This window comes from Dermacentor silvarum, chromosome 1 (assembly GCF_013339745.2).
Source record: "Dermacentor silvarum isolate Dsil-2018 chromosome 1, BIME_Dsil_1.4, whole genome shotgun sequence".
NCBI lineage: Eukaryota > Metazoa > Arthropoda > Arachnida > Ixodida > Ixodidae > Dermacentor > Dermacentor silvarum.
Genome location: NC_051154.1, coordinates 425,259,357 through 425,403,535, shown reverse-complemented (window position 1 = coordinate 425,403,535; position 144,179 = coordinate 425,259,357). Strand labels below are relative to the sequence as shown.

Here is a 144,179-nt window from a genome sequence, read left to right as displayed (position 1 = left end):
ATTTTTGTGAAACCTTTTAAATTAACAGGATTTTATTTGGATTTTTTTTGCAGTCAACAGTTCTTATGCGATTATGTTTATCCTGTATTAAACATTTGATGCAAATCCTACTTTAACTGTGTATGTTAACTTCAAGTGATCCTTATGTAAACTTTGTATACTGTACGTTTGTAGGTATGTTACAATTGGGATCCTATATGCATATATGTGCTGTGAACGTTGTATGCTGCCGATGTAAGGGTCTTCAGGGACTCAGTCAAGCTGCCTAGAGCAGCTTTTAGCCCTGAAGACCATCCAGAATTTTCTGGTGAAATAAACTTTGATTGATTGAAATGCATGACCCACGTAAACTAAAAATCACGTAACCGATAAAAAAAAACGACGCAGCAGCAACCCCGGGATGCCGCCGCGTTATCCTACAGGGAATCTGTGACGGCGGTGGCGGCACGGCCCCGCGCCCCTAGCGGCAGCGGCGCACCGAGGGACCCTGTCTGGCAAGGGAAACGCGCCACGCTTTTCACACCTCCCGATTCTAGCCACCCTAGCCTCACTGAAAACGACAACAGAGAACACATAGGGCCAAACAAGGCCTGAGTAATCTAGTTTGGAAGGACTCCCATTAGCATATTTCAGGAATGTTGATCTGATACTGGTTAAACACATCACTAGCTTAGGAAATCTGAGTGATTGCTAAAGATTACAGTCAAGGAACTATAAAATTTGATAACATTGATAATAATATACAGTAAAAGCTCGGTGATACGAATCTCGCGGGGTCGCGTGAAATATTCGTATCACCCGAAATTCGTATCATCAAAACATGCACTATATCAAGGAAAATGAATGTATTTTTACCAGAAAAAAATTATAATAGTGGAATCCCATTGATACCTTCCTCGCTGCTTCGTTTTCGCGGCTGTTACGTCGCGTTTTCGCGGTCCCGACCTAAATCCCATTGACTTCCATGTATAGTCGAATCTCGGTAATTCGAACTCGCAGGGGCCCAAAAATGTGTTTGAATTAAAAGAATGACTTATTTTTGAAATATTCGTGCACCATAGCACGACGTACGAACGGTGCGATTCGTGAAATATCGCGGCGCGCAAGCACATATCGAGCGAGGGCCACGAAACTGCCCGCGCTCGCTTCGTGATAACGGCAGAAAACGAAACTTCAGGGAGCGGGCGGCGCAGGCACGGCGAGAGAGAGAGATTGTGGTTGTGAAGAGGAAGAGGCGACACGGCGACGGGCGCGCGGGCGCGCGGACCGTCGCAGGTGAGGGAGGAGGGCGGCAGGGAAGCGGTTTGGCCTCCCCTCGCCCTTCCTCTCAACACCCTCGTAGCCCCCTCACCTTCGACTGTCTCCGTGCGCGTCCGCCGCTCCCGCCGGCCCGAAGCCGCTTAGCCCACTCCCTGAAGTTTCCGTTTCTGCCGTTGAAGCGAGCGTTGGCCGAACTAGTCCTCCGCCGTTGCTTCCCCCTGGGCTGCAGCCGCAGCGTTGGCTGAGACGTCGGCACGTACACGCGTGTTCCAGCGCCACGCAGAAACGGCGACCTTGGCGTGACGCCGCGGTTCTTTCTTCTTTTTTCACTCCGCGCGGCGTTGAGGGTCTCGCCTAAGCTTTTGCTCTCTGGCGGTGTCGGAGCAATGCCGGTCGGAGGCGCCGCCACGTGATTTGGCGTGCTGCTGAGAGCATTGTCGGTGCGCCGTGTAAGTTGCAACAAGCGACCAGCACGTTGCAGATATGACGCACCCGCGCGGGTGCCGTTACTGCCGTATCCTGAAAGCGATCTGCGACGTGCGCGTAGTGCGCGCCCGAACGGACCTTATCGTCAAAATGATCTGCGATGTTGACAAAGTGCGCCTAGTGCCAGTTGCTTCGTATGCGCTGTGCCTTCGACGTTTAGTTCGCGTTGAAGCAAGAGACAGCGCAAAGGTCAATTCGCTCGCTGCTGCTGCTGCTGCGTTTCCGTTGCTTCACCTTTCGGGCAAAACTGCGGCGTTTTTTTCTCTTTTTTTTTTCGCGGTCCCTTGAAAAACGTATCAACGGGACGTTTTCTTCTTGTCCAAATCGTCAACGATCGCCTTCTGAAAGGCATAAGTGCGCGCACGTGGTCTTGGGAATTGTTTCGCACGCCACTGAACGCCTGAGCACGTCGAGTGCAGGGAGCGTTTTGACCGTCGGGGCTGTGCCTCGGTCGTCGTTGCAGCAGCGGTCCTCGTCTACTTTCTCGCTAAGCATCGGCTAGGCTGTGATGTGGTCCGGTCCGCTCGACGTGGGGACCAATGAGAGATTGCGTAGCCGGGCGACGTAGTCGGTTGCTTGGCGACTATGGATCCCGCCCAGATCCCGCTGTGCCGGTGGCCCCGCTGGCTCGGCCGCCGCCGCTGTTGCTCACGCGTTCGTATGATCCGTAGCGGCGCAGCAACACGTTCGGAACAGCCGATTTTTTTCGTATTGTGAGCAATGTATTTCGGCCGGCGAATGTTACGAATTCGTATCACACCGAAATTCGTACCAGCCGGGTTCGTATCACCGAGGTTTTACTGTACTAATGATATTTCTTTGCACAATACAGGCTAACCGTGAGAGGTGTGAAGGAAGGTGGAAAACCCTACGGCAAGTGCTCCTGCCAGTATGTCGTGGGCCTACGTTCCTGCATTATGCATAATACGTATTGATATGGCCTTCTTGTTGGAGGTTCAGAGTATACTAACAACGCGAGACACACAACAAAGTAGACGACAGGCGTGTCTTTAGGAATTCTATGATGCCATGCACAAGTTTCTGCACAAATGACGGTAGCTCTCCAAAAAATTGATGTGTCTGCTTTTGTGCCTCTAGAAATATTCAGAGAGGACATCTTTATATAATCACAGCACACGCACCGCGATGGATGAACAGGCAAGCTAACGCCGAGGTTGAATTTCACAACACAATTTCTTTTCCACGTTCAGTAATCACACACAGATCATTTGTGGCTTCCTTCAGGGGCAGACGTGGGCTTTCGGGTAACATGCGTTTCGCCGCAGCTCGGCTGGACCCGGTGAACGATAGATGCTCTGACGTCACACCAGATATTTCCTCCCTAGGTTGTCCCAAGAATTTTTTCCCCCTCTGTGCGTTCCTTATGACGCTGTGAAGTACCTGGCACGTCACGTGAACATGAGAACATGGCCAGCGTGTTTGGAGGGAGATCGGAAAGATCACACGAGAGTTGAGATATACTGCAGTTGAGATCACCTGTTAACTGGGTCAACGGCTAAGTGCGTCAGCCATCGCCGCGTGTTTTAGAGTAAACACTTCACTCAACGCAAGAACATCTGAGATCACTGCAAGAAACATGTGGAGGGGTGACAAATGCGGCATGCGGTGACGTCCCTTCGTTGTAAAGTGTTTTGAGACCGAAAGAATCGCAGCGTGACGACGTACAAGTCCCCAAGTACGTGGATTTGTCGTGAGAAAATGCGAAAGGTAAAAATTACACCGTATAATGGGGTTCGTTAGTTGTCTTTTTTTGTTTTTTTAGATATTTTACGAGAATGCACAAAACCATGAGCCTATGGTTTCGGCCTATGACTGTATACAGGGTGTTTAAAATCAATCGTTTCCACTTTACTGCATTTTCGTGTTGTAAGCCGCCCGTAAGAACTCTGCAATCTCCACGACCTCTTGCTTAGCAGCAGAACACCACATCCATGGAGCCACCATAGGGGGCTCACAATTATATTTTGTCTAGTGCATGGGTTCTCAAAGTGGGTTCCGCGGAACCTACGGGTTCCGCAGGCCCATGCTCGGGGTTCCGCGAGCCACTGATATATTTTCCCTGGTCCCGCCCTTGACAAGCGTCTAAAACGGCGAACACGAGGTGCGCTTTATCCAAAGAACCTTCATTACCGATGCCCGAGTGTCCAAAAGCACATCACAGTGCGTAACAGCAACGCGCAAACTGCGTAATAAATACGCAAGCAGCTTTTAGCCATCCAACCTCTGAGAACGGGCAGCACGCCTAAGCTTTCGTACTTGAATCTCAGAGGCCGTAGCTTACCACCATGCGCCTTTCTCCTATTTGTAGATAGGGTAGGTGCCGATAACGTACGCACTGAACTATACGTTGGAGGAATAAAAAAGTGGTCGCAGTTTCACCTGAAAGGCGAAGCATCAATTGCGATAGCAAACTTGTAGAGAGCTATACGGAGTAATGATATTAGCTTTATCAGCTGTATAAACTTGGACATGCAGCAGCATCGGCAACACGCAGAACTGTTGTCGACGCCATCGGCGTTTTGCCCGCGTTCGCTCAAAATGCGTGCGGCGTTGGTGACTGTTGCCGGAGCCTGTGATATAAATAGGCACTAGGTGCCGCAGCTAAACGTCGCCTCCCTTCCCTCCCCCTCCCCCACGGCTTCTTGCGCGTCGGAAGAAGGTGCGTTTGCTCTACATATATGGTGATTGTAAAGGAGAAAAGAGACGCCTACTTCTGCAGCCCTTAAGCGAGCACGGCGCGGAACGCGCGTTTGTTCTCCGCCGTGCGTTCACTCCTCGTGAAAGACGCGCCCCTCGCGCCCTTTCACTCGCACATACAGCGTTCGGCGCGCGGCGACGATTTCTTCTCCAAATGACGTCATACGGAACCTCACGGCGACGGCGACGCCGACGGCAGAAATCTGCTTTTGAGTGTCCATATAATTGCTATCGCAATAAAAAAAATGCGCGGAGCACCGCAAATGCGCGCCGCAGAAGAGCAAGAACGGCGTAGCGTCCAACCGAATCGCCAGACCGCATCGCCGTGGTCCTCAGCGGCAATCGTACGCGGCACGTGACTGACAGCAACGCCGAAGCACTTCGTGCCTAATTGAGCCTTTAAAGCCTTTATTCTTGCGTTTATCGCCGCGCGTAACACCGCGTTGGCGGCTAGCCGCGTGCCTCCGTAAGTGCGTAGTCGCTATCTCTGATCGCGTCGATAACCACCGCAGTTTCGTCCGCAGCGGTTGCGCAAATAGTAGTTTCGTTTTCACTCGATGCGCGCGTCGGCTGCGTGCCTTCCCAACTGCTTAGTCGCCTCCCATGGCAGCGTCGATAGCGACCGCAGTTTCGTCCGCACTTCTTGCAGCGAAAGGTAGTTTCGTTTTGACTTGGTGCGTGTGTCGGCCGCCTGCCTTCTGAACCGTAAAGTCGCCGTCCATGATCGCGTCGATAGCGGCCGCGGTTTCGTCCGCACTTCTTGCAGCGAACGGTAGTTTCGTTTTGACTTGGTGCATGCGTCAGCCGCCTGCCTTCTGAACTGCAAGGTCGCCGTCCATGATCGCGTCGATAGCGGCCGCGGTTTCGTCCGCAGCGGTTGCGGCAAGCAGTAGTTTCGCTTTGACTCAGTGCAAAGCTGTCGAAGATAAAAATCACCGGCTACATCGCGATGGACGGACAATTTGTTGGCCAGCAGCTGAGTGGCAAAAAAATAATCGGGACGTGCGCCCGTTGGTGGAAAGCGCGTCTCAGGTGAAAACGCACGCCGCGAAGGATGTCGCGACGCCTTCGCCGCAGCTAGCGCTAATCAGTCATGAGATGAAGACAATTTCAGCTTCCGCACTGGTCTTGTGCTAAATAGAAACAAGATTTCACGATTCATTGAGTAAATAAAAGCGTGTTGGCGTAGTGAAGCATTTGTTTATTTTTTTCTTGATACCCTCGATAATTCGACATTCGGTTTATTCGGGGGGGGGGGGGGGTTCCTTGGCACTTTATGGAGCTTAGCAGGGTTCCCTGGGATGAACGTACTTGAGAACCCCTGGTCTAGTGGATTACTTCCCAAGCTCAAGGCATATTCAATTTCAATGGGCAGTTTGTATCGACCCAAAGTTACAGTTTATTATCAGCAGGTAATTGAGCAAGCAGTGGAAATGAACAATTTCAAGGTGGAGCCGAATTCTACACATATGGCACATGCCTTATTGACCGAAGCATGCTTGCTACAAGACAATCCTTTTGCTTAAAAAAATATGAAAAAAGTTTGCATTACTTCAGAACTCCTATAGCTTCATGGTTGTTTGGAACCGCAAACATAAAACTGAAAAGAACAGTCTGAACGAGACAATGAGTGCAAGTTCTTCATTGTGCATTTGCACTTTCAAACAACGATGAACCTATACCAACTGGCCCGGTTATGCACTTTCCTACTATAGCTTGTGTTCAATAAGAATGTTGGCGGCGCATATGTAGATAGCAAACACAATGGCGGGCTTCTAAGATTAACTACATGAAAACCTAGTCCATTATGAAATTTACTCATGAAAGTTGCAGTTTTACAGGCATCTTTTGCAGTCATAGTACTAAGACTATGGCTAAAGTACTGCTGCAGATAACAAGTCTGGGCCGGATGACGCCTCTGCGCATGTGTCAGTTCTCTCTCTCTTCCTGCTTCTCTCCCTTAGTTTACATATATTTCCGAGCTGTAAATAAACGGTGCTCTTTTGGTGTCTGCGATACTGGTCTGAGGTTCATCTCGTAGCTGCCAGCCAGGGGCCGGTAGGACGTAACAGTGGCGACGAGGATTCTGCTGCCGCAGGAGATCAGCATAGGCCTACACATGATGGCCCGGCAGAACCTGAACCCACCACGGCCATGGCCCATAGGCTACTGGAATTCGAAGACGAAAAAGATAAGTGGCAGGCGTAGTTAGTCAAGATTGAAGCTTACTTTGAAGCGAATGATGTGAAGGATGATGCTAAAAAAAGAGCCCTGTTGGTAGCTGCGCTTGGAACAAAGACAATAGAAATTTTGACCGGGAAAGTAGCGCCACAGAAGCCTAACGCCCGGACCTACGAAGAATTTGTGCAGACTTTAAACAGCTGCTATGACCCGGTGCCGAATAAAATTTCTGAAAGCTTCAAGCTCTTTCATCGATGTCAGCAAGAAGGAGAATCAGTACATGCATTCATAGTGGCTATACGGCAGATGGCACAGAATTGCAATTTCTCTACGATGCTGGACAGAATGATTAGAGACCGTATTGTGTGCAGTGTCAGGTCCAAGAATGTGCAGAAGCAGTTGCTAGCAAAGAAAGATCTGAATCTGCAAGAAGCCTAGGCTCTTTCCCTTGCCGCGGAGAGCGTTGAATGCGATTCGCAAGGAATTGCTACGGACACTGAACAGGCGAGCCTGCTAAAGCTGACGTGTCAACATAAGTCGCGCACAAAGTCGCCGGGCGTGCAACAATGCAAATGTTGTGGGAAGCAGGGTCACGTTGTGGGGACGTGCGAATCTCATGCGTCCCCTGATGTTGTTTTCTCCGCATAGCTCGCGTCTCCTGTGATCCCTCTTCTCCGCGTGGCTCGGTGGCGGTCGTGGTGGTTGCGGCGCATTGCAAGAGATAGCGCGAGTGTCGCGATGCTAACGCCACTGAACGGCGGGATGACTTGGGAGAAAAAGGTCGAAGGCGCTTCCTCTTTGGCTGGGGATCGGCGACCAACAGGCACGAACGCTTTGCGCATGCGCCGGCCCGCTTCGCGGGACCGTCTTGCGAGGCTTAGAGCAGGACACCGGATTGAACGAACACGATCGTTCGAACTCGCCACCCTTCGCGTGACCGTACACGTAAACGACTAGGCGATGGTGTCATAGCATGGGGCGAACATATTCAATCGCCATCCGGTCGCGGTGAGTCGGACTTCTTTGATTTGTCACGCGCCCATGTGAATGTTTTATTGGTAGTAATTCGGCTAGTGTGTATTAGTGTATGAAAGGTGCAATAAATGACCTTTTGATTGTTTGCACTACTGTGTTGTTGTTCCTTTGTCCCAAGAGCCCGTGTGAGACCCCGCAACGTGACGAAAGCGTGTCGACTAATCAAAAGTAGATGCTTCAAATGTGCACGGCCAGGGCATTTAGCCAGAATGTGTGCGGTAGATGAAAAACCAAGCAGAATGCTTGCAGTAATGGCACAAGTGGTAGAAACTGAAGATAGTGATAGCAGCGGGTTGCAAATCTGGTCATTGACAACTAAGCGCACCCTCGTACCACCCATCAGAAGATCATTCGCGTGGAATGGCATCGAAGTGATAATGGACGTCAATACTGGCTCTCCTGTTTGTGTCATTCCTAAAAGCATTTACGAGAGATATTGTCATCAATGGCCGCAGCTACAAAGGTCGGAGCTCCAGCTTTCATGCTATGTCGGAAGGCTTCCGCTCCTCGGTGTACTGACAATGCCAGTTTCATATCAAGGTACAACAGTGCAATGTAGCCTGACTGTTTTAGACTGCAATGGCCCCAGTCTTTGCGGCCGGAACCTACTGCTAAAGTTAGCAGACAAACGCACTCAGGTGCCGAGCGTGTACCCGCAGTCTTCAGTATCAAGCCAAGCCCTGACGGATGTGCCGAAGCTACTGCAGCAAAACGCTGACCTTTTCACTGAGGGTACTGGTCTCATGAAAGGCCCGCCAGCCCGACTGCACATCAAGACCGGATCAAGCCCCAAGTTCTTCAAGGCAAGAAAAATCCCTTTTGCACTTCGAGATAAAGTGGCGAAGGAGCTTGACACACTAGTCTCGGCAGGCATAATATCTCCAGTGTCTCATTCTGAATGGGCAACGCCCATTGTTCCCGTTTTGAAAAAGGACGAAACGGTGCCCATTTGCGGCGACTTCAAGGTGACACTAAACCCGGTATGCGATCTCGAACAGTACCCCTTGCCTGTCACAGATGACATTTTCGCAAATTTATGCGGAGGAAAGAAATTCAGTATTTTAGACCTTCGCGATGCTTACAATCAGGTCGAATTGGATGAAGACTCACGGAAATTAGCCATGATAAACACACAAAAAGGGCTGTTCTGCTACAACCGATTGCCATTTGGCATCGCGTCAGCCCCAGCGATATTTCAACGGAAAATTGAATCATTGCTGCAAGACCTGAAAGGAACCCAGGCATATTTAGATGATGTGTTGATAGCTGAGAGCAGTGTCGCTCAATATAAAAATCTGCAAGCTGTGTTGCAGCGTTTCTGCGAGAATGATATCAAACTTCGTTCTGACAAGTGCAGGTTTTGTGAATCATCCGTGACGTATCTTGGCCATCACATTGATGCCGAAGGACTGCACCCGCTGGAGAAAAACGTTGACGCAATAGACTGGCTCCTTTGCCACGAAATGTTGTTGAGTTGCGATCCTTTTTGGGAATGATTACTTTCTAAAATTAAGTTTTTGCCGAATCTATCCACGGTGCTTGCACCTTTGTACAGTCTTCTTGAAAAAGGTGCGAAATGGACTTGGAGCGCAAAAGAAGACGTGGCATTTAAAAAGGCAAGAACTGCTTTGTGTTCGGCTCCCGTGCTAACGTACTTCAATCCTGAGCTGGAGTTGCTGTTGGAATGCGACAGCTAATGCTACTGTAGATGCTATGTGAACCTTGTTCTGCCAGTTTGGATTACCCCGCACCATGGTTACGGACAATGGGACACCATTTACCGGGTCAGATTTTGCTCAATTTGTGCAGAAAAACGGAATCGAGCATGTTCGTACCCCGCCTTACCATCCTCAAAGCAATGGACTAGAAGAACCCGCTGTGAGAACTATCAAGGATGGATTGAAGAGAATACCTCGAGTAGAGCTAGCAACTGCTCTGGCCAGAATTCTTTGCAACTACAGAAATTCACCACAGGCTTCCGGGTTTTCACCATCCGAACAGCTTCTAGGCTACCGGCTGCGCACTAGACTGGATATGTGTTTTCCTTCCAGGAGCCACCAGATGCGGACGAATCCAGCTGTTCATTCCACCAGTTGGTACTTCGCCCCTGGAGAGGCCGTCTATGTGCACAACTTAGGAGACAAATGGACACCCGGCAAGGTGAAATCGACGAGTGGAGCCCGTCTTGTCACTGTGGAAACGGAGGATGGCGTCGTTCGATGTCATGTCAACCAGATGCGCAAACGTTCACCGAACATATATTCGAGCAGAGAAGTACCGACCGCAGAAGAATCGCCTTGTATGACCGGAGAGGCACCAAAATACGAGGCTGGCGACCTTTCCGAAAGCCCTGTACCCGAGCTACATAGGTCCACAAGAATCCGAAAGCCAGTGGAACGCTACGGTACTAGGGGAAAGGAATGCTGCAGATAACAAGTCTTGCCGGATGACACCTCTGCGCATGCGTCAGTTCTCTCTCTCTCTTTTCCTGCTTCTCTTCCTTAGTTTACATATATTTCCGAGCTGGAAATGAACGGTGTTCTTTTGGTGCCTGCGATACTGGTCTGAGGTTCATCTCGTAGCTGCCGGCCAGGGGCCGGTAGGACGTAACGACTACTATCGACCAAAAAAGTTTACGGACTCTCAAAAAACGCTTAATATCCGAGCAGCCTTTAAATGTAGCCAGTAAAACCGCACATCACAATGTTGTTCACATATACCAGTAGAGGCGGGAAATGGGAACACCAGGCTGCGAAGATATTCAGCTTTTTGTCAGGTCCCTTGGTCCGTAAACTTTTTTGGTCGATAGTACATTGTGGTGTGTTCTCAAGGCCACTATTGTCATTGTTTGAAGGGTTAGGCATATCATAAATGGCCACAAGAGATCATTTCTATGCCTAACCTTTCAAACAATGCATGAACCCTTACCAGCTTGCTCAGCTTTCTGTTCTAAGTTGCATTGTTTTGCCTGCATCTGGACTAAATCTGGTCCCACAGCCCTATGACCCGGCTAAGCACCAAAAATGATGCAAAATTAATACATTTAAGCCGATTATTCTATGGTTGCAACACTCAGGGATGCGCTTATGTTCTTGCTGTAAACGTAAGAGAGCTTTAGATTAAAGGACGCAAGCGGCACTGCGCACCTGCAGGACCTAACATGTGCTTGGTTCTTTGGGCTGGCTGACTTAGAAGAAATATTGCTAAAACATTGCAAACTGAGACGAAGCAAGCCAAGACATGCTTTCATAAAACAATCGGCGCTGAACAGGCCGACACGATCCGATTTTTCAATCTGATGACAGCATTTCACAATGCATGTTGACGTAATCTTCCGAGAAATGAAGGCGACAAAATGCTGGTCGTAATAAATTAGGTCACAGTGCACTTCCACAGCAAACATCCTGTGCCAGACGGCAAAATTTCTAGCCTTTGGGATTGGTTTGGCTCAGCTTTAATTGCCACCTATGCATGTATACATTGTTTGCTTCCTGTCAAAGATCTTTAGCATGAGTTAAGTTACGTCTCCTCCAGGTCTTCCAGGCAGACGATTCTTCAGAGAGTCCTCGTAGTTGTCCGGTGACACTTTGCACTCAGGGAGGCCAACTTAGGAATGCATCGGTTTATTGTAGGACAAAGTAGCATACATCGACGAGCGGTGGCTGATTATCGGCTCGCTCCTTCCCTCTTCATCTCTACACACTTTTTTAAATACCCTTGTGAATTGGGGTGGTACCCTTGTTTTAAATCTCCTCACTCACATTCTACCAATCAGTTCTTTTCGAAGAAGGCGGGATCATCAACAATACACGCTGTACCCGCCCCCATTTTCCAGTCCGGTTTTTGGAACACGCAGACCAACATCACTTAAACGAATGCCACATGGCCCTCTTGCTCGAAGTTCACACGCCTCAGTGCAGTTGCCCCAGTGCAATGGCATGCCCCGCAAACACATAAATCACCCCTCGAGCCACTAACCCTGGACATGCCGCAGAATCATACTCGAGCACGACATTGCCGTCAGGTTTCCCGTTACATACGTATGCTCGACGGCATAAACTGTCTACCACACCGCAAAGGGAATGCCGCCACCCCCGGCAGTGCCTGTGTTTATGTTAGCCCCCAAGAACGCGCCTATATGCCGCTGAGTGATATGCGCGCAGTGAGGCGGCTGCTTCGCTTCTCGTTACGTACGCTTCTCCGTGTAATGTCCGTATATCTTGGGCACCGCAGTGGAAGTGCGCTATCCCCAGCGGTCCCAGTCGCTGTTCTAAGAACCCCAACGTCGTCAGTCGTGAAAGAATAAACAACCTGCGCGAGTGTCATGCATGTGACCTCCGGGCTCCAACTTGGGTGACGTTCATTGCATGCAAGGCTGATTGTATCAGCCAACTTAACTGCATGTAAATAAACTATTTTCATGAAACAATTGTCTTTTATTTGCAATTCTATGGTTAGCTTTATATATTAAAAAATGCTAACACTACCTTGACTACGTGCTGCGAGTGCGTGTGGCTTGCATTTGGGGATGCAAAGCTATAATGCTTTTTTGCTTAGGCACGCAATCACAGACATACTAAAAGATAGGGACTCCTGAATGCTTCGATAGCGCAATCTAAATCTCTCATTTATGTTACTGCATAATCTTATTTGTGATATGTACTATCACAATGGCATAACAGCAAAGCACATGGCTTTCGATACATGCTCCACATGCACAGATATGGTGCTTGCAGCTTTGGCACCACAACGCTTGAAAAAGGTGTCCTTCACAGGATACATTCGGGGAGTTATGCCCTCACCTACTCGATATACATGGGTCTAGCCCAAAACGAGATCAACAAGGTGACAGTAGCAGGGTGGGCCATCATGCTAGCTGGGAGGACTTCGGACCGAGGATGACTTGACGTGAATGGGTACAGAATTTGTAGTGACCTGGTCATGGATGGTGGTTCTGCAAGCCAGCATGTGGTGCTGCACCCAGTGTGAGTAAGGCACTCCTGGGCAAGGTGCTCAGCAGATCTGTTTGGCAGGACACATGTATTGCAGCGGTGGCGAAATGGTCGAGCGTCTTCCTCGTATGCGAGAGATACTTGGATAGAATCCCAGTGCCACTGGGAACCTATCAGATTTTTTATTGCTATAGCAATTATATGGACACTTCAACCGGATTTTTGCCGTCGTCGTCGCCATCTCCGTGAGGTTCGGTATAGATTCCAAGGGCGATAAAATCGTCGCCGCGCGCCGTATGCGCGAGTGAAGGCGCGCGGGGGACGCGCGCTATCACGGAGGGCGAACGGACGGCGGAAAGCAAACGCGACCGTCCCGCGAAAGGCCATTGGGTTATGGGAGGGAGGGAGGCGGGGCGGCGCTGTGCTCCGGCGCCAAAGGCGTATCTTGCCACTCAATCTCCCACGCGAAAGCAAGAAACGGGAAGAGGGGGGGGGCAGCTTCTTCTCTGCCAACAACTTCTCTGCCCGGCGGTCGCCCGCACCGTCTCTTATCTCCACACGGCTCTGACCTTTGTATGGGCTGTGCATTTGCCGCTCAGTTTCCGTTGAAGCGATAGACCGCGAGAACTTGCGCTTGCTGCCAGCGTTTTGACAGTCGTTGGCTGCAGTCATTCAGTGTGATCTATTCATGTTTGCTTGTTTGCGCTGACACCACGATTGTTAATTCAGTTAGTAAGCCAATGTGTCCAAGTTTATGCAGCCGATAAAACTACTATTCCTACTCCGAATAGCGCTCTACTAATTTGCTATCGCAATCGATGCTTCGCCTTTCGGGCGAAACTGCGACATTTTATTGGGTAGAGATCTCCTCTGGCCTGGCGCTCAGTTGTTTGTAGGAGTTTTCATGTCGAAAGGGGCGCTATAGAGATTTGAAAGGTGCCCCTTGTCTCAGCACAACAATGGTGACCCAGACGAGCATTTGCCACTGCTGTGGGAGGCTGAGTAGCGCTGCCGCCTGGTACCCACCGGTAAAATAGGTATAACTGTGCTTCCGGTCAGGTGCTCAGCCATTATGGGATACTTGGAAAGGGGTGTTTCTTTCCAATCCAAGGGCATCCCCACCTAACAGCTGCATTAGGATGCCACACAGGAAACTGCTGCCATGGAAGCAGCCCAGACCCATTTTCTTTAATCCATTGAGGGCCCCTTGCAAGATGAGAACTCGTAGAAGGTGCCGAGCACTGGGCCAGGAGACATCTATACCCATTAGAACTGCCGAGTTTCTGGCGGTGAACAGTGGATGATAAGAGTGGTATGGAATCGAACGGAAGGGATAATCTATATTATACTGGCCCTGGGGAGGGGGGGTATTCAGTGGACTGTCCACCTAGTGGACTGTCCACTTCGGCTGTCGCCATTAGCGCCAGCTTCACGAGCGCGAAGGCGCCAGCCAGTCTCCTTCGCGCTCGTGAAGCTGGAGCCAATGGCGACAGCTGAAGTGGACAGTCCAGGTGGACTCTTACAGAATACCCCCCTAGATATCAGTTATTGTGAAGATATCAGCAACACGGATTCTTTATTAGAGACAGATTTGACTCAAGTTTTCCACTAGTGTCGTTGCTGACACGAATGAAATGTGTCATATATATCCTGAAGCACTTATGATTGCAATTGTGTGGCAATTTTGAATAACATGTGCAAACTGTTTCAGGAAAATGTGTGGGAAGGTAGACGGTTGGGTATTCTTGCTAGGTGCCAGTATGTTGTTGTTTGTAGCGGGTTCACATTCAAGGTTTTTCACAATGTCATGCACCAGGCACAATTTAAAATATATATGCTACGTCCATGCTAATTCCAAGTGAACTCGCGTTGCACCAGAGGTAACAAATATAAAGCAATGAACAAGATGGCCACGCCATTTAAGGTGTCAAAACATTGCTTAAATAAAAATGCACTGAGATTTTCCTGCATTGTTTTGTTTTCCACAGCCCCAACACTACAAGATCTTGCATCTGAAATATGTTGGACTGATTGTGCGATAAACTGGGGCATATTATTCAACTTGTTTAAAAAATAATTAAGAAATTATGAGAAGTTGTTCACTTCCCATTTAAGATCGAAGTAGAGACAAGCAAGCATGCGTTATTGAATGCTCAATGCTATGCACATCTCATTGGTTATACTGACAGAGTGAGCCACAATTCTATAGCACTGCCTTTTCGCGTTCATGTGTGGTCAGGGCCGGTATTTTGTAGCGATGCCTTTCCGGTAATAATGCCTTTCCTCGCTTTGTCAGTGGTCAGAGTGACGGTCTGCTCGCGTTATCAACGGGATCAACCGGCCGTGAGCGGTGGATGATAAGACTATTATAGAATAAGTCACAAGGCATTGCTACAAAATCGCAGCCCTGAGCAACACGCTGTCAGTCTGACCACTCACGAATGCAAAAAGCCATTAGTAGTGGAAAAGGAATTGCTACAAAATCTTATCCCTGAACTGTAAATACTGCCACATGCCTGAGATTCTGCAGCACATTTTTGCGACATCTGGTACTAGTTGCGAGAGTAGCAGATGGTGCCCTCTGTGCTCGCAAGCAACAAAGGCAAACATTATCAGAAGCTGAAATTCTGGGTGCTTACCGTGACAGCATTGCAGCAAGAAATAGCTACGAGTGCTGTTCTAGACTATTTGCAGAACACAGGACTATACTTGAGGTTTAGAGAGACCACTGCGTTATGTGATTATTGTGCACATATGATCCTTTTTTTCCTCAACACCTTTAAAGACTTTTTTCCCCTTTCCATCTATCCCTTAGCAGAGTAGCGGGCAAGAACATACTAGTTCAGGCTCACCTCTGCTTTACATTCTTACGAAAGAAATTTTCCCTCTCGCTTGTCAGCTATGAGAACATGGTTATTTGGTACAAATATCTGCGCCCCTGTAGCAGCTGCTGTTCATGATGAATTTGGGAGCAAGATTATTTACTGTCGTCTTGTAACATATTAAATTTAATGTAAACTGTTGCTGCATACATTTCTGGCTCATAAGTCCCTGTGAAGCGGGCAGGTGTAGTAGAATATGAAAACTTATCGGCCAGTATTTTTTTTTCATGTGCTCGTAAGATGATTTCAAGTGCTTGTAAGATGGTATTTGAAGTAATTCAGATTTTACAAAGGACATATCTGCAGATTTTTTTTTTCTTGAAGGAAATCAATGACCAAGGTAAACAGTAAATCATTCAATGCAGCGTGCATACATCAGCGGCGTATACGCCTTCGCATTGTTTACGTGTCATTAAAGACACGAACTTGCGCTCACATCAAGAGATGCGCTAGCACTGACAAATTTGAAAAACATGTTAGCTCGCGACGATTGGGTGTTGCAGAAGATAACAATGCGAGGGCCATGAAGTCACGATCGCAGTCTCTACTTCAATCGCATGCCGCAAAAAAGGTATGGGTCGCATGCACGCGAATTGGCAGCGTAAATAAGCGATGGTTTTTCCAACTCACCATTGCGTCGGCATTTTCAGGGTCAAAGCAGCTTACGTATCTTGAAAGTGAAATGGCAGGGCTCACGTTGCGCTACAGCTAAAGGAGCAAGGCCTAAAATTTAAAAAAATGAAAATGCGTCGCTGCTTTATGTCACAAGCTGCAGTTTCGGCAGACGTACCTTGAGGTCGCAGTCCTTCGTGGGTTGGCGATAATGCAGTCGACTACGTTCTCACCGCGAATTCTTGGCGGCGGCGTCTTGTATGGTGCCGCTCCCGCGCAACGTGCATGCTTGTGTTGGGCCAGCGGATGCTTCTAGGCACACAGGGACTGGGGACATGGCAGGCATGGCCGAGGAATCATTCCCTAGCTACTTTCACACCTATCTAGGGGCAGGGAGTACCTCGCTGACCCCACGTGATATCCGGTTTCGACCCAAACCGAGTACAGCCGCGCTGCGGCGATACGCTTCTTTCGGGTTGGCGATTGTTGCGGTGTTTGGTGCACGAATATAGTAATCACACACAGATCATTTGCGGCTTCCTTCAGGGGCAGACGTGGGCTTTCGGGTTGGCGATTGTTGCCATGTTTGGTGCAAGAATATGGTCAGGATCAGGCACTGCTTATGCGAATCACGAGCGAATTACACACATCATTTCTCCAGAAGCGGACGCTGAGCACGGGTAGCGCGACGATCTCTGAGGTGTCTCTGGCTGGCAACCTGGAGCACGTGACGTGTACGTCATGAACCCCTATAAGTACGACTGTGGAGCACACAATAAACGTTCCATTTTCTACAGTCACCATGTAGTTATTTATTGTCTAGACGTGACGTATCAGTGGCGACGAGGAAGAAGCGAACGCAGCGCGTTCACAATGCAAGGAAAGCAAGGATGAGCCTCGGAAAACCACCCGTGTTCGAAGGAATCGAGACTACATGGACGACCTTCAAGACTTGACTCGAGGCGTACCTGGAAGCGCAAGAGATAGCAGACGAGATGAAGCGACGCGCCATCTTGATAACTTCGTTGCCCGATGCGGCGGTAAGATTCATTCAAGGACGATGTCGCCCAAGGCAAGTCAATACCCTTACCTACCAAGAAACCATTGGATATTTGCAGGATTATTATGCGCCGGAAGTCAATGAGATAGCCGCAAGTTGTGCATTTTTTATGCGAACGCAGCAACCTGGTGAAACAGTACAAAACTTCATCGCAGAGATTCGGCATCTGGCTGAACAGTGCAATTTTTGAATCTCCCTGCAGCATATGCTCCGGGATCGAATCGTTTGCGGAGTTGCAGATGAAGATGTCCGGCGGCATTTACTCACCAGACATAATTTGACTTTGTCGGAGGCAGAAGACTTCGTCATTTCGGCACAGAACGCGAGCGAGAATGCAAGAAACATGCACGCCTCGGAACAGGGGGAGGTCCATTATACGAGAACGCCGTCTAGAGAAGGAAGATTTCAGCAGCGTCTTCGAAAGTGCCAGAGATGCGGAAGTGATACACATTCCGAAGAAGCGTGTTTTCATCAACAAACCATATGTCGGAAGTGTGGTCAGCGCGGACATATCGCCCGGGTGTGCCGTTCTGGAACGCGAGGTAAGCCTCGCGGTACCTACGCCATGTTGGCGGATGCCGATGACCGATCATCCGACCACGAAACACTTTATACTCTCATGGCACATCAAGACAGCAACACAGACATGGTGAGTCCTGTTGTTAAGGAAATCGTTTGAAATGGGGTACCACTTCGCATGATCGTGGATACCGGATCGCCAGTTAGCGTCGTCTCCACATCGGTGTTTCGGCAGCATCGCCGTCATTGGCCGCCGTTAACGAACACGACTGTTCGATTATCATGTTTTTTGGGAGAGCTCCCCGTAGCGGGTCAAGTACGCATGACTGCATCATGTGATAGACAGACGGTAGTCGGATCTTTAGTCGTCGTCGACATCCCCGGCCCGGCACTTTGTGGAAGAGACATTATAAAAGCCTTCAATCAATCTGGGATAGCGATGCTCAAACCCAACCTGGTATCTATGATTCAAGCACAACTGGGTAAAGCTCTGCAGACTTTACTGGATGAATTCAGCGATGTATTTGCCCCTGGACTTGGGAAATTCACCGGCCCACCCGTGAAATTCCAACTCAAAGTGCAAGCAACTCCTCGTTTCTTTAAGCCTCGTTCCCTACCTTTTGCCTTGGTGGACAAAGTTTTGGAGGCGTTGGACCGAATGGTAGCAGATGGCATCTTATCACCAGTAACGACTTCGGAATGGGCCACACCGCTCGTGCCTGTTGTGAAAGCGGATGGATCCATCCGCGTTTGTGGAGATTTCCGTCTCACTGTGAACACAGCTACAGTTACTGAACAATATCCCCTTCCATGGCTAGAAGACATTTTCGCACGGCTAAACGGCGGCGAAGTGTTCACCACTCTCGACTTGACACAAGCGTACAATCAACTACCCTTGGACGACAAGGCCAAAGAATTGACTGTGCTCAACACCCACAAGTGCCTATTCTGCTTCAACAGACTTCCGTCTGGAGTAAGTTCAGCGCCAGCCATCTTTCAAAGACGAATGGACTTGCTCTTTAGGGATCTGCCAGGTGTCCAAGTTTACCTTGACGACATCATCATAGCGGAGAAGAAAAATCACCTCACACTACTCCGAAAAGTGCTTCAGCGGTTACGAGAGAATGGATTTAGACTGAACCGCAACAAATGCAGATTTCGCCAAAAAGAAATAACCTTTCTGGGTCATCCCATGGATGCTTCTGGCCTCAAGCCCAAGGATGACAACATAGCAGCTGTCGTAAGGGCCCCGACGCTGACTTCGGTGACAGAACTCAAGGCATTTCTAGGACTGATTAATTACTATGCCAAGTTTTTTCCTAATTTGTCTACCCACCTGGCTCCACTGTACGACCTGCTGAAGAAGGGTGCCACATGGTAGTGGCGGGACAAACAGGAGACAGCCTTCAAGCACGTCAAAGAAGCAATCCAGACTTCGAAATTTTTAGCCCACTTCGACCCAAAAAAACCATTGAGGTTGGAATGTGACGCATCAGCAGTAGGGGTTGGCGTGGTTCACTCTCACCGTGTAAATGTAATTGACTACCCCATAGGATTCCATTCCAGAACGTTAAATCAAGCAGAACGAAACTATTCGCAACTGGAAAAGGAAGCGCTGACACTTGTTTTTGGGGTGACCAGGTTTAAAGACTATTTGTACGGAAATAAATTTGTCTTGGTGACGAATCATAAACCGCTCACGGGTATCTTCAATCCGAACAAAGCCATTCCTCCCATGGCGGCAGCCAGGATACAAAGATGGGCCCTCATGCTGGACAATTATCAGTACGTCTTAGAGTACTGCAAGGGTGCAGACAACGTCAATGCTGATGCACTGAGCCGACTGCCACTCCAGATCAGTGAAGAATCTCAGGGCATGCAAGAATACCCAGAGTATGTGCTGTACACAGACTTTCTAACAAGCAAAGCAATCACAGCACGGGACCTAGTACAGCTGACAGACTTGGATCCTACTTTGCAACAAGTCAAACAGTGGATTGTGCAAGGTTGGCCGAATTTTTTATGGGAGTACCAACAGCAATACCGTCCCTATTTCAACAATAGACAAGAACTGACGATCACACAGGATTTGATCTTCTGGGGACATCGAATCGTCATACCTACTGCTGCAATTAAACCTGTCTTAAATGTGTTACATGAGAATCACTCGGGCATGGCAGCTATGAAAAAGACAGCAAGATCCTTGTTCTGGTTCCTAAACATGGATGCAGAAATTGAATGCCTAGTACGAGCCTGTATCGTCTGTATAGAAGCCGCACTGATGCCTCCACGACATACGCCAGTACCATGGCCAGTCTCGAATGAAAGATGGAGCCGCCTACATCTAGATTTCGCAGGACCTATGGACGGGCGCATCGTATTAGTCGCTGTAGACGCAACAACTAAATGGATTGAAGTGCTGCCTATGAAGTCAGCCACGTCAGAAACCCCTGTGGACACCCTACGAGCCATCTTCGCAAGGTTCGGTCTACCCAGAACCGTAGTAACCGACAATGGGACACAATTTACCAGTGCATTTTTCCGGGACTTCATGGATAGGAATCAAATACAGCACCTCACTACGGCTCCATACCATCCACAGTCCAACGGTTTGGCAGAAAGGGCTGTCCGCACAGTCAAGGAAGGATTAAAGAAAATGAGACAGGGCAAATTACAGACCAGACTCTCCAGATTCCTATGCAGCTACCGTCGAACCCCTCTCAAAGAAGGCAAGTCTCCGGCCGAGTTACTGCTGAGATACCAAATAAGAACGAGGATCGACTGCATCACGCCGAACCAGCAAACAAGAAACGCAGAGCACCAGGAGAACAGTACACAGAATTGGCAAAAGGGTCAATGGGTTTGGACTCGAAGCTGGACGAGATCCAAATGGATACTAGCCACAGTGAGGGAACAACAGGGAGCAAGAATGGTCACCGTTGACATGCAGCAAGGGGTTCAACGAAGGCATTTTCACCAAGTGCGAAGACGAGAACTACCACTGCAGGATCAACCGACAGAACAAAATTCATAGACAAACTTCAACATGCCAGGAGATTTTGACCAAGGGCGAAGACGAGAACTATACCACTGCAGGATCAACTGACAGAACAAGATCCACAGACAAACTTCAACACGATGGCAGGACCGTCAGGGCTGGATATGCAAAGCCAGGAGAACTCAGCGTCGAGAAACCAAAGTATACCGGCGGATCAAGCCCCTGATCCAGAGACTTCACTCCGAAGGCCTACCCGCCAATGCAGAGCCCCTGTCCGCCTCAATCTGTAGGGGGAAGATAATGAGGTGTCTCCAGCTGGCAACCTGGAGCACGTGACGTGTACGTCATGAACCTCTATAAATACGACTGTGGAGCACACAATAAATGTTCCATTTTCTACAGTCACCATGTAGTTATTTATTGTCTAGACGCGATGTATCAATCTCGTTGCGCTGACATGATGACGTCGCTGCTGCCGAATTCCGAACACTGCATATGCGGTGAGCGTAGCTGTATGAAAGGTCATCTTGCAATTTGTTGTAGCGCAGGCAGAGCGACACATAGAATAAACATGAAACACACACAGCGCTGAACAACCAGCTGCGAACAGCTGTGCGTACGCCATGCATAGGAACTGCTGTTGCGCACTCCAAAACAAATTTAAACTTCAAAACGTTTTTAAATTACAAAACACACATATTACTTGGTCCTAATAAAGACATGTCAATTATATTATAACGTGCATGTCTTTTTCATTACATAAAAAGAATTTATTCGGCGTGTGTGACAAAATCTGGCAGCAAGCAACCCTGGGCGTCGCATCAGTCGCATTGTTGACATCGCACCATGTGAAACGGTCCTCAAAAAATCGCATTGCGACGCGTGCGATCGCAACGATTTTTTTCGCTCCAGTCGCAGCATGTGAAACGGCCTATAGAGAGCTCCCTGCCGCGTGTTGTGACCAGGCGCCGTGCGAGAGCGCTCGCCTCCGTACCGCCTGGTCACGTGACACCATCGGCGTAGCCAATGGCGTAGCTGGGAGCCGCCGGCAGCGTGCTGTCCGCCGGCGGCGTCCTTGAAAAAAAACGCCGGCGTTGATTTCAGCGCTGTTGGCGCCGCGTGGAAATTTGCAGCTCTGCAGCAAATTTTATTGCGATAGCAATTATATGGACACTCCAAAGCGGATTTCTGTCGTCGTCGTCGCCGTCAGGTTCCGTATGACGTCAACGGCGATGATATCGTCGCCGCGCTCCGGACCATAGGTGTTCCGACGGCGCGCCCGCGCTGGGGCGAGAGACCGGCCACTTCGTGTGACCGGAAGTGAGCGCCGCCGCTAGGGGCAGCACGTGTTCAGGCCTTGGAGAAGCGGCACAACAGCGGATACTTTACGACCTCCGTCAGCATTTAAACACCCATACCCAAAGATATGCAATTTTTCGTTATTTAGACGCCAAATCCTGAGCAGGTAGAAGGTTTCATGCCACTTACAGTCAAAATACCGTCATTTCGAACACGAGAAAGACGCGTCGTCTGCTCGAGCAGACGGCGCGCTGCGCTTACCGCTGCTCGCCGCGTCAGAGTCAATCGGAATGTCGGCAGAAATATAAAGGGACGTTCCTCCAACCAAGTAGAGTCGTTTTAAGCAGGCGAACGACATATATTGATCGAAATAAAGCGCTTTTGCCGCGCGTGCCCATAAAAGCGCCAGCAAAGCGAGTGAAAAAGTGGCCCCTAAAACAGGTGCTGCCCCTTGCGGCAGCGGCGTGCGTAGAGTCACACTAATGGTATCTTCGACTCAGGGGCGGATCCAGGTTTTTTCTGAGGGGGGGGGGTCAGCTTCTGTCGATGATGATGATGATGATATTAGCCTTTCTTATTTACCGAAATTTACCGTTTTTCCTCACGATAAACCCACGTTTTATACGGCTAAAGCAACAGCTGTAGCCCTCCGTGGTGGCTCAGTCAGCTTAGGCGTTGAGCACGAGATCGCGGGATCAAATCCCGGCCGCGGCAGCCGCATTTCGATGGAGGCGAAATGCAAAAACGCCCGTGTTCTTGCGTTGTAGTGCACGTTAAAGAACCCCATGTGGTCAAAATTAATCCGGAGCCTTCCACTACGGCGTGCCTCATAATCAGAACTGGTTTTGGCACGTAAAACCCCAGAAAGAGGAAGAAGACCTGTAGCGAAGCCAGGTATCGGTTTCTCCGAGCTTAGAGGAAAAGGACGTTACCCAATACAGCCATGTGCTTGGCGGCTGCGCCTGATAATACAGGGTGTTCAAAACTAAGCTTTATGGTTTTCTTAAAGTTGGGCACTGGGAGGCACGCGAAGACCACCTGTACAAATAAGTTAGGTGGCCAGGGGGGCACAAAGTGAGATGATAATTATCGCTGTGAGCAGCCCAATTAACTAAAATTGAACAATTGTTTTTTGTTGACTGCAGTAAGTGGGTATGTTTGTATTGAAAACTTAGAGACAGCCGAGTTTCTACACAGTATCAGTCGGAAGATTTATTCTAGCGTGTCCGTGCTCCGAGATATCAGACTCCAAATTTCAATTGTCGTACTGCGCAGAATAATCGAGAATAAAGACGCGACAATTCTCATGAATTCCCGTGAATGATCATGAAGCTCAGTGACCACTTCTGTGGAGGAATGGCGGTGCCATCTTCTCTCTTGAGTCGTGGTGGTGTGTTGACTAAAGGAACGTTCTTGAATACGGGCGTAACGCCCCGCTCCAACGCAGCAACCACAAAGCTGGGTGTTTACGATATGCGAATCACCGCGAACACGGCCGCCGAGCCAGCGTCTTCATGTTTTGTTTCCCACTCGACGTCATCCTTTCATACAAGGCGCGCATCTGCTCCCGCTTCTCTAACCACGCGACGCCATCCTAGGCCCGCGCGCTGGCGTTGGCCGCTGACGTCACGCTCCCCCACTTCGCAGCCGCGGCTCGAGGCTTCGCCCCGCTCCGCGAGAACGCTCACTCAGATAAACGGATCCGGCGGGCTTGAGCCTCCTGTGCTTAATGTACGACAATAAAAGTGCGAAGTTACAATGAAAAACTTGTAGCGTACGAACGGTACTGTGCTCGTACTGGATATTGTCAACGTGTAACTGTGATCACAATGAGTGCTACAGTTAAAAAAGTTGCCTATGCGTAGTTCTTAGTTTAGCTGTTCGTTGTTATTATTTATATATGAACACTTCAGCAAGAGATCTCTTTCATTAAGCAGGTTGGTCGCGGAACCGATGACAGCCAATGAGGCAACCGTTGACACCCCGAGGTGAAACTAAGTTAATCAGGCGCGAAGGCGCTCGAGCGGACCTCGGCGTGTTTGGCAAAAGGCGTGCTTGGCCTCGTTCATTCAACGCCACCAACGGGACAAGTAAGGCACGGCAGGCGCCAGGAGGTCCAAGGTGTTCATGAGAAAAAATAACTACGGCAACTTCGCGACACCACACTCCTACGGAATACAACTAAGCTTTGTGAGCGAGCTAGCTTTACTTCTACATGGCTGATACCACTGGTACTCGCGAAAAATACTTTTCAAGAATGCTGGTGGCCATATTTTTTAGCGACAGGGCCATCCCCCTGTCAGCGAGGGGGCGATGCAGAAATCTGGGGGGGGGGGGTCAGGACATCCGGACATCCCCCCTGGATCCGCGCCTGCTTCGACTGGTCGCCTCGGAGCGCTCTAGATCGCTCTCGCGAGCGGCGTTGTCTTCGGCTGGTTGAAAGAGGGTGCGCGCCTTGCGTTCGGCTGGTTCTTTTCGATCGCTCTCCTCCCGCGTCGAGCGCTCTGAGGCGCTCCGCGCCCTGTCGTCGGAGCAGTCGTCGAGATAAGAGCGTTTCCAGCAACGTCATCACAGCACAGCGTCGCCGTTCTTGGCGACCATCCACCGTAGCCTAGGCAACCTAGGCCACAGCATGCTGGCGGCTCAACGAACGGTCGTCCCACCGGCGCATCCGCCGGTTTAGCTTTGGATAGGCGAAACATCAGACGATAGCAGTAGTCACGTGGTTTCGCATCTGCCATTTCCCCCTCCGAGAGCGAGTCGCACGTTCGGCTTGCGTGCTTGTCCTCTACATCTGAGTCCGGGGAACGGCGGATCTGCATGGCTCTGCTTCGGGGGATGGATGCGACCAGTCGAAGATACCATAAGTGGCCGCGCCTCGCGCCGCCGTCGGATCACCTTCCTTATTTACACCGTGCTCCGGACGCTGCATGTGCATGTGAAAGGGCGCGAGGGACGCGCGCTTTCACGGGGAGCGAACGCACGTCGGAGAGCAAACTCGCGTGCTGCGCCGTGCTCCATGAAGGGCTACTATAAAGAGCAAACGCGACTTTTTCCGTCGCGCGAAAGGCTGTGAGGGGATGGGAGGGAGGGAGGAGAGGCGACGTTGAGCTGTGGCACCAAATGCGTATTTATATAAAAACACCGCGCGCGTTCGGTGCGAACGTGGGCAAAACGCCGACGGCGTCGACAACAGTTCTGCGCGTTGCTGGTGCTGCTGCATGTCCAAGTTTATACAGCTGATAAAAATACTATCCTTTCTCCGTATAGCTCTCTACTAATTTGATATCGCAATTGATGCTTCGCCTTTCGGGTGAAACTGCGACAATTTTTTTTTTGTACTAAAACAAACTGAGCGGCGACAGAAAGCCCCGTAAGGTGACTCGCATGATCACACAACATCGATAAAGAAACCGCTTGAGTGTCGTCGTCTGCGTATAGCAGCGGTGACAATGCGAGGTCGGCAAGGTGTCCTCTGCTCGCGACAAGCCAGCAAGCAGCTCCGCTTCCGGGGCCGCGCGCCGACATGTTTACAAGGGTCGCCCGTCAGAGGCGCTCGCCTCCGTACCGGTGGGGGAGAGAAAAATCCGAGGGTAGGGCAGTGAGTTCGCGGCTCACAATCCAGGCAGTTTTTGTAGGAGGCGTTGTCTGCGCGCTGGCGAGGAGCGTTTCTCGTGATCCCGACGCTTTATTATGCGACTGTTTCTCGCTGTCGCTGGCCTGCGTTTCGCTGCATCAAGGACGATTGGCCCAGATAACTGGCTTTCTCGTTCACGTTTGTCTCGATCGGCATCTTCTTGCAGCCGTGCATGCAGGAGCGCTTTCTCAAGCGTCAAGTCGGACGTGCGGCAGAGTTGTTCCGATAACCTGCTGTCCAACAAACCGACGATAAATCGGTCTCGAACGAGCTTGTCCTCGACGGACACTCAGCCGTAGTTGCATCTTTTAACCATGTTTCGCAACGCGAAATAAAAAAGCATCGACGCTTTCGTCTCCTTGCTGCGTCCACTTGTGAAAACGATAACTCTCGTGAACTTCGCTTAGCGGGCGCACGAAATGCGAGGTGAACTTGCTTTTAACAACGCTGTATGACAGAACTTCTTCGGCCGTCAAGTTGAAAGACGCCAGCACGCGTCGAGCTTGAACACCCATATGCAATAAAGAAGCGTTCGTACCCGAACCTCGTCGGTAGCTTGGTGCAATCCTGTAGCGCAGGCGTAGTCCTCGGACTGCTCAATCCAGGTAGACCATGTACTTGAGTCGGCGAAGTCGAAGCTTATGGCTGTTGGAGTCCAGGTACTCCGGCAAACGTAGCGTCCGGCTTGTTCGCCATTAGAGAGAGCGAACGGTGGCGAGTTCTGACACCATGTACTCCGATGAACTACATTTACGAAACTACAAAAAAAAAAAAAAAAAACATACTACAAGCACACAGAACCTTACGGCACATGACATGAGACGCGTAATACGCTAGAAGAATTGACGTTGCTAAGAGTCCGAGAAACAAACAGTTCAGGACAGCTCACGGTACGGTGGACTGGAGACGAGAAGTTGCCGAAGGGAGGTGCGGTGACGTGACGAAGTCGGACACGCCTCGATTTTGGATGGTGGGTAGAAGACTGCTCATGACGAACCGGAGACGACCGCTTAGCAGTCAGCCTGCATCCGAGCCGAAATGCACATTGGAGGAATGGTCAGCCTGCCCAGCGGACAGCTTGCGGGCGAGCCGCAGTGCTCGGCGCATATGCGGCCATTAGAAAGGCCACGAGCGGTGCTCCGCCCAACAGCTGACCGAGGAGACGCCCTGCCCGCGAACCGCAATGCTCGCGGCAAGTGGTAGCACAGCAGGCCACGCCACGCTCCGAGCTGCAGCACTCGGGCTGGCGAACGCCTTGGCCAAGGGCAACGCTTAGGCGGCAGCTCCATGGACGGCCGCGTTCTTGATTGTCGGCGTCCGACACGTGGGCCTGCTCTCGCACGGCGCCTGGTCACAACACGCGGCAGGGAGCTCTCTATGGGAAAAAAAGCGACGTTCCAGGCATAGTTTATTTAGGAGGCGTTGATAGATGATGATGATGATGATGATGATGATGATTTGTGGCTAATGAACCCTTTGTAACGGGTGGACTCAATATATTAGTGTCCTAGCCAAAAGAAAAAAACAGAAAAAAAAGAAAGAAAAAACAGTCTATACCACATAGGAGTTATATCACACCCGGCACCGTTCGCGATTGTTTTACCGCTCTCTACCACCGCTCTAGGCGAGCTTTAGTTGTGGCTACGCCCTCGAAGCAGCGGCCACCTTCAGCGTCGAGAAATCTGAGGGCCTGCGGCATGGTGGTGCCCTCTTTTGGGGTGGGAGACAACTTCGCACAGTTAAGGACCAAATGCTCCGCCGTCTCCCGCTCGCTACCGCATACCCTGCACACAGCGGCCTGCACCTCGGGGGCGCAGTCAAACCGGCTGCGGTAGTCAAGAGTTCGGAGTGCGCCCGCACGCGCCTCGAATAGGAGGGCGCTGCCACCACTGTTGTCGTAGATCGGCTCCGGTGTGATGGTCCCCTTGTTGTCGCAGTACAGGCGGAGCGTCGTCTTCGAGGCCATAGCCGATTTCCAGAGCTCTCGCTCTGTCTCACGCACATGGTCCTGAACTCCTTTAGCCGTCTCACACCTGGCTCCTCCGGTTTCCGGATAGTTCAAGAGGCCATATTTTCGCCTCAGGAACTGGACACGCGCCCTCCATTGTGTCTGGATGCCTTTAAGGTAGACGTACCTAAACACCCTGCGCGCCCACCTACCGTCATCCATGTTGCGCAGACGGCACTCAAACGCAATTTTGCTCTTGGCCTCTTGAGCCTCGAAGGAGGACCAGCCGACATCACCCTGGATGGCCTCTACTGCAACTCGGCCATGGCAGCCCAGGGCCAGGCGGCCTACCTCTCGCTGCCCACGTTCTAGCCAATCACGGGTTGGTGCCGTCAGGCATATGGTTGAGTTCGCGAAGGTCAGTCCAGGCACATGCACTGCCTTCCACAGCTCGCGCACCATGAGATATCGGCTACAGCCCCACAGGCATTGTCGGCGCAGTATGCGACTGGCCCGCTGTGCCGATTGTCTCAGGTGCGCCTCGTGTTCCGCGTTGACACCATCTGAGGCACTAAGCACTACACCAAGATAGCGGTACTCTTCCGCTGTCGGGAGCCTCTCGCCATCTGGGAGCACCATAGTCGGATTTTCCCGGTCCCCAGAGAACTGTACTACCGTCATCCATGTTGCGCAGACGGCACTCAAACGCAATTTTGCTCTTGGCCTCTCGAGCCTCGAAGGAGGACCAGCCGACATCACCCTGGATGGCCTCTACTGCAACTCGGCCATGGCAGCCCAGGGCCAGGCGGCCTACCTCTCGCTGCCCACGTTCTAGCCAATCACGGGTTGGTGCCGTCAGGCATATGGTTGAGTTCGCGAAGGTCAGTCCAGGCACATGCACTGCCTTCCACAGCTCGCGCACCATGAGATATCGGCTACAGCCCCACAGGCATTGTCGGCGCAGTATGCGACTGGCCCGCTGTGCCGATTGTCTCAGGTGCGCCTCGTGTTCCGCGTTGACACCATCTGAGGCACTAAGCACTACACCAAGATAGCAGTACTCTTCCGCTGTCGGGAGCCTCTCGCCATCTGGGAGCACCATAGTCGGATTTTCCCGGTCCCCAGAGAACTGTACTACCGCCGACTTCCTCGAATTGAAGGCTAGGCCCAAGGTGCCAAGGTGTTTGGCTGATGTTTCAACCAGCTGCTGCAGTTGGGCTTCATTTTCGGCCAGTAGCACAAGGTCGTCCGCAAAAACAAGGCCAGGAATCGTCCAAGTTGTTGGGGTGCTGTCAAACGAGAAGTTGAGTGTGAACCCCACGTCCAAATTTAGAAGGGCGTGCTCAAGACTCGCTGTATATAGCATATACAGCAATGGGGAGAGGGGACAGCCCTGTTTCAGGCCTCTCTTTACCTCCACTGGTCGGGCGCGCGTCTCCCCAAAGCGGGTTTCAATGGTGTTGCCAGTGTAGAGTCGGCGAAGTAGGTCGATCCACACGGGCGGCATGCCGAGGTCATCCATGCGAGATAGGAGGAGGTTATGCGGCACGCTGTCGTAGGCTTTGGCTACGTCCAGGAAACAGGCGAGTAAACCTCGCGATTCCTTGCGCGCAATCTCAATGCACTGCATGAGCACAAATAGATTGTCCTCGACCCGCCGTTTCTGCCGAAAGCCATTTTGCAGCTCCGTGAGTGTCCCGCTCTTCTCCGCCCACGCGTTCATCCAGCTTTTGATGACCTGCATGAAGATTCGGTAGAGCACACTGGTGACCGTGAGTGGCCTATAGCCTTGTAGTTGGGCACTGCGTCCTCCCTTCTTAGGTATCAGGCATACTCTACCGCGGAGCCAGTCTTCAGGAACAGGGTCGCCTGCAACTATGCCGGTGAAAATTGAGGCCATGGTTTCTCGTGCTCGCTGCCCAAGTTGTTTCACGAGACCAGGGGAAATCTCGTCAAGCCCTTTGGCGCTGTGGGACCCAATGTGAGTTATGGCCCGGTCTATCGCAATGCGTGTCGCCCTCCACTCACAATCCGCTGGGGTGCTGCCCATCTCCCGCTCTTTGTCACGAGGCACAGTCGATCTTACCTGTTGTACTGGTATCGAACTATTGTATAGCTGTTGCATGTAGGCCGTGAGATGTTCCTCAGCGTCTGTAACCTCTTCGCCTGCTGCATCGCGGAGAATAGGGCGAGGGGCCTCGCGGTCAAGCGAAGAGATGTACGCCCAGAATTTTTGTGGTCCGTTGTGGCCAGCTTCCGTAATAGTCCGCAATTGCTTCTGGTTACTTTCGGTGATCTTCTTCTGTACGATTTGTTGCATGTCTTTCTTGCGTTTTAAGAATTCCTGCCACGCCTGGTGACATTCTTCGGTCGAGAGAGACCTCACCGCGTTGCGATGTGCGCGATTCGCCGCGCGTCGCGCCTCGAGGGCTGTTTTCACCTGCTGGTCCCACCAGGCCTTGCGTTTAGTGCCACCGCGGGAGTGGACTCGCTTCTCGTACCGACGCATAGTGTGATGCAGCTCATCGATGAACTCGGCGTATGTGGTTTGTCGCATGTGTATACCACTCTTCTCAAAATCACCCGCCACTCTCTCAAAGGACGTTGCCGGCAGATACTGTCTGACTGACTTGCAACGATCTGTCCGGTGGACTCGATGGGCGGAGGCAGAGAATGTCAGGGCGATGCGGTTGTGGTCGCTGCCCAAACTAAACTGTCCGCTCTCGTCCACGTGTACTCTTGTCATATGGGCTGTCAAGTTTGGCGACGTGAGGGCATAGTCGATGCAGGAGCGGCTATTTCTAGCACTCCATGTAGTTTCGCCTATGCAGTCGGGGCGGAGGTTGGCAACTTCAAGGGAGAGCCTTTCGGCTAGCTGCAGCATCAGCCCACCGTTACGGTCTTGGTAACCATCGATAAGTTGGACATGCCCGTTAAAGTCCCCCATCACCAGAACCTCCCTATTGGAACCCCAACGTCCAACGTCTTCAGTGATACACTGGATGATGTCCTGATTTTCAACATTTTGCCCTCGATCAACGCTCAGGTATAACACCGCCACGATCACGGGCATGCCCAAGATAGAGCCCGCCAACCACATGTGTTCATTGCACGGGCCTTCTAGCTTCGTCCAGATGTTGCCCGCGTCGCTGCGCCATAGGATACCTACTCCTCCTCCCTTACGAGCCCCTTGAGCTCTATTGCACCCGGCCCATTGCCATTTTAGGTCTACCGGTGGTTCCTCGAGTCCAAGTAGATGGGTCTCTGCGACAGCGTACAGCAACATGTCCTCGGCATCGAGCATCTGATATAGCTCCTCCCATTTGCTATGCTTTCTTGCCCCGTGCATATTGAGGAAGCCAACCTTTGCGATTGCCCTGTTTTTCCTGCGGCGGCGGCGGCGGTGGCAGGCCTTTAGTTTTGGAGATTTGCAAGCCTGAGGTGGTGCCTGACCATATCTCCGATCGCATTGTATATGTCTGGAGGACCCATATGATGGCTCCACGCTTGTGCTGTGGGCCACGATTGGAAAACTGTTGCGAGTGGGGGTGTATGGTTGTGGAATTGTTCCCTCGTCGGAGCTGGTGGCAGGTTCATCACCCTTGGCTCCTGGGCCGTTGTGGCTGCATGATTCGGGAGAAACGGTATCTGGGTGGTTGCAGCGCGTGCCGATTCCAGTATCCCCTGCGACGGATGCAGCGATCCAAGTTGTACCTGCATACTTTCGGCTGGACACCGTGTTTGTGTGAATGGTGCCTTTGCAACTGCATTTGGTGACTTGGTGCTGTGTTCTGTCGGTTGTGATGTCTTCTTCACCCTCCGGCGGAGGTCGGCTTCCCTGGTCAATGTCAGCCTTTCCGCTAGGGACCGGTCCCCTTTGGACTGGCGGTCCAAAGAACGCATGGCGCGTAGCGCCCTCTACAACTGGGCCATCGCTGATTTGGCGAGAACCGATGCCTCCTAAAATTTAGGAGGCATTGGCGAGAACACTCACATGCGTAGTCCAATTTGGTTTGGTTTGGTGCCTATAGATATAGCACAACCCACTACGGGGGATTGGCCATGAATCGGGCGGCAGTGGGACGAAAATTGATGAATACTTAAATGGGAATTTCTTACTTAAGAATGAGATAATAAATGAATTCTAATCGTTAAGATTAATTTTCATGCTATAACATCTTAAAATTTGAAGCAAATATTTTTGTCTTGTTGTGAAAAAAAATTAGCATGGCAGTCTCCTTGTTTCCAATCGCGAAAGAACGCGTACACACTTCGTCGGCGTCGTTTTCTTTCACTCATCACACCTGTGCTGTGAGGGCTGGGCGTGATGGCTGAGGCGTAAAGGCTGAGGCGAGAATAATAGGGTACGAACTATTTATTAGAACATAGTGGCACGCGCCAAAAACCGTGACCGTCCGTGGCGGCGGTCGTAGCGAACTGGAGAGAGCCCTGCCTCGCTTGGGCTTGGCGTTGAGTCGGCGTAACAGCGCTGTAGGTGGCGCTAGTGATGAGATAGGCGGCACATGCGGGCGCTCACATCCCACCCCAGTCTGACTGACCACGTCTCGTGGTCAATTGGTTCTGCACACTGTCACACGCACGATACCACACCCACACACATGCACGGAAACGCTGCAACTTCACTCGAGCACAAAGTCGTCGAGGTGGCTCGGTAGACATCGAGTGCGTTGGGGCCGTTGAGGCTGTTGCTGCTCTGTAGAGGCGATAAACACCATTGAAGCGAGGTGCTATTTTCTCATTGGCAACCGGAGCCTGTCGTCTCACCCAGACCATATCACCGACGGTAAAGGTGTGAGAGCGGTGGCTGCGGTCGCAGCGCTCTTTGCGTGCACCTTGGGCTGCTTCCGAATTGGCGGCTGCTTCGGAGCGCTGCACTGTTGTATCGAGGATGCGCTCGGCAAGGGCGGAGTGCTGGAACGGAGGATGGTGTTGGAGTGGAATCTTCGGTACGTAGCCATAGAGAAGATGAAATGGCGTAAAGTTCGTGCTGGCATTCATGGACGTGTTTACTGCAAATGCTGCCTCTTGAAGTTTGGTAGGCCATGACAGTGGTTCCATTGCACAGATCTTGCGGAGAGCTGCCAGGAGAGTTCCATTGCTTCTCTCGACTAAGCCATTGCCCTCAGGTCGATAGGCAGTTGTGAAATGGAGCTCCACGGAATGAAGACTCATGAAGCGCTTGAACTCATTGGATTCGAAGGCTGAGCCATGGTCCGAGAGGCAGTGGTATGGCGTGCCGTAAGTGTAGAACACATTGTGCAAATGCTTGATAACGTCGCCCGTAGACGTGGACGAAACTGCTGCGGGCACGATATAGCGGGTGGCAAAATCAACGACGTTAAGAATGTAGCGCTTTGAGTTGATGGGTGGCATGGTTACATGGTCAATTGCTATGCCGGAAAATGGAATGTCCGTGGTAGGCATTCTGCCAAGAAGACCTACACTGCGTGAGGTAGGGCGATTGAACTGCTGGCAGCACTGGCAGGATGACACATATCTCTCCACTGATCGGTACATGTCAGGCCACCAATAACGATCCTGGACCTTGCGCAACGTACGCTTTGTGTCAAAGTGCCCTGCACCATCGCGTAATGCTTGTAAAATGACAGGGCGCAGTTTGGACGGAGCTACGACTGCATACGTTCCCAATGACAGTCGGCGGTATAAGATGTCATCTAGCTTGGCGAACTCGGCTGGGTCCTCTTCATTGGCTAGGCGTGCTAGAATCGCAGCGAACTCCGAATCTTCTTGCTGCATCGTAGCCAGCGACTGCGAAGACTGTGTGACAGCACCTGTCAAACGGGACAAGTGGTCGGCTACAACGTTTTGGCGTCTTGGCTGATGTCGCACGGTGAAATCGAGCTCTACTAAGTCCATGAGCATAGAAGTGAACCGACGAGATGGCCGCACGTTGGACGTTAAGCAAGCAACAGTCCAGTTGTCTGTGACCAGAGAGAATTTTCTGCCTTGGAGGTATTGGCGGAACTTCACGGTTATTGCCCCGTGAACGGCGATACACTCCCATACATTGCTGTGCTGTTTGCGTTCCTCCAACGTAAGTCCACGGCTGGCGTAGGCAAAGACACATTCTCTGGTGTCTTGGATTTGCGATAACACTGCTCCAATGGCTTCCTGTGAAGCGTCTGTGGTTAGCGTTGTGGCTGCCATGGGGTCGAAGTGCGCCAAAAGGGGAGGCTGGGTGAGGGCGAGCTGGCTGTCAACGCGAGCCGGTGGAATGTCAGGAAGAATGTGCACGAGCGCCGTGTCGGAAGCGCGGAAGTTTGACACTAGAGGAGCGCTACTTGAGGGCAAAGTTTGGGCTGCTAACGCTTGCCATGGTGCCTGCTCTTGCAACGGCAACGGATCACGTTGTAGGCAGTCTGTGGAACTGGGCCTGGTTTCTGGAAAAAGGACGGACCTTGTTGGGATCACAGCATTTGCCATTCTTGGGATTAGCTTTTGGTTTGCGGTAATGGTGATATTCGTGGCTGTATGCTGCAACTGTGCTGGCTTCGGAGGCTCAAAGATGAGACGTGCTTGCGCTGCCGAGAACCAATCCTCACCAAGAATGAGGGGGAGTACATTATCTTCCAAAACAGCAGCTTCAACAACTCCTGTGGCTGGGCCGATGGATATCTTCAAAAATGCAGCACCAACAGGTAGCACTGTGCTTCCTCCTACCACCACGAGTGGAGGCTCGGTCCATGGGATGATCATGCTTGCAGGCACACGAGCTTTAGAGATTAATGTCACCTTGGACCCAGAGTCAGGAAACGCTTCACACTCACCGACTCCACTGAGAGTTGCGTTGAAGAAGGGGCATTGCTGTTGTGAGCCGTCAAGCGGAACGGGTGCACTGTGCAGTGCTGGGGGCTGCTGTGTCTTGGGCATGGTTGGAGGCGCTGGTGATAAGCGGCTGGTGCGTGTAGGGCACTTGGATGCCAGATGACCCAAGGCATGACATTGGTAGCAGACAGCTTGAGACAGGTCTTGACCGCTACGAAAAGCTGGAGCGCCATACTGTGCCGAAATAGCTGCATAAGTAGCTTCTTGTTGCTCTGCGGGCAGCTCTGAAATGCGCGTTTTTGGTGTGGCTCCTCGGGAGGACTGTGGTGTCGATTGTTCTGAGCGAGGCTGCTGGCGCTCTGCGGGCTTAGCGGCACGAAAGGGATGCGACGGTGGCAAAACAGAACTGGCAAATGGTGACGGGCTTGCTTTGGCGTGCAGATGTTGCGCACTCTTGTCGAGGCTGGTGCAAGTAGAAATAAACTCAGCTACCGTGGGCGGCCGGTTGGCTGCTATGGCGGCGAGGATGTGTTGTTCCCGTAAACCATGCAGCAGGTAGTCAATCTTTTGTGCCTCAGAAAGGTTAACGGGGCAACGCTCAATGATCTTCAACTTGGCAAAGGCATATTGGTGCAAGCTTTGGGATGGGGCCTGGGTTACCCTCATGACCTGCTCTTGCCACTCAATGAGGGACAATTCTGTACAAAATGTGTCCTTCAGGGCGGCACTCCACGTGGCCCAGGTGCTGTACTGGTTGCCGAACGCGAGATGCCAGTCTCGCGCCGTGCCTTTCAGCTTGCTAGCTGCGATCAGGCGTGTGGTGGCGTCGTCCCACGAGGCGAGCTGCTGTACTCGTCGTACGTCGTCAAGCCATGTATTGACACTGTGACTGTGCAAACCAGCGAATTGCGGGATGGACGATGACAGGTCTGGCAGTGTCGTCACCGTTGTTGCAGGGCGAGGTAGCTGCTGGAACAGCATGGTGAGGCTCTGTAGAGTGGCTGGGTCCAGCGTCAAAGACGCCGCAGCGTTCGAGGCGGATTCATTCGCTTCAACCGGGGGGGTAGCTTCACGCTGCTGCTGAATGTCGGCTTGCAAACGCTGAACGAGCTCCTCTTTCGAACCTGTGAGGTCCAGCTGTCGACGGGCCAATTCTTCGCGTATAAGGTCGACGCCGAGACGCGACATGGTCACCGCGTCGAGATTCTGCCACACAATTCCCGGCATGGCGTTGCGAAACGAGGCTGGGCGCACGGGAGACTAGGCGAGTGATCGCTAAGCCTAGTTGTCGACTAGGGCTAGTCAACATTCACGGCACTCTTCCTATGACGGCCGTGCTTTACACAGACGAGCGGTAAAATGGCAGGAGTATCTTCAGGCGTGAGTCTTCGGCGGCGTGAGTGCGTAAGTACAATGACGAATGCAGTTGAGAAGGCGTATACTGACCGGCGTTCGACGCTGGCGTTGTTGCTGGCGTTCGACGCTGGCGTTCGAAAGGCGTTCTTGCACTGCCGTGGCTGAATGGCTTGGCTGAGGTTAGGGGTCGACTGCGCCAGATGTGAGGGCTGGGCGTGATGGCTGAGGCGTAAAGGCTGAGGCGAGAATAATAGGGTACGAACTATTTATTAGAACATAGTGGCACGCGCCAAAAACCGTGACCGTCCGTGGCGGCGGTCGTAGCGAACTGGAGAGAGCCCTGCCTCGCTTGGGCTTGGCGTTGAGTCGGCGTAACAGCGCTGTAGGTGGCGCTAGTGATGAGATAGGCGGCACATGCGGGCGCTCACAGTGCAGACGCGGCCGCTACAACTGAAGTCCCTAGATATTTTTTTGCTTTAAAGAGAGCAGAACATCTAGGGACTTTAGCTACAACCTACGTGGCGCGTGCATGAGCAAACGGTCCCTAGCGCGTGCGAGGCTATATATGCATACTGCCCGCAGCCCTTCGCCATTTGTGCGTTCTCCAGCTGATGTTCAGCTCACCAGCTCTAGGTTGACAGTTTTTGAGCAGCAATCGGTGGGATGGACAGCAGCTATCCGGGACCAATTCTGGGCAGACCTAGAGGACGGTCTCGCGGACGACTGCTTGACAACACACCGCAGTCTCCAGCGCTGTCCAGGATGGTCGCCATGTCCGAAATCAGCAGCCTCACGGCGTCCGTGGGCGGGATGGCCATCTCTGAAGAAGGCACGCTGGTCACTGCGGTAAGAAATCGAGTATTCCACGCTTTCGCTTCAGTCGTCGGAGATCGTGCCTCCACGCCGTAACTGGCGGAACGTTTTGACTGAACAATTACTGTTTAATTACGTAGAACTTCACACCGTAATTTATTGTAGGAAACTGAATTCCTTTCTGAGGCGTGTAGAGACCGAACGTGGTAGTGCTCGGCGTACGCACTGGTGCGCACAAACGAATCTCGTCGCGTCTCGGAAGCGCGTGTTTGCGTTTTGTAGTCTGGTGCTTCCTGTAAAACAATCTCGAATAATGCCGTAACATTGCTGTGCTGTGTATTGGGTAAATCGTGGCCAGTCGGAACATGCGTGATACGGCCGACGTTTTTGTTGTATCGGCGTGGCGGCTACAGATGCCACGCCGAGCACAACAATTGGCGACGAGGATAATCAACATGCATCGCAGCCAAATTTAAGTCGTCGATTGCGAGCTTACTGCTGCGACAAGCCCATTCACTTTACTTCCGCCTGCCGCAATTATTTTACGGCTCCTCTTTCGTCTTCTTCGGCAAACCTGCCTTCAACGAGCCTTCTTCGGCGTCTTGCCTTCGCCTCATCTCCAGCCTTACGTCCTGCCCTGAAATGAACGCCGCTATACCCCTTCCTCTCTCCCTTCAGTGCCCCGGGTAATTCCAAGGCATGATTGGCGTCGCGTCTTGCAGGTGTATATCGACGCCGCCGCCAAGGACGCCACGCCGGCGCACAAGAAGGCGCTCCTACTGAACGCCTTAGAGAGAGGGCGTCCGGATATACATCGCAGCTGTTGAAGACTAGACGCAGGCCGGTGCTGACGGAGGAACCAGCGACGCCGAAGCAGTCGACGTATTCGAGGAGGCGTTAGCGGTACTCTGCAGGTGTTTTGCGCCGGAAGAAGACAAAGTCGTTACGCCATTACAATTTAAGAGGAGGACACAAGGTACGGAGGAGCCTACTACGACATTTCTGAAAGACCTCCACAGGCTTGCAAAAGCATGCGGGTTCGGGACAGCAATGGACGCTATGTTCAGAGACCAAGTTCTCGGCGGACTACTGTCAAACCCGCTACGCCGCAGATTTATTCAGATGGGTAACGAGCCTACATTTCAAAAGGCTTTGGATATTGCAAGGGAAAAAGAACGCACTGACAAATTGATGCATGAACTCAGCGTGCTTCACGTAGAAGCTGTTTTACATCAGCAAGGACCGCAACATGGTCGACGCGATGAGCGTCGTCTGTGACGTGCCCCGCAAGATGGTGGCCTTCCCCCCCAGCCGGGTAAAGGGCAAAATGGCGGTAACTGGTCCAGCCTCCCTCCCCAGCCGGGTCAAGATGGCGGGCAACGCCGCGAGCTTCCCCGACCGAAACGGGGTCAAGATGGCGGGCGGCGAGAGCGAAGAGGTGGGCCTCCCCGTCGAGGAAGAAGGCAACCGGGCGCCTCCCCTCCCTCCGCATCGTCGTCTACTCTGGTCGGCGGCTGCTTCCGTTGCGGTTCGCCGCATCATTGGGCCAATTTTCCTGGCTGCCCGGCGCGCGTATATTGCTTTCCTTTCCGCGGATGATTGCACACGCGAGAGAAAAAAAGGAGGGCAAGGAGGATGTCGAGACCTCCTTTTTTTTGACGACGACGCTCGAACGCAATCATATTATTTGTAATAATGCACGGCTAGGCAGTGTGGCTGTATGGCCTAGTGGTTATGACGCTCGCTTTGGGATCGGCTGTTGGCTGGTTCGAATTCCGCCTCGCCTTTCATTTCTTGGTATCACCATTTTTTTACTCTCTGTTTGGCGGCGCCGTCGATTGTGCCCCGGTGCCGCGGCGGAAGAAGCGGTGCCGGGCGCCGACGCGAACCGGCGTTCGTTTGGGTGTTGCGGAGCGCAGCGTAGCAACACCCCGAGCCCCCTCCCCCCCCCCCCGGAAAACTCCGAAGAGAGCTCGAGCCCCGGAGCCCCCCCCCCCCCGTAGTCACCGCCTATGCGGCGACGCACAGAAAGGTGACTAATGTGTCATTCACAAATGAAGCACGCTAGAAACGAATATCTTTTTTATATATATGTTCACGATTGAGTACATTGGTTTCCTCTTCCTCATTACAACATTAGTATAAACACGATCCTTTATTAGCATATAGGACTATGCTGTCTTTCCAAAACTACCGTTGGCATGCTAACCAATATACATATATATATATATCATAAGAAGCCAACAAACATTGACACCAAGAACAACATAGAGGAAATTACGTGCACACACTAATTGAATTAAAGAAATGATAAATTAATGGAAATGAAAACTGATCGAAAAACAACTGTCCGCAGGTGGGGAACGAACCCACGTCTTCGCATTACGCGTGCGATGCTCTCACCATTGAGCTACCGTGGAACCGTTTTCCCATCCACTTTCTGGGGTATTTATGTTTTTACAACTAGAACTAACTCTGGGAGTGTTAGCCAGTGCCACCACTCACAAGCCTAGAGGCGGATGTGGAACATCCTTTCTGCCACAGGCGTCACGAGCACGTGATCCTTTTTGGGTGATGGCAACTTGTCAATAAACCCACATATGCTCCCTGAAGGCATCCAATGTTGCCGGATTCGAGCCCTCGTTATGTAATGAACGAGAAGAAAGGGAACCGAGGGGCCCGATTTTTATTAATCATATCATAAGAAGCCAACAAACATTGACACCAAGAACAACATAGGGAAAATTACTTGCACACACTAATTGAATTAAAGAAATGATAAATTAATGGAAATGAAAATGGATGAAAAAACAACTGTCCGCAGGTGGGGAACGAATCTACGTCTTCGCATTATGCATGCGATGCTCTCACCATTGAGCTACCGCGGAACCGTTTTCCCATCCACTGAAGCTCGCCTCCTGAAATCATGGGTTTGACGCACTGGATTATTTCTATCTCGGTTATTAATTGACCACTTTGAAAAATTCTTGCGCTAAAACGCTCCCTGGAGGGCACGTAACAACTTCCAGCATATAACCAAAATATTTACGGTGAGTTTTATGGTGCATACTTCCAAACTGATGTCATTGTGTGAATTCATTCCTGGTAGACAGGTCTTGCAAACTCACCAACTCAAATTCCTGAGTTGCAATATGTGCCTTAAAATAATTAGGAAGTTTATTAGTGAATTTTTTAAATCAGTTGAATATGTGTTTCTTGGGCAAGTAAGTAATGTTCGCCTCGCTGCATAATCCAGCTCAAGGACTAGAATTAGGTCATCTGCAACAGGCGATTTTAACCGGAAAACTTAGAAATTATCACGATGTATACCAGAACGCAACTGGTTCGTGCAACTGGTTCTTTATAGTTCGTAAAGCAGATGAAAGCTGCGTCAGCAAAGTCACTGAAAAAGTTGCTTGTCAGTCCTTACTGTGCCAAGTTTCCTACCGCTTGTAAAGCCATATCACTGTTAACAAAGCGCATTTTTCACTAGAGCTGAAATTGGGGCTAGTTGGTTATTCATGATCATCAAGTACCAGCACGTATGTATGCCACATAAGGTGTGTGCTCCAGGCAAAGTTCTTTAAAATGTGTGTGGGATATTTACAAATTTTAAACTTCGCATATTTGCCCCATGCACATGCCTATTTATACAACTTATAATGCAGTTTCTTACCCCTATGCTTACCTTTTCTTCAATTTCTGTTTGCTCTGAATGTTGTACTAGCTTTTACGTGGCTTAAGCTGTTTGGAGAAGTAAGAAACGAATGTGTGCATCTGGAAATTTAAAAGGTCGCACATAATTTGAGAGGACCATTTCCCTTTCCTCCTCGCAGAATTTGATGGGCATTGTGTGTCCTGGTCCACAGGCCCTGGCTACCACCTCCGAGGCAGGCCGTGGTGCCTGGCGCGGACAGTCGGATGAGTTGGCTCTTCTTGCTACCCGACCCAAGATTGTGAGCGACAAGTGTGGCAAGACGGGGAACCCCGTCGAGCTGCTGGCCAACTACTTCCGGCTGGTGTCGCTGCCCCAGTGGTGCGTGCACCAGTACCATGTTGACTTCCTGCCACTGGTCGAGTCGAGCCGCATCCGGCGTGCCCTGATTGGTGACCACTGTGAGCAATTCGGCCGCTGCTTCGTGTTCGACGGCATGTCAGACCTCAAGACGCCCACACGGCTCAAGCCCGACTTGCTGGAGCTGCACTCTCAGCGGCCCTCTGACGGCACACCCATCGTGATCCGCATCAAGTGGGTCCAGCAGCTGGCACCCATTCATCCCGAGGTGCTGCGTCTGCTCAACATACAGATGCGTCACAACCTCGAGCACCCTGGCTTCATGCAGATAAGCCGGCACTTCTTTGACAAATACACTGCGTCAACCATACCGCAGCACGGGCTCGAGTTTTGGCAGGGGCTGGTCACCACGATCGGGCAGCACGAGACTGGCATCATGATGGTCACGCACCCAGTTCACAAGTTGGGTTGCCAACAGCTTTGAGAGTTTGGCGCACTGTGGTCTCTTGGTAATGGCCTATAACACACAGACAAGCAGTATAAGTGGAGCCTGCTTATAACCGTCCCAGTTATAAGAAATGTTCAGTTATTATGAACAAAGATAGCACAACGGTCATAATTTTTATGCGTTGTGCAGTAGCGCATATTGGAACGAACACGTCACGGCTCCTTTGGAGCGAACGTGGTAATCATTATCAGCCTATATTCATGTCCACTCCTGGATGAAGGCCTCTCCCTGTGATCTCCAATTACACCAGTCTTGCACTAGCTGATTCGAACATGCGCCTGCAAATTTCTTAACTTCCTCACCCCACCTAGTTTTCTGCCGTCCTCGACTGTGCTTCCCTTCTCATGGTATCCATTCTGTAACTCTAATGGTCCACCATTTATCCATCCTACGCATTACATGGCCTGCCCAGCTCCATCTTTTCCTCTTAATGTCAACTAGAATATCGGCTATCCCCATTTGCTCTCTGGTACACTTGAAGTCGTGAGGCATTGTGTGAAAAGGGCCATAAGCTTTTCAAGCATGATATCGCCTCCATCTTTAATTAAATCGACTGTTATTCCATCTTCTCCAGCAGCTTTTCCCCTGGTCATGTCTTTCAAGGCCCTTCTAACTTCATCGCTAGTTATAGAAGGAGCCTCTGTATCCTGTTCATCACTACTCCGAATGAAAGTAGCTTGCGTGCTTCCACAGCTGTATTACGTGGTAATACAGCTGTGGAAATGATCAAGGCAGCTTGGAGGGAGGTTACTGTGCATTGCATGACATTTCATGTGATATATCTATGCTTTGGACACTATATTGTTGTTGCCCTGTTCATAGCCGCTGCATTACCACTCAACAGTGGACATATTTCATTCTGCTTGCAGTGCACTAACATTGCGACGTAAATCAGGCTGCACAGGCATGTGGACAACTATGTTTGGCTCTAGGTTTGGATAAGATGATGAGTTTCTGCCTGCTGGAACTGCACATTCAACGTGGGAGGTCCAGCTAGCGAAGGCGAGCAAGTCAAAGGATTAGTTAGGCAGCACGTTAAGTGGGAAGTCTAGTGAAAAACAAACTCCTTTACACTGAATTGTTGCAGGCGTGTTCGCTGCACGTGGCAGGATACAGCTATGGTATCTCGACAATATCTCTTGCGCTGCTTGTAACTCGCCAACCATGAATAGCATCTATATCAGGGGTGGTCCAGCTGCACCAATTGTGTCAAAGTGCTACATTTTCGACTTGCTGTGCCATAACCTCGAAAATACCTCGCACTGTGCCTGAGCTGCTCCGAAACATTGATAACGTGGAAAGTTGGGCGAGTTGGTGACTAATCGTCTTACCGTGTGTGTGAAGCAGCGTACTGAACAGGACAGCGCGGAGAAAACACAAGAAAACACAACACTCGCTGCAGTCGCAACTACGTTAATCCAGAACAAAAACTTCATATTGATATAACCACGCATCCTCAGGCTTTGAAGATAGGCAAAACAAGAATAAAAGCACTTTTAAATTTATATACCTGTGCACACTCGGGCATCAAGGATGGGCAACAAATCTAGCACGGTGTGCTTAATCGTTGCAACCGTATCACATTTATGTTTACCTACAAATTTATTTTAGTGTTCTTCCAAAGAGGTCGCCTCACGATGCCTCAGTAAAACACATGGTTGGCTGTTACAACACTCAATATATTCTTTTGTTAATGTGAAAAGCTTCTGTTATTTCCCTGGTCAGCTGATTCTTATGGTAAGGAAAAACTGTAGTGTCACTGAAAAATGGCAGGCACACACATTGTGGATATGGGAACGAATGTTTCCCCCCAGTGACCTTTTGTGTTCAAAAAGTCTTGTGTTCACACACTGTCACCAGTAGGTAGATTTAAATGCACATATGCTGCCATTTGTCAAGTGTATATTCTCCATTGTATACTGTTTGCTCCTATCTTGTGATCAGTATTCATCGACCAAATGGGTCGGTGTGCATGAGTATATTTGTGCCAATCGAGACTGATAATGCAGGAAAGCACTCACACTGGAAATGTGGCTGTTTTCCTAACATACCACCAGTGTTGGCTGCAGTAATGCATAGCGTCGGTGATGCCGATAAGGGCATTCAGTATACAGCGGCAAGCGTGCCCAGTCCTTCATGGCATGAACGCCATTGTACTTTGCATCAGCTACATCCATGGGAAAATAGCAGGCTTGTAAATTCAAAAATCATTACTAATGGTCGAGAACGCGCTAGATTCAGGAGCATTTATAGATAAATTGTGGTCCAAAGTATTGGAAGAACGCCTGCAACATGCAAACCAAACATCTAGCCATGTGCAAGGAGAGCTGCAGGTACACTGCCATGTACCCACTTGGCCGGCATCACATGGTCCCTATCAATATGCAGAAATTCCTCTAGAATACACCAGAACTCTGTTGGAGACCTCCAGTTATTTTGGGGAAAAAAAAGAAATGTGAAGGCCTCCACTAATTTTTGACTGCAACTTTGTGTTTGGGCATCATACTTCCTCAATAAACAGGCGGAAAGAGGAATGTTGCTCGCAATAACCTTTTTGCACCTTGATGAGCTCGAATAGGTGGCGCCCTCTAGAGAAACAGATGCATATCTTAAATGCGATGCTTGTGCTGGTTGCATGTGGTGGAAGCAATTGCAGGAGCTCAAAACATGTCATAGACACCAGCTATACCGAGAGTTTTTCTCAATTTAAATGTCTGGCACCATGAAGGGACCCAAAATGCTGTCCGACTTATCCATTAGTTTGAACTATAGGAGCTAGAGTTCTAGAGACCTCACTGTACTAGGTAAATGCTAGAAAGCGGAACACTGCAGTCTTTGCGCACAGTGAAGTCGGATCTATGACTCCAGCAGTTAGTGCAAAAGGGAAGGACTTGAGTAGAAATTGCAATCACTTATTTTGTCGAACTGCTCCACATTTGGAGTTCTCTGCTCGAAATAAGCTTCTCCAAGTTTAAAATTGTGTGCTCCAAAAATATCACTTTTCCCATTGACCTGCTCCAAAACCGAAATTTTTCTGCTCTAAAAATTGCTCCAGAAGATGTTGCAGCTCTCTCATTCCTGTGCGATTCTTATGAAGCATGGTTACAGCTCTAAGAAGCTAGGACAAAGACATAAGGGCGAGCTGCACTGGACAAGCGCCGAGTCGTGCAGTTCGTGTTTGTCTTCACTTTCCATAGCACTGTAACCATGTTTCATAAGAGTACCAGGAACCAACTAGCCCAGCTTTGAGTATCTCTGTTTTGTTAGCATTTCTTAAACTATAAAGATGTCAGAAATTTTATCATCACTTCTCTCATCCACAGTGCTTCGAATGCTAATTGAGCCCCGCATGAGCATAAAATGCAATCGCACTAGAAAGCAAGGTATTGTACAGGAATATTTACATAGTGGGCTAAATACAGCAATGTTCCTCTTTGGGACAGTTTGTATGGGAATTTTTTTAGCTGAGGATCACATGGTGATAATGTGGTGAAGCAAGGAGATGCCGCAAATGCTACGACAAGGAACACAACTACTTGGCAGGCGAAAGTGATGCAAAATGCCCTTGAGCTCGCGGCTCACTCCACGGCCCAATGTCAAGGCAAGAAAGCGCTGCACCTTGTAGTGAGTTTATCCAAAACAACTACAACTCGCTCCTGAACAACCATGGAGCGTCGCACCACTGAGATCAATGTAGCATCCGTGACCATGTTTGCTCCCTTTCCGTTTGTGCTTTGATGTCGTGCATAAAATTTAGTGCAGATGTCCTTAGGACGTTCGTGATTAAAAATAAAATGGACGTTCAAAATAACCAGAACACAATGTCCCTGGGCAATCTGGGGGATAACCGGCTCTGGACGTGGATGTCCAGATATAATTCAGATGTCCACCGGATTTTCATGGCCCATTGGGTTGTTGTATTCGTCATTTTCAACAGTTCAACTTTTGTTCCGACGCAAAAAACCACCCGCCATCTTTTGTGTCTGTATCCCTTTAAGGTTCAAAAATTTATTTATGCATGTTACACAAGGGTGCACAAGCAGCAAGTTTTGAGCGTATGTTTTTTTATTTTTTTGCTGTGGTTCCTTAGTGAAAGCTTATGTAAAAAAAAGCATGCAATCAACTGAAGTATGATGAACGCTGCTGCTGGAGCTAAGCTCACGTGGAAGCTAGCTTCAGTGCTTCATATCTCAGGAGCGCAAGGGCTCTGGCTTTACTTCTGAGGAGTGTCACTGACAATTGCAAGCTTACAGTGGCATCTGTAGCCTAAGGCACATCTGCCCACCACTTCAATATCAGCTGCCACCAAAAATCTCTTCAAAGCTTTTCTGGCTTAAATGCTATCTATACCTGATCAACCATGTGCATATTTACCGAGGGCACCAATTTCCCCACGACTGTCAAAAGTGGAGGGGTAAAATATGCAATTTGCCTCCTCTCCCTTCCACTTTTGAAAGCGGGCGCTCTCAGCTGCTGGAAACTTACACAAAACAACAGCTGCGGCCAAATTGTTTTTTCCCGAATATATTGCCACCATAAGTAATGCTTTGCTGTATTTTGAACCTTCTCTTTTCTTTATCTTCAGCTAGGATTTTCTTTCAGTCCTCTCCTCGACGTGCTGTAGTGGACAGCGCGTGTGATGTGCGCTACGAGCAGTTCCTGCCACAACAATTTTCATGTAGCGCTTCTTGCATCATGCCAAGTTCATTTAGACTGTGTATTCATGTTAGAAAACACAGTCACATTGCTCTAACTTAAGGGCGAGTGTTGGGGTCCGGATAAAGTATTATAATCAGCCGCACCCAATGATTGCATGCCTTATGGCAAGAAATCACTGGATTATCAAATACATTAACTATTTAATCTCTATCCAGAGATTGTCAACAGACCCAGACTGCAACATAATGTTGCAGTCTGGGTCTCTTTTCACCACCAAGAAACAAATGAGAATTTACAGGTCTGACTATCGAAATTTTATTGTGTAATAAAGAGCTATCCTAGGTATGTTGGCGAAAACGACCTTGTCGAATGTGCAAAGCCATTGCAATGCCGTTACAACATTGAGCTGAATTTTTTCCATCTCAGGACTTTGAATAAAGTTTTTTGTCTGTCTGTCGGCGTGTGTCACTTCTGACGTTGTCTGGCCATTTCACATTCAAGTTGTTTATACAGAAGAGTTATGCTAGTGCATGTTCCTGATGCTAGTGATGTTCCTGATTATGCTGATGATCATCAGAGATTTCGCATTTTGACAAAAATGTGCGCCACTTTTTGGGCGATGCTTACTGAAAGTTAAATTTGCATAGCTCGCTTTCGGGCTTTAAATAATTATACTTCCTCTGTCCCAATTTTTATGCATTATATAAAGCATTTGGTTGCTTTTACTGGTTTCTTCAGTAAACTACATGCAAGGCACGGTGTTTATATTTCGTTGAATTAGGAAGCATGTTCTCTGTGAGGATCAGTAAATGCTTAATCTTTTAATCTGTGAAGATTCATTACAGCCTTTGTAGAAAGCTAATTATTCAAGCATTTCAGGGTGTCCTACTACTGTTGGTTCAACTGAACGAGATACGAACTTCAATTTCATTGCAAAACTTTCACGTTCCTGGTTTAAGTGAAAGCGTTGCAAACTATTACTGAACCCTCGCTTTCACTTTTTCCATGCATCGCACGAGGCTCGTACTTCATTTCTTCGGTGCCTTTAGGGATCGCTGAACTAGGCACCCCGTTCATATTTGGGAAAAATTAGGGGAATGGAATTAACCCTCGCTTTCACTTTTTCCATGCATTGCACGAGGCTCGTACTTCATTTCTTCGGTGCCTTTAGGGATCGCTGAACTAGGCACCCCGTTCATATTTGGGAAAAATTAGGGGAATGGAATTAACCCTCGCGTTCGCTATTTTCATGCGTCGCACGAGGCTCGTACTTCGTTTCTTTGATGCCTTTAGAGATCGCTAAACAGGCACCCCGTTAATATTTGGCAAAAATTAGGGGAATGAAATTGGTAATGTATATGCAATGTTCTAAATAGGTGGGTTATATTTGTATTTCTGCAATAGCTTACATATTCGAGTGGTACTAAGCGTTATTAGTGTGTTTTACAAGCACCGTAAAACTTAGACCGCTGCCCTGGCGTAATTGCGACAACTCGCGAGGTCAAATTTTGTGAACATAAGGGGAATACTATGCCAAGATTGTTTTGCGATGTTAACTGTGTTGTTGATCAAATAGAGCTTACGCAAAAAAAATAATCTTAAGCAAGCGTTTCAGAGGATCATGTTGCATCAGCTACGCTTCCCGAATTCCTAAGAAAACTCACGTTTCACGAACTTTATACTTGAAAGGAATGGGTGCATCTTAAAAGAAATGTGCCAGAAAGTTTTAATGTTTCTAGTTTATTTAGAAGGCATTACATATAATTAGTGAACCTCTCTTTATTCTTTTTTTGAAGTGCGATAAAAATATTCAGTTCGCCTGGTGTCGTCAATGAACTAAACTAGGCAGAATCTTTCTTTGGTGGCAGTAAAGATGAAGTAATGGGTGATATGTGTGGGAAAGTAATAATAGGTTGGTAATTTGGGCTTTGCCTGTAAATTATGTATGCAAGTGTTCTAGATTTATGAGTGTGTCTGATGAGAGGGGCAGAATTTAGCCCGCAGCACTGGCAGAGTTACAAATGTCACCGAGATCAAATTTAGCTAAATTGGGTGGAACGCTGTGAACATGACGTCGTGAAGTAAAATGTGTTTTGAGGAATTACTGGCTTTTTCAAAATTTCCAACAAGTGCAGGAAAGCATTACATGCGAGCAAGGTTTCAAACCGAGCAATCATGTACAGGCAAGTTTTTAAAGGATGCGATATGATTACAGGAAACCAACTCTTATTGCAACTGCCCGAATGAAACTCTTCACTAGAAATTGAGTTGTAATTCTGCATGGTTGTGCACATCTGCACTCGTTATTTCTTGTAAATGTTTATGTTGTGTCTTTTATGTTGATTGCACTTTGTTGCATATAAGCTCGACAGTACTATTTCCGTAACTAGTGATAAATTTGTTCTATAGATATAAACACCAATTACACAGAATACACAGATCAGCATCTTTGCATTCTTCCAAGATGCTACATACCCGCGGAATGTTTGTGTCGCTGCAATGGAACTTTTGAGCACTGGCATGCAGCATTCGCAAAGCAGGACACACAGATTTGTTTGAACAGCTTTAAAAAATAAATGGTCATTAATGGTGTGAAAGGCACAAAGTTGTCATCCACCCGAATGTAGTACGACGCTACAAAGGAAGCCCGTACGGGTTAAGGAAAAAATTCGTCCTGCTCCGGCAGTCGAACCCGGACACAGTGCCTTAGCCAACCTGTGTTGCTTCGTGCTACAGTTAAATGACAATGACAAGGCAAATCCATTCTGTGGAAGCCCTCCACCTTGTGCTCTTCCACAGAACTCATTCGCCTTGTTAGTGATGTTTATTAGAGCTGAGCAATTGATAGAGTAACCTCTTTATTTATTAAACAATGCTTTAACTGTCGCCGGTATAACATGAAACTATTTGAATCTGTTTTTACTCCAAATCAGCCACTAGCCCTTCGTGATAGGTCAATGTGATTCAAGCTCTGCTCATACGGGCTGGATTGGAACTATTCTGACCTATCACGGATGGCTAATGTCTGATTTGGAATAAAAAGCAGATTGGAATAGTTTTACGTTATACCGGCCCGTGGCTCATGATTAATATATGATTGGTCATATCATCAAAGTCAGGCAATCGTTGTCATCGATGTAGCCACTTCACTTGTTGAACGGCTTTCGATTCAGATGGCTTTCGGTGACGATGCTATGAGCAGCACACAGATTAAGGAGTGGTACAACCGGTTTAAAGACGGCCGCACATCGGTGGAGAGCGAGCCATGCTCCGGTCGGCCGTCAACATGTTGAAATGACTAGGTCATTGCCGAAGTGAACGCTGTGGTGATGCGGGAGCGTCTTATGACTATCTGAGAAATTGTGGAAGAGGTGGGCAACAGCACTTTTTCTGCACATTCCATTATAACCGAAGATTTGGCCATAAAGAGAGTTGTAGTGAAATTCGTGCCGAAGCTGCTTACGGTGGAGCAAAAGCAACTTCGTGTTGAAGTCCCACAGGACATGCTGAATTCCACAAACAGTGACCCCAACTTCATGAGCACCATAATCACTGGTGATGAGTCTTGGGTGTACGGGTACGACCCGCAGCCCTGGCAGAGTTACAAATGTCACCGAGATCAAATTTAGCTAAATTGGGTGGAACGCTATGAACATGACATCGTGAAGTAAAATGTGTGTTGAGGAATTACTGGCTTTTTCAAAATTTCCAACAAGTGCAGGAAAGCATTACATGCGAGCAAGGTTTCAAACCGAGCAATCATGTACAGGCAACTTTTTAAAGGATGCGATATGATTACAGGAAACCGACTCTTATTGCAACTGCCCGAATGAAACTCTTCACTAGAAATTTAGTTGTAATTCTGCAAGGTTGTGCACATCTGCAGTCGTTATTTCTTGTAAATGTTTGTTTGTTGCCGAACAAATTTACCACTAGTTACGTTTAGCCAGCTGCAATGACAGCTGAGCTAAACTTCATTTCGAAAGAGGCCTTCTCGGAATGCTTCCAACAATGGCAGCACCACTGGGAAAAGTGTGTGGAGTCCCAAGGAGACTACGTTGAGGGTGATTAGGTTTCCACGCTCCAGTTATGCCAGTTTTTTTTTTCTTCGGCCAAAGGTTTGATATTTTTGTAACAGACCTCGTACATTTGCTGTTTTTAATGTGGGCGTATGAAAATAATTATATATATACATATATATATATATATAATGTTTGTAGAGAGGGTCAGATGGCTTAGTTGTTCTAGTTCATGGCAACAAGTATGTCCACCTGGGGTCATCATGGGTCTTCCAACATGAGCAGTAGGCTCTAGACCTCCTCCTACCAAGCTATGCATATCGCATTTTTTCTTGTTTGACTGCGCAATTCCAACATCCGTGGATTTACAGTTACATTCTTTATCCAACATGCAGGAACAGTACGAGCAAGGCATCCATGACATGAGGCAGCCAATGCTCGTCTGCCGTCCCAAGGAGAATTCACGGAGCATCTACCTTGTACCCGAGCTCTGCGTGCTTACCGGGCTCACTGGCAAGGCATGTGCTGTGGGGGCTACCTGTGATGCCTCCTGCTTGTTTTAGCTGCAGGACTTCTAGGAAATCTGAAACTTTCAAAATCAGGGTGTCACATGATGGCCCAGTGCTGGCTTCGTTTTTGGTTTGTCTTGGGTTTGAGCTGTGTCGAACCGAAACTGTCGATTGTACGGTTTTCAATTGCTATTTCTACGTTCCGAACAACTTGCAAATTTTTAATATTGAAATCCGCTCTGAAGCAAATAGCATAGCATTCGATCGAATATTGAAAAAAAAGAAAATAAAACATAATATAAGCCCAACCCTAGTGTGTTCCCTTGCTCAGTTGTTGCCACAGTGCCCAGTCTCTCCAATACTGTGTCTGTCAGAGCTATTGGAAATCCCTCTATCCCTCTATCGCGTTGCAGGTCTGACCACTGCCTTGGTGAGGTGCGTCACATCCGCTGGGGATTGACGGCCCTCAGTTAATTATAGGGGTCACGAGGGAGGTTTGAAGTTTATTTCACCACAGTGTTACATAGTTTATATTTTTTTACACTAACATGAAACAGATACAATGTGTGGTGTGGAATGCGGGAAAAAAAAGCTGCGACATAATTGCAGCTCGACTGGCCCCACATCCCAGTGATACAAGGCAGAAAAGTGACAGCATTCGTTAAGTCATATAAACAAGTAAATAAGCACATGAATACATAGTTAAATTGGCACAATAAGGAATATAGTTGCTTACAAAAATTAAAATGCAGAAAGGCTTGCACTCCTCGAAAAAAAAATAGCAACAATAAAAAAATTTAATTTTTTTCGAGGCAGGCAAACCTTTTTGCATTTTCTTTTGGCTGAATACTGCACAGTTGGTGGCTGAATACTGCACCAGATAGGCCATTTCTTTTCTGGTGAGGGAGTGTCTTTGTTGAAGCTTAGTGGCCCTTCCTAATTTGGTTGCACCTGGACGAGTATAGCCCTACTGGCTCTCGGCAATTTTTTTTTGGTCAGTGTCAGGTGCCACTCCAAACCTGAAAATGTAGTGGACTGGTCGAGGATTCAAACCTACGTCTTTCAGATTAGAAGCCCAGTGTTCTACTTCTGCTCCATGCCACCACGTTACATTTGTACTTAAATTTCATTTCTCCGTTAGTTTTCCACATCTAGCACATAAAAAGTAGATGCACGTTTGATTCGGGGACATGTTTGAATTGGGCAAATACTTCCAAGTGAATCAGTGGTGTGTTTTGTCTTTTTTTGTCACGTTTTATTTGACATACCGGATAACTCGACCAACTTCGTCGATCTTGTTGGGGTCGAATTAAGGGAAGTTGACAACTAAGCTCTGCCAACCATATCACATACCTCAGACTAAGGCCCAGTGAAGTACTTTTCACTCACAATTATTTCCCCCCCCCCCTCGCAGATGCCTGCCAATGTGGCTTTAATGCGCGACATGGCCCAACACACGCGCATCGAGCTGCCAAGGCGCATCCGCAACCTGCTCAAGTTTATTAGCCGCGTCAACGGCAACGAAGCGATCTGGCAGGAGATGGACCAGTGGGGCCTTAAGTTCGATCAGGCACTGGTCACTGTCAAGGGCCGCGTGCTGCCAGCCGAGCGTGTGACGCAGAGCGACCACAGTCGCCACTACAACCCACAGATGGCAGAGTTCTTGCGCGAGACGCGTGACCAGCGCTTGCACGTGTCGGTCAACATCGACTCATGCGTGGTCATCTGTCCCAAGTGGGCGGAGCCCAACACCCGACAGTTTGTGAGCACCCTGCTGAGCGTGTGCCCCCCAATGGGGCTGGGCATGTGCGAGCCGCAGCTGCTGGTGCTGGAGGATGACCGAGCGGGCAACTACGTGCGTGCCCTGCACCAGGTTGGGAGCGGCGGGAACCTTCAGCTGGCAATCTTCGTGCTGCCCAACAATCGCAAGGACCGCTACGACATGATCAAGAGGGCGGCCTGCATCGATCTCGGACTCCACACGCAGGTTAGGCGTCATCTGTTTTACCTGCCTACTCTTTCAAACATTTCGTGTAATGTTTACAAATTTGAGCTCATTCTAATATTTTGCGATTGTCATATGAAGTTTTACGGAAAAAGAAGATTCTGTTCGTGAAAGCTTAAAGTGTTAAAGGATGGGGCGGTGCGACGATACCAGCGTCGCTCTTCTGTTGCAGCGCAAGATGCCGTGTAACAGGGCTGCTGGATCAGGGTACAGCATGGAGGAAGGAAAAATATAGGAGGGAGCATTATGTCATGCAGCCAACCTTGGCAAGCGAACGCGCCGTGTAGCCAGCAGTGGTGGCCCAACACATGACCTCTTGCGTCGAGACCACGGAGAATCGAGATTTGCCGAGACTTTTGGGTACTGGTAGTTTTTATTCAGTGCGTGCTCGGCTGGCAGCATGGCCGGCAGCTGCTCACATGCAAGAAGGAAAAAAGATTTTTCCTTGTTTTATTTTTCTTTCCTTGGTTTTGTTTTTGTTTACTTCAAGAGTTTCAAACGGTTTTCAATGAACGCGTCGTGTAGCCAGCAGTGGTGGCCCAACACATGACCTCTTGCGTCGAGACCACGGAGAATCGAGATTTGCCGAGACTTTTGGGTACTGGTAGTTTTTATTCAGTGCGTGCTCGGCTGGCAGCATGGCCGGCAGCTGCTCACATGCAAGAAGGAAAAAAGATTTTTCCTTGTTTTATTTTTCTTTCCTTGGTTTTGTTTTTGTTTACTTCAAGAGTTTCAAATGGTTTTGAATGGGTATTGAAAAAAAATCAACCAGGAGTACTAAAACCTACCACACGCTCTCAGTATCCTTCGTGCGCTTTTAAGTTTTCACCACGTGTTGGGCCACCACAGTCGGCGACAATCGCGTTGCAGTAGGCTCCCTTCTATATTTTCCTCCCTCCATGGGGTACAGTGTACTAGAAGGCTTTGTAGTGGGCTCAGAGGAGGGCATGGTCTGAAGCGCTGCATGTTGCCTGCTGAGAGGGGGCGCAGCAAGACGTTCCTCCTGAAGCTTCGCTCCGGGACACGACGGCTGCCGAGCGGGCGGCGTCACTTTTACCGTTTCACTTCGAAGTAAACTGCCAGTTTCTGCACTACCGACCGGGCAATTATTTCTAGGATAAAGTCCAATATTCTCGACCACTGCAGACGACTCGGGGAAGATTTCACGTTGTTCCCGCAATGATGTTGAGTGTCTGCCCAGTTTGTTCTTGCAATCATTACGCTTCCATGGGAAGTTTAATTTGCCTATGTCTGTGCTACAGCCTAATCATATGCAAAGGGTTGACCCGTTACCTTTGTAATGCCCTTTGCTCTAACCCCATCGGCTTTGATTGTTAAAGTGCTTTGGTACACTGCGCTGGCTGCAGGACAGTAAACTTGCCAAGCGCTCGCATAGGCTCAGAGGCCAATTTGTTGAGTAATTATGGATATGCAATCTCAAATAGTTTATCTACGGCACTCGTCCACACTCGCTTCCTTCCACTTCCTTACAATACAAAGCATAAGAGTAAATTGGCCAAAACAAACAAGTATTTATTTACAGCAACAAATACAACATATTGGTCAGGCGCATCTTGCAGAACAGCATGCAGAAGCTAATCGGCATTCCAAATGACCACTCCCCCTATGTTGCATATTTAGCCTAGGTCTCGTCTTTCAGAGTTTCATTGTCTGCTTGTTGCCTAGGAATTATTTCTAGGATAAAGTGCAATATTCTCGACCACTGCAGACGACTCGGGGAAGATTTCACGTTGTTCCCGCAATGATGTTGAGTGTCTGCGCAGTTTGTTCTTGCAATCATTACGCTTCCATGGGAAGTTTAATTTGCCTATGTCTGTGCCACAGCCTAATCATATGCAAAGGGTTGACCCGTTACCTTTGTCATGCCCTTTGCTCTAACCCCATCGGCTTTGATTGTTAAACTGCTTTGGTACACTGCGCTGGCTGCAGGACAGTAAACTTGCCAAGCGCTCGCATAGGCTCGGAGGCCAATTTGTTGAGTAATTATGGATATGCAATCTCAAATAGTTTATCTACGGCACTCGTCCACGCTCGCTTCCTTCCACTTCCTTACAATACAAAGCATAAGAGTAAATTGGCCAAAACAAACAAGTATTTATTTACAGCAACAAATACAACATATTGGTCAGGCGCATCTTGCAGAACAGCATGCAGAAGCTAATCGGCATTCCAAATGACCACTCCCCCTATGTTGCATATTTAGCCTAGGTCTCGTCTTTCAGAGTTTCATTGTCTGCTTGTTGCCTCGCTTCTCTGCATTAACTCCTTTCACGAAGAAGTACGGCTGAGTACTTAGAAACTGACCACCTTCAATGTTAGTTCAGCCTCGTGTTCGCTGCAACCATGCAGGTTCGGGAGATTCGTGGGGATGACACCTTCCGATAGCAGGGGCCTTCCGTGAGGAATGTGTATTTCCTTCCCATCGATTACATGCACATAGTCTTTCATTATACGGGATGTCCCAACTACAATGCACCGAGATTTAAAAATATGCGAATGCCACGTAGCTGGACAGAACCTAGGTAATTTTTGCCGTCGCTTGGAGATACTCAGATTATTTTTTGCATTCTGCCTCATTAGGAAATTAGTCTTAATTATTAATCAACTTCTCAAATATTCTTAGATGTAAAGTATCAATCGGAAACTTGTAGAGCAACATGAAAAACTACCGATACAGCTTTCTGTTGATCAATACGTGCTACATAAAAGTTTTTCTGAGAGCGAGAGGGGCCTGATGAATACACCCAAATTGCCGCCCGACTGGCCACTCGAGCCACTTTGCCTGTATTCGCAGGCTTCATTCAGGCTCAGAAAAATACTTTTATGTAGCACGTATTGAGCAACAGCAAGCTGTATCGGGAGTTTTTCATGTTACTATACAGTTTTCTGACACTTTTTATCTTAAATTGTAATATTTATGAAGTTCATTAATTAAGACTACATATGTAATTAGACGGAATGCAAGAAATGGTCTGAGTATCTCCAAGCAACGGCAAGCCAGCTACATTGCATTTGCATATTTCTAATACTTGGTTCAAAATAGTTGGGACACCCTGAATATCTCTGCTCGAAATGTAGCTCGCAGACCACGCATGTTTCACCCAATATTTTATCTGCGCAGTGAAAGTTCTGTTCCAACTGCTTTCTTCGTCCTTTGTCTCGCGGAACATTAAATAAGGATGCCTTGGGTGCCTCTTTCACGCGGCTGTACCCTGTACGGCACTCAGGCGCGAAAGAAAAGTTGCGGCGACAGTTAGGCATTTTTGCCTACCCGGGATGCACATCTGTAATGCGGGCAACACGCAGAGACAGGCACTACAAGGAAATGAAGCCGGCAGCAAGCAACGAAGTCGCAGCCCACCAACCACCACTGCAGCATAGAAGAATGAAGAACCACCCGCACCTGAGACAGCAAAATGGGCGGGCGGACTGGCGAGTTCAGGATGAATGGATGAATGAGGCTAAGCCCTTTAAATCAGGCAGTGGCACACACCACCTAGCCATGACAATTAACAACACATTTTATACTTTGTGGAGGGTGAAATTTCACCCTTGCCTTGATTTTAGCCACCAATCATCAGATAACCTTTGTTTGGTTATTTCTACCTGCCTAAAGTCTATTTTGCCTCCACTGTCCTTAAACCCCAATGCTTTGAAAAAATCAGCCCCGTTGCTTTGCACTGTAGGGTTGTGCCCTTTACAGAAAAGTATCAAGTGTTCAGCCGTTTCCTCTTCTTCACACGCATCGCACAATGTGTCTATACCTTGGTACTTGACTCGGTATATCTTAGTCCGCAATACTCCCGTCCTGGCTTCGAACAAGAAAGAGCTTCCCCTAGAATTATCATAGATATTTTCTTTGGCAATTTCTTGCTTGAAAAATCTGTATGTTCTCAGTGCTGATTTCGTCTGCATCCCTGTTTTCCACAGACCCCTCTCTGTTTCTTTAACCTTTTTCTTAACCGCTGTTTCCTGGTTTGCACCCCTCCTGCAGTCCATATATTTGATTGACAATTTTCTGGTCAGCTTCCTCCATTTTGTGTCAACATTCCTCATGTACAAATAACTGAAAACTCTCCTTGCCCACCGCTTTTCTGCCATGTCTCTCAATCGTTCCTGAAATTCTATCTTGCTGCTAGCTTCCCTGCCCTCGAATCACGTTCACCCCATGTCACCTTGTACCCCCTGATTTAGTGTATTTCCGTGTACTCTCAAAGCAAGCCTACCTACTCCTCGCTGCTTAACTTCCAACCTTGCTCGAACCTCTGATCTCATGCACAGGACTGCATTGCCAAAAGTCAAACTAGGGACCATCATACCTTTCCAAATCCCTCTCACCACTTCGTACCTATTGCAATTCCACAGTACCCTATTTTTCATCACAGCTGCATTCCTGCTACTTTTAGTCCAGTGGCGTAGCCAGAAATTTTGTTCGGGGGGGGGCTCAAGTTGCAACGCAGCTTCCTCCTTGTAAAAGTTGTCGAGGCATCAAACACATGAATAATAACTGCATTGCCATTGCCAATGCCATTGTATATTAGAAGCTGAAAACTAATTATTTAACGCTATGCAATGTCAAGACAAGTAAATTATGTGTTTGATTTATAAAAGAATAGCTTCGTATTTCCCAAAAATTGTGGCAGAAATAGCTGATATCAATGCTTCCACGTTTTTTTTTTGGTCTATCTAATAAGTAAAGAAAATATCACGCGAACTTTAGAACTATATCAGTTCGAAACCAGCAAAGCAGTGCATGCAGCTGATATGAAAAACGTAAAGGCCATAAAATGAACAAGTTGAGGACAAATATATCGATGAATCTGTCATTCAACAACCTTGTTTACATTTTTGTACATATGCAATGACCAGGGAAAAACCTCAATGACGATGTCCTTCGTTGCAATGGACTGCACAGGAGCAGATGTTACCGGTCGTATATTGCTTTGCACTGAAATTATAGTCGCAACAGTGAGTACATATAAAAAGCAGAAGTTCCACAAAATATACATTAGAAATGCGAAGATAGAATGGAATATACAAATGCCAAGATAAACTGCAAGAAAGTGTCACATGAAACCAAGTTCACTGCTTGTGTGCACAAAACCTCGCAACAAGATATTTAAATATACGTATAAGTCTGCAATAAATCTACGTATCTAAGAAAACGTCACTGTATATAACGCGTCAAACAAGAAAAATAAACATGTTGCGCAGTCACAGATAGTAAACTTCACGCATACGAGTATAAAGACAGACGATCCAGGCAAGAACAAAACTATGATCTCAGAAATCGTGATATGCATTTGGGCCATGCTGCGATCACGACAGCACCATGTGGCTAGAATATTAAAAAAAGAATGCAGAAATCAATACGAAAATGTGTATTTTAACTGCCTGCACAGCGGCAACAATTATTCTGCACCCCAAATTAAAGAAGGGTATTGCTTCGTTTCAAAAAGGAAGTAAGAACATGTAGCTAAAAAGGAAAGAAAAAGACAAATGAAAGCCACAGATGATGCGGCAAGTTGATTTACCCAACATCCGAGTGCGTTTTTGGGAAACGCCGCGTGTGCTGGGCTTTCATTGAGCAAGGTTTGTCAAAATTGGTTATTGATGTCCCCGTAATTTTTGTATTCCCAGGATAATTTTGATCATCATGCTAACTGTTACAATAAATGGTGAAAACTTCTGTGGTTTTAAAAGCTAATGAACAGTCATACGTTTTCTTAATTACGAGCTTATATAGGAACGTGAAGGAACAGATACTTTTACAGGCATTGATTTTTGCTGCTTCGCCATCTAAACGATAAATTTCACTCATCGGGGAGGTTTAGCGAAGCGTTCAATAACTTCGGACACGTTGGTGACGTCTTTGTGGGTGTATAAAAGCGCCAGCATAACCATGCGTTCCTCAGACATTGTAAAGCGCAAGTGGTTTTTTTAGTAATCTCATGTTTGAAAATCTCTCTGCCCTAGCAGTGGCACTGGAAGGGTGACTAGAATCTGCAGCAGTTTGTACACATGTACATATAACCTGCAGTCTCCATGAGAGAGGGCATCTATTCCTGTGCTAAAAGCTAAAAACACTTCGATATCGTTTCCTCAGCACCACGCTCGACAAGGTAGACAGCCGTCCTCTTACGAAAGCCACAATTCTTGGTCCCTGGTCTCAGCCATCGTCGGAACGAACTGCTTTAAAAGCGCTAGTACGCTTTTTAAAAGAAACATGACTTAGTGCAAAACTATACAATGTGCGGACTGATACGTATATATTTTTTTTTCATTTTAACCTTCTCTTGTTTTTTAATCTTTTCTGCCCTTACCACATCCCCCTGTGCAGAGTAGCCAACGGAACACTTAACCTGGTTAACCTCTCTGCCTTTCACCTCTTATTATCCTTCCTTCGATATCGTTGACCTCCTTGTTTACGTACCTTGCACAAACAGTAAGCTGTTCGATTCCAGCAATATTGGTCGTTTCGTCAGCAAGTACGGAGAAGCAGCCTGCAGCGTTCCCTTTTGCATCTAGGCTTTCTTTAATAATTTCACCACAAATTTCTATAATTTGGTTTTGTACGTCTGGTTTAAATACGAAACATTACTGGGGCAACTTTCCAAATGGTTCTTGAGATATGTATCTCCACAATCAACTCGCATGCGAAGAAGTGCTCTGGAAATACCAGTATTTTCAGCGGGGGCTTTACTTAAATCCATAGGACCAGTGTCCCTATCACCACAGAGAGCCAGACCTTGCCACCCGCAAAAAAGAACTGTCTCAAATTAAATAGGCTGTTGACTTTCTTCTGTTTTCTCTTATTTTACTTTGCCTGCCCTGGTCCAGCTCATTGATCACATTGGGCACTCTTCCTAAAAATTTTTGGAGAAAATTATTGGAGAAAATTATCAGATGCCAGCTGACAGTCATGGGGATATTTAATAATTTTGTGTGTGTGGAAGATTGTGAGCGCGTGCTTCCATTTCTGGAACGGCTTGGACACGCGCGTTGGAGTGCGTGCATGTTGGCCCAAGTTTATAAAAACATTAAACCCAGAAAGTTCCAGAATTAAAAATCAGAAGCACGCCTTTGGAAATGTCAGTGCACTTTTCGCGTCAAAAGTGTATGAGAACTTTATACCCATCAAGTTTCGGAATTGAAATCCATGCGCTTCCGTAGATTCCGGTGCCGCTGCGAGATGCCGCGACACGCCCGCTCACTATCGAAAAGCCCTTGAAACTTTGTGCTCGGCTGGGGCTCCTTACATTATGTGACTCCAGGTGCATGGGCGTTGCCACGAAATCTAGCCAGAGTTCGCAATTTTCGCACCGAAATGTCTTTTCGAGCATCAAAAAGACATTGTAGACAAAATCCAGAATGATTCCCCGTGCCGGTGGTTGTTTTGGTCGGCGGTGCATGACAGCACGAAAAAATTTAGGGGGGGGGGGGCTGAAGCCCCGTCAGCCCCCCCCCCCCTGGCTACGCGCCTGCTTTAGTCGTTACATATTTTTCATGATCCGTTAGGTACTCAGCCCCATTGTTTATCCACACTCCAAGATATTTGTACTTATCCACTACCTCCAGCATAACCTCCTGTATCCTATGCTCACTGCCCTGATTATCAATAAAAATCATGACTGCCGATTTTTCTTTACTAATTAAAACCTAAGCTATCTCCCTCTTTATCACAGATGTCCATTAATCCTTGCAAGTCTTCCTTGTTGTCAGCCATAAGTACAATGTCATTCGCATACATCAGTCCTGGTAATGGCTGTTCAATCCATTCCCCTTGCTTAAAAAAGGAAAGATTGAAGCCAAGTCCGCTCCTCTGTATTTTTTTCTCTAATCCTTGTAAATAGAGCATGAACAACAAAGGTGACAGAGGGCATCCCTGCGTAAGCCCCTGCTGTATCTCTATAGACTCACATACCTTTTTTCCATTTTATATGCACCTCATTACTTTTATAGATATCTTTTAAAAGATTACTTACTCAGTATGTCCCACAAATCCTTTTTGGGTTACACTGTCATAGGCTCCCTTGATGTCCAGAAATGCAAGCCATAGTGGCCTGCGTTCCTTTTCTGCTATTTCAATACACTGCGCCAATGAGAACAGATTATGTTCTAACCTTCTTTTTTTCTGGAACCCATTTTGTAGTTTGTGGTTCCCCCAGCACCTCCTCACCCTCCACCCATGCCTGCAGTCTGTTCTTTATAATCTGCATCACCACCCTGTAAACCACTAACGTCACTGTTATGGGACGGTAGTTGTTTATGTCGGCTTTATCTCCCTTTCCCTTGTATATCATGCTCATCCTGCTCAGTCTCCACCCGTCAGGGACTTTACCTTCCATTATAATTTTGCTCACTGCCTCTCTTAATGCTTTCTTAGATTTTTGGCCCAATGTCTTTATTAACTTAATTGGGATGCCAACAGGACCTGTTGACCTGCTACTAGGAACCCTCTTCTCAGCCCTTTCCCACTCGCTTTGTTCAAGTGGAGCCACTGCACTAACCAGTCTATCCTCACCTGATTGAGCACATGCTACATTTCATTCTTCAAATTTTTCTGTCATCATTGTTCTTATACGTTCCATTGCGTCATCTCCTTCTAGCCGAACACCTTGAGCTGTAACTATCCTTTTTGTTTACTTCTGACAACTATTGGGTCCCTTTTCTTCTAATAATGACAACTATTGGGTCCCTTTTCTTCTAATCTTCTCTTTGATCAAATGGGATGCTTCCCTTCTACAGTGTAAGAAGTTATCTCATTTTCTGTCTACATCAGTTTCTGGTTCACCCCATGCTTTGAATATGTGTTCCTTTGGATGCTTCCTGACGTTTCTCTATGGTCTTTTTAACCTCCTCATCCCACCAGCTCTTGGGTTTGTCTTCTGTTCTCTTTGGGCCTGACTCGTACCTTAGCAAGCTCTAGCTCAAATAGCCCTGTTAAATTTGCATATGTCCATTCTGTTTTAGTATCCTCTGAAATTCCTTCCTCAATTTATTGGGTTGCTATTTCCAGCTGCTTTTCCGAGTAAAATATCACACCTGGTTGTTCATCTTGCCTTCGACCTACTTTCATTTCTCTTCTAAAACTCAGCTTAATACGTTTATGATCACTACCTAGACTTCTGGAGCCATATTCATCTATGTTCATTACCTTTAGCTTATCATACATCCTATGTGACATTAGTGCATTATCTATCGTCAACTGCAGGCTCCCTACCTTCCATTTTATGTGCCCTTCACATTTCTCGGTACTGTTACATAAAACTAAGTCATGCCTTTCACATATATCCAGCATCATGTTGCCTGTTGAGTCAGTGTATCCGTCCATGTCTTCTATGTGTGTGTTCATGTCTCCTAGTATAATTATCTCATGCCCTCCTCCTAGCTCATTAATGTCACTTGATATGCATTCCAGAATTTTTTTGTTTCCCTCTCCTTCGGTACTATAACGACTACTGGATTAAGGGCAAGCTACCAACAGCCTGGAAACACTCGGAGGTAACCATGGTACCCAAGCCGAACAAACCCATCTCCATGGCAAATCTCCGCCCCATCTCCCTTACGTCCTGCGCCGGGAAACTGTTTGAACACATGGTCAACGAGCGGCTCACCACACATCTCGAGGACAACGGTCGCTATCCACACACCATGTTCGGCTTCCGCCAGATGCTCTCCACGCAGGACGTCCTCTTCCAGCTAAAGGAAGATATTCTTGACCATTTGAGCAAACACAGCAAGTCATCCATTCTAGCTCTAGACGTAAAGGGCGCATTCGATAACGTGAGCCATGAAGCCATTCTCCGTAACCTAGAAGATATCGGCTGCGGTGCCAAAACATACGCCTACATACATGCTTTCCTCACCAACCGTACGGCCACAGTGGGAATTGCCAATCTCCGGAGCAAGACATTTCACCTACCTAACAGGGGTACGCCGCAGGGCTCGGTATTATCGCCACTCCTCTTCAACGTGGCCCTCCTCAACCTTTTCCGCCTCCTAGACACCGTCCCAGGGATATTTCATGCTCTATATGCAGATGATATCACACTGTGGACGAGAGGCGCGAGCACGGGCGAACAGGAGGATCGTCTTCAGGAGGTGGTCAACATCATAGAACAGTGCCTGAACACCTGCGGCCTCCACTGTGCCCCGGATAAATCCGAGCTATTAGTACTCGCGGCACGGACCCGGGGCCGGCCCCCAAGCCACGACGCACCGGACCCACAAGTCCTTCTTCAGGGTGTCCCGATACCGAAGGTCGACTCAATTAAAATCCTCGAACTCGATATACACAATGACGGGTCCGGCTCCGCCACACTCCCTAGACTACAGAACACTGTGGCACAGCTGACTCATCTGATACAACGGGTGGCAAATCGCCGCAATGGCCTGAAAGAGCACGACACCTTGCGAATGGTACAAGCCCTCCTTTACAGCCGCATTACATATGGAACTCCTTACCTTAACCTGAAGACAGCCGAGAAACAAAAGCTAAACCTCCTAATATGAAAGGCCACGAAGCTCGCCCTAGGACTGCCAACAACCGCCTCCACTGACCGATTGCTTCACATGGGAGTTCACAACTCCTGGGAAGAAATCGCGGAAGCGCACCTCATCAACCAGATCGAGAGACTCAAGCTCACAACTACAGGCCGAGCAGTCCTCCGACGCACAGGATACGCAACCAACATAGAACTTGATGGCGAACGTCATGTCGAAGCTCCGAGATTGTCTACAAGTTCATCAGATCCCTCGGAACATGCATCCAGAACACCATCGAGGCAGACGGCTCGCCAGGGTAAACGCCATCAGACACAAGCACCGTAACGACCTGCAGGTGCGCTACGTGGACGCAGCCAAGTATCCGAGCCAAAACACCTTCGCCATCAGCGTCACAGACTACAGGGGAACGACACTGGCGTTGGCGACAATTCTCGCCAAACACGCGGACACAGCAGAGGAGGCTGCTATAGCACTCGCCACCCATACAAGTAAGGATGCCATAGTGGTCTTCACCGACTCTCAAACAGCGGCACGCAACTACATGAAGGGCAGGATCTCCATCAAAGCGATAAACATACTGAAACGTGGCGACACTCGTCCCCCCTACACCTGAATCATGTGGGTTCCGGGACATGAGGGACTCGAGGGGAATGAAGCGGCACACACCGCGGCCCACGCAAGCATCAACCGGGCCTCCCCGCACAAGATTCTCGACATGTCCCACCCACCCAAATCAGCGGAGGAAACGGAAACAATACCGCTAACTTATCAAGCACTACTGCAGCACTATCGGCTTGGACGCAGGGTATACCCTCCACCACATCCAAAACTAACGAGAAATGAAGGCACCGACTACAGGCGACTCCAGAGCAATACCTTCACCCACGGAAGCTTACTGCATAATTTCCACCCGATGCTATACAGCTACACCTGTCGGCACTACAACGTGCCAGACACCCTGGCGCACCTCCTACTGCAAGCAAGCACACCCGAGCAAGCATCACAACGACACCACCAATAGCAGCAGACGCAGACCCAACCATCCTCGCAGAGACGTGGGAGGCTGCGATCTCCAAGCCGGACCTGGTCGACCAGCGGGAACTCGTCGCCCGTGCCCGGAGGGCGATCCAAGCCAGAGGGTTCCTGGAATAAGGGACCCTTCCACCTCGACTGCCAACTCACTGCTTCAAATAAAGGTTTATTCATTCATTCATTCATTCATTCATTCATTCTTCTTTGGAATTTTCTCCTGTCCACAGACATACAAAGCCAAGGAGTGTCTGCTGTCCTGCCACTTTCCCTTTTAGCCATAAATGCTCCACCTCCTTTTCTGCTGCCCTCTGTTCAATTGTGGTTATCAGACTACATAGCACCGCCACCTGCAGTACTTTGCTTGCGTTATCAATGCACTTTGTGCCTCCGTCCGCACCAGTTTGTGTTGCTGCAGCGCTGTCGTTTGTACTGGTCAGATCAAGTGTCGTAACACTGATAATGACACCGGGCTGCTTGGAAATTAGCAAGTAGCACAATGCATACGCATACTAATGCTTACGAAACCTTTACGCAGAACCAGTTTAGAAGCTCTTGTTGGAAAGCTAGTCAGTAGTGCTGAATTTTTTTGAAAGAACTCATCTTTTCACTGCTATTTCAGCAACTTTGCTTATCTCAGAAATCTGCTTATCTCGAAATGTGAGTTAACTTTGAGTTAACGAGGTATTACCGTATTTATAAAAAATGTCTTGGGCTACTTTTCAAAATTTTAGACTCACAATTGCAAAATGCACATTTTTGTGATTGCTACCACTAATTAAAAATTTACAGGCACTATTACCAAAATTTAATGCACTAGACAGTTTGAGTATCAGGGTAATCTGCTTCAAAATTCAGCTTAAGACATTGTTTAAGACAGTTGCAGTACAGCGCTCGTGTTCGTTTATTCTGTGTTTTGTCGTGCTTTTGAAGTATGCTTCAAAAAAGCTGGGACAACTTTGAAGGTGTTGGAAAGTGAGCAAATAATGTGGGCAAAACCGAGAAAGACACGACATAAGTGTTGCTCTGTCCACGTTTCTTGCTCAAGTTTTCCACACTTGCAAGCTGAGCTGACGAGCCCGTAGTTGCACCATTTTGTAGGACACATTGGTACTAAGGTGAACGTGCACCCCTAATAATCTTTTCCTCTCAATAAAATGCTTTTAGAGCAGTAACCTGGTGTGCAGGCCACTGTTATATAGTGTTTAGCCGAGCATGAAGTTGGGAGGTTAACTGATATCCTGCTACGGTTGCCACATTACTGCAGTGGCAAGATTCACAATGCTTATAGCCTGGATAATACAGTATTAGTTTGATAGGACTCTCGAAGAACTACAGCCAGCAACAGCCTAAGAATGCAGTGGCATCTAGTAATATGTACCGCAGTCCAATTCATGGAGAACTTGCGTAAACGTGCAGCCGATTGTGTTTGCTCATTTCTGTTACTTGAAGTGCTTTCTCTTTTTTTGCATGCTTAAGGCCCCTTAAGTGCTGTAGCTCTGCTGCTGGAAATGTTAGGCTAAATGAAAAATGAAAGCTCCATGTTTCTAGCTGAAATAATACCTTTGGCGGGCTACAGAAATCATTTCCTATGAAACTTGCCAGGGTGCTCAGGTTTCACCCGAAGACTGCAGTGACTCAAAAGAAAGATCTGTATCGCGAAATTAGCAGTCCTAATTTGAGAGCGGACTCCAGCTGGCTCTTCCAGAGCTGAAGGGGAGGGCAAGCATCGGCTTCATATTGCCCGGGCACTATTATCTCGGATAGCAGAGGCACAAAGGGCAGCTTCACGGTGGCTTGGTGGGTGAAGCTTGTGCTAAATGCCTGGGTTGTCACTGAGTGTGGCATGATGTAAATTTGAGCTTGAAGTAAATTGAAGCAGCAGCATAGACCTACTGAGATAACTTATCGTATCTTCTTATTCCCATCTTCATGCCGTAGTCTTTTCCAATTTTATCATTACGCCATTTTCACTAAAGAGGTGTCCTTTTAAATGGACAGTAAAAGGTAATGTGAAGTTCCACTGTTATTGTAAATTACGCTTCTGCAATAGGAATGTTTGGTAAGACAGAAAGGTCAAAAAGGTGAAGGGAGTATGCTCGCCATCTTTTTGGTCCACAACATGTTGTAAGACATCACAAATTTGAAACTGTCTGTGGATAAGTGTAGTTGATAGTTTATCAATAATGAAAGAACACATTCCAATTATTACAAACAAAGGAAAGACTTGAGCTGACAAGTCTTGAGAACTATATGTGCACCAGAACAGCCCATATTTGAGGAAGTGCTTTGAAATCTGTGACATCACAATGACGCCCTGACTCTTGGGTTGTAGCGTGAAAATTAAGCTTGACCTTAATTTTCTCTGCTGCTTATTAGCCCTCGACACTGCCAAACCAAGGAGAGTAGAGACCTTAAGGGACATTATACCAGAATAAATGATCTCAGTGTGGCTCTCTGGGGTCCCTTTAAATACAATGTCCTTGTTATCGTGAACTTCTAATGCTGCATGTGGTGCCCCTGCACTAATGCATTAGCATGTGGGGGCCAAACTGAAGCTGTCACTCTTCTGTGAAGGCACATCTGGTTCATGGCAGGCGACATAGTTCAGCGGTAATACTTCACTTGCACTTTCAATTTGATGTCCCCATCTCCCTAAGAATGGCTGTGTCATTGGGTTCCAATAGGAATCAAGGTGTGTCGTAAATATTGTTTATTTACTTGTACCGCAAAGGTCCCAGTGGGACATTACACGACAGGTGTGCTAGAAGCACTGCGGTTCTTGGTTGCCTAAAAATGATGTCTATTGACTGCTGTTTTTTGTGCCACTAGGGTGAAATTGGGGAATCCAGTGATTGTTGCTGCACTGAAAAAAATTATTAGCTTAATGTGGCACGTTATGGCACTTCTGCCTTGTGTAGCCTCATGCAGTCACCTGCATGATTATCTGTTCTTCTAGCATGCCACATTAGGCAGCACAGCTAGCGAACTTCAGTAATAAAGAGCAGTCCTGTGTAATTTATTATGTTGGGGGTCAATTGTATACCTGCACTTGAAAAGTCTGACTTGTAGCTGAGCAAAAGATGCTGATGTTATGGAGTTCAAGTGGATATACCCAGGGCAAGTGTGTTGGGTTGCAGAGTGCAGAGGACTTCTTTGCTTAGCAGTGATGTCCGCAATCTACCTGGCACATCACAGCGGCAGTTCTGGCATGTGTGTATTTAAAGGGACACTAAAGAGAAACCGGAAGTTGAGCTTAAATGGTAGATTATCCTTTCACGATCACAGCCATACCATTCTTACTGCAAACAGATGTTTAATAGGCGAGAAAATAGCGAAAAACTGAAGGATAGGTGCTGACGCCCCTTCAAATTTCCCGCATTACACGTTCTGACGTCGGAGATTACAAATGCAGGCCGGTCGCGATTGGTCGAGAGAGATTTATCGCTGTTAATAAAACGCAAAATGAAATACACCTTAAACGTACATAAACAGCATTTGCCAACTTTTTAAACCGTTTCAAGCGAGGAAGTACAAATTTAGCCCAAAATTAAATAAATAAGAAAAATGGCATGGCGATACATCCGGTCGTGATAGTTTCGTAGTTTCGTTTTTGGTCAATGCATCGTCGCGCGCGCCTGTTCCGCTCTACGGTGTTTGGTTGCGTGTTGCGTGGCTCGAAAAACGTTGACTTCGCGGGAAACAGCCAGAAAATGCCTCGTGTGTGTAGTGTTGAGGGCTGTATAAATGGCCCAAGGCGCTTGCTCAGGGACAGCGGCAGTGTTGACTCGATTGTGTCCTTTCATGTGGTGTCGCGTGGTGAGCCCCGGCTCCCCGGCGTTCGCAATAGGCTCCCTTCAATGGTCAGGCAGCGCAGCGATCGGCTCAGCCGTCAGCGCCGCCGTGTCAGTTCCGCGAAACACCGAGGCGGCCACTTTTTCAAAGGCATGCTTCTGCGGCGCTCGTTTGAAACAAGTCGGGCATTCTAAACTGTGGTTTTTAAGGCAATTGAAAACATTGAGGCCCATTTTCGACCACCGATACTCGAGAAAGGACGTGAACTTTACGACAACAACCATGTATTTCGTGTCAAAAGAGTAAACAGGACGGACATCGCAGCAAAGTTCTGGTCACGACAAATAAAGCACGTTTACGGCGTCGAACACAATGTAAGTGAACAAATAAATAATTTATTCCGCTTAAGAGGGCAAATACGGCCGTAGACGTTTTTCAACTTTCATTTGTATCTTCAGTATACTTCGAGCGTGCCTTGCTTATCATGATAACATTTGTCGAGGTTTTGGTGAGTTGGAAGGTAACTTGAATGATTCTTTATGGCGCTTTTTGCTCCGTTGACAGAGTGCCTCGAGCATATTCTGGTGTTGTCATTCGGGCTCCAGTGTGAAAGGTCATCATCGCTGAAACATAACAGAGAGCAATCAGCTGACACTAAGCAACACCTGAACAAATGTGTGCTAGCGTGCGCGAGAGAAGTGCTATTTTGCGAATACTCGATGTGTGCTGCGGTGCACTCCAGCCTTAGTTCTGTTGTTCTAAACGCGAGAAAACGTCGGCATGAATGAGCCCGGTTTCAGCAGTCGCGTCTTGATCCAGGCGCAGAAAGGAGCTGCACGTTGGCTTATTAATGCACAACTACAGTGCGTACAAGGTCCAACGCGGAGCGCTTACGAAGCTAGATTTGACACATACCAACCACTGCGCATTTGTTTTGGAGCGAGAATAGCTCAACAATTATCCAAACCAATTTACAACAGCGGGAATCAGATCACGCGTGTTAATGCAGTTGTCGCTTTATTGTGCGTTTTCATGGATGCTGCCTTGTGTTTGTTTTTTAATTTTTTTATTTTGCGTTTGCGTCATAGTTCAACAGAAATTCGCAAGAGCGACTCTTACTTGACGGCCCGAACCACGACGATCCACCTTCAGCCACCGGGTTTCTCCCCACAGCCTTGAAGGGAAGCGGCACAATTTGATGCCGACATCCCCTTCGCGGTTGTGAAAATACCTAAAGCAGCAGCATATGCGCATGTTATTTTTGTTCACACTTCTCACGGAGGAGCTGCCGAGCGGTCGCGGTGAATCCATTGAAAAATCTGAAAAGGAAGCTTTCAGGCGTGCCTGAGCGCAGTACGGCCAAAGGTGAAACGGCGGTGAGGGCCTACTCGCGGGTGCTCACCGCCGCTGCTAGGTGGCGCGACATGTACAGCCAAACTGCATTGAAGGGTGCCTATAGGCTCCCTTCAATGGTCAGGCGGCGCAGCGATCGGCTCAGCCGTCAGCGCCGCCGTGTCAGTTCCGCGAAACACCGAGGCGGCCACTTCTACGAAGGCATGCTTCTGCGGCGCTCGTTTGAAACAAGTCGGGCGTTCTAAACTGTGGTTTTTAAGGCAATTGAAAACATTGAGGCCCATTTTCGACCACCGACATTCGAGAAAGGACGTCAACTTTACGACAACAACCATGTATTTCGTGTCAAAAGAGTAAACAGGACGGACATCGCAGCAAAGTTCTTGTCACGACAAATAAAGCACGTGTTGCACTCAAAGTAAGTGAACAAATAAATAATTTATTCCACTTAAGGGGGCAAATACGGCCGTAGACGTTTTTCAACTTTCATTTGTATCTTCAGTATACTTCGAGCATGCCTTGCTTATCACATTTGTCGAGGTTTTGGCGAGTTGGAAGGTAACTTGAATGATTCTTTATGGCGCTTTTTGCTACGTTGACAAAGTGCCTCGAGCATATTCTGGTGTTGTCATTCGGGCTCCAGTGTGAGAGGTCATCATCGCTGAAACATAACAGAGAGCAATCAGCTGACACTAAGCAACACCTGAACAAATGTGTGCTAGCGTGCGCGAGAGAAGTGCTATTTTGCGAATACTCGATGTGTGCAGCGGTGCACTCCAGCCTTAGTTCTGTTGTTCTAAACGCGAGAAAACGTCGTCATGAATGAGCCCAGTTTCAGCAGTCGCGTCTTGATCCAGGCGCAGAAAGGAGCTGCACGTTGGCTTATTAATGCACAACAGGAACTACAGTGCGTACAAAGGTCCAATGCGGAGCGCTTACGAAGCTAGATTTGACACATAACAACCACTGCGCATTTGTTTTGGAGCGAGAATAGCTCAACAATTATCCAAACCAATTTACAACAGCGGGAATCAGATCACGCGTGTTTATGCAGTTGTCGCTTTATTGTGCGTTTTCATGGATGCTGCCTTGTGTTTTTTTTTTAATTTTGCGTTTGCGTCATAGTTCAACAGAAATTCGCAAGAGCGACTCTTACGTGACGGCCCGAACCACGATGATCCACCTTCAGCCACCGGGTTTCTCCCCACAGCCTTGAAGGGAAGCGGCACAATTTGATGCCGACATCCCCTTCGCGGTTGTGAAAATACCTAAAGCAGCAGTATATGCGCATGTTATTTTTGTTCACACTTCTTACGGAGGAGCTGCCGAGTGGTCGCGGTGAATCCATTGAAAAATCTGAAAAGGAAGCTTTCAGGCGCGCCTGAGCGCAGTATGTACCAAGGTGAAAGGGCGGTGAGGGCCTACTCACGGGTGCTCACCGCCGCTGCTAGGTGGCGCGACATGTACAGCCAAACTGCATTGCAAGGTGCCTATGGCTCTGTGCTCTGCCGATGATAAAACGGCAAAAGAGCCAGAGGTGTGCTCTCTGCATTTCTCGCCCTCGGAAAGTATCTTGGCGTGCCCCAGAGGCCAGTCATTTCTCGAGCAGCTGTTCCCTCAATGCGGCATTCATCAAACCCCCTTCCGGTGCCCCTGCAGCAGCAAACTGGCGGCTCGGTGAGTGCTGAATGTCATTAAATAAAGCCATGAAATAACCATACCGAGTACGTGCGCAACTTTCTACGCTTGTTCTGTCGGGAACATCGTCGCCTGGCGGACCGGACGCCTTCCGTCGACGAAAACGAAGCTCTCCGCCGGCGCGGCCGGCGGCTCACCGCCATCGCACGCGGAAACACCTACCGCTCGAGCACGGAGGATCATTTCGCGCTCCGTTTCACTGAATATCGCTGAAATGCAGTCCTGCTTCCCTGGCGAGCTCTTCGTTGCAAGGTTCAGTTGCAGCAACGGTATCCATCGCGGCGAACGCAAACGCAGCGACCATGCATGCAGCCATGATGCATCCAGTGCCTCGGCCGTTTACGCAAGCGGTGACGTATCATGGCGCATTCTGATTCGCCGAGAGCAATGAAATCTGTGACGACACTGCTTCAGCGCCAAATCTGGGGTGAGAGAAATTGAGGAAGAGATATTTGGTCTTTGTTTACAAATTTCTCCGCTAATAACTCATATTTTTGCACCCAACAAAAACTGCATGCATTCCTGAAGGTACCTCTTTTATTCCAGCTGAACTTCCTGTTTCTCTTTAGTGTCCCTTTAAAGCCACGCTATCAGAACGGTATATCAAAGTGCCACCCACAGTATTTCGAATCGGCTTGAGCCTTTGTCAGGCCCCGGAAAGTAAAGCTAGTTTTGGTTTCAAGGAACATGCACGCTCCTAGCGGTTGCCGGACATCCTAAGTTATCTTTCTTATTTCTCTTTTTGTGAATTTTAAATCGGGCAAAGCGCGGGAAGTGGTCGCCATCGTGCGTTCGTCGATCTTGCCTCTGCTCACCCTTGCCTCTCGCTCAGCGATATCACAAGTCAAATCGCGCTTGGTCGTCTGCTTCAGTTGTCATCCCAAGTGTGAAGATGGGCAAGAAATGACAGAGAAGCTTGATCAGGCGTGCAACGAATGAAAGACGCAGGAAACCAGGTCGACCACGCATTAGACAAAGATGGCTAAATCGGAGCATCGCATGTGTTGCGCAGCTCTGTGCTGTTTAAACACCGGGAATTCCAGTTCTGCGAAGTTTTTCAGGTTTCCTAATGACCACGGGTAAGCGAAAGTATTCGTTCTATTTTCCGGGCAGGTATTCATTTTGCATGAGTAAACCAGTTCTGTGCAAGCTTGAGTGGACTGACATAAGAGCAGTGTCGCTCGACACATTCGTCATGATGGCAGCCTATCTGTTGCCGGTGAAATACTTGTAATGAAGGGCTTGAGTGCGTGTTTTTCGGCTATACATTTTGTTCACTCTTTGTCGACATGCACAGCCAAGGTTAAAAAAAAGAAATGAAAGAAAGACGCAGCCGTGGTGGTTAATAATTTTCGCATTGGTTCGGATATTCTGGAATCTATTATCACTTATTATGTACAAATTTCCATTGTGAATTAAAATTGCTTCTGTAGGTTGTCACTTTCGCACTGCGTGGAAGTCAGTCTTTTTCCAGTACTGAATGTGTGAATAAAAAGAAAAGCGTTCAATTTTTACTTGTGTTGAGTTTTGGCTGGCTGAGAAATTGGCTTCTTCTAATTGATCTACTTCACAACACACAAACAAAATTAACGATTGATGTTGCCAGGAAGTTATTTTCTTTATGCTACCCCCCGCTATATCTGTGGACTAGTTGGAAGTGTAGCCCTAAACGTAACCGCAAGTTAGGACTTTCAAAGCGACTACTTTCACGAAATGACAAATGTAATATGATATATTGACTGTGAATATTGGTAATTAACAACGGTTTGCTATATAAATATTCTTCATTATAATTGCTTAGCACTGGTGTGTACGAGCAATGTCCCAGTGGTTTAGAAAATGAATAGCAGCTTGCAAGGTAAACCTGGTAGGAAGAAAGTGCTTCCTAATACATGACACACTTCAGCGGGTTCTGCTCCGCGATTTGGTCAATGTCGCCGCACGGCCAGCGGACCTGCAAGCTCTTGCACGAACACAGTCGACACAGTCCGCTTGCATTGGAAGTGGGAAAGGAGAGCTTCAGTGCCAGCCCTCCTCCTCCCGGCTGTGCTCTACCTTCTGACCTCATCAGTGACGTCACGGAGGCACTGTTTTGTTTGTGAATTATTTCCAGTAGGATATCTGGCAGCTGCCATTGGGGGAAGTGGCGATGCCGCCGCGTATCGGCATGGGACCGAGTGTCCCATGGGAGGTATAAGGAGTTTCCGGCCTCTGCCTTTGGGTCATGTTCCTCTTGTTCTGTGTTTCTGCGATTCTTCCAAAAGTGCTGAACAACCACTTCAAAACTTAGACCGTGTTATTGACCTTAAAAAGGTGAGGTGCTTCTCATTCTGTGCATTTCCTACCAGTATATGTCAGCAGTCTTCTAGCCGTCTTTTAAATCCTTCTGCCTCAGATTCATTCACCTTTCTCGGATTGCAGTCGAACTTCGATGCATGGATAGATAACAGATTATCAGATATAGCAAAGTAAATACCAAATTCTCAAATTTTTCTTCACCAATATCAGCTTGCATGCTTATAACAAATATTGTTTGCATGGAGGTATTTAAAATAGTTGTACAACGAAGGAAAAGCTACAGTGGGCAAAGCGTGCACAAGTAAGCGCACTCCTAAAAAAACTGCCACATGCTCATCCGCATTAATATAATCCCTAGAAGAGAATATGTAAACGCTAAGCATGTGGTCATGAGAGCACATCCTGGCTGTGGCGGCCACATTTATATGGGGTAAAATGCAAAAAAGCCCATGCACCATGAATTGGGTGCATGTTAAAGAACCGCAATTGGTTAAAATTAATCTGTAGTCTCCCATTATGGCTTCCCTTGTAATTTTGGAATGTAAGTCCCAAGGTGTCCAGAAACTTGAAAGACCCAGGAAAGTCATAGGATTTTGAGGGGAATTATTCATTTTAGTGAGTAGTCATGTAAAATGACTGAACTGCCCAAGCTCCAAATTCGTGCAGGTTATTAGGCCCACAAAGTTATTAGGCTCATTGTAGTGCTGCTACTCAGCTTTCCTGCAGATTAATTTTGTTTTTGATCACCATAATGAGGTAATTGATCTGTAATTTATATGCAGCACTGGCTTCTGGCTCGACTGGAGCGCAAGCTTAGCCTTGGCATGCACTTGCAAGATAGTGTGATCTTCTCGTGCACTTCAGTTGTTTATACACAGGGCTTGCTGTATGTGAAGCACCTTGTATGTTGCGGTGAAAGATATTGACAGTGGCAGGGGCGAACCTGGCCTGTAGGGTAGACGCCGACGAACCAAAAGCTTTAGTTTGCCGTGGAGCAGTACGAGTTGATGGGCTATTTGGTTCGAGGCTGCAATGCAGGAAAGACTAACAACCGTTGAGTTATCGGTGTAGTAAGCAAAGACAGAACAGCATAACACAAACGTATGCAATGAAACCTCTGGGCTATCATCATCTATTATAGCATGTAGTCAGGTTTATTGATTTATAACCGCACAGAAGTTAAACTTCTCCATCCAAAAGCACAAGTGAAGGGATGCTGATACGTGTCCTGTAGCTTAAAGATTTTTTGTGCTTCTAAAATTTAGTGCCCAGTTTTATCATGGTACCTGCTGATCCAAGCTTTTTCAATGTCTGGCATGCAGCTACAATCCCTACAGTGGGAGGCTAAGTGCCCTGAAAGAGCACAGTCTATGTTGTTACATTGTACTTGTGCTCCTTGATTTGCTGGTTGAGACAACGGCTCATTTGCCCTGCGTACACTTTTTTACTAGACAGTGGGATGGAGTATGCTAGATTTTCACAGCAACTGACAAACTTCTGACGGTGTTGCTTAGTGTAGCCTTGGGCTGTACTGGCTTCATTGTTAACATGACAGCATAGACTAGTAACGTGGTTCGGCACAGAAAAGATGACACTTGCCCTTCTGCCAATTTTCTTCACATTGTGCCAGAGACAAAAGAAAAGTCTGTTATTTCGCATTCACATTGCTTCTGCATAAGTTCAAGAGGGGCAGAAGGGCGGACGAGAAAATGATATTTTCTGCGCCGAATCGCCTCACTAGTCTATGATCACAGGTGCATCTTCTACACAAACAGGGTCAAGAACCTCTTTGCACTGATATTCAAAAATAAGGAATATTTCTTCTGGGATTGACAAGCGGGTTCTAATTATCTGTCAGAGCTTTGGTCACTGGTTGCCGACTCTTTTAAAATTGAGATCCTTGCTTGGTGAGTGATCTTTGTTTACATTTGCTGTACTAATAATTTCTCCCAGCATGATTATGCACACCATATAACCTGACCAAAACAGTGGTCAGAATTTTGGACGCCCTGCAAGGTTTCATTTCACTTAATCTCGCTCAACGCTACCTGCTCATATGGTATTACAAGTGATAATGGTTGCATAACTTCAGGCACATTTGGCTCACGAATAATTGTTACAATTTAGAAACTGAACGCTTGTCTTTTGTGGTCTTCTGCCCGATGCAGGTACAGGGGTTGAAAATAGGCATTTTCAACGGGAGATGACTTGTGTTTGACTCATTCACTGTACCCTAAGTGCTGTCAAGACAGATGCTGCCACTACTGGAGTCACGACTTTGTTCACTATTGGAGTTAGGCACGTGCATACTGACCAACCTAAGTTGGAATCGGCCATCAAAGGCCAATTTAAGGACCGAAATGACAGAAGTTTGGGCCCGTAGAAATGTATGGGCATTGACCAGGACCTTTGGTTGGGATGAAATAATTGCAAAAGAGTAATTTACCTGACTTGTATTAATGAAAGTCGATTTTACTTAAATTTCTCCTGCTGCCTATGTAAGTGCAGGATTTGTTTTATGTGGATTTCCCAATTTTTGGCGGGTTGTAAGAAAACTTGTGTTAAAAATGCGCTTGCTGTCTTTTGATGTTTTTTTCTTTTTTTTTCATGTAATTTTTACTGTGAAAGTATGGAAAACCTGGAAAATTCGGAGAACTTTGAAAAAAGAAATTGGGCGACACCATGGAACCCCCGAATTTAATTTTTATTTTAGAATACGTACAATTTTACCTACAGTAACAAAATAAGACCACATAGATCACCAAATCTTAAATTTGACTTCATTTTCCTGCTTTTTTCTTCCCTGTTTAGGCAAATGCAAAACTTTCGCACATGGAAGCTATGCTGATAAAGCGTCTGTTCCATGAAACTAGAAGCATTGTGAAGTGCTGCTGGAAAACATGGAGCAGTGAGACATGCGCAGAAGCTCCATCCCCGTGCTCTCACTTCATTTCATAACAGTGGCTTGTTGGGCGAGTTGGTACATGGTAGGATTAGATAGGCGAATGCCAGCAAACTAGAAAGGAAACTCAGAGGAAGACTCTGAATGGAAACAGACGAGCACCCTTCTTGTTCCTGTCTCTCCTTTAAGGCCAAACCAAGCGTACAGTCGCAATCTTTTTGAGGGTGAACACGGGAGCGCGTGGCTTTCTATATCACCAGCGCCGTCAGACGGCAGCCACAATATCTGCGCGCATGCTCGGGGAGGGTAGCCTCCTTTCGTGTACATTAATTACATCATCGTAGCACGCGTGTGTCGTCTGCTAGCAGTTTTTTCCCCTGAATAGAAACCAAATTATGACAGAAACCATGATTTTGATGCTTTTAATTCAGAACGTTGTGCTTCTTATGCTTGGCGTTATTGTAATTACTTCAACTTTTCACTTTGTTTAGGTTTCCTTCTGCTGTGTTCTTATCGTACAATGAACAGGCAAGGGAACACAAACATCCGAACTTTTATTTGGTGCAAGTTCAACAAAAAATTTATCCATTAGAAGTAGTATTAGTAAGCAGGAATAATTTTCTCTTTGATGATGTTAGTATTTTGTCATACAACCCTTTGTGGAAACGATTGCTGCCATCCTAGAGGGCAGTGACGTGTACAGCGCTGGCACAAAGTCATGATGCGCTCGAAGGTCCTCCCATTCTTGTCGAACGGTTGCCTACAGCTCGTCCCCAGTCGTTGGGTGGACAGGTTTTCGCACCATGGCTGCTTTGATGTACCCCCATATATTTTCGCAGATGTTCATGACAGCGCCTTTGGCCGGCCAGGAAAGCATGCTGATTCTGCGATTTTCTATATGTTCCTTGACAACTTTTGCCGTGTGAACCAGCGCCAGGTCATGTTGAAACATAAAGTCAGCATCGGGAAAGACGATGTGGGCGTAGGGCAGCAACACATTGTCCAAAATTTCTGTGCAGTATCGCTGCGATGTAAGGGCACCTTCTATGCGATGCAGAGGCCCGAGACCATGCCTTGACACCGCGCCCCACACGTTCACGCAGTTTCGGCCACTCGCGGCGACTCCCTGCACATTGGCTGGCTTGTAACTGCATGGAAATCGTATTTTTGACCATCCTTCGCAAAATCAAACGTGCATTAAGAAAAGTTTCTTACCGTGTGCCTCTGGTTCGCCAAACTCGCATCCGTTGGTCTGTTGGTCTTGGCGAGTTGTAAAAGTCGACTCATCCGAGAAGATCACTCGGCCCCAGTCATCTGCCATCCATGAGGCGTGCGCTTCGGCAAACTGGAGACGTGACTTCTTGTTTGAAGCAGTGATGACTGGCTTTCATGCAGCTACAGAATTTCGCAGTCCAGCACTTCGGAGGCGTCGCTGGACCGTAGCAAGGGAAGCGTCCACATCTAGCTGCTCCCGCACTTGTCTCGCGAACTGGAACGGGTTCTCGACGACAGCAGCTACCATAAGCGCGTCTTCATCCTCCGTCGTTGCCTTTCGTCGACGCCTGTGTGGGGCATCACATAGTCGGCCTTCCTTGCTGAATGCCTGAATAATCCTGTTGACGGTCTTTAGTGGCCTGTGCATGAGAGCACCGATGGAGCGCTGTGAATATCCCTTGAGCAAATATTGTAGGATTTTTCATCTCTCTTCTTCGGGAACGCGGGCCATGCTGAAATTCAGTTGCTGCTCTGACAGATGCGGTAATGTGCAAAAATATATATACGCTCCTCAAAGACGGAAGCCACTTTTTAAATACGCCCACAAGTGTCATGAGCATGCGTGGCCTGGCTACAGATCAAAAATGATCTTGAGAACGCCCACAAAACATTACATATATTTTCAAGTTTATTGATGCATTGTGGGGAGCGTAATGAGAAGTTCAACACCATCACCAATCCCGAACCGTACGGCTACCTTACTGCAGTACGCGCGCAGCAGACGACACACACTTGCTTTCGTGATGCAATGCGCGCGGCGGGAGAATTTGCGCACGCCGGACACACTGCGCATGAGCACTGCTTCTCGTTGCTGCCGCTGAACCGCGCTGTGAGCTCAGAAGGCCACGCATTCCCGTGTTCACCCTCAAAAAGATTGCGACTGTACGTTTGCCGGCACGTTGAAGCTTGCACCGGCGCACCTGGACATGCACAGATGGTGCGGGACAGATTGTACGAGTCCAAGCATGGCGCGAGCACCCATATCTGTTCCAGACAGATATCGGTGCTCTGGCTGCTTCACGTTTCCACGTGCCTGGCTACACAGCTTCAGCACGGTACCATCAAGACTCAGTGAGGCAGAGTTACGTCACGCGAAAATTTGCTTTTAAAGCGAAGCTTTTTTTCCACTCTTCCTTTGACTTTTTCGCTGCTGCTGCCTTGCACACCGCGTCTGGGGATGTTTGAGAGCTCTTGCTTGGGGTGCGCAGCCGTGGCTCAGTGGTAGAGCGCCCGCCTCGGCTGCGGGAGGCTGTGGGTTCGATTCCCACCGCCGCCGGGCACCCACTGGTTCAAATGGGTACAAGCGTGCCCCAGCCTGGTGTTTGGCTTTCTTCAGGGGTGATGCGCTTGGGAAAGGAGCCTGCGCCCTGAATTCCCGTCAAAACCAACGTGAGCACGGAAAAAAGTCACGCCGCTTCCATGGCGGTCATTTCCCATGGGGCGCCCCAAGCACCTATTGAGGTGGGGGCGCCTTCGGGTTGAGGTCAAACACCCCTTTTCAAGGGGTGTTTGATGGCCGAGCACCAGGCCGGGAGCACGCTTGTACCTATTTTACCGGTAGGTACCCGGCGGCAGCACTTGCCTCCCACAGCCGCGGCGGATGCTCATCTACAAGGGCGTCTGTGGTTGGACAAGAGGCGCCCAGAGACAAGAGCTGAAATCTCTACTGGGCCCTCTTTCGAGATGTGGACCCCCACAACAGCCGAGCACCAGGCCAGGGGACATCTCTACCCATTAGAAAAACCGGTGGGTTCCCGGCGGCACCGGGATTTGAACTCTGTACCTCCCGCATACAAGGCGGATGCTCTACCGCTAGGCCATCGCTGCGGTACGAGATGGGAGACGAGATAGGCCACATCAATGACGTTTCAGTAGAGCAATGCCACAATGCTCTGTGACATGACCTGGGGGATGCCGCAATGCCTTCCGAAGCTCCCTGGGGGATGTAACAATGCCCTTTGGATGCCGTAATTAGGTGTGACCCCCAGCAAGAAAAAGTGTTGTAGGGAGCTCCCGTGCTTGCCTCCGTACTGTAGTGGGAGGAGGTAGGGAGAATGTTAGAGAGTAACATTGTACAAGTGTGATAACGCTATTTGCAAGAGGGTCGACTTTCCTCTCGCACAAGTCAATGCAATGACCATACACATATCACAAGGTGGCACGTAAGAACACATTGTGTGGGAATACGATAAGAGGCACCCTCGCGGCTCGTATACGTCGCACTATCGTGTGTGACCGCTGTTGAAGGCTTGTACCGAGTGAACTAGAAATGATGACATCCATCACAATGGTACCACGTATCGAACTCTGTGTGATGAGATGAGCCTACTAAATACAAACCGCAAGAAACAGAGGCGTCTCAGTCATCTCCTTCAATGTTCAAAGTCTGCATGCCCACGCCCTGTACATTGAAGCGTATGCCGAAAGCAGAAACCATCGCCTTGTCGGAGACGTGGAGTGCCAACCCACAACCGATTGCCGGTTTCCAACAAGTGTGCTACTGGAAGTGAGTCTGTCAGGTGCGCTGGAGTGGCCATTTACAAGAACGAAATGGCTCCTCATCTATCCACTGGACCGGCAATGTTGTCCTTACCACCAGATTGCGAAGCCAGGTGTGCACTGGTTGACAGTGTTGCCAAGTTATGTGTTGTGCAACTCAAGTACGGGGACATTGACATGGCAACAGCTGCTGTCTACATTAGCCCCTCGGTGACGTAAAAAGAAATGAAACACTTTCTTGCACTTAGGTTCACTCAGTATGCACCCGGGGCATCGATCCCTGGTTTTGACAGCACTACTGTAAATACGATGTCGTTGGTGTTCACCGGGGACTTCGTCGATTTGAGAAAACCCGAAAACCACGGCTGCAAACGTTTATGCAAGAGGTCTGCAGTGTGCACCTCGTGAACTGCATCTCCAACACACCATTAACAACTTCGAGAACTGGTGGTGCAATCGGTCGCATTTTTGCAAGGGGAATTCAGACAATCAACGTTCAGCACTACGTTTCGTACTTCTTCATTCACATGCCCTTGCTTACCATTCTATCAGCGTCAGGACAACACTACGCAAACGGCCGTTTAGATATCAACACTTGTGCTACGATGTGATAGTGCTGTGTGAGCCAATGACAATGCTAACCTTTTCGCTGGCTACGAACAATGGCGCACAAGAGACACAAGTGGTGCAGGCAAGGTAGCATTTCACATCACATCACGACGGTCAAGTGCCATCAACATCACTGCCAGATAGCGTCAATGAATGCAAACAGCACAGAAAGCTTGACTTACATAGATTCCCAGAGTACATGGGATGTGCATATTTTTCTTTCCCTTTTGCCTCTTAATTAATGCCTCTAAAAATGAAACACTTGTGTTTATCAATATTTCAGCCTTTTCAAGGACTGTCAGTAACAAAGTACAAGACGATGTCTGTTAAAACATTTGTCAGTGAGCCAAGTGGGCACGCTTTGGTGTGCATCTCTTGTAGATGCAAACTGGTACTCTTCGCGAGGTGCAGCAAATACAAGGCACGCAAGCAACGAGCTTGCATGCGCCAGCAAACATACGTGTGGTCTGGGCTTTGTTTTTTTTTTCTTTTTTTCATAGTTTCCTTCCCATCTACTGGCATTTCCCTATGTTAATTTTTATTCATTGCCGCAGAAAGTTGTAAGTATAATGTAACGAGGTTATAAACTGCATCTTTAAAATCCAATAAGGCATTGGGGTGAGAGAGAGAAAGAGGGAAAAAAGGAAATACAGGTCAACCAGGTTGCACCTGGTTTGCTACCCTACACTGGGGAGAGGGGGAAGCAGGCAGAAAAGGAGAGGAAAGGAAGGATTGATGCACATGTGCATACATTAGTGTTCACCGAACAATCACAGGCAGTCGCAGAGCTCAGTATTGAAAAATTGCAGCAGTGCTTTTCTGGCCCTGAAGCGCGGATGACATTCTAGGCAACGGTGGGCAGAACTGTTATGTCCTTGCATATTTATTTATTTATTTATTCACCATATCTTACATGCCCATTGAAGGGCATTCAGTAAGGGAGTAATAAATGCAAAGGTAACAAACACAGTTATAGTGCTCTGAAACGTCATTATACAATATTAAAAGTACATCGTATTCGAATTATTGCGAAATGTTTCGCAGTTCGATATGGATGCTTGTGGTTCAGAAGATTGTTCCAATGTGCAACAAAATGCTTGCGTTTGACCGTGTATACGCATGAAACCGAGTGCATTGTGAAGGTATTGTGACGTACGATCTGGTGGATGAAGTGGCAGATATTGAGACCTATTGATTTGAACACACCTGTGAAAGAGAAATAGAAGAATGGTAGCAATTTTCTTGATAGCGATTTATTGATAGACATGATGGCTCACGCCAGCAATGCTAAGCTGTGTCACCCTGCAGGTGATCCTGGCACGGACCATCGGCAACCGCCGTAACATGCGCTCGGTGGCCACCAAGGTGGCCATTCAGCTGAACTGCAAGCTGGGTGGTGAAGCCTGGTGCCTGGAGATCCCTCTGGCCAACACAATGGTGGTTGGCTACGACACCTACCACGACTCAAGCTTGCGCAAGCGCTCGGCTGGTGCCTTTGTAGCCAGTATGAACCAAAACATGACGCGCTGGTACTCTCGCGTTGCGTTCCATGCCACGCACCAGGAGCTGGGCAGCTCACTGGGCCTCCTGCTGCAGGATGCGCTGCTCAAGTACATGCAGGTCAACTCGGGCTCTGCGCCAGAGCGCATCATCTTCTTCAGGGGTGGTGTCTCTGATGGCCAGATACCACAGGTGAGCGAATCTGTGATATTCGTAATAGATCTTGAAGTGGACCAGCACACACGCGAAAAAAAAGATAACGGAAAGAGCAGACACCACAGTGCTTCACAGCTGAAATTTTTTTATTAGACACCATTAGGAACATTCACCAACTAGCGTGATACGCCATCTTGTTGCACTAGACTGTATTTGTTTGCTTTTTTGCCGTTTTTTATATATAGTTCGACATTCCCCCTGCAGACTTAAAGTAAGGACTAATTACGGTCATCAAACAATGTTATGAAATTATGTTTTCTAAAGAATAATAAATGCCTAGAAGAACTGATAAGAGATTGTAAATCTTAGCAATCTGAAAAAGAAAAAAATTCTTGCCAAGATAATTCCCTGCATTAAACTGGTGAGTGTTCATGGCTCGCATTATTTCATAAAGTGTTATTTGTGCACATAATGTATATATATATATATATATATATATGGAGGATAGGTCCTAGTCAGGCATCATTGCCTTTTTCCTGTTGTTTCACAAGTGTGTGGACTGCCATACACACGGGTTGGGGCTAAACCCAAATTTTGCACATCACACACTTGTTAGGCTACATTACATCACATTACGCATTCGACATTTAACGCTGACATCACAGGTCAGTACACGACATGTCAAACAAGAACCACTGCTATCATTGTCTAACCATCACGTGATGTTCCTCCGGGACCCTTGAGGTATGAATAAAGTAAATCAATTATGTGTTTAGTGGTCTGCCATTAAGCTACTGTGGCAGTCGTGGCCCTCGTCTGCTTTCATTGTTATTTATGCACGTGCATAATAGTATCTAGGCCTGGTAGTGTTGTACCGCATTCACACGCTTGAGAATTTGAAGTTGCATTTGAAGTTTCAGGTTTTTTTATGTGTGCTCAAAGGGCCCTCGCCAGGCCTCGTTGGAAAGTGCTGTCTAGGGAGCATTTGATGGAAATAACTTTTTACATTGGGTATTTATTAGGACGAGGTGGGACAAATTGGAATGTCGCATCACCATACTGCCAGGAGGTGAGCTTCACTGCTATTATCACGCTCTCTCCTGCATCGACTCCGCAAACAGCATTTCTTCCTTGTCTCATCCCATATTGCAGTCACATAACCGTGTGACATCTATGTTGCAAACAGTGCCTCCTTTCATTTTTCAATTTATTTATTATTGTGAGTGGACACTCCAGGGCCGCAATTTTGTAGCGATGCCTTATGACTTATTCTATACTAGTCTTATCATCCACCGCTCACGGCCGGCTGATCCCGTTGATAATGCGAGCGGACTCTCGCTCTGACTACTTACAAAGTGCGATAAGCGCGAAAAGGCATTATTACCGGAAAGGCATCGCTACAAAATACTGGCCCAGGTGCATTTCTGCCGTTGGCGTGAGGTTCTGTATAAAGTCCACGGGTGATAAAATCATCGCGGCCCATCATATGCTGTGCTCTATGTGCGAGTAAAAGTGTGCGCGAGGAGCCGATGATCGCGGTTCAACTGCACCTGCGCAAAAGTGAGGAAAGCGGGCTGCTAACGTGCCGTCTTCCGTTGCGAGGCATCGTGAATGGGAGAGGGGGGGGGTCATTCTACTCTGGCTTTAACTGCATATGTGGCGGCTGCGCACGGCCTTATCTTGAGAGCAATATACTTCTGGGGCAGAGTCGATCTATAGGGGCGTCGGCGGCTCGTGGCTTTGTGCGTGCTGTGTGTTCTCGGCGCTCAGTTTCTGTTGAAGCAATAGGCAACAGCCTGAAGGTCACTTTGCTCGCTACTGCTGCCGTGTTTGCTCACGCTAGCTATTTGAGAGTTATTTCCCGCCATCAAGTGTGATGTGTTCATGTTTGCTTGTGCACGCGTGACACCATGCTTGTTAATTTACTTAGTATGCCTTGTTTACAAGTATATACGGCTGATAAAACCACTGTCCTTGCTTTGTATAGCTGTCCACTAGATTGCTATTGGAATTGATGCTTCGCCTTTTGGGCAAAACTGTGACTTTTTTATTCTCTTCCCCACTTTGCTGTGCGGTACACTCCCAATGGCAGTATTGGAGCCTTGTGTATTGGACGATTTACCGATGTCACATGCCACAATCGGTGACATTGCAGGCAGTGTATTTTGTAAAGCGGCATTTTTGTGTAGCGGCATGACCTTGACTCATTAGCTGGCAGTGGGCCTTCCTCGAGAAAGGGTGCATGTGCTTCTGTTTATATTTTTTAGCTGTTTTTACGACGTGCAGCTGTTTGATACGTTGCCCATGCAATTGGCACCACGTCATCTATGTGCCACACTTGTGTGTTTGCAATGGCCTTACCTTATGACGGGGCCCTTTAAAACAAAGATGAATATAGCTGCTGCATTTTTAAGCTAATCTGTACTGAATTTAGCTATTTCCCAACCATTCCTGTTAACATAGATACTTCTTTATTTTTTGTTTTCATTGCAGCAATGAGTTGGGTCATTCTCAATGTTGCTTCATTGTTTGCTGTTCAACTATGCTGCTCCACTTTGCACATGAGAAATATTCACTTAAATAACATTACACTTTTTAGGCATGCTTTCTCGGATCGGTCATTAACATAACAGTACAGATATGAAAGCCACGTCCCCCCTTAAGAGAATAAAGGAAAACAGGTTGTCATAAATTTGAAACACATTCTTTAAAAATTAGCAACATCGTGTAACTTTTCGGGCTAGAAACAGCATTAGGAAGTGCTTTATTTGTTAATAGTGCGAGTACAATAAAACCTCGTTGATACATTCCCATTACGTACGATTTCCTTGCACCAATGTTCGTGATCAAGAACGCAATTACCTGATACTATTATGCTTTTGTTTTACTGGCTTATACGTTCTCGGAAAACACAATCTTTTGGCGCTAACGTTCTGTACATCGCTAGACTCTCATCATATGATACATTTTCGAGCCACTAGATCCCAAGTAAACAAAAATAGATGCGAGGACCACACGATTGAGAACAGTAGCTGCACGCCGCCACAGCTTTCCTGCAGTACTTGCCCACCAGTCTCACATGAAAACGCTGGCGTGTACTCGGATTCCTATTCCGGTACCAGGAAATCTTCTTACGAGTCGCTGCACGCCGTATTCACGGCTGTCGCCATCAACCTTATTCTGATAAGCATCTTCACCTCTCGGTTTCACAGCACGGGCAGCATAGTGCCGTTGGAAGCGCACTGCACAGGTTTAATAGTCGATAACCCAAGCGCGTCGGCATTCCCCGCTGCAAGCGATGCAAAGTGAGCGTCGTGTTTTGCTCTTGTGGCATCGTAGCCATCGTATTCCGGTTCATTTTGGTTTCTCGCCATCTTAAAACACCCTGCATTAGCAAAACGACAGCATGCACTTTTTGTTGAGGTCAAACGGGCCTCACTAGCTCGATAGGCGTCAGCATTTTATGCCGCAGTGATTCTCGCCGAGTGGCCATGTCAAAACTTCCTACCAAAATGCCCTGCTCGAAGAAGCTGTTGACCCGGATCTCATTCGAGGAGTGCAAACATTGGCTTGCGAAGCTACAAGAACGGCTGCGCGTGTCTCGGGCTGCTTGAGCTCCACCAGCTCAGGGCATGTCTCAGGTTGTCAACATTTTGCCAGTTCATACATCTTTTCTCACGCTTTTTCCCACAACGTATGAACAAGGTTAAACTGTATGTTACATTGGCACATTCGCATTCAATTTTCTGTTCTACATGTCCCACCTTTGTCCAATGCCGACTCTCGTACAAGCTGAATGATCCAAGTAGTTCTGTCTCATCGCATTTGTCAGCACCCACCATGGCTTATGGTAACTCAATTCTAGCTAGCTGAGACAAAGGCACGTGTCTGAAGCTATGATATCGAGTACTTCATAAAGAATGAAGGCTGCCTCCCTTCTCCTTTTTTCCCATTGAGCCATCATGTCTTCTGCCCTTCTCCACATGCACAGGTGCCGGTGGGAAATCGACCAGATCTGGCTCCTCTTACTGCAGTCAAAGTTAAATACAACAAAGTAATCAAATATAAAATGTTTCAGACCGATATCAGTGTCGAACAAAAGTGAAATCGCAACATAACAAATTGCGGGGGACCACTGCAAATTGTTCATTATTCTGAAAGGTCATTATAGTGAAAGCCCTAAAATTAACCATTCCACTTATCAACCCATCAGTTTATCTGCTATCGCCATTGAGCTATCTATGAAAACGTTGCTTTTAGATCTCGGCCGGTGCTGTTGCTATTTTCCCTAGACTTCGCCACCGTGCACCACCACCGCACCGTATGTAGAATGGCTCGTGCAAAAGAGACGCGGAGGCCGAGAAAACCACCGACAATGAAGAAGCTCCATGTTGCCTATAAAGCGTAATGTTTCTTTTTGTTTTGTTTATTCTTCACATCCCTTGCCAACCACAACTTGTCTCGATTGAGGCAGACACCTGAACTATTCCAAAATGCATGCGCCTGTAAATGACACCATCTGGAAAATGCGACCGTGTGGCATCCCCGCAAGCACGAAGATTACATATTTCTGTGCATGTATCTGGTATGGCTGCAGAAAGAAGCACGAAAGAAAGAGGCGTGCGCAGAAAGAAAGGCAAAAGAAGGAAGAGACGTGTCTCTGTTGCTAGGCAACGCTTGTCTGGGTGACACTTGGCAACACGTCTTTTGCTGACATGTTCTCATGTGCAAAACCTGATGCTCCGCCGCCTCTGCACATGAAAAATTAAAAATAATAATCAATAAAGAAGTGTCCTTTTCAGCGTTTTATTCCTCTGGTGCCACCTCAGGTTTTCCAAACCCATGCATCCACTTTCTCCGCATTGTCGTCTGCCTGCTGCCATAAAGGATACATGGAAATCTGAGAATTCCCAGAGTTTGGAATAGTTTACAGTACTGAGGCGTTGTTAACATGACATGGAAACTGAGTAACGATCGTTATTCTGTAAAGTTTGGTATTTTGAAGTTATAGTACTAAAATACTTTTACAGTAAAGCTATAAGCAGTCAGCAGTGGATTTCCGAGAAGTTTGTTAATCTGAAAAGTTCGTTAATGTGGTGTCTGTAGTACCGAGGTTTCCCTGTATACTACAATACTGGTAACAAATATTGGATAAAACGAAAGTACTTTTGTATCAAAAGTGACTGTGTTATAATGACGTCATGTTCCATCTTGGTATGGACCATTGCAAGTATCCTCCCTCTCCCTTTTGCAGACCGCTGTACTGTGTCTTGAAGATTTGAAGCAATTTCAAAAAAATCACCTGTGGCAGAAAGCACAATTCTGGTCCTCAAGCTGGTCCACTTGAAGAGGCTGACATTACTTGCATGAGAAATAAAAATGCAGAATTTACTTGTCAACAAAAGATCATTATTTCGGTTTTTGCTATTTGCCTTAAGGCACAAATTACAATTTAGAAGTTGTAGCTGGAACTGGATGACAGCAGCTTCGAGATAATAATTCGCAAACTTTGTGAAGAGATACATTGGCGGTCCATTTACTTTCTTCAATGCATAAGATGGCGTTTTCCTATAAATAAGTGGAGCAAGAGTGCATTTTTATCACAACTTTGATGGTGAATATCTCGAAAATGGTTTCAACCACAGAATTCATTTCAGGTGGACATGCCTTGCAGTCTCACCGGCTACATTTTGTAAAATGCAATATGTGTTGTATGATAATTTGTTCACAACTTAATTAGTAATTTGTTTTAATAAGACTATTAGGCATTTTGATTTCATGTGCAAGTAATGTCTTTCTCTTCAAGTGGACCCGCTCAAGTACTAGAATTGTGCTATCTGCCACAGGCAACTTTTAAAAAATTTTTTCATTCTTTGCAGGAACACCAAGTTTCCACAATTTTTTTCTGCTTTCTTCTAAAAAAAGTCTGCCTATATGTTCCATTATTTACGATACATGCTTCTAACAAATATTGGATATAATAACAGAGCTACTTCCGTGTAAGAAGTGGCTTTTTTGGTAGCAACATAATGTTGCAGCTTGGGAGCGGCCATTGCATCCCGCCCCCTTTAATTGTTCTCCTCTCTGCCTTCACACGCAGGTACGAGAGTGGGAAATTGAACAGATCATCGACTCACTCAATGTGTTCTTCCCGGGCAAGATCCCAAAGCTGGCCTTTGTGGTGGTGACCAAGCGTATCACCACGCGCTTCTCACACGTGCAAAGTGGGGGACTATGTCAACCCACCGCCCGGCACCGTGGTCAACACAAAGGTGACGCACCCCGAGTGCTATGACTACTTCGTGGTGTCGCAGAGTGTCCGCCAGGGCACCGTGGCCCCGACGCGCTACAACGTCATCTATGACACGACGGGCCTCAAGCCAGACCACATGCAGCAGTTGTCGTACAAGCTGACCCACCTGTACTTCAACTGGCCCGGCACCATCCGCGTGCCGGCACCCTGCCAGTATGCGCACAAGCTGGCTTTCCTGGCTGGCCACTCACTGCACGGCGAGCACTGCCTCCGCCTGGCATCCACCCTGTTTTACCTGTAATGGGCTTTGAATTTTGTTTGAATGGTTGTTAATAAAGCTTTTTAAAATTGTGCGTTTATTTGTATTTAGTTCTTGCTTCATATATACGAACCCTTTCTCTGTATATCATTGCAGGTGTCTCGCCCACACATTCTATTTTATCCTGTTTACCATTCACTTGTATTCTGCTTCGTATAGTCAACGATGCATGTATTTCAACTCCATCAATAAATTTTGTTTTAGCACACGGGTTTTTCTGTCCTGCCCACGTGGGTAGCACACCTGAGCAAGTGGTGCTAGATGCTGGACACATTCACGAAAGTGTTCCAATCATAGTTACCTGCAAAAAATTTTTATCACACTGCGATCCATCGCCGGCGTGAAGAATGATGGTTGTACTAGTATTCGCCATCTGAGACCAAAGAGCCTCCTACGGACGCCCATACAAACAAGCCACAAGTGAGTGAACAGGATGTGCGACTTTATTAGCAGAAGACAGACAGTGCACCTTCTTGTATAAGAGCAGCAATAAAATTTGCATGTCAAGATACGCTGAAACAATCAACGCGAGCTCATAAACTGCCCACTTTTGTCAGTCACACATGGCGGTCCTGTAACGGGTGACAACCAGCAGAGTGCAACTCCTTGCACTGACAGTCACTGTTGAAGATTAGCAACTTGCATACCGAAGCAATCGGGTGACGCAGGCATCTGCTGCTGCACCCAACACAGCAACATGAACTATACCTGCGTTTTCGCATTAATTGCCTCATTTCCAACCTGCACGTGTTTTGTCTATCGGGGCCGCTAATATGTCGCTGACACTCGATGCCCTCTCAATATGGACAAGTCGGTTTCGTGGGCATCACCTTCGGCAGCCACTTTTGTGGGCCTTTCCACCCAGGTGGCTATCAACTTTATACACTTCCGACCATGTAAGCACGTATGCCAAATTGCGGCTCAGGAAGCCCACAAGCACAATTTGCCCATGGCTGCAGCAGGAAAGGACGAAACGGGGAGCACCAATCACGGTGCGTGTAAATTGGGAGTCTATGTCGCTGCACGGACTGCATGAACAGGTGCTTACTTCGAGAGACTCCTTCCCAAAGCAACTGACCAAGCCACCACATCCAAGAAATGTAACACAGCAACCATAAGCAAGTGAGATAACAGAAAAATGAGATTCTGCAATCAATCGCCACATAAGGGTCTGTCAATACACCATACAATGGCTAAGATCCACATGGTAACAGTGAGGAATGACGTACATGGGTCACTTGGGCACGTGCAGCAGTTCGACTACAGGCACAGTACTTGCTGTCGTGGCACATGGTGGTTTGGTAACAAGCGACAAGCAACACAAACAGATTGGGCAGCATGTCCCACAGTCATTGTTGAAGATAAGCAACTTGCATTGCGAAGAATTTGGCTGACTGCTGCCAGCAGCCAACACTGCAACATCGACTACCCAATATTTTAGTGTTAACTCCTTGCCTGCCTGCACGTTTCTTTTTGTTGTTCGGGGCTGCTAATGGGTCACTTACCCTTGGTGCCTTGCGACCAACGTGGCTATGAACCTCATACACTTTGGAGCATGTAAGCATGTATGCTGGTCTCCGCTCACACCAAATTGCGGCCGACGAAGGCCACAAGCATAACTCCCACAGCTGCAGCAGGAAAGGATGAACATCGAGCACCAATCATGCTATGTGTAAATAGGGAGTCTATGTCGTTGTGTGGAGTGCTGGAGCAGATGCTTACCTCGAGAGACTGTTGCCCAATGCAACTGACCAGGCCACCACATCCGAGAAATGTAACACTGCAGCCATGACCAAGTAGGACAGCGTTGAAACGAGACTGTGCAATCAAATCACTTCAGCCTACGTCTAACATAAGGTTCAGACTATACACTATACATTGGGTAAGATCCACTTGACAACAGTGAGCATTAGCGCACATTTGTCCCATTCGGCACATTCAGCCATCTGACTAGAGGCATAGTGCTTGCCTTCGTCAAACATGGTGATCTGGTAACTAGCGACAACCAGCAGTGCAAGCAGATTGTCAGGACAGTCTCTCCCACCTGTCTGCATAGACAGTCGTCGTTGAAAAAGAGCAACTTGCATTGCGATGCAATCGGGTGATGGAGGCACCTGCTGCCGCACCCGACACAGCGACATGGACTACCCAGCAATTTACCGTTAACTCCTTTCCAGCCTGCACGTTTGTTTTCTTTCGGGTGCTGCTAATATGTGGCTCACACTTGGTGCCCCACTTTGTCTCAATATGGACAAGTCGGTTTCTTGGGCATCACCTTCGGCAGGCACTTTTGTGGGCCTTTCCACCCATGTAGCTATGAACTTCATACACTTCGGACCATGTAAGCATTATGCTGGTCTGTTGACGCCAAATTGCGGCAAACGAAGGCCACAAGCAAAACTTGCGCACGGCTGTAGCAGGAAAGGACGGAATGGGGAGCACCAATCATGGTGCGGGTAAATTGGGAGTCTATGTCGCTGTGCGGACTGCAGGAGCAGGTGCTTACCTCGAGAGACTGCTTCCCAATGCAACTTGCCAGGCCCCCCAAATCCGAGAAATGTACACAGCGACCACGACCTGCAACCAGATTCTGCAATCAATCACTTCAGTGTAGCTTGCGCAAAAACCAAGGCTACTGAGCAAGAAATGCAATCCTGAACTAGACTAGGAATTAAATATGGGAATTGGATTGGAATTGGAATTAAAAATGGGAAGCTTGCATTCAAGAAAGAAGCCACTCTGTTCTGCAAGCACTGAAGGCCGAAAACATTAACAAAAGTGAAATGCTACATAGCACACAGTGCAAAGGTTATTGCAAGACACATGCCAATGCCGCATCCGTTATTTCAGGATAGGAATTTAGCATGGCAACGCACAGTAGAAGATACTGCTACAAAGATGTTATGCTAATAGACAATGACGGGCATTAAGTGTGAGCAAAGAATCGGTTCACCTTTATGTTTGGGTAAGGAAGGAGAATGATCTCTAGCAAGAATGGGGAATGAAAATGCTTGCATTCATAGAAAAAACTTATACTCGGCACAAATTGAATTTGACAAGGCCAGAAAGCTGATTAAGGAAGGGCAAATTGACGGAACTCTTTTGGCCAGCGTCCATGCTTGTTCAGAGGTTGCAGGCGCATCTGAACATTAAGAATTTCTTTTGTTGAGGTACCTGCATGACTCGGCCAATATCCGTGTGAATGGAATGATGGCTGAGGCTCTTTTCAGTCTTGACACAGTCCTCCATAGACTTGATATCTCATCCAAATACTTCTGGATACACTTCTTTGTTCGTGGTGTAAAAGCCTTGCAAATTCGGCTCCAGCCCCCACCTGCTGGTGTAGACGGGGGTAGCTGTGATAAGGATGAAGATATGCTTGGTGCAGACTCTGTTGGGGCAGAACAGTAACACATGTAGTGTTTTCTATGCTTGAACCAATTATGCTGCACCATAAATATGAACAAACATTCATATCATCCACTACAAACAAATGACAATGTATCTCAAGACTAGCAAGCCATTACAGCATATATCAAGCATATTTATTTCTGAATGCAGTGTTTTTTACCTAGTAGTAGCAGTAAAAGTCCACAGGATGTCCTTGTAGCAAGCAGTAGCTTCTCTTTAATTAACGTGTGTAGTGTGTTGCTTGCTTAACACTGGTGCCGTCTTCTTTACTGGATGTCTGGAACAGAAATTTTGACTGCATCAGAAATTGAAAAAACACAATTTGGCAATATGAAATGCAAAAAGCTGTGACGTACATATATATTGTAACGGTTTGTGACTGCAGAACACATGCAAATGTACACTGTTTTTAATAAAACTTGTTGTTGGGCTAGTTGGTACATGCTTCATTCATACAACGAAAAGACGAAAAACGAAAAAAGAAGGAACGGCAACCGCTGGAAACTAGGCCAAAAGTTGTACCTCACGTACATAAGGTTGCGCACAACCTTAAAGAAGGTAGGGAATAAGTACAATGTCCCAGTGGTCCTCTCTGCATCAAGGAAGTCGTCAGGCCTGTGCCCGCGGATTTCAAAAGCGCCCATGCCATCTATATGTGGCAAGAGGCATGTAAATCCCCACGTCACCTGTGCGGTGGGTGTGGTTTATGAAATTCCGCTCAGCTGCGGCAGGGTTTACATCTGCCAAACATGCCGATGTGTTAACGACAGAGCTAGAGAGCATGCACTTTCGATTAAGAATAACCTTTTGACACATTTACCTGTGCACTGCAAATCCTGTAAATGTAAGGCAAGATTTAAGAAGATCAGCATTCTTGGTAGAAGCAATGAGGTGCTGGCACAAGAAATGCTGGAGGCATATTACATAAGAAGAAAAAAAATATCTGCATTAGCGATATGTCAGTGGTGTTGTGCTGCACTGAGTTTGAATTTTTTAGATGCTTTTTAAACTATAGCACGTTTCCTATTGACTCATCTAGGGTGGTGTGATGCGCGGAACCTTGCCGAGCATGTGTGGCTTGGCTATATATTGTGATGTTTTCTCAGAATAAAGTTAGTTGTGAGTGACGCTCTTTCCTTTTGCCTGTCTTTTCCTTGGTGTGTTGCATCTTTTCGTTGTATGTACACTGTTTGTTCTAGGGTGCTTCAGCAGCATGTTATTTAAATATTGGTAGTGTCCATAAAATTTGTCTGCATAACTACAATGCGTGTCACCACCGTAAGTATTATTAGGGTCACAAGTGAGAACATTTTAACACTAATTTATACACCAGAAAAGATCACACTGCTGGTTCCACAAGCAAAGGCATGAAAGACATAAAGCTATTAGAACTGATGCATTCTTTTTCTGCAGAAACGTGATGCACCACTTCACTACTGCAAAATAAATGCCCTAAGGTAAACCAAACTGAACAGCCAGAACATTGAAACCAACAAGTACAAAATATGGGTGAATTATCATGCGTGCAGCTATTTAATACATTCAATTCAGTACTTTCACTTCAATTTACAAAAGGATTATTCGGTTTTGTGGTCAAAAGAAGTTTTCGGCAGACTCGAAAAAAAGAAAAAAAAAAAGATATATTGACCAGCTGGCTAACCAGGCTTCTGGTCAGAGGTCACGAGGGAGGTCGATGATGCTGAACGTTATTTTGCATTTATAATATGGCAAAAACAAAAGGAGAGTGAGTACTCAAGAGTGCAATATATACTTAGGAATAATAATTTTGTACTCTTTGTCATGTAATAAAAACGCTTCGATTCTTGTGGGAGAAAGTTTGTACACTGAAATTGCGCATACTACGGCGCCTCTAGCGGGAGGCTACGGCACTCACCGAGGCAACTTTTTGACGACGCACTATGCTTGGTTTATTAGCAGCGCCGTGCGGTCGATTTTCTCGCCCTCTGTGGCCATTTGAGAGGGTGCTGGCCCTGGCTAGAGTGTACTAGAATACTAGTACACTGTACCCTGGCTATTAGCCCCGAGAACGACCTACAGGGGCGCTGCGAGCGCCGCTCGCGTGACGTCAGGGCACGGACTCTCGCCTGTCGTCTGCTGCCGTTTGGGCGCTGTAAAGGCGCCTTCTGCAGTGTTTCCGTTTGTTCGCTGTCGTTCCCTGTGCTTGTATACTCATGACGGTCATCTCAAATACATTTTACGTCATCTTCATTCGCGCAAACTTATTCAAAGAGCTTATTTCCTAGACGACAATTTATTTCTCAAGGGCAACTCTACAGTGCCCGCCGAAAGAACTCAGACCAGCCCATTGCGTGTTTTCCATGCGGGGATTTAGGCTTTGCAGATTGAGGGACTAATAAAAAAGTATAAATAGCACGTGACTAATAAAAGCATAAACGCATAAACATAGCACATAAGAATGCAATTAGAATACCATATCTGCAGTGGTGCAACGAGCATGTAACTATGTCTGCTACATATGACTGCTACATTAGGGAGTTTTAGAATAGGGGCCCCAAACGTTTTGGGGCCCCAAAGAAATAGCGTCGACACCACTGCGCATGCGCGAGCCGCTAACTGCGTTTGGGTTTTGCGTTGGGCACGCTATTCGCAACTCAAATGAACTGCAGGGGGCGCTGCGAAAACTGGCCGCGTCTGGCTACACTGTGCAACATGGCGGCTATATGGAGGTCCCGTTAGAGTGTGCTAGAATACTTGTATAGAGGCTAGAAGGGTTCTAGCCTCTGTATAGAGGCTAGAAGCCTTCTAGCCTCTCTAATACTTGGGTAGTGGAAAGAGCGGCGGGCAGCGCGTGAGGCACTTGACGTTAACGCTACCAGGTGGCGCCAGCGGCTCCTAACCGAGTATGTCCCACAAATCTACAGTGTACTAGAATAGGGGCAGTGTGCTCACTGCCGTATCCCTGCGCCGCGTCGCCGCGGCGCACTCAGTGTCGACTGCTCCGGCGCCCGCCAGAGGCGCTGCCGCCAGTTTCTCCTGAAAACTTCCCTCGCTTGGTACGGAGTACGTTCTGTTGGATCGCGACGTTGACCGTTCTCGATCAAGGGCTGCAGAAGATAGCGCCAACCTTTCCTTTCTGAAAACTAACCACTTAATATCGACGTTGTCGGCTCTCGACTGCAAGTCCCGCCGGCGTTTTCAGTAGTATCCTCTCTGCTTGCTCTGTGCTTGACGCTTTACTCAAATCTGCAGATAAGACACTGGAGGAATCTTACGGGTCTGTGATTTACACTTCGAACCGCAATTCATAATTAGGGACCTGTGCGCCTTATAGAATGCAAAGAGGTGTGAATTCCTCGTGACAATTGCCACTGCTATCAGAAAACGCTGTTCCCACGATTCTTCCGAATTTACCACAGTGCGTGACGAAGACGACACCGAAGCCCAGGAACAAAAGGAAAAGGTGTGAAAGGGACGAAGCACCCGCGAAGAAAAGCCGAAGCGCACTAGACAGTAGCTATTCGGAGTTTTCACCGGCTGCTCCCGTCGCTTCCGGGATCATTCTTTATTTCGTTCTAAATAAACATTGTTATTGCATAAATGTACACCCGTGAGCAAAAAAAAGTATACGGACCAGGGATTGCACGATAAAGCTGATTTGTTTTCAACTACCTGCGAATGCAACTTGAAATTGAGGACTGCAGTCCAAACTTGGCCATTGCGAGCTTTAAAGTGTACTCGTCAATTTCAGTTTATGCATGTTAATTACAAAGAAATTGAGTTTTTTCGGCGACCCTGTAGTCTGTATATACTTTTGCTCACGGGTGTACCTGGTATTTTCATCCTTTCGATTTCATGTCGCATTAACGTTACGAAAGCTGTAATACATAAATAACCAGCTAACCAGCTTAAATTGTGCAGCAGTGATACCTAAATATTTAATTTCGTGAATAGATGGGGCAACGTGAAAATGTCTAAGACACTGCACGCCTTAATTACCTGCGAAAAAAAAAAACGAAGTGATATGGTTAAATTCGGCGCGGTGGTGCTGGAAACATGGATGCGCGGTCGTTTTGGCGAAACCACACTGACCATTTTATCGATCAGCTGCAGAAAAAACTCGAGTGCCTCTTGCTACCGTGACTGCAGCGGCCGTATATCAAGCCTTTAGCAGAACAGCATGAATAGCAAGGCTAGTTCATCCGTGCCTCCGGCTCAAAACATCGCCAACCCTCTGTAGATAGCCGCAATAATAATTTATTTCGCTGCACACTGCGAAGGTGCACCAAAAGAACTTTCGTGCGCTGCACGTCGTGCATTTTCCTTTTATACGGCGAAAACAGCAACACGCGATAGCTGTTTTACCGCGACGCGTAGGAAAGTTTCAGGTGACGCGGCGAACCGCGCCACCTGTCGGCGGCGACACGAAGTGCGTCAAGCTCTGCCGCGTTGTGAGCGCACTACAACTCTTCTAGTACACTGTACACAAATCCAAAAGGATTTGTGGGACATACTGGGCACTCTAGAGGTGGAAGATGGAGTAAGAAATCTTTTAAATGGATTAATGGATTAATGTCCATTAAGATTAATGGACATCTGTGGTAAAGAGGGAGATAGCTTAGGTTTGAAGTTTAGTAAAGAAAAATCGGCAGTCATGACTTTTAATGATAATCAGGGCAGCGAGCATAGGATACAGGAGGTTACGCTGGAGGTGGTGGATAAGTACAAATATCTTGGAGTGTGGATAAACAATGGGGCTGAGTACCTAACGGAACATGAAAAATATGTGACGGCTAAAGGTAGCAGAAATGCAGCTGTGATGAAAAATAGGACACTGTGGAATTACAATTAATAGGTACGAAGTGGTGAGAGGGATTTGGAAAGGGGTGATGGTCCCTAGTTTGACTTTCGGCAATGCGGTCCTGTGCATGAGATCAGAGGTTCGAGCAAGGTTGGAAGTTAAGCAGCGAGGGGTAGGTAGACTGGCTCTGGGAGCACACGGAAATACACCAAATCAGGGGGTACAGGGTGACATGGGATGGACGCGTCATTCGAGGGCAGGGAAGCCAGCAGCAAGATAGAATTTGAGGAGCGATTGAGAGAGATGGCAGAAAAGCGGTGGGCAAGGAGAGTTTTCAGTTATTTGTACATGAGGAATGTTGATACAAAATGGAGGAAGCTGACCAGAAAACTGTCAATCAAATATTTGGACTGCAGGGGGGGTGCAAACAAGGAAACAGCGGTTAAGAAAAAGGTTAAGGAAACAGAGAGGGGTCTGTGGAAAACAGGGATGCGGACGAAATCAGCACTGGGCACATACCGAACTTTCAAGCAAGAAATTTCCAAAGAAAATATCTACGATAATTCTAGGGGAAGCTCTTTGTTGTTTGAAGCCAGGACGGGAGTATTGCGGACTAAGATGTACCGAGTCAAGTACCAAGGTATAGACACGTTGTGTTGTGCGTGTGGAGAAGAAGAGGAAACGGCTGAACACCTCATACTTTTCTGTAAGGGGCTTAACCCTACAGTGCAAGGCAACGGGGCTGATTTTTTCAAAGCATTGGGGTTTAGGGACAGTGAAGGCAAAATAGACTTTAAGCGGGTAGAAATAACCAAACAGAGGTTATCTGATTGGTGGATAAAATTAAGGCAGGGGTGAAATTTCACCCACCCACCACAAAGTACAAATTATGTTAATAGCCATGGCTAGGTGGCGTATGCCACCGCCCGATTTAAAGGGTTCAGCCTCATCCATCCATCCATCCATCCATCCATCCGAGCACCAGCAAGCGCTCGAAAGCGGTCAGGCAGCCGCAAGCACGGAAGTTTTCTTTTATTATTACTGCAGTTATGCATAGTACTCGCGCTGCAAATGTCATTGATAGCTTATGAGCGAATTAATCAAAGCAATATGACTTCAGCAGGGCTAAGCTTTCGTCAGATTACCTCCGCTGAGGAGACGGCGCCAAGGCACGAAGTGCGTGAAGCTTCGCGCATACAGTAAGAAGTCGTCTTAGGAGATCTTGCGTGGAACGGCGACGTCTGCGTCAATTTACTGGCGTGTTAATACGAACAGCCCCTGTGAGATGCATACATCACGTCACGAGTGCACGCTCCGGGCACTTCGTACTCCCGCCGGTTCTCTTAATTATCACAGGCACGCGCCTTTGCGGCACTAACAGACAGCAATTCCAGGTGTTCTGCGCGTTTCTTTTTTCATATTTTGGAGTAAATTTTAAATTAAATCGCGATATCATTATGAGGCACGCCGTAGTGGGGACTCCGGGTTAATTTAGACCACCTGGGGTTCCTTAACGTGCACTCAATGAACGGTACAAGGGTGCTTTTGCATTTCGCCCCCATCGAAATGCGTCCGCCACGGCCGGTATTCGATCCCGCAACCGCGGGCTTAGCAGCGCAATACCAAAGCCCCTACGCCACCACGGCGGCGTAATGTTTTGTCCCTGGAGTGGCAAACCTCTCCTCTTTTGTTACGGTTTTCTCTTGTTCCTCAAACACAAGATGAAGCTATCGTTTCTATTAATACTGAAGCATATAAAATGCAAAATTGAAGGGAAAAAACATTTTTTACAGACCAACTGTTTATTTAAATCCGCTGGTTCAAGACATCCCTAGCAAAAATTCTAATAGAAGTTTGTATTAGTCTAATAGAGTTTTGTATTAGTTGTATTAGTTTTGTATTAGACTAATAGAAATTTATTAGAAGTTTGTATTGGTCTAATACAGTTTTGTATTAGACCAATAGAAATTTCTATTAGTCGTACTGATTTACCTATAAGACCAATAGGCCCTGTATTAGTCTTATGCAAACAGTGTTGTGTGTCTACTAGTATCTCTGTTAGACTAATAGGTCCTATTAGTCTTATGCAGATTGTTGCTGGTCTGATACAACATGTATTGCTGGATTCCACAGCTCGTGTTTGCTGGTGAAAGTTGATGAAAAAAATAGACTAGCGGACCCCTTGCTTGCATGGACAGGTGTTTCTATTTAATCACTGAATAATTAAAAATCAGGCCTGCTGTATAAATGTGCAGCAGACTGCGTTCGCACGTTTGCATTAGTTTCAGCGCACTAAGCTAGTGAAACTGGCCATCTCTCGGCGACATACACAAAAGCGACGTGCGCCAACATGGTCTTGCCAATTTTGCTTCACTGAACCTCGTCGCGATGAGTCGTTGAGGAAACAGCTAGTGTTTACAGCACAGCGAATACTTCCCCATGAAAAAAAAAAAAAAAACCCGAATTAGCAGCTGTAATCTGCAAGGCAGAATCGCGCTGCCCGGTCAGCTTACGCCACGGCAATAGCAGCAACCATATTTGTTTGCGGCTGAAGTTTCGTTAGTGTCGTATTTTCTGTTGAAGTGCGCAAAAAGTACATGTATAAACTTTTAACCTAAATTACTGACTTGATACCGCATATAAAAGGCCGTAATATTTATTGACATCAAAGAGCAGTATCGCAGAGAAGGGAACACGGCGGTTGGGAAGGATATAAAACTGCGACCGTAGTCAGGCGTAGTTGCGCACAGCACGTGTGCAATGGCGGCCGCCATGTCAAGGCGAGGCTAGAGTGTACTAGTACACTCTAGCGAGGCGTCACGCGAGGCGTGCGTGTTAGTGAATGAACGATGTGTTTTTAAGGAACCGTGGTGTTAGCGCCTGCGCAATCTCATTCGTGCAGTAATATATTTGGATAGTTTTATCTATGGATGCTGTTAATACTTCAAAACAACGCAAGGCAACTGTTTTACCCCTGTCCTTCGCGGCTTTGTGGATCTATCAGCGTGCATCGATGTGCAGCGTTTTCCCCGGCGCCGATTTGCCATTTCGAGGTAATTATACTTCTTATTTATGCCTCTGTAGTACAGTATGAAGCGTTTTCTTCTTTTTTTTTTAAATCCTGACGGTGGACGTAAGTACAGTGCTGTCGGGCCGATAGCTGTGTGCGTTGCAGCAATAACATGCCTGTTTCCGACAACGCTGTGCAAGATTTCTGTCTAGAGTTCCTTATATCTGTCTACAGTTTCGATGGAACATACATCTTATGTTGATTTTGTGTGCTTTGTAATTGTCCTGTCACGACAGGTAACGTCATTGTTTGTTATAAATATTTTGAGCTAGCATATATCAACTGTCCTAAAATATTGCCGAGCCCCATTTATTCTAATTTGGAAGCAAATATTGCCAGCTTAAACGTTTCGTGGTAGAACTAGCACCCCTGCTTTCAACTGTTTCTATATGTGTGTATTTTTGTACCCAGGTTTTTTTAACCACTTCATCAAAAGGACGTCCTCTGGTCGAAGTCAACGAAAAGCTCTCTCAATCAAGATTGCTGACCTGACGAAGATCTCGAAAGAGGAATCTGTAAAAAGATATGCTGTGCTAATAAATGCTTTTAGAAATTTTACCTGTTTTTCGTTATCTGGTGCATTGCAACATTTTCTTTCACAGCAATAGACTTATTAGACTAACACTAATAGGCCTATTAGACTAACACTAATAGGCCTATTAGACTAATACACTAATAGACCTACTAGACTAATACACTAATAGGCCTATTAGACTAATACACCAATGTCTATTAGACTAATACACTAATAAACCTAATAGACTGTATTAGTGTCAATAACCTAATAGGCTATTAGTTTTTGTATTAGAATTTTTGCTAGGGATGTGCACCAGGTATAATCACAACACAATTTGTTCAAAGCTGGTGTGCGTAAACTGTTCACGCGAAAGTTTAAAGGAACGGAGTAAGGTTCCCTGAAAACCAAGCAAGCACGCTCATGTGCAGCGGCTTAGCTTTAGGTAGTTAGCAGTTTCCGGTTTCTGGCACCCAGCGCCAGAAAAAAAAAACCTTTCAATGAAGTACAGACGGGTAGTCGGCTAGTCGCAAACCGCCGACGTTTCCGAGTGTGGCCTATTTGTCTTTGCGGTGCAAATTCCTATTCCACTGATTTCGTTGGGCTTCGTCTTTCGGGGCTTTAAACAACGACAACGTCCGTTCATTTAGCTCACGAAATCCGTGTAGCGGCTCTTGCAACCTCATCTCATCTCCCTATTGTTGGCTCATACCCACTACGGGGGATGCCAAGAATCCGGTGATTTCAACTATATATGTTTATTAGAATTTAAACAAAAACTAAATTTGTATAACAGAAATTAGAAAAATACCATAAAGAATTTTAAGGTAAAATAATTTTGACATAAAAAAGGTAAATAATAGGAATAATTCATAATTCTAGAAATCCAGCAAGGTACTCTTTTTGTGCCTCTTATGAAATTGTAAACTCCAAGAAAAGCATCCTTGTGGCTGTGTCCCAGTGAAGTCACCCCAAAAAAAGAGAATCGTTGGCGAGGTTAGTCTTTCGAAATGAAATTTCTAAGTGTTTTATCAGTCTTAAAATTCGGTGGCACAACAGATTAACTTCTTGTTGGGCGAGTTGGTGTTTACTGCAGCGCTCGTCTTTCCTTTCCTCTCGTCTTTCGCTGTTGTCTTATTTCGAGTTTTGCGCTAATAAGTATCATGTTTGGTGGCACAAGAGGAAAAAAATAACTGATCAATGAATTCAGGTGCATTGCAAAAAGAACATAGAGGTGACACAGCGAGACCAGACCTGTGTAAGTAAAAATTTAGAGGCGGTATATGGCATCTCAATTTTGTAAAGGAATCTGACACCGATTATTGTTCTACGGTAAACAAAGATAGTGGAAATCAGAAGAAGGTGTTAAAATAGATTTTGCGATAGCGCAAGAAAATCTAGCGTGTCGGAAACGCGGTAAAAGACGCAGAAACTGCGTCCGCAACCTCACTGACAGCCGCTACTGTGGCCGCGATCTCCTCGATGATGATGATGATGATGATGATCTATTGGCATCCCCTTTGAAACGGGGCGGCGACAAATAGTCACCTAGCCTGCTTGATTTAATCAGGTATACTATACATGTTCTTTATCTTGCATTTTTGTATACCGCTCTCCCATAGGCCGCGCCGCGCGCTCTTTCCACTACCCAAGGTATTCTAGTACACTGTACCCTCGGCGAAAGTACAGTGTACTAGAAGTACACTGTAGCGAAAGAATCCACCTAGAAACGCGGTACGCGCGAGCGGCGCAGCGTGGCGCCAGCGGTCGAACGCTGTATCTACTAGCAATTGGAGTGTTGCGACCCGGCTATCTTGCCGCCGCGGGCGTGATCTTTCCCCCTCCCTTCATTCAAACCTAATCCTGCCGCTTGCTGCAGCTGGCCTAGCCCGCCAAGCCGGCACTCCTTTTCTAGTTGATAATGCCGAAAGAAAAAAAATCTGTTTTTATTCAACGCGCCGGCAGCGCCACTCTTTGGATACTGCGCAAGTCTCTGCGCTTCACTTCACTAACCTGACACTAGGTGACACTATACGACGCTACGACGCCATCGTGTCGCTCGCTCTTCGTTTCCGTCGCCTCGCGCTTGTGCGAAACGACGCGCGTCCACGCATCCAGTACCTGGTGTGACATTCCAAGGATGAGTGCTTCGACGAAGAAACCCAAGATATTGACCTTGTCTGCAGTTCGCTTTGAAGATAAGCCCGTGCGGGCGCACACTTTTTCAACATCGCAGATCGCTTTCAAGACACGGCGGACGCCACCGAAGTCAACGCCTCCCTTTCTCGCCTCCCCCACCGTGCCTAGCGCGGAAGCGCGCTTCCGCCCCCCCCCCCACCCTCTTTCTCCCTCGCGCGCTCGAGATTGGGTCTGCTGACCCCAGCAAGCTTTCACTCGCACAAACAGCGTACGGCGACGATGTAGCAGTGTTTAGACTTTACACGGAACCTCAAAGCGACGTCCACGGTGACGGCACAAATGCGCTTTGCAATAAAATGTGCTTCTGCGCGGTCACTACTTCGACGGCTACATCGAATTCGCACCTCCTACCGGCAGCTTCTCCGCGTTACCGGAAACTTATCTCGAAGGCCATGTTTTTGTGCGCGGCAATCGGCAACAGTAAGAGCAGGAAATACGCCATGATGGTCATGTTGTAAGTTCACTATCGCTGGCGACTGTCGTCCGGGCGGCGCAATTCATTTTCCAGGGCAGCTGGGCCTTCGGACAGTGGCGCCGCCGCACGGGAGGACTTGAACCGCGGTGGCGCCTCGGATCTTTGGGTGCGACTGTTTTCACAACAAATCCATGCAGAGGAGAGACCTCGCCTCGATGACGTAACGAAGCTCGAACGCAATCATACGGTTCACATGAAAGCAAGCCGCAGAAGCGTGCTGTGTGGTTTAGTGATTACGACGCTCGCTAGGAGACCGACGGTTCGCGGGTACCCTGGAAAGTTTTTTTAATTTTTTTCCTTGGTATCACCATTTTCTTTTTTTGTCTCTCCCTCTCTGTTCGGCGGTGTGGTCAGTTGTACCTCGGTGCCGCGGCGGAAGCCGCGGTTTCGGGCGCCGACGCGAAGTGGCGATCGTTGGGGTGTTGCGGAGCGCAGCGTAGCAACACCCCAAATAAAAAAATACTGCTCCAGTCAGGTAGACTGCTCCCCCCCTGATAGTGAGATTATATTTGGATCATCAAAACAGTGAGAAGTTTCTTTAGGAATAGCATTGATCCCTTAACAGCAGCCACAGTTGTGCCTACAAGTCAGGCATCTGACAGTGGTCTGCCTTTTCCCGTGCTTCCGCAATTCCTAAATAGACGAATCATTCTTTTGATGAATGACCGCCGCTTCGCGTCAGCGCCCGGCAGCGCGGCCACCGGGGCACAAACAGATCCGAGGCGCCGCCGTGGTTCACGTTCTCCCGTGCGGCGGCGCCACAGTCCGAGGGCCCAGCTGCCCTGGAAAATGAATTCCGCGTCCGGGCGTCGCAACTCGAGAATCGAACGTCTGCGTACATGAGATTTTGCCGATTTTGTGTCTGTGCGTGTAGAACAAGAAAAAAATAGTACGCACTAACCGTTTGGTGGGCAATGAGCGACTACGGGTTAAGCGGTCAGCCAAAACACGGGGTTCAATGGGGGCTGAGTGGGGGAATATTCGCGACTACGTTTAAACCGCAATCACGCATTAAGTGGGTACGTATTAACGAGTTTTGACTGTACTATCGTTACTTCGTATAGCTGTCTGCTAATTTGCTGTCGCAAAAGATGCTTCGCATTTCGGCCGAAATTGAGACTTTTTTGTTCATCGCAACTTTAGTGTATTGTGAGTAAATATTGAGCGATAGTACATACGGTAAGCGTTTCTTTTTCGAATTTTCGTGCCGAACCAGCATATACCGAAATCATCTTTATAACGAAGTTTTCCGGAAATATGTCAATTTCGTTATATCCAGGTTCAACTGTATACCAACCGCCCGTTTAAAGTAAGTGAATAACTTTCTTTGTCAGCCTCGTTCAAACTGAACTGAAATGAAAGATTTAAAGTTTTCATATAACAGAATCGTTTCGGGGGACAACATAGGGGAGGGCTTCCCAAGTATTCTTCCCCTATCGTCCAATAACGAGCACTAAATGATGGTACACATCTATTTTTTTATCTCTCCATCAAACTGATGTACGTTAAGGTGGCAAAAAATACCCAGCACTTTGGTGATTGGTTCCTCTATATTTATTTTTATCCCAGTATGCAAAGCAGCGGTGTGCTGCGTGACGTCGAGCTCAACCACTTCTCCACAGGAGCATTCGCCACATAAACTGCAGGTATGGACAAGCTCATACAGTGTGACACATCGTTTTGTAGCGGTCACAAATGCACTCAATGAAGTGCTCTAGAGACGCATAATACTATGCACTTCCTGAAACACCAAGCAGACTTGGCTGCAAACGTATACAAATGCATCGAGATCACATGCTGAAGCGGATCACTGCTTTTCATAATCTGACGTTCTGCACCTTGAAAGGAGCATCATCACCGCGGAGATCTATTCTAAATTATCAGCTGTAAAACACGTCAGGAAATTATTGCTGCGAAAGGCAATTGTATTCACAGACTCCCAAAGCATGCTGAAAATTTTAAAAGCCCTAGAGAAACAAAAAACACTATAAACAATGATCTTCATTATCTGCTATGTGCTACTTGTAGATTTAACCAAGATGCTATAATATGTTGGTGCCTGGGCATAGAAGCATTCAAGGCAGCGTGCTTGCCGTATAATTTGCAAAGTCCTTAGCAACTAAAGAAAGCATTAGTTCCATTGCAGTTCTTGCCATGAACATGAAGCCATTCCTGCGCAAAAAATGTTGTTGTTACCTAAACAGATCAACAACAATTAGGCAGCTGCAATAAATAGTCATTTGATTTCGTTTTCCTTTTATAATGGCGCATACCCACTGCGGCGGAGTGGCCAAGATTTGGATTGTATTAAGAAGATAGAGATTGCGAGGAAGGCAGGGAGGTTAACAAGATGTTAGAATCCGGTTTGCTACGCTGCACTGGGGTAGGGAAATAGCGGTCGGCTTTGCCCCTTTCCTCTGCATTGCCTTTCCGCCATAATAAAAAGAATAGTGTTAGTAATAATCTCTTCCCCATTATCCGCAGATCTCTTCTACCAAAGTCAAAGTGATTCCAGTGCGTGTTGCCGTCCGATGCCGGCCACTTGTATCCAAAGAACTGATAGAGGGCTGCCAACACTGTGCTCGGACATGTCCGAGCAATAATTGTTAGTTGGCTACCTCTTTCTCTTTCAAAATATCATAAATTTTGTCCTGTGTACATATTTAAATATTATGTGTCTGTGCATGGTGTTCACACTGGAAATTAAAATAACATGCTGAAGGTGAAAAAATACGGTTGAGGGAGCCGCCGTTGATGCTTATAATGCGCTTGTGTTGCTATTGCCAGGATTTTCAGAAAGAAACATTTGGCAATTAATCTGGGACTGGGGCATTAAAATGACATATTAGCTACATTTACTTAAGCCGCGTTGGGAAATTGGCCTCTAATGAAGAAAACAGCAAATTGAGGTCATTTTCTGTCGACTTAGAATAGTCCGCACGTATGACCTCCTATCTGTGGCAAATGTGGCCAGACTCTGCCCGTAGTCCACGTCTTGCTGGAGTGTCGTTTAGCAAACACTGAGAGAAAAAAAAGGATTTACCTTCAGACTACTGACAGCAGATCCCACTACATCCGACAATACTTCTTGGTATAGAGCCGAGTTCTTTTTACAGTAAGGCCGTTTTGGGCTTTTTACACGATGTTGAGTCTTTGCAAGTCATAAAGCAAACGGATACAAAACACATCCTCTCCCTGTTGGCTGCTGCTTTTTATTGCATGTGCTTCCAAGGCCATGCGTTCAAGCGTCCATTTACGGACACCCATACCTTGTGGTATATCATCCTCCTATTGCATATCATTGATGTCCTTCGCACATCTCACACCTCACGAGTCATAATCATGGCGTTATTCCATATTTAGTTTACGCAAATTACAACGAATGGGTTTAGGCCTTTACACAGCCATGTTACATCTACCCTCGGAAACTCGGTTCATGCACCATTTTCAGTTCGTCACCATAGCCATGGGACTCTTTGGCTGACCTTGCACGATTAACATCAATAATCATCACCAGTGCTTTACGAATGGGGTGGCTGCTTCCGAGCTTCCCGAACTGTTGTGATAGGTTTCTGTGGTTTATATTCCACAAGTAATACACTCGGTACATGAGAGAGGGCGGCTAGATTTAGGACGCAGGTGCGTGCAGAACATGGTCTTTCCTCGAAAAGCCTTGTGAGCTAAATTTGCTTATTGTTGTTCACGAACGGTGTTTTAAGGTGAATATGTTCAGTAAGTTGGGAATCCATAAACATTCGCATTCTTTTTCACCTAACAGCCCCTCAAGAAAATCCGGTCCTGAGGTTTTCAAGTAGGCGCAAATGAAAAATGAAAAGGGCTTTTTTTTTAGGTCCGATTGCATGTGAGCAATGAAATGATGATACTGTGGTAGTAGGACGGAATTTTAATGTTTGTGCTCGGTGTGTGGGGCCGAGAGATGAAATGCGCGGGCTTTTCCGTGCTTGTGTTCGGCGTGCGGGGCTGAAAAGCGCGGGAGTGCGCGTGGCTGGTGCGCGTAGCTGGTGCGCGTGCCGTGAGTCTGGAACGACGGGGCAGCCAAGCTGACAGAACGGGCAGTGCAGCGAGATGGAGCGGACCGAACGCCGGCCCACGTCGCGGCATCCCTGTCCTGTAGTGCAAACCGGGCGTTGCACTGGCTTCTACCATCGTCGCGGGTCCTGCTGAGCTGAGCCTCGTCTCGAGCTCGCACGACCGCTGCCGTGCTGCCGGGCTCGGGCTACGTCAAAGAGCCCTGGTCCTATTCTCCAAACCGGGTGCCGCCCCGGCTTCTACCATCGGCGCGGGTCCTGCTGAGCTGAGCCTCGTCTCAGCTCGAACGACCGCTGCCGTGCTGCCGGGCTCGGCCTACGTCCCAGAGCCCTGGTCCTATTCTCCAAACCGGGCGCCGCCCCGGCTTCTACCATCGGCGCGGGTCCTGCTGAGCTGGGCCTCGTGCCGGCTCGCACGACCGCTGCCGTGCTGCCGGGCTCGGGCTACGTCCCAGAGCCCTGGTCCTGTTCTTCCAACCGGGCGTCGTGCCGGCTTTCACCCCACTGCTGTGCTGGGGTTCGTCCTGGCTCTCAACCCAACGCTGTGCTGCCGAGCTCAGGCTACGTCCCAGAGTTAACGCTCCGGAACCAGGCTGCGTCCTGGTACCACCCTGAACTTGAACCGCCGCCCGTACTCACCGCCGTCAGAGCAAAGTCCGCCGAGCCATCGTCACGAGGCCGGAACTCCTAATTGGCATTGTGAGTGCTCGAGCGGGACAGTTACCCAAGTTTATCTATATAGTTTGTGTTCCCGTATTCGTCCCATGTGCCGTTTAGTGTCATAAAGACGTCTCTTTGTGTCTCCAGGTGCCTTCTTGTGCATCTGGATGACCTGCGCCCACGCTGTTGCCCACAGTAAACATCTATTTTTCATCTCTCCATCAAACTGATGTACATTAAGGTGGCAAAAAATTCCCAGCACTCTGGTGATTGGTTCCTCTATATCTATTTTTATTCCAGTATGCAAAGCAGCGGGGATTCTGCATTTGTGTGCTGTGTGACGTCGAGCTCAACCACTTCTCCACAGGAGCATTCGCCACATAAACTGCAGGTATGGACAAACTCATAAACTAAGACACATCGTTTGTAGCGGTCACAAATGCACTCACTGAAATGTTCTAGAGACGCACAATAATACCCCTGTCAAGCGGGCAAGTTATACCCCTGTCAAGCGGGCAAGTTAAGTGCACTTACGGAGAGTGTCACTCGGTTTAAGTGCACTTTGCCCAATCTAAACGTCGCAAGTGGAGTGTCACTCGCAGCAGAGTGTACTCCGGTCGAAGTGCGTTCACGGAACGCACTTTGCTGGCCGAGTGCGTAGCCTCGTCGCCAGCGGTTTCAATGGTATAAAATGTAATGCATAAAAAAAGGACACAGAAGTTCATTTTTGTGGTTGAACAGCTCTTGCGCACAAATAATAGCCTAAAACGCGTTCATATTCTGTTCGAGCAGGATCAAATGCCACCTCGTCGCACGCCGCTATGTCGTTCTGGATTGGCTAGGCATTTTTCTTGGCCAGCATTGACTTGCCACACTCTTAAATAAAAAATATTTTCGTTTTTTGTTGAAAAAACATAGATTAAGTTTGTTTTAATTAATGATACAACGTAAGACAATCACTTTTTAAAAGTACTTTTCTTTTAATTCTACGTTTTCACAAAACGCGCTCGTAGTCTGTCGCCATTTTTTTTACTGCGAGTGCACTCTGTTTTCCCGTTTAGAACCGCGTAGCCTAAAGTGTCACTCAAGGTCCCGAAGTGCACTCCCCGTAAGTGCACTTAACTTGCCCGCTTGACAGGGGTATTAAGTGCACTTACGGAGAGTGTCACTCGGTTTAAGTGCAGTTTGCCAAATCTAATTGTCGCAAGTGGAGTGTCACTCACTGCAGAGTCTACTCCGGTCGAAGTGCGTTCACGGAACGCACTTTGCTGGCCGAGCGCGTAGCCTCGTCGCCAGCGGTTTCAGTGCTACAAAATAGACACATAAGTTCATTTCAGTGGTTGAACAGCTTTTGCGCACAAATAATAGCCTAAAGCACGTTCATATTCTGTTCGAGCAGGATCAAATGCAGCTTCGTCGCACACCGCTATGTCGTTCTGGATTGGCTAGGCATCTTTCTTGGCCGGCATTGACTTGGCACACTCTTATAATAAAAATATTTTCGTTTTTTGTTGAAAAAACATAGATTAGGTTGTTTTAATTAATAATACAACGTAAGAAAGTCACTCTCTAGAAGTACTTTTCTTTTTAATCTACATCTTCACAAAACGCGCTCGTAGTCTGTTGGCATTTTTTTTTACTGCGAGTGCACTCTGTTTTCCCGTGTAGAACCGCGTAGCCTAAAGTGTCACTCAACCCAAGTAACCACGGACATCCGGGCAACGTCCGACGGACGTCCATTTTGGATATTCCGGACGTCCGTGGGATATCCGTGAATGTCCAGCGTACGTCCGAGGGACGTCCCTGGGAAATCCAAAGGTAACCGCTTTGGTCGTCCGTAGGACGTCCGACGGGGATATCCAACACGGATATTCACAGGACCTTCAAGGTATATATAGATTTGTGTGCGCACACCTTGAAGCATGAATAGTGGAATGCATTCAAGCACCTATATATATATATATATATATATATATATATATATATATATATATATATATATAAATGCACTGGTCGGGTGCTTCAATGCATTTCACTGTCACTGCTCTGCTGTAACTAAACGTAAAAAATAGGCCCACACAAGCTTCAAAACACTAAATATTTTATTGCTAGCTTAAACATAAGTCGAAAATGCACACATGAATAATGTTCATAACAACAAATATACTCGCCGATAAAAAAGAAAATTGACAGATCCAGATATCATGACTGAAGCTAGGACAGTGCGAATACATATAAAATCAATAGAAACTCCTTTCAGCATGTTAAGCAGAGTAACAAATATGGGAAAGACAACACCATTAAATGAGGTGTCGTTCGATTATCACATTTACTTATTTGTGCTGTCAAACCCTACGACGATTCATTACAGGCACAAGCTTTAGAATAAAGAAAAGAACAGTTACAAGCAAGAATATACGTGCGGCAGAAACCACAAAACGGCAGCACAGTACATAGTGTGCGCCTACCTCCTGCTCGTCGTGCGGGACCCTGGCCGGCACACGCGTGTCACATTGCTCCCAAGCAGGGAGCGGCTTCCCGCTGGCCGACGCACGCCGTCGCGCACTTTCTGGGGCCTGCACATTCAGTTGCGCGGTACCGACCGGCGAACACCACGTTTGCACTGCTAGGAAATAAACAGTTGTTTCTTTACGAAGATGTGTTGACTTGCTACTCGGGCCGTTGACTGCTGGCTGCCGGTGCGAGATCCGAAGTCCTCAAATACAGCATTTGTGTGCAGTGGCGCTTTCTTTCGCGTGTACGGCTTTTCACTCACTTTAGGGCTTGATGGCACCTGCAAACAAAACACATTCCGTTATTGTAATGGCTAAAATAGAGATCGATGTAGCCGTCATACCTCAATAGCTGAGCAGGCGACTTCGGCAGGCAGTGAAGATGGCAAACGAACCGACAGTTGACCGGCCGCATGGGCACTTCGCCGCCATTGAGACGATGGCTTTACCTCGGATTGGATTGGATTGGATCGCAACACGACACTGAATCGTCGCACAGCATGCTTTGCCATGAGTTTTTGACACATCAACGTCAATATAGTTTGTTGAAACATTATTATTAATATATAAAATTAGACAGTGAAACAATTACTTGTTTTAGGAATAAGTGGTGTCGTAAAACTAAACATTTTGGACGTGTTTTCAACTTCCAATGAATTCAATTAGCGAAAGCCTAGTAAACGTATAGCCTTAGAGATTGGCAACTACTACATGGCGCCTGTTTTATTTTTGCTTCTGTAATCATTCATGCAGCCAGCGAAAACATAGCCTTTGAGATCTGTTAGGCGGCTGAGATTAAGGTCGCGAGTTGGATTCAGGTCGTGGCGGCTGCATTTCGATAAGGGAGAAATGCAAAAACGCTTGTGTACTTCGATACAGGTGCATGCTAAGGAACCCCCAGGTGATCAAAATTATCAGATCATGGTCCTGGCAAAATAAATTCGAGAATTTTTCCCAGTTACAAGTTGGAGGGCGGGGCTCATAATCGGCCTTTCCGCAATGATGGATAGTTTTAGTACACTCGCTCCATGTTACATAATTAGTGATTTCTAGTGGGCGATTCAATGTTCTGCAAGTTTTCCATAAACATAATTTTAAATGTTACTGTACTCATGATCTTGGCATGTAATATAATAATGCCAATTGCTGTACAGAGTAAAATTGCGCAATTTTCATGCTAGAGTGGGTTTGTCCAAATATTAAATTTTCATAATTGTCATCTTAAGTTGCAAGGATAGGTCATTTACTCGTTTTGCCTTGCAAAAAGAACTCCAAGCATCCGATAGAGTGCAGAAACATGCAAATATTAATAACAAACCTATACAATTTCCAACCATAATTTTTCATATTAGGACATCGATCCATCCATGTCCTAACTTATGTATGTCCTAGGCATGCACATTTATGTATAGCCACTGGACGATCAAAATCGGATGTCCCTTGGACATCCTGTTCGGATGTCCTCTGGACATCCGAACGGGATATGGACATTCCTTGTACGTCCTATGGACGTCCGTGCTGGATATCCTGATGGATGGACATTCGGACTTGTGGCGGACGTCCCACGGATATCCGTGGTTACTTGGGAAGGTCCTGAAGTGCACTCCTCGTAAGTGGAGTTAACCTGCCCCCTTCACAGGGGTATAAAATGCACTTCCTAAAACACTAGGCAGAGTAATCATGGCTGCAAACTTATACAAATGCATCGAGATCACATGCTGCCGTGTCTTATGTAGAAGCGGATCACTCCTTTTCATAATCTGACGTTCGACCTTCTTCACCAGGCAATAGCAGTGTGCTTGCTTTTGCCTGGTGCAGCCGGCCGAGGCGCCAAATTTGAAGACGGAGAATCGCGCTATCCGTAGAGACCAAGATGGCGGCGCTAGGTTACGTGGTTGCGGAGATATCTCGGCTTGAAAAATGCCGTTATTCCTCTATTTTCGAGAAACTCCTCGCCACCTTAGCTTCGATAAACATTTTTTACATCATTTCTGCGCGAGTACTAATAACCTCTATATATATCTTTCATAGAATATGAAAAAGCATTTGGTTCAGTAGAGATACCAACAGTCATTGAAGCATTGCGTAATCAAGGAGTACAGGAGGCATACGTGAATAACTTAGCAAATATCTACAAGGATTCCACAGCTACCTTGGTTCTCCACAATAAAAGTAGAAAGTTACCTATCAAGAAAGGGGTCAGACAAGGAGACACAATCTCTCCACTGCATGCCTAGAAGTATTCAACCTCTTAAGACTGGGAAGGATTAGGAGTGAGGATGAACAGCGAATATCTCGGCAACCTTCGATTTGCAGATGACATTGGCCTGTTCAGCAACAACGGGGACGAATTACAGCAAATGATTGAGCACCTTAACGAAAAAAAGTGTAAGAGGGTGTTGAAGATTAATACTAGGCAGAAGACAAAGGTAGTGTTCAATAGCCTGGCAATGGAACAAGAATTCAAGATCGCCAGTGAGCCTCTAGTGTGTAAAGGGGTACGTTTATCTAGGTCAATTTCTCACAGGGGACCCTGATAATAAGGAAATTTACTGAAGAATAAAATTGGGTTGGAGTGCATACGGCAGACATTGCCAAATCCTGACTGGAAACTCACCACTGTCATCGCAAAAAAAGTGTACAATCACAGCATTCTACCGGGGCTAACATATGAGGCAGGAACTTGGATTAACGTTAACAAAGAAGCCCGAGAACAACTTACCGACCGCACAATGAGCGATGGAATGATAAATGTTAGGCCTTGCGTTAAGAGATGGGAAGAGAGAGGTCTGATCAGAGAGCAAACGGGGATAGCCAATATTCCAGCTGACATTAAGAGAAAGAAACAGATGGCCAGGCCATGTAATGTTAGGGTAGATAACCGATTGACCATAACAGTTACCGAATGGGTGCCAACAGAAGGGAAGCACATTAGAGGATGGCAGAAAAACTAGGTTGGCTGACGAAGTTAGAAAATTTGCAGACGAAAATTGCAATCGGCTAGCGCAAGAAAGGAGTAATTGAATATCGCAGGCAGATCGCAGTTCCTTGCCTAGCTTCCAGTGTGCTAATCGCTAGTGGAAATTAATGGGGACTGGAAGTCGCTGACCGGTCCAATAGCTACGCCTGACTTGACTTGTACTGGAAGGATTCGGAAATTTTAGCGGCACGAGATTCATGAGGTGACGTTACATATTTTTGTGTATAATTAACAAAGGGTTTCAGGGCCTCTCAACAGAAATTGAGTGTACTTTCTTGTGTAAACAAGGTAATGACAAGGGTGCCCACTGTTTGAAGGCCTTTGAAATATTGGTAGAGGATGGTCTGCCAAGTCGCTAAATTCTTGGCTCAAAGGCTTTCGAAAAGGCCTGCGTGACAGTGGCATAACTGAAAAGAGGCAACATGCTATTTATTTGTGCGCTCGGTCTGAATCATTCGTTGTTTACGTGACGCAGATTGCCTCCGGCAGAGATCGCATAGCGATGCTGACGGTTAAGGGCAACATGCGACCATGGGATGCGGAGAGCAAGGACAGGTGGGACGAGTGCCTATGCGAACCACCTTGCACCGAGCATGCTGCACTTCACTAGACCTGCTTAAGCCCACCAATGTCTACATACTGAAACCCAGTGGTAAGTAGACATGCAAGCGGAACTTACTTTGCTATATCCATTACTTTGCCAACAATTTTTTCTCTTCATTCTTCTGAACAAGCAACTTAGTTCTATTTCAACTCCAATCCAAAAAAAAGTAATAGTTGAAATCTGTTTCAACAGGCTTGGTTGTATGCGTAACCTAATATTTATATGAAAACACCATAAATTTTTTTCCTGCAACAACTTAACAGTGCTCTTGGGCTTCATGTAAAAGCTCAACTTAGTGGTATGCGTGCTGCACTTAGGCCACTTTGACACTGTTTTTCGGACCAAAGTGCTGCCTAATTGTAACTGCCGATGCGGTCACTTTTTTAGCGTTTTCAAGGCCGACTCCATATATAGCGAAGTACTGATAGACCAGTTTTTGTGGAACTGTTGAATTCGTTATAAACGGGTTCGACTGCATCAAGAATCATTGTAGTTTACTGCTTGACCTAAATTTATAGTGTTTTCATTAACTACTCTGGAACTGTACTGTGTGTTGCGCTTTTAAGTATGAGGTCGCGAGATCAAATCCCTGCCGCGGTGGCCGCATTTCGGTGGGGGCAAAATGCAAGAACGCCCGTGTCCCATACATTTGGGTGCACACTAAAGAGCCCTTCATGGTCAAAATTAATTTCGAATCCCCCAGTGTGCCTCATAATCAACTCATGGTTTCTGCATGTAAAACACCTGAATTCAATACAAGCAAAGAATAGTTTGATACAGACGCCGAATAATATATTCAGACACCGATAACTTGGTCATGCTTGATAATTTGGACTGCTCTCTGGCACTACCACTAACCCCAAAAAGTAAGGATGACCAAAATTGCTGACATCTTGCCAGCGCAATGTGTGACAATTGAGACTCCAACTGCACGACCGCATGCTAATTTGGACACAGAGTCTAAAAGAAATAGCACTTTAATATGTCACCGGCACGGTCGACGCCATGTCACCGGCACTTCCTCGGAACTGAAACTAGCGAAACCTAGTCGATCTAGTAGTTGCCAATAAATATTCAGTGCATGCATTGACTGTACTTGCATCTCTGTAGTGACAGCATGACAATAGTCGAGATACAGGCCGCAATTTTATATCGATGCCTTCCGCTCGATTCCATGCCACTCTTATCCACTGTTCATGGCTGATTGATCCTGTTCATAGCACGTGCAGAGCGTTGCTCTGACTACAGATGAAGCATAAAAAATATGTACCCAGTCGAAAAATACTCTATTTACTCCATTGTAACGTGCCCTAGATTTTAACGCGAGTTTTTTTGTCACGGAAAGGCAGGTGCCATTTTCCGTGACCAAAAAAAAAGCTCCTTTACAGTACGGCGCACCTCCTGCTCTCATACAGAAATAGGACTTTCCCTCATTTGAAAAGACAAAGATTTACTCCCTGTGCCCAAAAGTTGCGATCAATACAAGTCTGTTTCACCCGAAAGGCAATGCGTTGGTTGCCATAGCAGTTTTGTCGGCCGTATAAATCTTTCAAACATACACTTACTAAATATATTTAACAAGCAAGGTGTCACGCACACACAAGCACACATGACTTTGTGACTTATAGGTTGTGGCAGCGTCTGCATGGGTCTAGGAATATTCGTTTGTCGGTGAAGAAGAGCGATATGGCCCCATGATAGAACAACATCCTTAACCTAGAAACTTCCAAGAAATTATCTTGTGCTAAAACAGCTGGAGCACGATAAGATGCCTCAAAATCAGTGACGTCAGGCATGTTTTGGTGCAGACATCCAGGCGGGAATTTCAAAAAGATGGAACTTTGATGTTTATTTTATACCCTAATCATCAGCATCCTAATTCCAAGTGAACGCCAAAATTTGTAAACCAAGGTGATTAAAAGTTTAAATTTTCTTGTCAACATAGTCCGCTCCTGCTTTTCATCACAATCACCATCGTCATCGGCCTCATTTAGGTGCACTGCATGATGACCTCCGCAGAGCGCCTTGTGCAGTTATCCCAGTCTTGCATCGCATGACCCTCTTCTGTGCCTGTAAGTTTCCTAAATTTGTCACACCACCAAATCCTCGGCTTTCTTTTGCCTTGGCACCGACGCCGTTTGTCTAGCATACCACCATTATCTGATCTATGAATTATGTTGCCCTGCCAAACAACAGTTCATCCTCTTGATTTCAAATACTAGACTATCTGCTCTCCCTGTGCGCGTTTAATCCAAACATTTTCCTCGTGTCTCTTAATGTTACCCATATGATTTTTCGTTCCACTGCTTGTTGCAGCGCGCCTACAGCTTCTGTTCAAGCTTCTTTCTTAACCTCCAAGTTACTGTGCATAAGATATATGGAATGATTACACAGTTTTGAAGGAAATTGATAACACTCGGGGCTCAAAGATAAAGTAAGCTTCCCCTTTCGTGCATGCTGAAGCGGCGGTCGATCTTGTCTTACTCTGGAAAATCCTACATGTTAAGGTCACTGTTTTCATTTCCATTTAAGTGGCGACTCTCTGAGCCATACTCTAGTTAATCTCCATGTCCACACTTTTCAATATTCATCCACTTTCTCTATCCTGCAGACATCGTAGGTGGTGAGCCCAGCCACATCACCATAGCAACCGCTCCACCACTGTAATGAAGCGCCGGGAGCGACACCACTGGAATGAAGCGCCGTGAGCGACACCACAGGAATGAAGCGCGGTAAGCAACAAAACCTCTACTCGAAGCTACTGAAGCACCAGACATCGAAGGTGATGTGAGCGTAGGATAAGTAATCAGTTTCTTATCGATTGGCTACCAGCTTCTTTATCTCAACCTGGCTCTTCCTTTAGATATCTGCATGTGCGCGTCAGGTGCCTGGGCGCGCCCCTTGAAATAATGTCGAACGCAAGGAAAAGTATTCTTCATATAGCTTCAAATTGTTTCAGAAACGCTTTCAAAATTTATTTGATATAACGAAGGTGCGATAACCAACCGAATTTCGCTGCACTGCATTTATTACTGAAATACAATAAAATCAGTAGCTATAGAAGGAAATATTAAATCTAGATTGAAGTAAACGATGTTTTAGTCGTACGATTCATCCCAAATTTAAGACTTGGAACCCGTCATCCGAGAATATTGATTCAAACATGCAAAAGACTGACTCTGCTAGTCCTGAAGCGTAATAAATCCCACCAAAGTTCACCTAGAAAACCAAAATTGTACAACCGAAGAACGCAAGTCTCAAACTGTGAGGGGACTCCTGAGGATGATATTGACGCATGTACCTGTTCATCTTTCTGCGGTGACCACGTTTCAACGGCTAACAAATATTGCACGTAATTGCTCTGCGCAGGACATGCCTGCATTTATCGGAACAGTGTTTTTAGCGCTATTCCAGGCCATCGTTGGTCGGGTGGTTGTAAGGCTTAGTTACCTTAAACAGACGTGCATGAAAGCATACAGATAGTTGGGATACCTTCGCAGGAAACTTGCACTGGCGCCTTCCAAAGTTAGGCTAGCAAGTTATAAGGCCATTGTAAGGCTCATCCTTGAATATACGGCAGTATTATCCGGAAACCGCACCAAATCTACCTTCTTAATCAACTGTAAGGAATTCAAAGTAAACCTCCTCGGTTGGTGTACTTGCAGTATATCCGTGCCGTCAGCATAACCTCACAACGCAACAGTCATCACCTTCTCAGTAACCAACTTCTCAAATAATATTGCATGTAAAGTATCAATCGGAAACTTGTAGAGCGACATGAAAAACTACTGATACAGCTTTCTGTTGATCAATACCTGGAATGGCTTGAGGCTATAATAAACAAAATAGTGTTAATAATAATCTCTTCGCCGTTATCAGCAGGTCTCTTCTACCATGGTAACTGACAAAGTGATTCCAGTGTGTTTTGCCGTCCGAAGCCGGCCACTTGTGCCCAAAGAACTTATAGAGGGCTGCCAACTCTGTGCTCGGACATGTCCAAGCAATAATTGTTAGTTGGCTACCTCTTTCTCTTTCAAAATATCATAAATGTTGTCCTGTGTACGCATTGAAATATATTGTCTGTGCATGGTGTTCACACTGGAAGTTAAAATAACATGCTTAAGTTAAAAAATACGGATGAGGGAGCCGCCGTTGATGCTTCTAATGCGCTTGTTTTCCTATTGCCAGGATTTTCAGAAAGAAACATTTGGCAATTAATCTGGGATTGGGACATTAAAATGTCATATTAGCTACATTTACTTAAGCCGCGTTGGGAAATTGGCCACTAATGAAGAAAACACGGCAAATTGAGGTCATTTTCTGTCGACTTGGAATATTCCGCAAGTCTGACCTCCTATCTGTGGCAAATGTGGCCAGACTCTGCCCGTCCTCCACGTCTTGCTGGAGTTTCGTTTAGCAGACACTGAGAGAAAAAAAGGATTTTCCTTCATACTACTGACAGCAGATCCCACTACATCCGACAATATTTCTTGGTAAAGAACCGACTTTTTTTACAGTAAGGCCGTTTTGGGCTTTTTACACGATGTTGACACTTTGCAAGTCATAAAGCAAAAGGATTGAAAACACATCCTCTCCCTGTTGGCTGCTGCTTTTTATTGCATGTGCCTCCAAGGCCATGCGCGTTCAAGCGTCCATTTACGGACACCCATACCTTGTGGTATATCATCCTCCTGTTGTATATCATTGATGTCCTTCACACATCTCACACCTCACGAGTCATAATCATGGCGTTGTTACATATTTAGCTTACGCACAGTACAACGAATGTGTTTAAGCCTTTACACAGCCATGTTACATCTACCCTTGGAAACCCAGTTTATGCACCATTGTCAGTTCTTCACCATAGTCATGGGACTCTTTTGTTGACCTTGCACGATTAACATCAATAATCATCACCAGTGCTTTACGAATGGGGTGGCTGCTTCCGAGCTTCCCGAACCGTTGTGATCGGTTTCTGTGGTTTATATTCCCGAAGCAACATGACAGAGGGCGGCTAGATTTAGGACGCAGGTGCGTGCAGAACACGGTCTTTCCTCGAAAAGCCTTGCAAGCTAAATATACTTATTGTTGGTAACCAAAGGTGTTTTAAGTTGAATAGGCTCAGCAAGTTGGGAATCCAGAGAGGGAGAGAGAAACGAGAAGGGAAAGGTAGGGACGTTAACCAAGGACGTACCCGGTTGGCTACCCTACGCTTGGGGAGAGGGAAGGGGCAAGAATCCAGAAGCAATCGCATACTTTTTCACCTAACAGCCCCTCAAAGAAATCAGGTCCTGAGATTTTCAAGTAGGCGCAAATTAAAAATGAAAAGGGCTTAATTTAGGTCCGATTGCATGTCAGCACTGAAATTATGGTACACATCTATTTTTTATCTCTCCATCAAACTGATGTACGTTAAGGTGGCAAAAAATACCCAGCACTTTGGTGAATGGTTTCTCTATATTTATTTTTATCCCAGTATGCAAAGCAGCGGGGATTCTGCCTTCGTGTGCTGTTTGACATCGAGCTCAAGCACTTCTCCACAGGAGCATTTGCCACATAAACTGCAGGTATGGACAAGCTCATACAGTGTGACACATCGTTTGTAGCGGTCACAAATGCACTCACTGAAATGCTCTGGAGACGCACTAAAATGCACTTCCTAAAACACCAGGCAGAGTACTCATGGCTGCAAACTTATACAAATGCATCGAGATCACATGCTGCCGTGTCTTATGCAGAAGAGGATCACTCCTTTTCATAATCTGACGTTCAACCTTCTTCACCAGGCAAGAACAGTGTGCTTGCTCTTGCCTGGTGCACCCGGCCGAGGCACCAAATTTGAAGATGGATAATCGCGCTATCCATAGAGACCAAGATGGCGGCGCTAGGTTACGCAGTTGCAGAGATATCGCGGTTTGAAAAATGCCTTTTTTTCTCTATTTTCGAGAAACTCCTCGCCACCTTAGCGTCGATAAACATTTTTTACATCATTGCTGCGCGATTTTCCGTGACGAAATTTTGAAATAAGATAAAAAAGAAGTCATACAAATGAAAATGTGATTTTCAAAAAATCGATTTTTGCACAAATGTCTGCCGTTTCTCTGGCAGGCCTCTGAGAAAACAACCACAACATAAAGATACATTCCTACTCCCACAGCAAGGAATGGCAACCATTCGCTATGTTACACGCTACCTAATTTGTTAAACGACATGTAGTATTTGTTTGCATCGGCTACCTCCTTATTAATGTAGCATTTTTCACATGATAATTTATCTTTTTAAACGATTACACTAAATTTTTGTCGCTAATGTATTCACTCTGTTGCCATTATTCACCATCGCTTATCACCACGCCTTTCAATTATCAGTGTGTTCAGCGCATTCATTTTTTTTTTGCTGCTGCTGCTGCTGCTTCTCTATATTACGGTTGTGCATGACTTGTATTATGGTATTTTTTGTTAAGAATAAGAAAGATAAAACAGCAGATGTGAAAACATTCGTAGAGGCCTTTTTTTCTTCCGTTGAATATTTTTCTGCAGAATTGTTTCCTTAACTAACATTGCCAGATAGTGTCAAGACTGTGAAATGAAATTTAGCGTAGCAAAAACTTCATCCATGTATATAACTCGAAAAAAAGGTACCCTTAATGTTTGCGTATTATCTAGTACGATTACATGTAACAGAAGCTGAAACAGTTAAATACTTGGGTGTTACCTTTACAAACACATTATAATGGGATGTTCACAATAATGGGCCCTATGAAAATTATAATGCTAGAATCGCGGTCCTCAAAAACGCCCAACAGAGGCCTAGTGTAGGCCTCTGTTGGGCGTTTTCGAGGACCGCGATTCTAGCATTAGAATTTTCAGCAAAGTTTGTTATCATGGTGTGGAATATTTTACGAATTATCTCAAATTTGATATCAATGGCCCTGGTGATTTCCTCTATGATCGTGTCTTTTCTGATGTTATGCTTAGAGGTGCCAGGGTAGGCAGTTGTCCCTTGGGGAGGATGGGATTGTTCTACTGCTCTGCGTTTTACGGGTAGGCCCTCGGTCTCGGAATCTGGCTGCGCGTATTGTGTGGTAGGTTCTGCAACTGCCGGAGGTGCATCTATCTTTATAGGGGTAGTTTCTGGTCCTGCGAGTACAGCTGATTTCGGCGGTGTTGCCTTCAGTTGGGCTACCTCGGCCTTGAGGACCTTATTCTCTGCTAATAAAATTTCGAGCATTTGTTTGACTTTAGTTAGCTTGCTGTCGTGAGATGAGGGGAGCGTGGGGATTTCTATCTTATTGGGTTCGAACTGGGAGACTACATTTGCCCAGCTCATCTTGTTGGTATTGGTTGAGGTCTTACTTTCTTGTTTAGCTTGGGGTCTATGTCCCGATGGGGATCTTGAGGTCTTGCTTTCTTGTTTAGCTTGGGGTCTATGTCCCGATGGGGATCTTGATCTGGATGCCTTGCGATCGGCGGCAGTGTCCCTCGACTTTGATAGGAATGGGCGTTGGGCCGCCATTGTCTGCTTGCCGTCTTGACGTGGCAATGATAGGTCTCTGCCGCCACCACTGTGGTTGTGAAAGGTTTGTTGTTGTTGTCGTTGTTTTTCCCAATGGCGCTATTTGATGAGGAAAGGTGTCTGAAAGTGTCTCTGGCAGCTCTTGTCTCCCGTGGGGTGATCTTTACGGCACAGCGCACACCTAGGGTTGCAGTTGTGATTGTCCGCGGGTTTTGGCACCACAGTCATTGCAATGTTTCTTGTCGGGGGTAGGACACACGTCCGCGCAATGACCGATCCGGCCACAGGCTCCGCACACTTCGACTTTTTCCTTGTGGAGGTAGCTGCGGTACTCGGCGCCTCTGTTGTAGACGTAGGAGGGTAACTTTGGGGCTTCAAAGATGATGACTGAGTTGGTGTTGCCCATGCGACGGGCCTGCAGGATGGTAGGGTTCTTCTTGTAGATGAGACTTTTGGTGATGTCTTCCGCAGTGTCGTAGTGCGGAATGTTGGGGATTACGCCTTTGGAGGTGTCTGCCGGTGAGGCGTAGGCTGTGGCTTTGTAGTGCGTGTCTCCAATTTGGAGTTACCTGATACGGTTCTTATTTCTCAACATTTGCCATACGCGGAGTGCTGATTACAACGACATTTTGTTCCACGCAGGAGCGATATATGCAATCTTCCGCGTCTGCAATCGGTACTGCTGCGGCTCGCATTACTTCAACTGGAATTTGCGCATCACTTAGTTTTGAGACATTAAGCCCATCGCCGGTGATCTTTATATCTTCCCTTGGCAGTTGTGGCTGTCGCTGCGGCTTGGATTTCTTGCTTTTTATAGCCTTCGCGGTGTTTGCACGGTTTACCGCATAACACTGACGTATTGCGGCAAAGTTAACTTTTAACAGCGCGGCGAAGGCTATTTTGAAAACCGGCCGCCACTGTGCAACAAATATTTGACCTTTATCTATCTTTTTCCCTAAAAAATTGGGTGCACATTAGACATCTTTGATTATAAGCTTTAAAGAATCAGGCAATTACTGCCGAATAAATCGGTTGTGTTTTGGTGTTTTTTTCTGCATGTTGTTAATTGAATGCGCCGGATAATTCGATCAACTTTGTCAGTCTCGTCAGTCGAACTAAAGGAGTCCTGAAACATTTTTGAACTTAGTAGGAAGATGTTGCCGATCTGTTAAAAAAGCTTGTGTTAACATGCGAGCCAAATATTATTGGACTGCATACAGCAGGGAGACCTCATACTTAAAAAACTTGCGGCCTTTTTGACGCAATGCCTCACGACTTCAAGTGTACCAGAGAACTGGAAGAATGCCAACAGCGTCGCAACCCGAGAATCGAACGTCTGCGTACATGAGATTTGGCCGATTTTGTGTCTGTACGTGTAGAACAAGAAAAAATAGTACGCACTAACCGTTTGGTGGGCAATGAGCGACTACGGCTTAAACTGTCAGCAAATACATGGGGTTCAATTGGGGCTGAGTGGGGGAATCTTCGCAACTACGTTTAAACGGCAATCACGCATTCAGCGGGTACGTATTAACGAGGTTTGACTGTACTGTCGTTACTTCGTATAGCTGTCTGCTAATTTGATGTCGCAATCGATGCTTCGCCTTTCCGCCGAAATTGAGACTTTTTGTTCATCGCAACTTTAGTGCATTGGGAGTAAATCTTGAGCGATAGTACATACGGTAAGCGTTTCGTTTTCGAATTTTCGTGCCGAACCAGCATATACCGAAATCCTCTTTATAACGAAGTTTTTCGGAAATATGTCAATTTCGTTATATCCAGGTTTAACTGTATACCAACCGCCCGTTAAAGTAAGATAATAACTGTTTTTTGTCAGCCTCGTTCAAACTTAACTGAAATGAAAGATTTAAAGTTTTTAAATAACAGAGTCGTTTCGGGGGACAACGTAGGGGAGGGCTTCCCAAGTATTATTACCCTATCGTCTAATAACGAGCACTGAAATGATGGTACACATCTATTTTTTGATCTCTCCATAAAACTGATGTACGTTAAGGTGGCAAAAAAATACCCAGCACTTTGGTGATTGTTTCCTCTATATTTATTTTTATCCCAGTATGCAAAGCAGCGCGGATTCTGCATTTGTGTGCTGTGTGACGTCGAGCTCAACCGCTTCTCCACAGGAGCATTCGCCACATAAACTACAGGTATGGACAAGCTTATACAGTGTGACATATTGTTTGTAGCGGTCACAAATGCACTCACTAAAATTCTCTAGAGACGCACAATAAAATGCACTTCCTAAAACAACAGGCAGAGTACTCATGGCTGAAAACTTATACAATTGCATCGAGATCACATGCTGCCGTGTCTTATGCAGAAGCGGATCACACCTTTTCATAATCTGACGTTTGCACATTGAAACGAGCATCCTCACCACGGAGATCTATTCTATATTATCAGCTTTAAAACACGTCAGGAAATAAAAGCTGCAAAAGGCAATTGTATTCAGACTCCCTAAGCATCCTGAAAATTTTAAAATCCCTGGAGAAAGACAAAAACCCTATAAACCATCACCTTTATTATCTGCTATGTGCTACTTGTAGATTTAACCAAAATGCTTTAATATGTTGGAGCCTGGGCATAGAAGCATTCAAGGCAACGTGCTTGCCGTATAAATTGCAAAGTCCTTAGCAACTAAAGATAGCATTAGTTCCATTGCAGTTCTTGCCATGAACATGAAGCCATTCCTGCGCAAAAAATGTTGTTGTTACTTAAACAGATCAACAACAATTAGGCAGCTGCATTAACTAGTCATTTGATTTCGTTTTCCTTTTATAATGGCGCATACCCACTGCGGCGGAGTGGCCAACATTTGGATTGTATTAAGAAGATAGAGAGAGATTGTCAGGAATGCAAGGAGGTGAACTAGATGTTAGAATCTGGTTTGCTACGCTGCACTGGGGTAGGGACGCTTTCCTCTCCAATGTCTTGAGGCTAGAATAAAAAGAATAATGTTAGTAATAATCTATTTCCCATTATCCGCAGATCTCTTCTACCACGGAGTCTGACAAAATGATTCCAGTGCGTTTGCCGTCCGATGCCGGCCACTTGTGCCCAAAGAACTGATAGAGGGCTGCCAACCCTGTGCTCGGACATGGCCGAGCAATAATTTAGTTGGCTACCTCTTTCTCTTTCAAAATATCATAACTTTTGTCCTATGTACACATTTAAATATTACGTGTCTGTGCACGGTGTTCACACTGGAAATTAAAATAACATGCTGAAGTGAAAAAATACGGATGATGGAGCCGCCGTTGATGCTTCTAATGCGCTTGTTTTCCTATTGCCAGAATTTTCAGAAACATTTGCCAATTAATCTGGACTGGGACATTAAAATGTCATATTAGCTACATTTACTTAAGCCGCGTTGAGAAATTGGCCTCTAATGAAGAAAACACAGCAAATTGAGGTCATTTTCTGTCGGTTTAGAATAGTCTGCACGCATGACCTCTTATCTGTGGCAAATGTGGCCAGACTCTGCCCGTCCTCCACGTCTTGCTGAAGTGTCGTTCAGCAAACACTGAGAGAAAAAAATTGCCCGCCAATCCACCCTGTGAAGGTGGTTGGAAAGCGAAGCTTTTTACGCCACCCTCACGGTGACTGCGGCGCACTTGATATTTCACACACTACAACGTAACTTTAACCAAGGCCTTTATTATTATTTACTTCAGAACAATGTTCACTACTGCTTTATGATCGGTGTGATATACACTACTAGACTACCCCATAGTGGGGTAGTCTAGAAAATGAACCGAAGCAGTTACTAGGCTGGAAGGGTTTCGAATGACGTCCACCCTCTTTCAAGCAGCTGCATAAGCTTTGCGACAGCTGCAATCTAATCTTACGGACCGCGCCGAGCCTGTTTCCGTTGTTTGCCCGCAGGCGTTATCATCCATCATGTAGGCTCATCACTTTGGAGCTTGTTTTTGTGGTTTTTCTTGCGAAAACGAGTGCTTAGTTGTACGCTGTATGCCTGAATTCAAGTAAGCTATACTGTTATACCTACAGTTGTTAGCGGTTCGTCTGGATCATTTTTTGATTACAACGACGGACACGACAGAACCCTTGGCTGGTAGAGGTACAAAGCTTCGCTTTACAAAAAGGATTTTCCTTCAGACTACTGACAGCAGATCCCACTACATCCGACAATACTTCTTGGTAAAGAACCGACTTTTTTTACAGTAAGGCCGTTTTGGGCTTTTTACACGATGTTGTCACTTTGCAAGTCATAAAGCAAAAGGATTCAAAACATATCCTCTCCCTGTTGGCTGCTGCTTTTTATTGCATGTGCCTCCAAAGCCATGCGTTCAAACATCAATTTACTGACACCAATACTTTGTGGTATATCATCCTCCTATTGCATATCATTGATGTCCTTCTCACATCTCACGAGTCATAATCATGGCGTTATTACATATTTAGCTTACGCACATTACAACTTATGCATATAGGCCTTTACACAGCCATGTTACATCTACCCTCGGAAACTCGATTCATGCACCATTGTCAGTTTGTCCCCATAGCCATGGGACTCTTTGGCTGACCTTGCACGATTAACATCAATAATAATCACCAGTGCTTTACAAATGGGGTGGCTGCTTCCGAGCTTCCCGAACTGTTGTGATCAGTTTCTGTGGTTTATATTCCCGAAGTAACATGACAGAGGGCAGCTAGATTTAGGACGCAGGTGCGTGCAGAGCACGGTCTTTCCTCGAAAAGCCTTGCAAGCTAAGTTTGCTTATTGTTGTTAACCAAAGGTGTTTTAAGGTGATTATGTTCAGTAAGTTGGAAATCCAGAAGCATTCGCATTCTTTTTCACCTAACAGCCCGTCAAAGAAATCCGGTCCTGAGGTTTTCAAGTAGGCACAAATGAAAAATGAAAAAGGCTTAATTTAGGTACGATTGCATGTGAGCACTGAAATGATGGTACACATCTATTTTTTATCTCTCCATCGAACTTATGTACGTTAAGGTGGCAAAAAAAACCCAGCACTTTGGTGATTGGTTCCTCTATATTTATTTTTATCCCAGTATGCAAAGCAGCGAGGATTCTACCTTCGTGTGCTGTTTGACGTCGAGCTCAAGCACTTCTCCACAGGAGCATATGGCACATTAACTGCAGGTATGGACAAGCTCATACAGTGTGTGTGACACATCGTTTGTAGCAGTCAGAAATGCACTCACTGAAATGCTCTGGAGACGCAGAATAATACCCCTGTCAAGCGGGCAAGTTAACTCGGAGACTTTCACTCGGTTTATTTGCAGTTTGCCAAATCTAAACGACGCAAGTGGAGTGTCAGTCACTGCAGAGTCTACTCCGGTCGATGTGCGTTCACGGAACGCACTTTGCTGGCCGAGTGTGTCGCCTCATCGCCAGAGGTTTCAGTGGTACAAAAATGTAATGCATAAAAAAAGGACAAAGAAGTTCACTTTAGTGGTTGAACAGTTTTGCGCACAAATAATAGCCTAAAGCACGTTCATATTCTGTTCGAGCAGTATCAAATGCCGCCTCGTCGCACACCGCTATGTCGTTCTGGATTGGCTAGGCATTTTTCTTGGCCGGCATTGACTAGCCACACTGTTATAATAAAAATATTTTCGTTTTTTGTTGAAAAAACATAGATTAAGTTTCTTTTAATTAATAATACAACGTAAGACAATCACTCTTTAGAAGTACTTTTCTTTTTAATCTACATCTTCACAAGACGCGCTCGTAGTCTGTTGGCATTTTATTTTACTGCGAGTGCACTCTGTTTTCCCGTTTAGAGCCGCGAAGCCTAAAGTGTCAATCAAGGTCCCGAAGTGCACTTCTCGTAAGTGGAGTTAACCTGCCCGCTTCACAGGGGTATAAAATGCACTTCCTGAAACACTAGGCAGAGTAATCATGGCTGCAAACTTATACAAATGCATCGAGATCACATGCTGCCGTGTCTTATGCAGAAGCGGATCACTCCTTTTCATAATCTGACGTTCGACCTTCTTCACCAGGCAATAGCAGTGTGCTTGCTTTTGCCTGGTGCAGCTGGCCGAGGCACCAAATTTGAAGACGGAGAATCGCGCTATCCGTAGAGACCAAGATGGCGGCGCTAGGTTACGTGGTTGCGGAAATATCGCGGCTTGAAAAATGCCGTTTTTTCTCTATTTTCGAGAAACTCCTCGCCACCTTAGCTTCGATAAATATTTTTACACCATTTCTGCGCGAGTAATATTAACCTCTCTATATGGCTTTCATAGAATATGAAAAAGCATCTGGTTCACTAGAGATACCAACAGTCATAGAGGCATTGCGTAATCAAGGAGTACAGGAGGCATACGGGAATAACTTAAAAATATCTACGAGGATTCCACAGCTACCTTGGTTCTCCACAAGAAAAGCAGAAAGTTACCTATCGAGAAAGGGATCAGGCAAGGAGACACAATCTCTCCACTGCTTGCTTAGTATTCAAGCTCTTAGACTGGGAAGCTTTAGGAGTGAGGATCAACAGCGAATATTTCGGCAAACTTCGATTTACAGATGACATTGTCCTGTTCAGCAACAACGGGGACGAATTACAGCAAATGATTGAGGACCTTAACCAAAAAAGTGTAACAGGGGTGTTGAAGATTAATACTATGCAGAAGACAAAGGTAGTGTTCAATAGCCTGGCAATGGAATTAGAATTCAGGATCGCCAGTGAGCCTCTAGTGTGTAAAGGGGTACCTATATCTAGGTCAATTACTCACAGGGGACCCTAATAATAAGGAAATTTACAGAAGAATAAAATTGGGTTGGAGTGCATACGGCAGACATTACCAAATCCTGTCTTGGAACTTACCACTGTCATCGCAAAGAAAAGTGTACAATCACTGCATTCTACCGGGGTTAACATATGACGCAGAAACTTGGATCAAGGTTAACAAAGAAGCCCGAGAACAAGTTACAGACCGCACAATAAGCGATGGAACGAAAAATGTTAGGCCTAGCGTGAAGAGATGGGAAGAGAGAGGTCTGGATCAGAGAGCAAATGGGGATAGCCAATATTCCAGCTGACATTAAGAGAAAGAAATACAGCTGGCCAGGCCATGTAATGTTAGGGTAGATAACCGGTTGACCATAAGAGTTACAGAATGGGTGCCAAAAGAAGCGAAGCACATTAGAGGATGGCAGAAACCTAGGTTGGCTGACGAAATTAGAAAATTTGCTGATGCAAGGTGGAATCGGCTAGCGCAAGAAATGTGTAATTGGAGATCCCAGGGAGATCGCAGTCCCTTGTCTAGCTTCCAGTGTGCTAGTCGCTAGTGGAAATTAATAGAGAGTGGAAGTCGCTGACCGGTCCAATAGCTACGCCTAACTTCACTTGTTCTTGAAGGATTCGGAAATTTTAGCGGCAGGAGATTCGTGAGGTGACGTTACATAATTCTGTGTATAATTACCAAGGGTTTCAGGGCCCCTCAACAGAAATCGAGTGTACTTTCTTGTGTAAACAAGGTAATGACAAGGGTGCCCACTGTTTGAAGGCCTTTGAAATATAGGTAGAGGATGGTCTGCCGAGACGCTAAATTCTTGGCTTAAAGGCTTTCGAAATAGCCTGCGTGACACTGGCGTAACTGAAATGAGGCAGCATGGTATATGCTATTGGTGCGCTCGGTCTGAAGCATTCGTTTGCGTGACGTAGATTGCCTCCGGCAGTAATCACATAGTCATACTCACGGTTAAGGGCAACATGCTGACCATGGGATGCGGAGAGCAAGGACAGCTGGGACGAGTGCCTATGCGAATCACCTTGCTGCACTTCACTAGACCTGCTTAAGCCCACCAATGTCTACATACTGAAACCCTGTGGTAAGTAAACATGCGAGCTGAATTTACTTTGTTATATCCCTTACTTTGCCAGCTATTTTTTTCTTCATTCTTCTGAACAAGCAACTTAGTTCTATTTCAACTCCAATCCAAAAAAAATTATGGTTCAGATCTGTTTCAACAGGCTTGGTTGTTTGCGTAACCTAATATTTATATGGAAAACACCATAAAATTTTTCCAGCAAAAACTTAACAGTGCTCTTTTGCTACATCCAAAGGCTCAACTTAATGGTATGTGTGCTGCACTTAGGCCACTTTGACACTATTTTTCCGACCAAAGTGCTGCCTAATTGTAACTGCCGATGCTAGCTTCAGTGCTGTCACTTTTTAGCGTTTTCAAGGCCGACTCCACAATAGCGAGTTACTGATACGACCAGTTTTCATGGAACTGTTGAAGTTGTTATGAACGGGTTCAACTGCATCAAGAATCATTGTAGTTTACTGCTTGACCTAAATTTATAGTGTTTTCATTAACTACTCTGGAACTGTATTGTGTGTTGTGCTTTTAAGTATGAGGTCGCGAGATCAAATCCCTGCCGCGGTGGCCGCATTTCGGTGGGGGCAAAATGCAAGAACGCCCGTGTCCCATACATTTGGGTGCACACTAAAGAGCCCTTCATGGTCAAAATTAATTTCGAATCCCCCAGTGTGCCTCATAATCAACTCATGGTTTCTGCATGTAAAACACCTGAATTCAATACAAGCAAAGAATAGTTTGATACAGACGCCGAATAATATATTCAGACACCGATAACTTGGTCATGCTTGATAATTTGGACTGCTCTCTGGCACTACCACTAACCCCAAAAAGTAAGGATGACCAAAATTGCTGACATCTTGCCAGCGCAATGTGTGACAATTGAGACTCCAACTGCACGACCGCATGCTAATTTGGACACAGAGTCTAAAAGAAATAGCACTTTAATATGTCACCGGCACGGTCGACGCCATGTCACCGGCACTTCCTCGGAACTGAAACTAGCGAAACCTAGTCGATCTAGTAGTTGCCAATAAATATTCAGTGCATGCATTGACTGTACTTGCATCTCTGTAGTGACAGCATGACAATAGTCGAGATACAGGCCGCAATTTTATATCGATGCCTTCCGCTCGATTCCATGCCACTCTTATCCACTGTTCATGGCTGATTGATCCTGTTCATAGCACGTGCAGAGCGTTGCTCTGACTACAGATGAAGCATAAAAAATATGTACCCAGTCGAAAAATACTCTATTTACTCCATTGTAACGTGCCCTAGATTTTAACGCGAGTGTTTTTTTGTCACGGAAAGGCAGGTGCCATTTTCCATGACCAAAAAAAAGCTCCTTTACAGTACGGCGCACCTCCTGCTCTCATACAGAAATAGGACTTTCCCTCATTTGAAAAGACAAAGATTTACTCCCTGTGCCCTAAAGTTGCGATCAATACAAGTCTGTTTCACCCGAAAGGCAATGCGTTGGTTGCCATAGCAGTTTTGTCGGCCGTATAAATCTTTCAAACATACACTTACTAAATATATTTAACAAGCAAGGTGTCACGCACACACAAGCACACATGACTTTGTGACTTATAGGTTGTGGCAGCGTCTGCATGGGTCTAGGAATATTCGTTTGTCGGTGAAGAAGAGCGATATGGCCCCATGATAGAACAACATCCTTAACCTAGAAACTTCCAAGAAATTATCTTGTGCTAAAACAGCTGGAGCACGATAAGATGCCTCAAAATCAGTGACGTCAGGCATGTTTTGGTGCAGACATCCAGGCGGGAATTTCAAAAAGATGGAACTTTGATGTTTATTTTATACCCTAATCATCAGCATCCTAACTCCAAGTGAACGCCAAAATTTGTAAACCAAGGTGATTAAAAGTTTAAATTTTCTTGTCAACATAGTCCGCTCCTGCTTTTCATCACAATCACCATCGTCATCGGCCTCATTTAGGTGCACTGCATGATGACTTCTGCAGAGCACCTTGTGCAGTTATCCCAGTCTTGCATCGCATGACCCTCTTCTGTGCCTGTAAGTTTCCTAAATTTGTCACACCACCAAATCCTCGGCTTTCTTTTGCCTTGGCACCGACGCCGTTTGTCTAGCATACCACCATTATCTGATCTATGAATTATGTTGCCCTGCCAAACAACAGTTCATCCTCTTGATTTCAAATACTAGACTATCTGCTCTCCCTGTGCGCGTTTAATCCAAACATTTTCCTCGTGTCTCTTAATGTTACCCATATGATTTTTCGTTCCACTGCTTGTTGCAGCGCGCCTACAGCTTCTGTTCAAGCTTCTTTCTTAACCTCCAAGTTACTGTGCATAAGATATATGGAATGATTACACAGTTTTGAAGGAAATTGATAACACTCGGGGCTCAAAGATAAAGTAAGCTTCCCCTTTCGTGCATGCTGAAGCGGCGGTCGATCTTGTCTTACTCTGGAAAATCCTACATGTTAAGGTCACTGTTTTCATTTCCATTTAAGTGGCGACTCTCTGAGCCATACTCTAGTTAATCTCCATGTGCACACTTTTCAATATTCATCCACTTTCTCTATCCTGCAGACATCGTAGGTGGTGAGCCCAGCCACATCACCATAGCAACCGCTCCACCAATGTAATGAAGCGCCGGGAGCGACACCACAGGAATGAAGCGCGGTAAGCAACAAAACCTCTACTCGAAGCTACTGAAGCACCAGACATCGAAGGTGATGTGAGCGTAGGATAAGTAATCAGTTTCTTACCGATTGGCTACCAGCTTCTTTATCTCAACCTGGCTCTTCCTTTAGATATCTGCATGTGCGCGTCAGGTGCCTGGGCGCGCCCCTTGAAATAATGTCGAACGCAAGGAAAAGTATTCTTCATATAGCTTCAAATTGTTTCAGAAACGCTTTCAAAATTTATTTGATATAACGAAGGTGCGATAACCAACCGAATTTCGCTGCACTGCATTTATTACTGAAATACAATAAAATCAGTAGCTATAGAAGGAAATATTAAATCTAGATTGAAGTAAACGATGTTTTATTCGTAGGATTCATCCCAAATTTAAGACTTGGAACCCGTCATCCGAGAATATTGATTCAAACATGCAAAAGACTGACTCTGCTAGTCCTGAAGCGTAATAAATCCCACCAAAGTTCACCTAGAAAACCAAAATTGTACAACCGAATAACGCAAGTCTCAAACTGTGAGGGGACTTCTGAGGATGATATTGACGCATGTATTTCTTTATCTTTCTGCGGTGACCAGGTGTCAAAGGCTAACAAATATTGCACGTAATTGCTCTGCGCAGGACATGCCTACATGTATCGGAAGTGTTTTTACCGCTATTCCAGCACATGGTTAGTCGGGTGGTTGTAAGTCTTAGTTACCTTAAACAGACGTGCATGAAAGCATATAGATAGTTGGGATACCTTCGCAGGAAACTTGCACTGGCGCCTTCCAAAGTTAGGCTAGCAAGTTATAAAGCCCTTGTAAGGTTAATCCTTGAATACGGCAGTATTATCTGGAATCCGCATCAAATCGACTTTCTTAATCAACTGTAAGGAATTTGTAAAAAAAGGAAATGTAAGTAAAGCTCCACGGTTTGTGTATTTGTAGTATTTACGTGACGTCAGCATAACCTCACAACGCAACAGTCATCACCTTCTCAGTAACCAACTTCTCAAATAATATTAGATTAAAGTATCAATCGGAAACTTGGAGAGCAACATGAAAAACTACCGATACAGCTTTCTGTTGATCAATACCTGCAATGCCTAGAGACTATTATAAAAAGAATAGTGTTAGTAATAATCTCTTCCGCATTATCCACAGATATCTTCTACCATGGAGTCTGACAAAGTGATTCCAGTGCGTGTTGCCGTCCGATGTCGGCCCCTTGTATCCCAAGAAATCAGAGGGCTGCCAACCCTGTTCTCGGACATGTCCGAGCAATAATTGTTAGTTGGCTACCTCTTTCTCTTTCAAAATATCATAAATTTTTTCCTGTGTACACATTGAAATATAATGTGTCTGCGCATGGTGTTCACACTAGAAATTAAAATAACATGCATAAGTGAAAAAATACGGATGATGGAGCCGCTGTTGATGCTTCTAATGCGCTTGTTTTCCTATTGCCAGAATGTTCAGAAACATTTGCCAATTATTATGGGACTGGGACATTAAAATGACATATTAGCTACATTTACGTAAGCCGCGTTGGCAAATTGGCCACTAATGAAGAAAACACACCAAAGTGAGGTAATTTTCTGTCGACTTAGAATAGTCCGCACGTATGACCTCCTATCTGTGGCAAATGTGGCCAGACTCTGCCCGTAGTCCACGTCTTGCTGGAGTGTCGTTTAGCAAACACTGAGAGAAAAAAAAGGATTTACCTTCAGACTACTGACAGCAGATCCCACTACATCCGACAATACTTCTTGGTATAGAGCCGAGTTCTTTTTACAGTAAGGCCGTTTTGGGCTTTTTACACGATGTTGAGTCTTTGCAAGTCATAAAGCAAACGGATACAAAACACATCCTCTCCCTGTTGGCTGCTGCTTTTTATTGCATGTGCCTCCAAGGCCATGCGTTCAAGCGTCCATTTACGGACACTTACCTTGTGGTATATCATCCTCCTGTTGCATATCATTGATGCCCTTCACACATCTCACACCTCACGAGTCATAATCATGGCGTTATTACATATTTAGCTTACGCACATTACAACGAATGGGTTTAGGCCTTTACACAGCCATGTTACATCTACCCTTGGAAACTCGGTTCTTGCACCATTTTCAGTTCGTCACCATAGCCATGGGACTCTTTGGTTGACCTTGCACGATTAACATCAATAATCATCACCAGTGCTTTACGAATGGGGTGGCTGCTTCCGAGCTTCCCGAACCGTTGCGATCGGTTTCTGTGGTTTATATTCCCGAAGCAACATGACAGAGGGCTGCTAGATTTAGGACGCAGGTGTGTGCAGAACAAGTTCTTCCCTCGAAAAGCCTTGCAAGCTAAATTTGCTTATTGTTGTTAACCAAAGGTGTTTTAAGGTGATTAAGTTCACTAAGTTAGAAATCCAGAAGCATTGGCATTCTTTTCACCTAACAGCCCGTCAAAGAAATCTGGTCCTGAGGTTTTCAAGTAGGCACAAATGAAAAATGAAAAGGGCTTAATTTAGGTCCGATTGCATGTGAGCACTGAAATGATGGTACACATCTATTTTTAATCTCTCCATCAAACTTATGTACGTTAAGGTGGCAAAAAATACCCAGCACTTTGGTGATTGGTTCCTCTATATTTATTTTTATCCCAGTATGCAAAGCAGCGGGGGTTCTGCCTTCGTGTGCTGTTTGACTTCGAGTTCAACCACTTCTCCACAGGAGCATTTCGCACATTAATTGCAGGTATGGACAAGCTCATACAGTGTGTGTGACACATCGTTTGTAGCAGTCAGAAATGCACTCACTGAAATGCTCTGGAGACGCTCAATAATACCCTTGTCAAGCGGGCAAGTTAACTCGAAGACTTTCACTCGGTTTAAGTGCAGTTTGCGAAATCTTAACGTTTCAAGTGGAGTGTCAGTCACTGCAGAGTCTACTCCAGTCGATGTGCATTCACGGAACGCACTTTGCTGGCCGAGTGCGTCGCCTCGTCGCCAGTGGTTTCAGTGGTACAAAAATGTAATGCATAAAAAAAGGACACAGAAGTTCACTTTAGTGATTGAACAGTTCTTGCGCACAAATAATAGCCTAAAGCACGTTCATATTCTGTTCGAGCAGTATCAAATGCCGCCTCGTCGCACACCGCTATGTCGTTCTGGATTGGCTAGGCATTTTTCTTGGCCGGTATTGACTAGCCACACTGTTATAATAAAAATGTTTTCGTTTTTTGTAGAAAAAACATAGATTAAGTTTCTTTTAATTAATAATACAACGTAAGACAACCACTCTTTAGAAGTACTTTTCTTCTTAATCTACATCTTCACAAGACGCGCTCGTAGTGTGTTGGCATTTTTTCACTGCGAGTGCACTGTTTTCCTGTTTAGAACCGCGTAGAATAAAGTGTCACTCAGGGTACCGAAGTGCACTCCTCGTAAGTGGAGTTAACCTGCCCGTTTCACAGGGGTATAAAATGCACTTCCTAAAACACTAGGCAAAGTAATCATGGCTGCAAACTTATACAAATGCATCGAGATCACATGCTGCCGTGGCTTATGCAGAAGCGGATCACTCCTTTTCATAATATGACGTTCGACCTTCTTCACCAGGCAATAGCAGTGTGCTTGCTTTTGCCTGGTGCTGCCGGCCAAGGATACAAATTTGAAGACGGAGAATCGCGCTATTCGTAGAGACCAAGATGACGGCGCAAGGTTACCTGGTTGCGGAAATATCGCGGCTTGGAAAATGCCGTTTTTTCTCTATTTTCGAGAAACTCCTCGCCACCTTAGCTTCGATAAATATTTTTACAACATTTCTGCGCGAGTACTATTAACCTCTCTATATGGATTTCATAGAATATGAAAAAGCATTTGGTTCACTAGAGATACCAACAGTCATAGAGGCATTGCGTAATCAAGGAGTACAGGAGGCATACGTGAATAACTTAAAAATATCTACGAGGATTCCACAGCTACCTTGGTTCTCCACAAGAAAATCAGAAAGTTACCTATCAAGAAAGGGGTCAGGCAAAGAGACATAATCTCTCCACTGCATGCTTAGTATTCAAGCTGTTTAACTGGGAAGCTGTAGGAGTGAGGATCAACAGCCCGGCCACGGCGGCCGCATTTCGATGGGGGCGAAATGCGAAAACACCCATGTACTTAGATTTAGGTGCACACTAAAGAACCCCAGGTGGTCCAATTTCCCGGAGTCCCCCACTACGGCGTGCCTCATAATAAGAACTGGTTTTGGCACGTAAAACCCCATAATTAAAAAAAAGAGTGAGGATCAACAGCGAATATCTCGGCAACCTTCGATTTGCAGATGACATTGTCCAGTTCAGCAACAACGGGGACGAATTACAGCAAATGATTGAGGACCTTAACCAAAAAAGTGTAACAGGGGTGTTGAAGATTAATACTATGCAGAAGACAAAGGTAGTGTTCAATAGCCTGGCAATGGAATTAGAATTCAGGATCGCCAGTGAGCCTCTAGTGTGTAAAGGGGTACCTATATCTAGGTCAATTACTCACAGGGGACCCTGATAATAAGGAAATTTACAGAAGAATAAAATTGGGTTGGAGTGTATACGGCAGACATTACCAAATCCTGACTGGGAACTTACCACTGTCATCGCAAAGAAAAGTGTACAATCACTGCATTCTACCGGGGTTAACATATGAGGCAGAAGCTTGGATTAACGTTAACAAAGAAGCCCGAGAACAAGTTAAAGACCACACAATGAGCGATGGAACGAAAAATGTTAGGCGTAGCGTTAAGAGATGGGAAGAGAGAGGTCTGGATCAGAGAGGAAAAGGGGATAGCCAATATTCCAGCTGACATTAAGAGAAAGAAATAGAGCTGGCCAGGCCATGTAATGTTAGGGTAGATAACCGGTTGACCATAAGAGTTACAGAATGGGTGCCAAAAGAAGGGAAGCACATTAGAGGATGGCAGAAACCTAGGTTGGCTGATGAAATTAGAAAATTTGCTTATGCAAGGTGGAATCGGCTAGCGCAAGAAATGTGTAATTGGAGATCCCAGGGAGATCGCAGTCCCTTGCACTCCCTTGCCTAGCTTCCAGTGTGCTAGTCGGTAGTGGAAATTAATGGAGAGTGGAAGTCGCTGACCGGTCCAATAGCTACGCCTAGCTTCACTTGTTCTTGAAGGATTCGGAAATTTTAGCGGCAGGAGATTCATGAGGTGACGTTACATAATTCTGTGTATAATTACCAAGGGTTTCAGAGCCTCTCAACAGAAATCGAATGTACTTTCTTGTGTAAACAAGGTAATGACAAGGGTTCCCACTGTTTGAAGGCCTTTGAAAAATTGGTAGAGGATGGTCTGCCGAGACGCTAAATTCTTGGCTTAAAGGCTTTCGAAAAGGTCTGCGTGACACTGGCATAACTGAAATGAGGCAGCATGCTATATGCTATTGGTGCGCTCGGTCTGAAGCATTCGTTTGCGTGACGTAGATTGCCTCCGGCAGTGATCACATAGTCATACTCACGGTTAAGGGCAACATGCTGACCATGGGATGCGGAGAGCAAGGACAGCTGGGACGAGTGCCTATGCGAACCACCTTGCACCGAGCATGCTGATCTTCACTAGACCTGCTTAAGCCCACCAATGTCTACATACTGAAACCCTGTGGTAAGTAAACATGCGAGCTGAATTTACTTTGTTATATCCCTTACTTTGCCAACTATTTTTTTCTTCATTCTTCTGAACAAGCAACTTAGTTCTATTTCAACTTCAATCCAAAAAAATTATGGTTCAGATCTGTTTCAACAGGCTTGGTTGTTTGCGTAACCTAATATTTATATGGAAAACACTATAAAAATTTTCCTGCAAAAACTTAACAGTGCTCTTTTGCTACATGCAAAGGCTGAACTTAATGGTATGCGTGCCGCACTTAGGCCACTTTGACACATTTTTCCGACCAACGTGCTGCCTAATTGTAAATGCCGATGTTAGCTTCAGTGCGGTCACTTTTTAGCGTTTTCAAGGCTGACTCCATAATAGCGAGATACTGATACGACCACTTTTCGTGGAACTGTTGAATTTGTTATGAACGGGTTCGGACTGAATCAAGAATCATTGTAGTTTACTGCTTGACCTAAATTTGTAGTGTTTTCATTAACTACTCTGGAACTGTATTGTGTGTTGTGCTTTTAAGTATGAGGTCGCGAGATCAAATCCCTGCCGCGGTGGCCGCATTTCGGTGGGGGCAAAATGCAAGAACGCCCGTGTCCCATACATTTGGGGGCACGCTAAAGAGCTCCTCATGGTCAAAATTAATTTCGAATCCCCCAGTGTGCCTCATAATCAACTCATGGTTTCTGCATGTAAAACACCTGAATTCAATACAAGCAAAGAATAGTTTGATACAGACGCCGAATAATATTTCAGACACCGAAAACTTGGTCATGCTTGATAATTTGGACTGCTCTCTGGCACCACCACTAACCCCAAAGAGTAAGGATGACCAAAATTTCTGACATCTTGCCAGCGCACTGTGAGACAATTGAGACTCCAACTGCACGACCGGATGCTAATTGGATACAGAGTCTAAAAGAAAGAGCACTTTTTTAATATGTCGCCGGCACGGTCGACGCCATGTCACCGGCACTTCCTCGGAACTGAAACTACCGAAACCTAGTCGATCTAGTAGTTGCCAATAAATATTCAGTCCATGCATTGACTGTACTTGCATCTCTGTAGTGACAGCTTGACAATAGTCGAGATACAGGCCGCAATTTATATCGATGCCTTCCGCTCGATTCCATGCCACTCTTATCCACTGTTCATGGCTGATTGATCCTGTGCATAGCACGTGCAGAGCGTTGCTCTGACTACAGATGAAGCATAAAAAATAAATATGTACCCAGTCGAAAAATACCGTATTTACTCGATTGTAACGCGCCCTCGATTGTAACTCGAGTCAGACCGACAGACAGACAAGAAACTTTATTTTGTCCTAAGGGACTATGTCGTAGTCGCGGGCCGCACCTGCACCGGGGGCGGAAGACCGTGATCTTCGGCCCTTTCGCAGGCCCTTTGGACAGCCCGAAGCTCGAGTGTTTTTTTTTTTTTTTGGTCACGGAAAGACAGGTGCCATTTTCCGTGACCAAAAAAAAGCTCCTTTGCAGTACGGCGCACCTCCTGCTCTCATAGAGAAATAGGACTTTCCCTCATTTGGAAAGACAAAGATTTACTCCCGGTGCACTAAAGTTGCGATCAATAGAAGTCTGTTTCACCCGAAAGGCAAAGCATCGATTGCCATAGCAGTTTTGTCGGCCGTATAAATCTTTCAAACATACACTTACTAAATACATTTAACAAGCAAGGTGTCACGCGCACACAAGCACACATGACTGTGACTTATAGGTTGTGACAGCGTCTGCATGGGTCTAGGAATTTTCGTTTGTCGGTGAAGAAGGGCGATATGGCCCCATGATAGAACAACATCCTTAACCTAGAAACTTCCAAGAAATTATCTTGTGCCAAAACAGCTGGAGCACGAGAAGATGCCTCAAAATCAGTGACGTCAGGCATGTTTTGGTGCAGACATCCAGGCGGGAATTTCAAAAAGATGGAACTTTGATGTTTATTTTATACCCTAATGATCAGCATCCTAATTCCAAGTGAACGCCAAAATTTGTAAACCAAGGTGAATAAAAGTTTAAATTTTCTTGTCAACATAGTCCACTCCTGCTTTTCATCACAATCACCATCGTCATCGGCCTCATTTAGGTGCACTGCATGATGACTTCTCCCGAGTACCTTGTGCAGTTATCCCAGTGTTGCATCCCATGACCCTCTTCTGTGCCTGTAAGTTTCCTAAATTTGTCACACCACCAAATCCTCGACTTTCTTTTGCGTTGGCACGGACGCCGTTTGTCTAGCATACCAGCATAATCTGATCTATGAATTATGTTGCCCTGCCAAACAACAGTTCATCCTCTTGATTTCAAATACTAGACTATCTGCTCTCCCTGTGCGCGTTTAATCCAAACATTTTCCTCCTGTCTCTTAATGTTGCCCATATGATTTTTCGTTCCACTGCTTGTTGCAGCGCGCCTACAGCTTCTGTTCAAGCTTCTTTCTTAACCTCCAAGTTACTGTGCATAAGATATATCGAATGATTACACAGTTTTGAAGGAAATTGATAACACTCGGGGCTCAAAGATAAAGTAAGCTTCCTCTTTCGTGCATGCTGAAGCGGCGGTCAACCTTGTCTTACTCTGGAAAATCCTACGTGTTAAGGTCACTGTTTTCATTTCCATTTAAGTTGCGACTCTCTGAGCCATACTCTAGTTAATCTCCATGTGCACACTTTTCAATATTCATTCACTTTCTATATCCTGCAGACATCGTAGGTGGTGAGCCCAGCCACATCACCATAGCAACCGCTCCACCACTGTAATGAAGCGCCGGGAGCGACACCGCTGGAATGAAGCGCAAGAGCAACCGCTCCACCACTGGAATGAAGCGCCGTGAGCGACACCACAGGAATGAAGCGCGGTAAGCAACAAAACCTGTACTCGAAGCTAATGAAGCACCAGACATCGAAGGTGATGTGAGCGTAGGATAAGTAATAAGTTTCTTACCGATTGGCTGCCAGCTTCTTTATCGCAACCTGGCTCTTCCTTTGGATATGTGCATGTGCGCATCAGGTGCCTGGGCGCGCCCCTTGAAACGATGTCGAACGCATGGAAAAGTATTCATCATGAAGCTTCAAATTGTTTCAGAAACGCTTTCAAAATTTCTTTGATATAACGAAGGTGCGATAACCAACCGAATTTCGCTGCACTGCATTTGTTACTGAAATACAATAAAATGAGTAGCTATAGAAGGAAATATTAAATCTAGATTAAAGTAAACGAAGTTTTAGTCGTACGATTCATCCCAAGTTTAAGGGGGGACCCAGCTTCTGGGACCGAAAATCGGCCCAAAAATCGAATTTTTAATCTTTTAATTTTTGCGTTCCTGACGCGTTTCCGCAACTTTCTCCAAAATTTGGTTCCAAAATTCCGCGTATTTCTCCCGTTATCGTAATTTAAAGATGCGAGTTCGCAAGCGTTTCCCTTTAAATTGCGTGTAAATTCGTCTAGTTTCGATCGCGCGTCACTCGGCAACGGCGGGCTCCCTCGGCGCCATTTTGGTCTTGTTCGATAGCTCGTGTTTCAGACATTATTTTTCGTTCGTTTAGCCACCCTGTGCATTCTTGAAAGGCGAAAAAAAAGCACCCGAAAAAAAAAACTTTCGCGCGTTGCCATTGGTCGCTCGGAACACGTGATCAAGATGCCGCACTCTCATTGGCCTAAGTGCCGCTAGCCCAACTGCCGGTTTTGCCCGCCACCATTTTGTGTAAGACTGTGAGTTCCTACCGCCATTTTGCGCGAGTTGCTGCTCTGTGGATCCGACGCTCGATTAGCTCGCGAAGATCATGCCTGGCGGGGCGAAAAAGTTTCACACGCGCAATCAGTTCGGGCGTAAGCGAAGGAGGACAAAGGTGCGTGTAGATAACGCGGCATCGTCGCAAAACGTGATAGACGCGGGGCAAAGTGCCGTTCACGGAGCACCGCCTGACTACGCCATGGACGCTGGCGGTTCACCGGCTCCGCTCGAGTGCGATAACGTTTGCACTGCCGACGCTGGTTGCGTGAGAATGGACTTTGCGCCCGTGACCGTTGAGAGAGTGCAGGAAGTGCGTGCACAGGAGCAAGTAACGCTTCAACGGCTTGGATCAACACCGGCGACTGCGCGGAAGATTGATAACTTCAGCCGACAAAGCGACGCGGAGATAGCAGCGACGGAACCTGCAGCCCCGTACACTATCGTCAATCTCGACGTTGTTAATGACCTTTTTCGAGTTCTGCGTTGCCTCTTGTGCCGAGGAAAAGCGAAGCTATCCCCCGGCGAACGTGAATACGGTCTGGCAGTGAAACTGTACGTGACGTGTGACAACTGCGGCGAGATCGCGGATGCGCGGAGCTCGCGTCGAGTGGAGCAAACAAAAAAGTCAAAACCCTTTGAAGTAAATATGCTCGCGGGACGTGCGATGCTTTCCACTGGCAACGGCCAAACTGCCATAAACGACATATTTTCTGCAATGGGGCTGTGCGGTCGAGCAATGCATAAGAAGACGTTTCAGCGGCATCTGAAGAATAAGCTGGAGCCCGCTGCTACGCGAGCGGCTGAAGATGTTATGCAACAGTGCGCGCGAGAAGTCTCGTCAATCTACGAGGACTTGTGCTTCGGACACAGGACTAACATAGCAGTGTGTTTTGATGGTAGCTGGATGACACGGGGTCATTCTTCGCACATCGGCGTCGGAGCTGTTGTTGAACTATTTACCGGCTATATTCTAGATTACGTAGTGCTTTCAAATTTTTGCTTGGGTTGCGAGGTCGTCCCAAAGCCTGGTACTGAGTTTTATGAGCAATGGAGAGAAGCTCATCGGTGCCAGAAGAACACCAGCAGTAAATCTGGGCAAATGGAGGCGGAAGCCGGTCTCATTCTTTTTGAAAGGTCCCTTGAGCGGCGCAATCTCCGCTACACAACTGTCTTGTGTGACGGTGATAGCAGAACATACAATGCTATAAAGGACGCTAAAGTTTATGGCTTTATTGATGTACAAAAAGAAGATTGCACCAACCACGTTCAAAAGCGAATGGGGACGGCTCTAAGAAACTTGGTGCAAAAGAAGAAAACAGAAGGACGCAGTCTTGGAGGGAAGGGGCGACTCACTGCTGACCTCATCACCAGGTTGAGCACATACTATGGTCGTGCACTAAAGTCGCATGAAGGGGATGTGGATGCAATGCAACGCGCAGTGATCGCCACGTTCCATCACATTACATCCACTGACCAGTGCTCAAACCACAGCTTGTGCCCAACTGGCGAGCAGTCGTGGTGCCGGCACAATACCGCAAAAGCTAAAGGTGTGGCTGACCCAAAGCATAAGTACAGCTTGCCCAGTGATGTTAGAGGCATTATTGCCTGTTTACCAGCGCCTGTCTGACCGGAGTCTACTGCAAAGATGCCAAAGGGGGAAAACCCAAAACTCGAATGAAAGTTTGCATTCTGTTATCTGGAGTTTAGTCTCCAAACAGCAGCACTCTTCCCTTTTTGCGGTTCAAGCTGCCGTTGCAGAAGCTGTGTTGCCTTTCAACACGGGAAGCCAGCATGCTGCAGCATCAATTCTACGAGAACTAAGGATGAATGTGACCAGCACTGGCTCTAAGAGAGCAAGAGAGAAGGACATACGTCGTAGTACCATCTCTAGCAAGAGGCACGCAGCTTCAGAAGGACTCAGCAAAAGAGTGTCAAAGAGGCACAAGGACTCAATGCATCCTGATTATACACCTGGGGCATTTTGAATGACTCCGGTGAGGTTTGCACCACGTTTATGCCAATAAACAACTCGTAAAACGTTTTTCCCCGTTTTCTCAGTATGGCTATTTTGGTGCTTTTGCAGTTTTGGAGGAGGGATATTTCAGCTTCTAGTCATGCTATTATTATAATTATTTTTTGCAAGGTTGGTAAACTAATGTAGAATGAAGTAGGACTAAATTTATTATTGTTAGTAATAGGGAAAATTTCATAAAATAACTTGGATGTCTTGATGTCAAGCTGGGGTTTCACGTGTGAAAGTTTGACATGCCATAACTTTTGTTCAAATGGACTTAGAACATCCATTTTTGTTTTACTTCATTCAGGCTTTATTGCAAATTACTGTGATATGTTGATTTGTTTTGTTACTCCCACAGTTTAGAAAAAAATCTTGCTCCCAGCAAGGCACCTGAAATGCTTGGTATCTCAAAAACTATATATTACACTCAAAAATAATTGCATATTTGAAATCAGCGCACCAAAATACATAAGCTGTGAAAGTTTCATGAAGATCTGCCCAACCATAAGAAAGTTTGTTTCTGAAGCAGGGTCCTCCCGTTACTGAAATACAATAAAATGAGTAGCTATAGAAGGAAATATTAAATCTAGATTGAAGTAAACGATGTTTTAGTCGTACGATTCATCCCAAATTTAAGACTTGGAACCCGCCATCCGAGAATATTGATTCAAACATGCAAAAGACTGACTCTGCTAGTCCTGAAGCGTAATAAATCCCACCAAATTCACCTACAAAACCAAAATTGTACAACCGAAGAACGCAAGTCTCAAACTGTGAGGGGACTTCTGAGGATGATATTGACGCATGTACTTGTTTATATTTCTGTGGTGACCAGGTTTCAATGGCTAACAAATATTACACGTAATTGCTCTGCGCAGGACATGCCTACATGTATCGGAACAGTGTTTTTACCGCTATTTCAGGCCATGGTTAGTCGGGTGGTTGTAAGTCTTAGTTACCTTAAACAGACGTGCATGAACGCATATAGATAGTT

General features: G+C 46.6%; 2 protein-coding genes, 1 non-coding gene and 1 pseudogene across 3 annotated transcripts; 3 read left to right on the top strand and 1 right to left on the bottom strand.

The window, feature by feature from the left end:
* Positions 1-33,931: 33,931 nt before the first annotated feature.
* On the bottom strand, positions 33,932-35,659 carry LOC125944091 (uncharacterized). Its single transcript, XM_049663956.1, has 2 exons — positions 34,635-35,659; positions 33,932-34,009 (listed from the first exon to the last, which is right to left on the bottom strand). The coding sequence occupies exons 1-2, from the start codon at positions 35,619-35,621 to the stop codon at positions 33,932-33,934; spliced, it is 1,065 nt and encodes a 354-aa protein (XP_049519913.1). The 5' UTR covers positions 35,622-35,659.
* Positions 35,660-36,418: 759 nt separating this feature from the next.
* On the top strand, positions 36,419-88,624 carry LOC119447839 (piwi-like protein 1; annotated as a pseudogene).
* On the top strand, positions 78,358-78,434 carry Trnap-cgg (transfer RNA proline (anticodon CGG)). Its single transcript has one exon. It is a non-coding gene; the product is annotated as a tRNA-Pro (tRNA).
* A 52,059-nt stretch (positions 88,625-140,683) lies between the features above and the next one.
* Positions 140,684-143,218, top strand: LOC125942570 (uncharacterized). Its single transcript, XM_049660761.1, has 2 exons — positions 140,684-142,997; positions 143,029-143,218. Exon 1 carries the CDS (start codon positions 141,218-141,220, stop codon positions 142,793-142,795), a length of 1,578 nt encoding a protein of 525 aa, XP_049516718.1. The 5' UTR covers positions 140,684-141,217; the 3' UTR covers positions 142,796-142,997; positions 143,029-143,218.
* The last annotated feature ends 961 nt before the right edge of the window (positions 143,219-144,179 follow it).

What these genes read in the sequence shown, in the direction of transcription:
- LOC125942570 (XM_049660761.1), top strand. Translation starts at nt 141,218, where the DNA reads ATGCCTGGCGGGGCGAAAAAGTTTCACACGCGCAATCAGTTCGGGCGT.
- LOC125944091 (XM_049663956.1), bottom strand. Translation starts at nt 35,621, where the DNA reads ATGCCGGGAATTGTGTGGCAGAATCTCGACGCGGTGACCATGTCGCGT. An exon ending in CTACTTATGCAGCTATTTCG is followed by an intron (nt 34,010 to 34,634) that starts GCACAGTATGGC and finishes TCCTTTTTCCAG; the next exon opens with AAACCAGGCCCAGTTCCACA.